Below are 137112 nucleotides of genomic sequence, written 5' to 3'. Positions count from 1 at the left end.
TGAAGAAAATCGAGTAGAAGTGAAGTTTTCCCAACGCGTCATGTTTTAAGAAAGACAGGACGTCCTGCATTTGACTATATTTAGTGCTATTAGTAATGGTAAAACAGTTCTGTAATGTAGTTTGTAAAACTTTGATCAGGACATTGAAATGAACAACAGCAAAGTTAAGGTGCATCATGGTGAGGGCAATTTTGAGCATACCAAATGGAGGGATTTGAAAGTTGGGGATATAGTGAAGGTCGAAAAGGACGGGTTTTTTCCTGCTGATCTTATCTTACTTTCATCAAGCTATGACGAAGCGCTTTGCTATGTTGAGACCACCAATCTTGATGGGGAAACTAATTTGAAACTAAAACAAGCACCGGAAGAGACTTCTAATCTGCACGAAGACTCAAGCTTTAAGAATTTTAAGGCGGTAATCAGATGTGAAGACCCAAATGCAAATTTGTACTCATTTGTTGGCAGTATGGAGATTGAAGATCAACCGTACCCTCTTACACCACAGCAGCTTCTGCTTCGAGACTCAAAGCTGCGAAACACAGATTTTGTATATGGGGTGGTAATCTTCACAGGTCACGATACAAAAGTTATGCAGAATTCAACAGATCCTCCTTCTAAGAGAAGCAAAGTTGAGAAGCGGATGGATAAGATTATCTACTTCTTGTTTTTCCTCTTGGTTGTGATGTCTTTTGTTGGGGCTATTGTCTTCGGGGTTAATACTAGTAAAGACCTGGATGATGGGAAAATGATCAGATGGTACCTCAGACCAGATGATACCACAGTTTACTATGATCCGACGAGGGCACCACTTGCAGCAAGTTTGCAATTTTTAACTGCCATTATGCTGTATAGTTATTTGATCCCCATTTCCTTGTATGTGTCAATAGAAATTGTCAAAGTTCTTCAGTCCACTTTTATAAACCAGGATGTGCACATGTATTATGAGGAAACTGACAAGCCAGCCCGAGCGCGTACTTCAAACTTGAATGAAGAACTTGGCCAAGTTGATACTATTCTTTCAGATAAAACCGGAACATTAACTTGCAACTCGATGGAATTTATCAAGTGTTCTATTGCCTGGCACTACTTTTGGGCGCGGAGTTACAGAAGTTGAGAGAGCCTTAGCCAGGAGAAAAGGTGAGGAATTGACAGAAGAAGAGATCCATGTTGAAGAAGAAGAACTGAATGAAGCCAAGTCAACGATAAAAGGCTTTAATTTTATGGATGAAAGGATTATGAACGGAAAATGGGTTAATGAGCCTCAGCGCAGATGTAATCCACAAGTTTCTACAGTTACTAGCAATCTGCCATACCGCAATACCAGAAGTTGATGAAGAAACTGGAAGAGTATCATATGAAGCTGAATCACCAGATGAGGCAGCTTTCGTGATTGCAGCAAGAGAGTTTGGGTTTGAATTTTATGAAAGGACTCAAGGAAGCATCTCACTGCACGAGTTGGATCCCATTTATGGAAGAAAAATTGAAAGGTATGTTGCATTTCAGTTTAGCGGCTATGATTTATGTTATTCTCAAGCTATTGTCGAATTTTCGTAAATAAATACTTAACTGCATATGTGTTTCTTTTTTTCAGAAATTATAAACTTTTGAACATATTGGAGTTTAGTAGCTCAAGAAAGAGAATGTCCGTGATCATAAGAAACGAAGAGGGAAAGATACTACTCCTATGCAAAGGCGCTGACAGGTTTGTAAACTTACTCCTTGCTAGTATAATTAAGTAGCTTGATAATCGGACGAAATTGTGTATGTTGTATCACGCATTATGTATAATTTGCTTATCCCACAAACAGTGTCATGTTCGAAAGACTTGCAAAGAACGGAAGGGAGTTTGAAGAGAAGACTAGGGAACACATTAACAAGTATGCTGACGCTGGTTTGAGGACTTTGGTACTTGCATATCGCGAACTTGATGAAGAAGAATATGATGAGTTCAATAAAGAATTCACTGAGGCCAAAACCTTGGTGAGTTCAGATCGGGAGGAAATTGTCGAGGCAGTTTCAGAGAAGATTGAGAGGGATTTGATTCTTCTTGGTGCTACTGCAGTTGAAGACAAACTTCAAAATGGGGTGCGTTTTTACTTTTACTGGTACTGCTCTTTGTTGGAGATTTGTATAACATTCAAGACTAAAAACCATTTTTTTTCTTTTCTTCTTTTCTGTACTGAACAGGTTCCCGAATGCATTGACAAGCTTGCTCAGGCTGGAATTAAAATATGGGTTCTGACTGGAGATAAAATGGAGACAGCGATTAATATTGGGTATATGATTAGTGAACAGTTTTGTAGCAGAAGATGGATTTCAGTATAATAACATTTCTCACCGCATACCTTTTCGCTTGTTGTTTCTCTTCCAGATATGCGTGCAGTTTGCTTAGACAAGGAATGAAACAAATAGTAATAAGCTCCGAGACTGCAGAAGCTAAAGCATTAGAGAAGGTGGAGGATAAGACGGCAGTTGCCAAGGTAAACCAAATTTCTTATGCAATATTCTCTTTCTTCCTCTTCAGCTATCTTATGGTGTAATAGGTGATTCAGGCTGTAGTACTGTAAATGGATTATAGACTCTTGTTTTAGTTATTGCATTGGCGCTTAAATCGGACTTTTAACATGCTATGGTTCGAAATTGTTCTCTCTTGGCTGATAAAATGTCATGCTGTGAGAGTTTAACGAAACCTTGCTGATTCTACAGGCATTGAAGGAAAGTGTAGTCCATCAAATAAGTCAGGGAAAGGCGTTGCTTGCTGCACCAGAAGAGAACTCTCAGGCACTGGCTTTGATCATTGATGGGAATTCGCTTGCTTATGCCTTAGAGAACGATGTCAAGGATCTCTTTCTAGAGCTTGCCATTGGCTGCGCATCTGTTATATGCTGTCGTTCGTCTCCCAAACAGAAAGCACTTGTAAGTTGTTTCCCTTCCCCGCCACTAAATAAGTTCCAACAAATTATTTTCATAGATATATGGTTTTGAAAAGATCGAGTCCTAAACAGTTTTGTTTAAAAATAATGCAGGTTGCAAGACTGGTAAAAGATAAAACTGGCAACACAACTCTGGCCGTTGGTGATGGGGCAAATGATGTTGGAATGCTTCAAGAAGCAGATATCGGAGTTGGTATCAGCGGTGTTGAAGGAATGCAGGTAAATTGTTAACAAAAAGCACGCATCATCTGTTACTTCCATTTCAAAATTTCTTCCGCTTGATGAATTCTGACTTATCCTTTCTGCCAACCAAAAATTTCAGGCAGTCATGTCAAGCGACATTGCAATTGCACAGTTCCGATTTTTGGAGCGCCTACTACTTGTACATGGCCATTGGTGTTACAGAAGAATCTCATCAATGGTAAATTCCTTTCTTTGTAGAATTCATATAATTAGCTTGTTTATCTCATTTTCCTTGTATTAATCTGTAATACATTTAGCAGCTATTCTCGATTCCATCTCCCTGTTAGACAACTATTAGACTTCAAAAACTTTGGTTAGTTATATGAAAGCTGACACACTCCTTCACGCGCAGTCCCATCCTGCACATGGAGAGAAAAAGAAATACAGACTTCTATTGAGAATCTATTGATACATTTATACTATATGCTATGGAAAATTTGACATACTCCTTTTCTTGTTTGACAGGTCTGCTATTTCTTCTACAAGAACATTGCTTTTGGCTTCACTATTTTCTTCTATCAGATATATGCTTCATTCTCGGGCCAAACTGCGTACAACGATTGGTATCTGTCACTATACAATGTCTTCTTCACGTCACTTCCGGTGATTGCCTTGGGAGTTTTTGACCAAGATGTCTCGGCCAAGTTCTGTCTCAAGGTAGGCCCTTCTTACCCAAAAAGATAACTGGTGAAAAATGTGAATCTTATTAGACATCAGAAATAGCATATCATCCTATACTGATCTTTTGTCTCTCTCTTTGTCTCAATCTTACAGTTCCCGCTATTGTACCAAGAAGGTGCGCAAAACGTCTTATTTAGCTGGCTCCGGATACTTGGATGGGCAATGAACGGGGCGGTGACTGCTACCCTAGTCTTCTTCTTCTGCGTTGTGGCAATGGGCAGTCAAGCCTTTCGTAAAGGCGGGCAAGTTGTTGGCTTGGAAATCTTTGGTGCCACGATGTACTCATGTGTGGTATGGGTTGTCAACTGTCAAATGGCGCTGTCCATCAACTACTTCACTTATATACAACATCTCTTCATCTGGGGTGGCATCATATTCTGGTATATATTCCAGTTGGCATATGGAGCCATTGACCCTGACATATCAACCACTGCCTATAAGGTGTTCATTGAAGCCTGCGCACCAGCTCCGTTTTATTGGCTTCTCACACTGTTTGTTTTGGTCTCTTCCCTCCTGCCATACTTTGCTTACGCAGCCATCCAAATGCGGTTTTTCCCCATGTATCATCAGATGATACAGTGGATAAGAACAGATGGGCAATCAGATGACCCCGAGTTCTGCCAAATGGTGCGGCAAAGATCCATAAGAAGCACAACAGTAGGTTACACAGCCCGCATCGAAGCAACATCTAAACGCTTTGTAGAGAAGCCCGAAGGTCATTAATTAGCGGACCTGTTTTGACATCCCTATTATAAGAAATGTACATTATTCCTGCAAGAAGTTTCTTCTCTTCCTTCCAATTTTTTCGCTTAGGATGGTTCGGTTTCTAGAAGCTCCAAAGATCTAGCTTCAGTGTTCATGCAGAGAACAGTATAGTCAAAATATTGTATCATGTATGATGTATCAGATGTATCATACCACACAAAATTCAGTTCATTCAATTCAATAAGTTCTTTTTTATTCTCCTTTTGCTTACTACTGATTCAGTATTTCATTCTTCTCGTCGTCCCAAATCCAAGAAGGGGAAACTCACAAGTACTGTGGTTCAACGAAGGTTGAAACGATGCATTTCTGCATAAAACTCGTTCTGTTTCTGTATTTTGTTAATCAAAAGATGATTGCAGTTGGGGGGTTTCTGGAGTTTTCTCCAATTGACACATTCATGCAACCTTCTTCCTATTCCACACGGAGGTTTCAACGAATATATTTTTTATACAAATCCAATGAAGGATTAGCGTACATTTGAGACGCTTCTAGAAGCGCTAAAAGTGTTATTTAACAATAAAAAATGCTTGCAATGAAGCATACGTAAAACTAATAGCAACAAAATACAACAATTAATGAAATGACAGAAATGTATTAAGAAAATAAATAGTACTCTGATTATTTAGTTTTGTGGTTAGAAATTAAACAAAATCATATCAAAATCTACATTGTTTGCTTGGAAAATTCAATTGAGATGAACATGTTACAAGGCCAAAAAAACTTAGCATGTATCATCAGATTTCTATCCAAACCTCAGGTCATGAGGGAGCAAGGCCTAGAAAACTCGATGCTGATTTCGCCATTATTGTAGCAAATTCATTGAAGCTAATGACACCATCTCCATCCGTATCAGCCTCTTTGATCATCTCAGTCAGCTCCTTATACGTCAACGGTTGTCCCATTTTCGCCATGGACCCTGCCAGCTCTGCCGCAGTTATGTACCCATTACCGTCACGATCAAAAGAGCGAAAAACCTCCAAGAGTTGCTCTTGGTTTACCAAAATCTCCTCGTTCATATCGGGCAATATGGCACTGACCAACTCGTCGAACTCCACGGAACCATTGCCGTTTGCGTCCATGTTGGCTAGGAGGACGTGGATTTGGTCCCCTGAGGGCTTAAGGCCGAGCGAGCGGAGGAGCGCAGCAAGCTCCAAGATGGTGAGGCTGCCGTCAGAATCCATGTCGAATCTGGCAAAGATGTCTCTTAGCTGGTTGAGTTGATCAACTCGTAATGCAGGCATTAGGGTTATAAATATTGTAACAACGAAAAATGTGACACAGTGTGCACAACGTTATGAGAATGTAGGTTTTGTAGCAGAATGCGGCAATATTTGGCGTTAGGAGGTGGTTGTGGCGGCGGAGGAGATGAAGGTGGTGGTTTGATTTGGTGCGTTTAGAGAGAGAGAGAGAGAGAGAGAGAGAGAGAGAGAGAGAGAGAGAGAGAGAGAGAGAGGTGGTGTTTTAGGTGGTGAATGGAAATTTGAAGGCTAAATATGGTGTTGGGGGGACAACTAAGGACAGGAAAACGAGTCGGTGGTTTCTTTTTTGCCCTTTTTGTCACACGCATATAGAATCATTGGATTGGAAGGCTTCTAGGAAGGAAGCTAAATTTCGGCATTTTCTTGGGGTTGATTAAATTTTGGCCAATTGACTTGCACATATTCTTGGTAAGAATTGAAGAGTACAATATAATTATTTTATTTTAAAATTTTTGCAAGTCTTGGCGCAACAGAAATTTTTTCTTTTTGTGATCGAAAAGTTACAGATTGAGTAAATAATCTCTTTGTAAAACAAGAGTAAAATTGTGTATGACAGACTTTCTCCCCAACCCTCGCAAAGCAGAGATACTTGTTGGCTCGAGGTCACCCTTTTTTTAGAATATCTGTACTATTTTAAAGTATTATGATAAAAGTGATGACATAGTTCTTATGTTGGTAATTTGCATAATGCCACGTGAGTGTGTTTCACTTAAAAGAAAAACTTCTCATATTGTTAAATCAAAGCAGCTGAATTAAAGGAAAAGATAAGGAGTGAAGCTGATGAGGTAGGTGCAAGGCTGGATCCAAGCATGCAAGTCAAACCCCCAGTTTTGGTCCTTAGTAACACCGTCAACCATGATTTGCATGTACAGCTCAGTTGAGCTGTCTTGGTGGTAACCTTCAATACTGCTTCCAAACCAATAAAACGTACAGAATTAGCACGAGATTTCAGATTTGGTGGAGAATTAGACGAGTAGAATTAAGATTTTGATAGAACGTAACTCCTATTTTTTACTTAAAAAATAGTGGCATTTTATTCTGTAGTTTCTCAAATAGTTTTCTGCAATCGTGTCTATCAAAATTAGAATAAGGTGAATCAACATTTTATGCTAAATATTATACATGATACCTCCTAAGAAAAAGAATATTATACATGATATGAATTAATTTCTCGTTAATTATTATGTAACCAAATTCAAGAACCTTAAGAATGCTATAAATTAATCTCCCAATTAGAACATTACATCGTCAAAATATACAATCAATCCTTTTGGGGAGGAACTTCATGATCACCTTCTTTAACCCTAGCATCACCTTTCTTTTCTCGACCAAGATCGATGACCATCACCTTTGATCCAACTTCGACGTCATGATGAGCAACCATGCACTGCAGCTGCCGGCCCTTGCGCTTCAACCACCCAAAACAGCCGATTCTATCCCTGATGCTCTCCACCGGGGTCCTTACCATTTCATCACGAGTCAGCCTCCGACCCAAAACGCACGAGAGAAATGCGAGGACGGTTAGGACAGAGATCACTGCAAAGAATGGCCCAATGGAACCCGAAGAAGAAGAAGAAACTAATGGTACCGCTTGGGGAATAGTATTACTAATATTACTGCTACTACCAGTACCACCACCCAAGATTTGATCTCCTGCTGGTTCAGGTAGTGTTGGTGATGTTGTTTCCATGGCTGTAGAAATTTTAGAAGCAAATAATTCAAGTTGCATTTAGATGCAAATATATAGCAGCATATATATGTATGTATGTATGTATATAGTACAAATTCAATGTATGATTTTGGTGGCCTTTACTTCACTGCATGCATGTAGTGGAAGGCAACATGGAAAGAGGCAAGAGCAGTTACTTTTCTTTTCATCTCTTTTTTTGGGTTTATCTTCTTTTTACTTCGAGGATGTGGAGTTTTGCTTTACCTTTTAGTATTGAGATTCCTTGAATTTCTTATCCATCAAGTTAACTTAATGATTAATACAAAGGACAAGTCCCTTTCCTTGGTTGGGAAAAATTTATTAAAATTACAGATCTTGTTTCACTTTGTCTTTGGAGCTTTCAATTTGGCTTTAAACTTCCTCTGATCGTTAGTTGGTCAATTATTTCATCAAATTGAGGATTATTTTGGTCCACTTTGTGCAATAGATGTCTCTAAATTTAGTGTAGAAGTATAAATTTTTGTGTCGATTCTTAATATGGAAGGCACTTGTGGAAGTTGGAAAAAATTTTGAGTAAATGAAATTCGTGAAGTGTTGTTCAATTCGTTATTAAGATAACACAATAATGATGAAATAAAAAAAAAGTAACTCCAAATAATATGTAGCTCCAAAGAAAGAGAAAACTTCCTTGTCTATAGTGTCTCGCTAATCATGTAACGAGTAAGAAAACGTGAGACTATATTTCAAATATTAAATATAAGTAAGTTATTTTCGAATGAGTACTTGTTCTTGATAGTTTAAAAATGCTGGAACTTGATATTTTAGATTTTAAGTCCCAACCCAGCCTCGATGAAAACAACTTAAAGCTTGCCATGGCTCAATGTTGGAGAGATTTTTCAGTGTGATCAAAACAAGAAGTGGTACATCACGTGTTATTATATAAATTGTGGGATATATGTGCTAAAAAGTTAATAATTTAAAAAATAAAATTTCTTACAATTTATATAAAAACAAGTAATGTATCACTCATGTTCCAGTAATCATAATAAATTTATAGATCTATTGGATGACTTGGGTAGAACCCATATGCTAATTGGTCTGTACGAGCTTCGGTCCTTGATCCTCATGGACGATCTGAGCTGTGGACTGCATTCTGATGGATTTAACATTAATGGACGGCAAAGATTACACTCGAATGTGGTCCTTCCTTCAATGTTCATTAAAACTCAATTTACAGACAACTACAACACGACTAACACTTATACTAATATTATATCAACAAACGATCAGATTTTCTCATATAAATATGAAATATGAGTTATTGAATTATTATATTTTTCTGTCGCTTTGTGTGTTTTCAAGTTTGGGGATAACATTTTCTCATTTAAATCTTTTGCTCTCATTTTATGTGTAATCTATGTTATTGATTGATTCGTGTTAATAGACATAACTCTTATTAATTGTGTTGTTATAAGCTTAACACGGGTCAATCAATGACAAATATCACAGCATGACCATACACAAAAAAGTACATAAGATAAGATTTGATCTCAACACAAACGCCTTATGATAATTGGATTTAATAACTCAAAAAATAAACCTAAGAGTTGAAAAATAAAAATGAATTAACTTGGCTGCTGAACATTTCAGCAGTCATCCCTACTTACAACCAATTCTGTGTGAATACGTATTCAAATTTAATTAAAAAAATTAAAACTTGAACACGTGTCCACACAGAATTAATTGTAAGAAGGAATGGCTGCTGAAATTTCAGCAGCCAAGTCTTGTTAAAATAAAAATAAAAACGTGCCACTTCATAGCTAATCAGTAAATTCGTTCAAAAGAATCAAAAACCCACACAGCTTTCAATGCCCCTTGAAAAGTGACTGCACAACATCCCGTCCGTGACTTACCAAGTCATTAACAAACTCATGAGAGAGAGAGAGAGAGAGAGAGAGAGAGAGAGAGACTGTGTGTGTGATGCTGATGCGATTCTCCAGATTCCTGGGTTCGATCCGTTTCTCTCTCTCTCTATAAATACATGCACTAGCGTATGTATGTAAGTATATATTATTATTGTATATAATGTTGCTGTGAGATCTCCCGTTTCTGAGATCTACGGGTGGTGGTTGACATGGATTTGTTTTATTATTATTATTTTTTCATAAAAATAATTACTTGGTGGGGTGGGAATGCACTGGAGGCAGCGGTTCATCGATCTGTTTATGAGATTTTGTTGTGAGTAAACACAGTACATGAATCGGTCGATAAACCTCTGCATCCAGCGCTCACTGTCTCATTCTTCTCTTTATTTATTTTTTATTTTTGCTGGTATTTCTGAACTTGCTCTGTTTGGTTGCTGATAAAGTGTGGGAAAATATGGTAAAGATTGAAGTTTTGGTGTTTTTCCGAACTTCTGATCGGAACCCAGAAGGCAAAAAGCTTGTTCATTTTTTTTAGAAGGTAAATAAAACCAGATTTGTGGGTAACTTGCTTTTAGTATTTTGTTTGTATGTGCTTTTGGTGGTTGACTACAGCCTGCAGGCAATTAAATGGCAGATTAATCATTTATCTAGATTATGGTTTTGCTTTCCTGAATTCTGAACTTGAAAATACATGATCTATGACTATGACGAGAGAAAAAAAATTCACTGTACCAAAAACACGGCTCGCTACACTGACAAAATAAAAATGGTTGGAATTTTTTTTTCTAAGTATCCAATCACTTATATTATGACATTTGTGTATCGGCGTTGTTCCCAACCAATTGAACAAACTCTTGATCTATGACATGCTTTTAATTCTAAAGTTTGAAGCTTTATATTTTATTTAATTTCTTAATGACTGGTTGTAAATTTTATATTTACTATGTTGGTTGCCAGAACATTGAGTATTTGGTATTTATGGTGAGAATTGAGATGATTGAATTTTGGACTATAAATCTGCCTTTCGAGATGAGCTTATGTGTTGTTTTGTGTTCCAGTGTTAGTCTTCGGGTGCAGAAAACCGAGTTTATAGTGTTCATCAGTGTGATTATCTATGATGCATGGACACGGTGGTATTCCTTCGTATTCCCATGTCATGTCGTATTTTCTTGTGGTCATACAACAATTCTTCTTGTTAATTGGACGTATCTCTGTGTCGTGTCTTTGTGTCCATGCATCGTAGGTGATTATGATGGCGAAACTGATAGTATTGATTATGGACTTCGAGTTATTAGTTCAATGATACCAAACTGATGTGCTTCTCATACCTGCATAAGATGGTTTGTGGTGAATTAATTGGTTAGAATTCGTTTTTTGGGGGCTGAGTTTTGCATTCAAGCGTCTTTCTGATTGATCTTGTTCTTTTGCTTGAACATGAATTTTAGGTGTCCTGTTCTTGACTTGTTCATTCCCTTTTGCTAGAATTGATGTTCTTGTTTATCGACTTTTATATTGTTCAAAACATTTTGCTTCCATATAAGTTTAATTCTTTTGTATTATGGAATTAATTTTCCCTGTTTCCGCTCGTAATGTATCACACGATGTTCTTAATCGTTGGATTATTTCCTAATCATGTATGCATGGATCATAGTAAAATCTTCTAATACATTAACTTTTACTTTTGCCTTTTTTGTGAAAGAGCTGAAGATTTGGCTGTAATAAAGAAGGGGAGTACGTTCTTTTCTTTCATTATTTTTGGTAAAAAAGGAGTTACAATCCAGAAACTAACTCATTTTCTGTTCCCTCTTTTGTATTTGCTGCCACCATATACGGAGGTTTTGTAATATGCTCGGAATATCTTATACATTGAGTTTTTCGCTGTTAGACTGTTGGTCAGGTGTCCAAAAATCTATATCAACCGGCAAAAAATCTCTATATTTTTGATAGACCGGAAGATAGTAGAATTTCCGTTATAGATGATATTCGTGGTAATTAATTGGCTTCCAAATATTTGTCATTTTATTGAGCAGGTGGTCTAAAAGTTTGAACTTGTTTCTTTCTCTTCTAATGGAAAAAAAAAAAGTGCCTTCTGAAAGAGAGCTTGCAATTGGAAAACACAACGTCGTCGTCGTGACTGCATGTATCTGCATGTAAGTGAGAGGAAACTGCAGTTCTGTGGAAGTACCAAGTTGCCAGAGAATCTTCTATGTTTGATGTTTACCTGTAGAATCTGGTATCAAATTCCTTGTGCCAAAGTTATCGGATTGTGGAAATTTTGGTTGGAGTATAGGGTAGGACAATGTTATTAACCTCTATACATTCTCTTCAGTTCCCTCTTCTCTGAGTTGAGATCCTCTTCGGACCTCACTGTGGAGTCTAAGGACTAGCAAATCCGGAATGTTCAAGAGTGAGATTTGGGCCTTGGTTTGTGAAAGGTGCCCTAGTAGAATAAGTTAATGAGAACTGTCAGATTCAATTTGAGTGGTTCGGATTTCCTGATCATTGGGCTTCGAACAATAAGATCAGGAGAAGATCTCAACCTCTTCTCTAATTCTATTGGAATTCTTATGAAAATTTGTAAGTTTGTCTTCCTTTGCCATTTTTGTATACATTTAGGAAATAATTAATCTGATATGAGCAATTGTTCTTGGTTAATAGCATGTTTCGGGTTTTATCCAATATATTAGTTAATTCTAAATGTAGTTGCCCTTTGCTTTATCTGTCAAATACTGTTTAATTCTTACGTGCAAAGAGTCAATGAAAACGAAGTATATTAACTTTGTGGCCATGGATGGTGGCAACATATGCCTACTGGGGCAATTGCCCCTAATCAACTTCTTTTGCGATGGAAAATTGCTCCAATTAAAAATATAAATTACTATATCATCTTATATACTTTTTCTACTTTCTCACCCTTCTAAACACCAATTACCCAAAATTTTGACGTTTTAAACACCAGTTATCTAAAATCATGTAGTTGGACAATAAATTGACAAAATCCAATGTAAAACAAACACTTGTTTGATTTGTTTCCTTGAATTTTGACGAAATAGTTTTGGGGGGCTGATAATGAAAAGGACATTGACGCTGGCTATGATGTCGATAAGGATTTCCTTTGTCATGTGTATTAAGTAAAGGTAAGACAAGACATCTACTGAACATCACTTCCAAACTTCACATTCGGGAGATAAAGTTGAGTTGTTCAAAGCTCCTGAACCCCAACCGGCCCCCCCACCCCCTCTTTGGGCTGATGCTCCGTGCTTGTGGAGTGACATACCGCACGTCGAAAAAAAAGAGAATGAGGTGACGCCACTAGCTAAATGGTTTGAGAATATAACAGCCAGTTCATATCTTCTGCTCAAATTCATTGTCACTCTTATTTTCTATTCCGATAGGAACAGTTGGTAGAGAGAAAAAAAGGGCGCTTGCATGCGAGGGAGACTCTTTTATTGTATATTGGATGAGTAATTCACTTTTTAAACACATGACAAACTTATATTAAATGAATGACGTCATGAGTATTATATCTTAGTTGCAAGAGAGAATCTCTTGTTGCGTGCACTCAGAGAATCAATTTATCAATTATGTAACTAGTTTTGTATATATTAGGCAATTGCTATAGACATATAATCATGCCTTTCATGCCTTCGGGCATGAAAATTGGAATGAGTGGGACGTCACACCATTACAAATACACACCAATAGCTTTCGCATATGTTTGCTTTTCAATTTCATTTCCTGATGACTCAAATTAAGATGAGAAGGTTCAAACGTTCATCTTATGTTATCCCATGGCTAACCGGGAGCTTCAAACGTTAATTCTTAGGAAAGTTTGCAAGGATTTTGTCTTCCTTTGCCATTTTTGGTATACATTTAGAAAATAACTTATCTTATATGAGCAAATGCTATTGGTTAATTGTTTCTGGTTTTATCCAATTTATTAGTTATTTTTTGTTGTGTTGAAAGGATTCTAGATGTAGTTGCCTTTGGTTTTATCTATCGAATATTGTTTAATTCTCACATGTATAGAGTTGTTGAAAACGAAGTAGATTAACTTTGTGGCCATAGATAGAGGCAACTGCCCTCAGTAAACTTATTTTGCGATGAAAAATTGCTCCAACTAAAAATATAAATTACGCTCTCACGTTTTATTCTTTTCATACTCTCACTCTTCTTAAACACCAGTTACCCAAAATTTTAGCGTTTTAAACACCAATTACCTAAAAATTGGAGGTCACGGGTTCGAAACCCGTTATTGGTGTGGAAGTCAGACTTGTGACTAGAAAGGGGTTGAAATGCTTTTGTAAATCTTCACGACCCTTGAAAGAGTTGTTTATCACTAGTTGTCCCCCTTTTTGGAAAAAAAAAAAAAATTCAATTCAATTTCGTTATTCAAAGTTGCCCTTAATAAAATGTTACTGCCTCCGTTCATATTTGCGCCCGTGTATGCATCGTACTGATATGGTAGTGACAAATATTGACCGAACCAAAATTAAAATTTAAAAAAAAAAGAAAAAAGAAAAAAAAAGACCATGAGAAATTCTTCAAATTTTATTTGGTAATATTATACGATAGTCCAGGTACGAACGAATATTTGACCCAGCTAATGTCATTACTTGGCCGAAAAAAAAAAAATCATATATCATACATAGGAGTCTTTTTCGTCGCACTACATTATTAAAAATTAGATACAACACATTATGCACTGGCGGAGCCAGGTTAAGGGCTGCCATGGGCTATAGCCCAGGTAGCTTCTTAAAAAAAAAAAAAATTTATATGTAATTTTGATTGATTTTCGAATGTAGCCCACCATATATTTAGTCATTAATTCAAATTATTTAGTTTCAACTATATAAAATTATATAATACAGTTTACAAACCATTTTTTTTTTCTTAAATCATTTTTCTCATCGCTTCTTTTACATGTACAAGTTTGAATTTTTTTTAATTTTAACACATATTTGTTTAATTACAAAATTTTTTGACTCATCCTATGAAATTTTTTTAAGCTAGCTGATACTATGAAAAAATACGGTATCAAATTTCTTTATTTATGAAGATTTAAATTTTTAAGCTAGTCCACCTAGTAAAAATTTTCTAACTCCGTCATTGACATTATGAACTCTAATTTGTCATGAGGCCACAACTTTAAAATACTCGAAACTCTAGTTTTCTCTAGTTTATGCTTATCAAGCTACTCCGTATATAAACCGGTTTGTTAGCCATCATTCTCTTCGCGTGACGGTGACATTAATTACACCCGGAGCCAGTAAGTCTTTTCTACAAAGCAAATCACATGTATCATGCAAACCCAATATAAAACAGACACTTGTTTGATTTGTTTCTTGAATTTAGACGAAAAACTTTTGTGGTGATGGTAATGGAAAGGACATTGAAGCTGGCTACGATGACGATAAGGATTGCCACTTTGTCATGTATATTAAGGCAAGGTAAGACAAAGACATCTACTGAACATCACTTCAAATCTTCGCATTGAGGAGATGAAGTGGAGGGAATAAAAGGACTCTTGCATGTGAGAGAGATTCTCTTGTCGTGTATCGAACAAATAATTTACTTCTTGAACACGCAACATTCTATTAAACGAATAATATTACGAGTATAATATTTTAGTTGCAAGAGAGAATCTTTCGTTGCGTGCACTCTGAGAATCAATTTGTCAATTATGCAACTAGTTGGGTAGATATTAGGCTGTTTCTATAGACAGAATAATCGTGCACTTCATGCCTTCGGGCATGAAAATTGAAATCTACACATCAAATGTCGAAGAGAGACGTCACAACATTACAATTACACATCAGTAGCTCTTGCACGTGTTTTCTTTTCAATTTCATTTCATGATGACTTAAATTAAGATGAGAAGCTTCAAACGTTCATTTTGATAAATAAATTTTGATTTCTACGCATCGGAGGGAATCAAATTTTAAATGTATTCAAGGTCAGTCTTGAGGGTAGTCAATAATAAATTAATATAATAAACTTTGTGTCTGTTCAAGTAAGAAGAGTTTGAGTCTTTGCTTATATACTAGTTATAATTTTCTCTACAAAAAGAAATTTTACCAACGGGGACTACATGCTTTGTCCTGACATGTTCGGATGTTCCTATAGTTTAAAATATAATCAAAGCTAGTTAATTATTCAACTTTTCTTCTAATTATTTGAATTATTTTAGACAAATTCTCTTCACGCCTACAACTTCGTTGGGAGGCTCAAAAAACTGACCAAACAGAATAAATTTTTTGTTGTTGTCCTTGTTCTTTCTTTGATGATTCGGACACGTCCTTGTTGCTTAAGATGCTAAAACTAGGCTTAACTACATGTACACGCAATCATCTTCTTTTTGTAAAATGAGAGATTTTTCATTGTGTCAGAAATAAAATCTAGTAAATTAAGTGTATTAATACAATTAATTGGAATCATAAAAAAATATTTCTAACTAATTGTCTTATGACACGTGTTGTACAAGCACCCTCAAAAGTTTCTCTTATAAAATAAACCTATGATTTTTCGCATATATAAATGAATGCAGCAATGTAAATATGATATTCTAAAAATAACATGCATATGTATACACTTTTTACAATCTACCAAATTTTATAACCCTTTTGATCATTTTTGAACGTAGACTGAGAGCATTCCTAAGATGAGTGACCCATCGGGAAGTTCTCGTGTGAGTTCCCAAAAACAAAACTGTTACGGTGTGGTTGGGGCCCAAAGCGGACAATGTCGTGGTACGGTGGTGCAGCGGGCCCAAGAAGTGGTCTCCCCCGGGTTGGGATATGACAATTTGGTATCAGAGCCTAACCCCCAAAGCAGACAATATTGTGCTACGGTGGTGGAGCGGGCCTGAGAAATGATCCGCCCCGGGCCGGGATGTGACAATATGGTATCAGAGCCTAAACTTGGTCGCGTGTGTGCCGACGAGGACGTTAGGCCCCTAAGTGGGGGATGGATTGTGACATCACACATCGCCCATGAGAGTGATCGTTAAGTGTATTTCCATCTCTATCTAGCACGAGGCCTTTTGGGAGCTCACTGGCTTCGGATTTCGTAGGAACTCCGAAGTTAAGCGAGAAGGGGGCTAGAGCAATCCCATGATGGGTGACCCACTGGGAAGTTGCTCGTGAGTTCCCAAAAACAAAACCGTAAGGGAATGGTAAGCCCAAAGCGGACAATATCGTGCTACGGTGGTGGAACGGGCCTGGGAAGTGATCCGCCTCGGGCTGGGATGTGACAATTTGGTATCAAAGCCTAACCCTGGTCGTGGTGTGCCGATGAAGACGTCGGACCCCTAAGGGGGATGGATTATGACATCCCACATCGTCTAGAGGAGTGATCCTTATATATATATTCTCATCCTTACCGAGCAAGAGGCCTTTTGGGAGCTCACTGGCTTCGGGTTCTGTAGGAACTCCGAAGTTAAGCGAGAAGAGGGCTAGAGCAATCCCATGATGGGCGACCCACTGGGAAGTTGCTCGTGAGTTCCCAAAAACAAAACCGTGAGGGAATGGTAAGCCCAAAAAGGACAATATCGTGCTACGGTGGTGCAGCGGGCCCGGGAAGTGATCCGCCCCGGGCCGGGATGTGACAAATGGTATCAGAGCCAATCCCTGGCCGGAAGTGTGCCGACGAGGACGTCGGGCTCCTAAGGAGGGTAGATTGTAACATCCCACATCGCCCAGGGGAGTTTAAATGTATATTCTCGTCCCTACCTTGCACGAGGCCTTTTGGGAGCTTACTGGCTTTGGGTTCCGTAGGAACTCCGAGGTTAAGCGAGAAGGGGGCTAGAGCAATCCCATGATGGGTGATCCACTATGAAGTTGCTCGTGAGTTTCCAAAAACAAAACCGTGAGGGAATGGTAAACCCAAAGCGGACAATATCGTGTTATGGTGGTGGAGCGGGCCCGGAAAGTGATCTACCATGGGCCGGGATGTGACACTAAAATGATGGCTTTTGAAAACGCCCGGTCATTTATGATAATAACTTAACAAAAAAAAAAAAAATTAGAGTCATTTACGAACTACTTCATTTTAGTTTTTTTTTTTTTTTAATTTTTTTTTTGTTCTTAATATATGAAAATAATATGAGAAAATAAAGGATGATGAAGGAAGCTGTAAGGGAGCGGAAGAAATAAAGAACAAGAATGAAAAAAAAAAAAAATTAAAGTGAAGGCAGCTTAAAATAGTTTGGTTTGGTTTTAATCTTCATTTTGTGCAACATCACTTACACTTTCTTCTACATATATCTCTCTCATGCAACATATTTCCTCGACTCATCATCTATATCTCTATTTTCTTCCATGAATTTCCCTTCTATCTTTAATACAATAATTAAAACTAAAAACTAAACTAAAACTAAAAGCAAAATAGTTATCAAACGAATAATTGTATATGTAAGTAACTATCTTACTAAATTACTCCTAAACCTCTACTTACAAAAATATATATTCCAGCCTCCATATTTCAATCTTGATGGTAAAAGCATGGAAGAACACACACAAAACCTAACCATTTTCCAAAGTTGAAAATAAAAAGTCTAATTACAAGGATTACTAGATAATTACCCTTGCTTATCTTCTTGTTTCTCATACTTGTCACAAAAACAACGACCCAAATTTGTATATAACAGATTAAGCGACTATTTAATTAAGCCTCTTGATAATCTTTTTCTTCTTCATTATGCACCTGTTGGCATTGAGAAGAAGAACTGAAGGAAGGAGCTACAACCACAGAAGAATAAACTTTACAACTACCAAATGAAAGTGCACAAAGCTTATTATTCCTATCCTCATCGTGATCACCAGTGATCTTGACCAGAAGTAGCAGCACCACTCGATGAACAGACTATAGTTTCTTCGACAAGCGTATCAAAATCGATCCCTCTCATTTGGCTTCGATCCCATAGATTAGTCCTTTGCGCTCGACACACTATTTAGAGACGATGATCTTGCATGGTTCTTCATGATTGCATGCTGAAGGAGCTGAGAAAGCCTCGGATTCTTTCTCAAGATGCTGCAGTTTTCTTCATGTGTATTCAAGATGTGACATGATGGAAAGTTGGTTTTTGCATTCCTGCCTCTTAGGAGCCTAGCAGCCTTATCGTACGCCAACGCCGCCTCCTCTTCCCGATCGAAAGTCCCTAACCACAGTCTCAGCTTCTGTGAGGAGTCCTTGATCTCGGCTACCCATCTTCCTGATGGTCTTTGTCTCACTCCTAGAAACCTTTTTCCATTTTTGCTACCTTTTCTCGTGTTTTTCTCTTTGTTTTCTTGGAAAGTTTGTGTTTGGATAGGTTGGGACATTGAGGATGAGTCCATTAGATCAGTTGGAGATCACAAGGGTTTGGGGTTATAGCTTTAGGCTGTGGATGAAAGAGAAGGCATTTATGCATTATTATAGTAATATGGTGAGTGCGGTAAGAATGATGACAGGGATCATGGCATGTTGATATTGTCTCATCTAGGGTTTGTTTGTTTACTAAATAAGAGCATATGATAATACTAAATTAATCAGGGAAAGCAGAACTCTCAAGCATAATTGCATATTCTTAATAAGGTTCTTCACAAATAAGCTGCTCAAAACTCTCAGGTCACATTCGAAAACGCTCAAAGTTCAGGAACCTAACTGTTATTACACGATAGTTGAAGGGCTTTTTTCCTATATTTTGATTCTTTCTCACTAACATTAACGGTTGTTAGGGGTTACACTAATTAAGTAATATTAATAATGTTAATCATTTAGAAAACGTCAAGAGAAGTGTTGATAAGCATTTGTGTTTTGTTTTCTTCTAATTACTATTATTTTATTATGCAAGACATGGAGTTTTGTATGGAAAGGCATGCATTCCAAGCTATTACATAATATATATATATATATGGTAATCCGATGTCGTACTTATTTGACCAGAGATTATAAGTTGCATAAATATAGCGACTCTTTTTTTTTTTTTCTCTCTTTTCTAATGAATATAGGTGCAACCAAGCTTAGTTCCGAATAATTAAAGTCGGTTCTTGAGTTTTTGAGCAGGGGAATCAGCATCAGTTGCTATCAAATAATGAATAAATATAAATTTTTGGTGTTATCATCCATGTAATTGTCATGGTTGGAGTGAAAAAGAAATGTAAAATTTTGGTTATAATTAAACATTTAATTTGGGAATTGTTATTGGCACTCCAAAAATCTCATTTTACACTCCAAACTTTCTATAATTAGAAAGAAAAATACACTAGTGAGAAGTGTAAAATGAGATTTGTGGAGTGCTATCTTTTGTATAAATCAATCGACTTCAATGTCATGTTAAGATTTTTTTGTAATGTCACTTTTATATAGGGCTTGCAATTTCTTGCATGATATGTTAATCCGACAAGAAACGGCACATAAATAATTAATAGGTTTCGGGTCAACCCGTTAACGAGTCAGGTCGTTATCGAGTCACCTATTAAGAACCCGTTAGGATTGTTATCTAATCATACGTTAAGAATCCATTAAGATAACATGTATGACACATAAATAACACGAATACGACCTGTTTGTTAGGTCTAGACATTAGACATGACAATTTATTCTATGACCATTATTACAACACAAAACGACACGACTTGTAATAAGTCGGGCTATTATCGGATTACTTATTAAGAATTCGTTAAAATAACATGTTTAACACAACACATACCGAATATAACAAGTATACCACAAACACAACATATACGACTCGTTTACCAAATCTACTTTCGTCCAGAGCAAATTAGTAACAATAAATAACGTGTTAGAGTAAGATCACCATGCAGGTAGCTTAATTCCTAAGGTTTGGTAGAGCAGAAAAGGTTAAAGATGATTTAGATGTCTCCCACATGAATGGGGTTGGTGCACACATTAATTGACACGGATCCAAATTCATACATCACGCAAATCTTAGGGTTAGATTACTATTTCAACATCGCGCCAGGGTGATGATCTGGGATGGAATATTTGGCTCAAGTAGTTGCAGAAGAAACGTACAAACCAATGAGGTATCGACAGAATTATACAAAATCATGATTAGTATATAATTAAGCTCACTGTTAACCTAATTACGGAATACTTCAAGTTAGTATGCCTCCAATTACCAGGAAACAAAAAACGCACCTCAAAAGACCAAAATCCAAACAGAGCCAGCGTTTGATTCTAATCTATATTCACACTGCCAATATACTCGAAATTAAAAAGACTAAAAGTTTGGCACTTGTCACATAAACGATGCACAAGCTCTCTGCTTCTTTTGGTTTTATTTTTATTCAAAATTTGAATATATCCCTGCGAAGAATTGTTGTCTTCTGCAAAATAATCAGAATCTTCAGCTTTATTGTTGGATTCTTAGTGTACTTTGTCACTCTCGGACAGAATTTTTAGGTTTCCCCGGATGTATATAATGTGTTTATTTTTTCTCAAATAAAACTTTAGATGTTACTAATTGTATGTAATTATATGTCTATTTTCGCATCTGTGTGGTATGATTAGTCATGTAATATTTATTTTGTACCTGAGAAAATAGTAGCAATGGTCTCTTAATTTATCAAAACTGTGCAGTTCCCTTCATTAACTTTATCAAAACTTTCGTCAAAATGAGTTATGGTGTAAAGACCATGTGTATGATACGTGACTTATTTTGATGAAAGTTCTAATAGAGTTGACGAAAAACACTATAGTTGCTTGTTTTGATGAGTTAATGGACTAATAGTGACACATTTTACGTTAAAAGGACTATTATTCCAATTAAGTTAAAATTGATGGACTATTGCTACAATTTCCTCTTTGTAATTCCTTACCTAAGATTTAAAAGCTACCAAATCTCCGTCTACACAAACAGATTATTGATAAAATTCCAAAATGACCTTTTCCTTTGACCCAATTTTTTTCTCCATATCAGGAAAGACAAGAACCACTCTCCCTCTATCTCAAGGTTTGCTTCATTTGAAGACGTGGTTTAGGACACATAGATTTTGGTGCTAAATTTACAAGGTTCACCTCAAATTTGAAAATTAGCTAACTTCTGCAACTAAAAGTATTGAAAACTCGATCTTCGGAATTATTATTGTAGATTAGCCTCGTTTTGTATGGTTGGAAGTGTGCAACCATAAAACTGATCCTTTACATACATACATACATACATACATACATACATACATACATACATACATACATACATACATCTGAGTTGATAGTTTACACATGAGTTATAGTTCTTCAACTTCCATTTTGTAGCCCAATATCAGCAAGTATTGGCATAGCTATCTTCCTCCTCTTCTCCAATGTGGATTTGGCAACTTATAAGAATGCACACTGCATATATCTTTAACTTAGCCATTTCTATCCGATCCTAGCGATCAAACAAGGCCTTTGAGTTTGTGGTTTTATTTTCTTTTCATATTTAGTAAAAAAATACACGTAACCTATCCGTATTTTTATGCACAATTGAAAAAAGTCTGCGAAGAAAAAAAATTAATTAATTATATCAAAATATTTTCAACATATTTTTAAGAGATGGCCGAACAATACTCACACACATTTTTACGAGTATTATAATACCGAGTATTTATTAATATTAGCCAAAATTTAACACTTAATTTCATAAGTGTTATATTTTATAAAAACTTTTCAAATATAGCAAAAAATTCATGTGATTTTTTGCTCAATACCGTTGAACAAAGTGTGAGGGGGCAAGGAGAGTTGGTAAATGTCATGGAGCATTTGCGGGTGTTGTGTCAACTAATTGAGTACATACTTGAAAATTTGCCGCTTATGTCTGAAACTCAATCGCTACAATTGATACAATATCGTCCCGTAAGAATATGCCATGTACAATCATCTTAGCATACATGATATTAGTTGAGGTTTCTAACTCATTGAAATCAAATTTCAATCTAATTATGCTTACGAATTTCTCTTAAATCTGTTGGAGAACAGAGATTTAAAACAATAACAGTTTTCACAAGAGGATCGTTCCAATTTAATTCTATCTTCTATTACCCGCAAATCTAATTAATCTGTAATTCCTATTAGCAAGTTCTGAATTATACCCGACCTCACAAACCAATCAAAACTAAACAACAGGGTGAGTGTGTGAAAATGCTGCTCTCAACAATGGGGGTGAGGGTTTTGCCATTTATATTTATTTGGTTTTCATTTTGAGGATATTTACGTCCATTTAAGTGAGTTTTTTTTTTTTTTTTTTATATATTTGAAAGTTTTTATACAAAATGATATTTACAAAATTGAGTGTTGAATTTTGGTTATTATTGATAAATAATCTATTATACCCGTATTTGACAAGCTATACTAGTTAGTTGGGTATAGCCTTAGTAATACTTAGAAAAATAGAAAGTGAGAGAGAAGAAGAGAGGAGAGGATCATATTCCCGGTCTTTTACTTAAATAGTTATTACAATGTATGTCACGTAGGACATCATTAGTTAATTGCAGATAGATTTGAAAGTCACGTCAACATCTTACATTGAGAGAAAGATAGAAAAAAATGAAAGAGTAGGAAAGAAAATGAGAGGGGATTCATAGGGGGATACTCCACTGCGGACAGCCATTGTATCACTGGCCAAAAGTTCCTTATGTTGTCCACTGATTTCTCATCACACAATAAATCTTTCTGATCCATCCAAAAAAAGAAGTGTGGACAAAACTCACTCATCATCTGCCACTCAGACTGAGTGAGAGAGGTGGCAAAGATGGCGGTGGAGATGGCCATCAGAGCTTCCGCCACCCCAAGACCCTCCCTGCCTCCACCTAAACTTCCTCTCAAGCCACCCAAATTTAGACCCACCTCTGTTTCCCTACCAACATCAACCACAATCTTCCTTTTAGGCCTTTTCACCTCCCCCATTGAAGCCAAAGCTTTCAGCCTCTCCAAGGACCAGATTGTCTCGTCACTCACTGAAGTAAGAACTGTATAAAGTTGTTTTCTTTGAATTGGGTTTGCCGCCAATTGTTCAAACTTCAAAGTTCTGATCTTTCTGGTTTTGTTGCATGAATTGGCAGGTGGTGCAGACGATTGATCAGATACAGCAAGTGGGTTCGACAGTTTTCGACCGCACGGCGCATGCTCTGGAATCTGTTCTGAATGCAGTGAAGCCCGGCATTGATGTGGCGTTGCCGATTGCGAAACAGGCCGGAGATGAAGATTGCTTCTCCGGCAAGATTGCCCAAGAAGCATCCATGCAGCCTGTTCTAAGTGCTGCAAAGGTTTTTACTTTAACAATTCAGTTGCTACTTGCAATAATCTACCCGCAATTTAGTAAAAAGCTCAATGAATTGCTTGATTTCAGAGCATAACTACACATGCAATCACAAGGTGGTTCGAACTTCGAACTGAGATTTGATTTCGGGTACCTGACTGTTGGATATCTATAAGCAATGCAATTTTCGTTTCTAAGACCTAGTAATTTTTCAAATGTAGTTGTTTTTTCTTTGTATAAGAGATATTAAGGGAGGGGGGATTCGAACTCGGACCTTGGATGCAAGGGAGAATGCTCTTAACCAACTGAGATACAGACCCCACTAAATATAGTTGCTTTAGGTTCATAATGGCAGTGACTGTTTTGGTGAACTTTCGATTTCACGTACATGATTATTTTTAAAATGCTTACAAGGTGTGTAGTGTTCATCTCCTAAAACTTGAAATTTTTTGGAAATGTAGTTGTTTTAGGTTCACTACGTCAGGATACAGTTTCATAAATATAATTTAGCCGGAAGCCGTCTCATTCATCGCTAGTAGAGCATTGACGCACTTCCATACAAATTTAGGTGAACAAATTGTAAGGTAGACTTGTGTACAAAGCATTCTGTTTACTCAAATTAAATACGCTGACTGAACGATTGATTTGGTCTCAGACGGTAGCTGATGCAGCAGGGCAGACCACCAAAGCAGTTGAAGAGGCCAAGCCCATTGCTTCATCAACTATCCAGACCATCTCATCTGCAGATCCTATCGTCATTGCGGGAACTGCTGGAGCTTTATTCCTCGCATACCTCCTTCTTCCTCCCATTTGGTCTGCCCTCTCTTTTAGCCTCCGTGGTTATCAAGGTATATAAGCTTATTACGAAATGGAATTGCTTCATGTCTGTAAAAGGGTGCACATATTTGAAACAACAATAAACAGTGATATCTCCTGCTTGAAATAGCCTGTAGAACCTGCACTTATGCACCATATCGATCAGTTTCAAATTCGAGTACTTACATTTAGAAGATATAAAGCGGATTGAGATTGCAAGTTTTGGTTCAGATGGACTAAATATGCTATGGTTTTGTGTTGTACTAACTCTAGGGTCGCTTACTCCTGCTTATATCAACAAAGAATTACCTTCTGATTGATATTGGACCAGAGAAGGACAAGGACAAGGCTGGCATTCCCCGCCTACCATCGAGCGCCAAAAGCAAAATGATTGCCATTCCGTGAGTAACTTCTCCCCGGCATCCTCAACCCTCTAATTTGTACCTTTTCTGCATCCCATTTATGAACTCTTCTTCGCCTCTAATAGTTTTTCTATCCAGTTTGGAAGAACTACGGAGCAAATTGAGAGGCCTCGTCAGAAACGCGAAGAAAGTAGAGGCAGAGATAGCAGCTCTCAAGAATTCTTACCTCAAGAGAGTTAACAAAGGCTCCAGCATCATGATGCTGGACTCGTGAGTTCTTTCGTATTAAGCCCCAACTCTTAAAATTTACTACCGGATCATATTAAGTAGCTAAATTACGACATTACTTTTGTTCTTGTTTTTGTTTCGCGTAAATAGGTACTCGGATTAGGAAGAATAGTTGCAAGAGCACTCACTAGTCTATAGGCTTTAAGAACTGTTGGACAGTAGCAGATGGGTTCTCAGGAAGCAAGGGATGGTTACGGAGCCGTTTAGACGCAGATTCGTACAATTTATCTTTCGCCGAGGTCCTTTCGCCATCAAGAGTCGTCCCAGCAGCGGCTAGACGTTTTGGCACAACCAGCACATCCGCAGAGTCTGGTCGACTTCTTCCTGGATCCGACTGAGTAGCTTCTAAATCATTTCTTGTGTTTTTCTTTGATCGATGTTAGTTGGTCTATTTTGTAATTCAATTCTGACCTCTATATATTCTAGTTTCTTTTTTACAAACGATATTGATGAAGATGAATTAAACTCAGAACTTTGGGCGCAAGAAAAATACTTTTAATCATATGAGATATAAATCAATCCGAGCGTGTAATAATTTTAATACAGACGATGATATTTAATAATTCTTTGAATACTATTTTGAAGTGCGTAACGAAAATAATTTGATGATGTGATAAGTAATGCATTTTGAAGTGCCTTTCTGGATCTAGCGTGTTTGGATCATTCTTGAAATTGAAGCGCCTCAAAGTTTTATTGCCATCGAAATCAAGATTCATAGTGGACGTCAACGCATTGAAATCAAGATTTATAAGGTAAAGTGAGACGCAAGCTGATTTTTAGGTATTAAGTGACACATATATATATTTTTTTAACAATCGATATTAGGGTTCAAATTCGTCTCTAACTATAATCGAACTTAAAATCTCTCACTTACAAGTGAAGAGGAATACCACTAGACCGTGGTACTAAGTGATTAAGTGACACATTTTTAATTACAAGAGTATCGTGAGACTAAAATTGAGATTCGAGGGCGTTGATGTAATAAGCCAAACAAGGGGTGCGCACTGCGCTTAGTAATACAAGGTAGTAGGGGTCGGCTTTCCCTGTTGAAATACACAAGGCAGCGGATATCGTTATTCCTCTTCCATCCCCAGCCACCACCAAAAGCCCGTTTCAGTTGCAGCTTCGGAGGCTGTTTCCATGACGTCAAACCACCATTCGGATTAGGGTTTTCTCCGTTCGCAGACTTCCCCGAGAAACAAAAATCATGGCCTCCCTCTCCGTCTCCTCCCCCAATTTCACCACCACTTTCCTCGGCCCCAAACTGTACTCTCTCTCTTCTCTCTCTCTCTCTCTCTCTCTCTCTCTCTCTCTCTCTTTCCTCTCTGTTGATATGTGTATATATGTTATTATATCTATTGATTTGTCTATTTTCTTGCAGTAAATTTCTCGAAAATTCGAAGAAGCTGCGAACTTGTTGTTCCGCTGTACGAGCTCCTAGATGTGCTGCTGCTGCTGATACGTCTTATGGAGGTAAAGTTCATTTCAATCTTTCTCCAAGTGAAAGTTTTTAGCTCTTTTTATTGTAATTTGGGGAATTTTTGTTATTCATTTGTTGCCTAAGACTTAGAATTTAGATTGTAGGTTGGGGCAGATTCGTGGCACCAATTTTTTTTACACAACTTGGACACATTTTTGTGGTGCCAACTTTGTAATGTATTTTAACGATCTAAACCGTCTTTTGTAGTAAGGATAAAAGACACAAACTTTTGCTTCTGCTAGTTCAAATTTAGTTGATGGCAATTGGCAAGCAAAGTTTTTGTGAGCATCGAAATTCAAGTAGTTGTGTGTGTCACTTTGCTCTTTGTCGTCCATCGGATGAATTGGCAGCTATCCATTGTGCTATGTGGTGAATGATTAAAACGCGAGCTTCAAGTAGTTGTGTGTCCATCGAAAGCCACAAACTTACGTTGGATATGTAGTACCAGTGCTTAGTGGTTTAATATATCTGCCTTGAGAGTTCCTCCTGGATAAGTAGACGGCTCCCCTTTGCTCATTTCCCATTTTTGTTGCCTCTGTAGGTAATGCTCCAAAATTCCCTAGAATCAGTGTTTGGGATCCGTATAAACGTCTTGGTGTGACCTATGATGCGTCTGAGGAAGAAATTTGGGGATCGCGCAATTTTCTCTTACAACAGTATGCTGGACATGAAAGAAGCGAAGAATCAATTGAAGCTGCTTTTGAGAAAATCCTGATGACCAGCTTCCGGCAGAGGAAGAAAACAAAAATTAATTTGAAGAGCAAGTTAAAAAAGAAAGTTGAAGAGTCTCCGCCATGGGTTAAGAACTTGCTCAATTTTGTGGAAGTTCCACCTGTTGAAGTTATCTTTAGAAGATTGTTCCTCTTTGCGTTCATGGGTGGCTGGAGTATCATGAACTCAGCTGAAGGTGGACCTGCATTTCAGGTTTGTTCCAAATTTTCTGTAGTGATTGACAATGCTCGAATGGCCTTTTATCTTTTAATCACACCTGATGCCATTTTTATCATTTTCTGTTATCCAAGTGAAACCTTCGGTCATAATAATTGAATGTGTAGGCTAATATTGGCTTGTCCTTAGTGCATTCCTTATTGGAAGCGTCGATTTAAAACTTGTTTTTTTGTGACTGATTTGTGCAAGTTTGGGGCAGAACTTTACTCTCTAGTTAGACATTGTTTATTTTTTTGCTTTGCTATTCTTAGATCCTTTAAGCCTTTCATGAAACATCTTCGTTTGTTCACAATGTGGATGATATCTTTGATTGAGTTGCATTCATCATATGATGAGCGCCAACGGTTTGGAATAGAATATGGTAGTGGCATTGTGGCAGTCTCTTTGTGAAGCATGCCTTGCTGACACAATTAGACTTTAGATAGACCTTTCTCGACGTACACAGCAAATGCCTACCTTCTTTTGCTGAATCCAACATTGGTATCTTTATGTCGTTTTTCTCCCGTATCTCCATCTTTCCATGCTTTTCTATCATAGATTCATACTATTAAATGCACCCTTCCTCGTTGTTGATATTTGATTAAAACACTATTATTTGCATATAAGTACTCAGAAAATAGATTACGCTGTTGGTGCCCCTTTTTTGGGAACTTGCAATCAATCGAAATATTTGTTACTGCAGGTGGCGGTATCCTTGGCAGCTTGCATCTATTTCCTCAACGAGAAGACAAAGAGCTTGGCCAGAGCTTCCATTTTTGGGTAAGTTTGGACAGTAGCCATAGTTATCTTGCCTTCTTCCCCCACTCTTCTCGTTACTTACACCTTTCCCCTATTGCAGACTTGGAGCTCTCGTCACTGGTTGGGTATGCGGTTCGGTTTTGGTCCCAAATATTCCATCAATGCTGTTACACCCGACTTGGACCCTCGAACTTGCAACCTCACTCGTGGTATATCTGTTCTTGTTTCTTGCTTGTACCTTCCTCAAGTAGTAGAACTCAAATTATTTTGTCAGGTTTCCTTCGTTTAGAATTCACATTTTTCTGATAGTTGTGAACTGAGCCAAAGCTTGTATGTTTCGTTTTAATGAATTACAAGTCTGCCACTTCAATTTACTCCCTAACGCTATATTTGACCCAATTTTTCGTCAATTGGCATCGTGTGTGAGAGATGCGGTTCACTTTTGAGGATAAACCCGTTTATCCAGTATCCAACTTCCATCTCTATTTCATCCGAGAAAGGGAAAGCCGCGATTCAAGACGTAAATAGCCTACTGGGCCGGGTCTTGTTATATTGGGCTCCAATATGGGCAGATTTGGTTTAATTTGGAGAGAGAAACCCATTATCATCAGCCATAAAGAAAATAGACGGTGTGGATAGCGTCAAAATGGTTGCCACATAAAAACGGACGGTGTCGATAACATCAATAACATGAGTTCTCATGCCAATATAAGGGACTCTCTCACCCTTGAACTATAGGGATAAAGATTGCACGTCCCCAACAACCAAGGAATGTGTGTTGTTCGTTTAACTGCATATTGGTATGCAAATTTATAGAAATATCAATAGATATATCGATATCGATTGCATTCAACGAAAATTTATTTTTTATTTATTTTTCTATATTTCACCGATAAAAGGGTGAAGTTTGCATTTTACCCCTTACCCATATCCATCATTGATTTCTCTTTTTGGCGTATGCATCAAATTAAAAGACTCTTTCACGTGAACAAACCAAGCATGTACTAATTAAGTAATTAACTAATCAAATAAGTACTTAAAACCAATGTAAACAACAGCACTACACGCACCTAGATAGCTAGGATCAATCCTACACGATGATAAACAACATCTTAGTATGAACTAATACTACAGCTGGATGGATTATCTATCATAATTAGGCTAATCAAATCAAGCGCCGCCTCTAAATTTGTTGTAAGTACTGAAGCGATTGTTCTTGGTAGCACAGCAGCCGACGCAGTAGATGAGAATCACCAATACAATAACACACCCGTTAAATATGGCCAAGTTCCTCCACTGCTTCCTGATGTTTGCCAGCACCCCTCCCTTGCACGACTCGCACTCGTAGCACAGCTTCTTCTGCTCGTTGCTCCACGTTTTGCAGTCGCTGTCTCCGACTGCCGGCCTTTTTTAGGAACTTCCCAGAACGTCGCGTTCTTGTACTCGAATCCGCAGTAGGACGGCGGCTTGCAGCAACCAGACTGATCATCGTATAAACATTTGATTAGTTAGTCCAAATTTTATGAGCAAAAATCATTGATTAATAACACATCAGTACGTAACGCAACGTAGACGCTCAAACCCTAACAGTGCATGCAGTCCAAAATGTAAACCAAAATCCAAATTAATTTTTTCATTCAACAAACGACGTACGCTATTGTCGTTGTGTTACTAAAATAAATGCAAATCACGACTTTTAAATTGATAATATATGTGAAGCAAAAACATTAAAAAAATAAAAAAAATTAGTCACTCATTTATTTGATTATATGGTCGGACTCGAACTCTATAATAATTTATTGAGTTAATTTTGGAGTAATCAACCAAAATAAATAAACAAATCCAAAAACAAAATGGTGATTAATTAATAAACATTTTGTAACAATTTTGTACTCTAATTATTTTTTGACAAATGATAGGCAACTTTACTCTAAATTCTATATAATTACAGAGCGTATTCACCAAAACAATCACTAATCTAATTAACTTCAATAGTGACCCAGTGACACTACTGATATATTTTTTTTTGGTCGAGAATATACAAGTGTATATATACGTATTGAATCAGACCCAAAATTATATAATTAAATAATTAAGTTAATTAATAAATTAAAATTAAAAATCGAGAAAAATAACTAACCTGTATAGGAGACAAGTTTTTCTTGTAGAAGTCGGCCTGGGATTCATGAACGTCGCCGCCAAGACTCTTGCAAATCTGCGCATCGATCAAGCAACTCTTGATGGGACCCCAGTTCTTATCATTCACCACGTAATGCTGCATCCAGTGCGAGAAGTCTCCGCTCTTGTACTCCTTGTACCCTCTCCCGGAAACCACCTGCCCTATCCCCTTGTTCGTCACGAGAATGGCGAACACGGTGAACACGATGAGCCCGATGATGACCACGAAGACAACGATTAAGTAGATGTAGAGGAGAGAGTTGAGTCGGCAGCAGGAGCCGATGAGCCCTAGAAGGGACACCACGCAGAAGAAGATGCCGCCGATGATGAGCGGAGTTTGGAGAACTTTTTGGCAGTGGGTGCCGCCGTGGATTTGGAAGTAGATCCCGGCCCCGATGGAGGCGAGGCCGAGGAGAAGGAAGAGGAAGTTCAAGATCCCCACCACCGCGTTGCTTACGCGAAACATTGTTGGTAATGGTATTCTGAAAACTAAAAACGAAATGATAGAAAACAAGAAACCCTAATTCTCGATTCGACGGTGCTTGTTTCTTTTGAAAACTGAAAACAAACAATGAGAAACGAAGAGAGGCAGAGGCAAGGGAAAGGAGGACTCGTTTTTTGTGTGCATGCTTATCTGTTTAAGTAACTGTTTTATAGGAGTTTAATACGACGTAAACGGTTGCAATTTTTGGTTTTTTAATTTTGAATGGGTGTCTCCCAATGGGACTCGGTTTTCGAATTATTTACGGATTTGGGATTCTCACGTTGCATCGAGTCCGTTTGCGCGTTTTCGAAAGTGGAGGCAACACGTGTCGAGACGAAAAATAGGACACGTCGTGTTTACCGTTGCGGTTAACCCTGGGAGTCCAAATTTTGAAAAGGATGTGTAAAACTGAGTCAGGCACGTAGTGAAACGCCTGCAGTTTAGAGGGAGACGGTTTGATAGTGCGACGTGAACCAACGTGGAGATTTCAAATATTTTTTACATAATTATTTTCTATGCATAAATGAAAGTAAATTTTTGTTTGCAATAGAAATTTTTGTACATTAGGTGGCGTTGTCAGGATTCGACTATTGGGAGCCTCAGTATTAGAGGTTCAAGTTTTTAATAGAAATAGAGCACGAAGCAACAACAACAAAAGTGACATGTACCAAACATTCAAAAGGTCATCGGAAGACCTTTACATATATATCTCTCGTACTCCGGATGATCTTGGAAATCTGGGATTACCTTGATCCCAATGTACATCCGCCACTGGTTGTTAGAGTTTCCTCTATTGCATTTGGAACTTGGGTTATCGGGGGTGAAAAGAGAGCAAGGGTTAGTAAAAAATCTAGAGTACACAACTCATTTTATGTAAGTTTCTCTCGAGGCAGCAGATAAAGTATTTTTCTATTTGAGAAATTTTGTTTATTTTATCCTTAGTTTCAAAGATAGATAATTACAACTTTACCCTCATTATATTGGGTTGTGGCCCATAAGCTGATCAATGCCTTACCAACTTCTTTTTCGGCTTGGGCTCAAAAGTCCAAATTTAAGTTGAGCGGGACCCAAAATATTTAAAGTAGTTAAACGGGCCCCGCATGCCACCTCAGATCAGAACCCACGCAGCACGCACGTGACGCACAGCCCTCTACCTTCCCCTCCTCCAAGCTGGCTGCTTCCGTCTCAACGTCCAAACGACACCACCAACCAACCAACCAACCCACATACATTATATTCATCGCCTCCTCGACGGATTTTCCCACACTTTCTCACCACTTTAAATCTCTCCCACCAAAACTTTCTCACCCTCCAAACACTTTTCTCTCTCTAAAAGTCTCTCTCTCTCTCTCTCCAATTTAAACATGGCTCTAGCTACCCAGCCCACCACCAACCTCCCCCAAAACCCCTTCCTCTCCTCCAAACACCAACCCAGACCCCAGCAGCTCCCCACCGCGGTCCCCTGCCCGGCCCGGCGTCGTTCAGGCTCCGTCCAATGCTCAGTCGCCGTCGCCCCCACCGCGGCCTCCAAGGTCGCCAAGGAGTACAAGGTCAAGTCGGTGAAGGCGAGGCAGATCATTGATAGCAGGGGCAATCCGACCGTCGAGGTTGATCTGGTCACTGACGATCTGTATCGATCGGCCGTGCCCAGTGGCGCTTCTACCGGAATCTACGAGGCGTTGGAGCTCAGGGACGGTGACAAGGCGGTCTACGGCGGGAAAGGTGTGCTCACTGCTGTGAAGAATATCAATGAGATTTTGGGACCCAAGCTCATTGGCGTCGATGTCAGGTTAATTAAGCTTAATCATTTTTGTTTAATCACTCTTATAGTTAATCCATTTCTTAATTCTAGTTAGTAATAGTTCAGCAATGGATGTTAGAAAAAGTTCACTAATTTTGGTAAAGTTAAAGAAAAGTTTACTAAGGGACCGTTAGGAAGCCCATCGGGGACGGATTTGGATCCTCTCCTCTCGCTAATAGAGAGGATCCTCCTGACCAATCAAATTCAATGTCCACAGATAGAAGGTTCGTTTAAAATTATAATGATTGTAACCGTTGGATAAAAATCTAATGGCCCACGATGATTGGTCAGGAGGATCTCTCCATTAGCTCAGGAGAGGATCCAAATCCATCGGGGACTTCTATCGTAAGCACTTATACTCGTAAGTGCTCTTGCTCGAAGTGATTTTGTTAGAAGCATGTCGGAATCTTCACTAAAAATTCAAGTGCTTTTCAAGAAAGCACAAGGATTTGTCCTTTCAAATGGTGTCTGAAGCATTTTTGGCTGCCTGAAAGCAGTTTTAGCCATTCCAGAAGCTGTTTGATTATGTTTATATGAATTGTTGAGGCGTATTTGTTGTGTGAAGTTCTGAAATTTTTGCTCTTTGTTTCATTTTTCCAAGAAATCAAAATGAGGTCGATGCACTTATGCTGGAAATCGATGGAACCCCAAACAAGTCGAAACTGGGGGCCAATGCCATTTTGGGAGTATCTCTGAGCGTGTGTAGAGCGGGAGCAGGAGCAAAGGGAGTGCCATTGTACAGGCACATCCAGGAAGTGTCGGGAATAAAGGAGCTCGTTATGCCAGTCCCTGCTTTCAATGTGATCAATGGAGGCAGCCATGCTGGAAATAATCTGGCAATGCAGGAGTTTATGATCTTGCCCGTGGGTGCATCCTCGTTCGCTGAGGCACTCCGCATGGGTAGTGAAGGTTAGTCAGATTTGTTATTCATTTCCGGCCTATGAACGCTTGACTTGTTATCGATTAGTGAGTTTTCAGCGTTTTTTGTATTTGCACGGAACAGTTTACCATACACTGAAGGGAATTATCAAGGCGAAATATGGACAGGATGCTTGCAATGTTGGAGATGAAGGAGGGTTTGCTCCCAATGTGCAGGATAACAGGGAGGGACTGGTTTTGCTCATTGATGCTATCGAAAAGGCTGGTTACACCGGAAAGGTAGGACCATAGTAGGCGTTGGCATCCTTTTTCTCTTGCAAATGAACTTATAGTAATGTGTTATGTGGACTCACAGCAATGTCAATGATGCAGATCAAAATCGGAATGGATGTTGCAGCCTCAGAATTTCTCACTAAAGAAGGGAAATACGATCTCAACTTTAAGAAACAACCAAATGACGGAGCCCATGTGCTCTCTCCTCCGAACCTTGGCGAGCTGTACAAGGAGTTCATTAAGGAATTCCCGATTGTGTCTATTGAAGATCCATTCGACCAAGACGATTGGAGCTCGTGGTCTTCACTTCAGTCCTCTGTTGATATCCAACTCGTCGGAGATGACTTGTTGGTCACAAATCCAACAAAAATTGCTGAAGCCATTCAGAAGAAGGCATGCAATGGTTTACTTCTAAAGGCAAGCATTTTTAATCGCAATTGTTTTCTGTTAAATGGTGACAACCTTGTGATTTGAGTATCTTGATCGAGCTCATCTTCTTCCTCTGAATTGCAGGTCAACCAGATTGGCACAATAACTGAATCTATTCAGGCAGCACTCGACGCGAAGGCTGCAGGTTGGGGTGTCATGGTTAGCCACCGGAGTGGAGAAACTGAAGATAACTTTATCGCTGATCTTTCCGTTGGTTTGGCCAGTGGACAGGTTTGTTGGCTAATCCCTAAGTTATAACTATGCTCTCGATTATTCGACTTCATTTGTACACGAAGTTGACGGATTTCATTTTGTTCCGTATAGATCAAGACCGGAGCTCCCTGCCGGAGTGAGCGGTTGGCCAAGTACAATCAGGTAAAAACTGGAACGATTCCATTCCCCCAAAACCATCAACTTATGACTTGTTTTCCTTAATGTGTACAAAGCATTAGAATTGAAGAGTGACTGAAATTTTCTCTTTATCTGTGTTTTGATTTGGATGCAGCTTCTGCGTATTGAAGAGGAACTCGGCAATGTGCGTTATGCTGGCGAAGCTTTCAGATCTCCGTAAGCTTCGAAATTTTTATCAGATCATTCATCCAAGTCATCTAAGCATCCATCCAATTCAGATTTCCTGGAAAATCTACACAAACTTTATAGAGGTTATCAAGTTAGTTGTCATTAGGGTAGTTCCATGTGCCGAATTCTGGGCATAAGACATCGGGCTTCTTCGTCTTCAATCCAAACATCTCGGTCAATAAAGAAGTTGCTGATCTCGATCAATCATCTTCATGAGTTTATATGGAACCGGTCAAACGACAGGCATCCAGTTCAACTTGGTAGTTCTTGTGTGGCTTTGTAATGTAATGTACTGTATTATATTTCAACTTGTCGACTAAATCTTGCAATGTTTTTTAGAGGCATAATAACATCATTTACCTTTGAAAGTGTTTTGAGTTCCCAAATCGCTTTGTCATTGTAACGACAGCATTAACCATCGGAGGAGTGTCCTGTGATGTGTTTTCGAGTGTGGACGTGACCATGTTTGAATGGCACAACATAGCATCACGAACATAAACTCAAAGAGAGAGCTTCACTAATCGCTAATATTAATCAAGATCCTTTGATGCATTCAAAATAACTTCTGTAGCAAATTAATCATCACAATCACAACTTCGCTGAGTTAGTTATGAAGGCTAACACAGGCAAGCAAGGAGGGGGACTGCGGGATGACTTGACTCAATAAACTTGACATCATCGTCTAACAACATGCTCTTTTATCAATTCGCTTCTTGGTGCCTTGGGTACCTCGTTGTTAGCCTTCTGTGGCCAACCGCAATGGAATGCCTAAGCCAAACCAAACACAACAAGAAGCATGAGCTCGTTTAGTGATCATCACTAATGATACGGGTAAGAGTTAAACCTGAATAGACGGCCCTGTGTAATTTCCCAAGCGCATATAAAGATTATCTGGTTCTGTCTCAGCAAACCATGCATAGTCCTCTTCTCTACCATCCTTTATTTTAATTCCGTTTTCTGTAGCTGCAGTTTTCAGCAGACCGCTAAACTCATCAGTTTTTCTATTCATGCGGATTAAGTTCACGAAGGAAAGAAAACCCTAAGTAGAAATCAAAGTTACTTACCAAAGGTAGTATACGGGTAGTCACGGTAGTAGGTACATTTTCTGCCTGCATCTTCTCTGTAAGGAGGAGTGAGAATGTCAAGAACAGCACAAGGAGTGACCGCCGTGAAATTATGCAGATTGCCCCCACTCCTTGGATACAAAACTGATGTCCCACATGGTGCTGTTAAAACCTTGTCAACTGCCAGCTTCGCCAATCTTACTACATTGGAGAGCAATTTCATAATCTCATTAGTTCTCCCGTATTTAAGCCCTTGAAGTATGAAAATCATGAGCATCGCATACAGTTGTATATCTCGCATGAAACCTAGCTTCTTGAAATCACTACAACCGCCATTTGTAACCCTAGAAACTCAGATCATTCGCCATGCTCACTGTCTACTATATTTTCTTAACAAATAAAGGACAATCAGAAACGACAGTAGAAACTCTCATCATTCGACATGCTCAATGTATATTGATAATCATCATTGTAAGTACGTACTGAATATTACATGAAAAAGCAGACCTGGAAAGTAATTTGGTCCCTTGATCTCCTGGGCAGGCTCAACCCAATCATAAGATCTCACATGCAAAGAGCCATAAAGAACTTTGCTAAAAACAGTCATTCCAGGATGGTCATGAAGCGGAATAACTGAGGAAGTAGGAAAACAGAATATACACATCTGCATAAAATCATTTGCTCAAAGTGAGAGTATAAACTTCAGAGAGCTTTGAATATAACGAAGAACCAAAATTCCTTATCGAATGGTAACTTAATATGCTTACCGTAAAACTGTCACCTTCATACATATCCAAGTACGTTATTGGTTGAGCCCACCGAAAAACTCTTTTTAGTTGGTCAAGTCCAACAAAACCAAGCCCTCGATCATCATCCTGATTTTCCTCTTTAAGCCCAACATCAGTAGGAGACATCGCATCTGTGAATTCAAAAGAATATCAGAAAATTAAGACAAATACTATCATATGGTGTATCCATAACGTATAGGAACGGTGAATTATATTGGAGACATTGAGTATCCTGATCTTCTATTTGTTATGAAGGAACTGAAACTGTCATCACCTAAGAGTTAGGCCTCAAGATCTTTCGGCTTCATGCGTGTTTTAAGCAGGAATCCGACTAATGTGCATAAAAGACACGTATTTATCAACATAACGTATGCAACAACAAAAGACAAAAGCAAAGACATTATTGTCAATTAATTAACCAATGAGACATTCCACATTCCTTATGTAAACTAAACGGAGCTGCTTCCTGTTCCACATACACCGGTCCTTGCAAATCTATATCAGTGGTAGCGTCGGTCTCAAGTATCAATAAGCAACAAAGCCCTATCAACCAAGTCTATATCATCAAAAAAAGGAAGAACAATTGCATCTTCGCTGCAAATGGCGAGAAGACGAAAGAAATGCGATTCTTGATCCAACCGGATTTCACCCCGATAAGCAATCCAGCAACAAAGTTAGCACTTTGGATTTAAAATCTTTCTTTTAGAGCTGAAATCGCACTTCCAAGACCAACAATGCACGCATTATATCACACAAACATGCTTTGCAGGCAAATTCTCACTGCTAAATTATATATCAGATTCAATGCAGGGCATTCCTCCATCATGAGGTAAACTCGGTTAATTCTGAAAAAAGGTTACTTTGGACTGTAATTAGTGAAAAATTCTATATATTCTTACAATTCACCAAAACCCCACAAAATATATTACTCAATTCTTCAATTACACCACCAAAACAAGCAAACCCAATTTCAAAGTTCCAAACTTTTAATAAATTACGTATCAGATGAACAATTTAATTAAAATTTGAAAAAGAAGAACTTATGAGAAGGTACCGAGGACAGAACGGAGCTTATTGATAGCCGGAGAAGAAGGGGGAGGACACCCTGACGGCGTGAATACCGTTTGGCAGAGCTCGTAGAGAGCCTGAACTTTCGAGCTCTTCCTCGTCATGCTTGTGTGGCTTCGAAACGCAGTAAATTGGGTCCGTTTCTGTAAAAACGTCCGGATCTAACATGTAGCTTTCTGAAATTTTGGAAACATTCTGTGGCAACTCACGAATTACAGAAAAATTTGGGAGCGAGAAAAGTTTGTGTTGCGGAATGTACAAATTGTAGGGGTCTTTTGCGGAAAGAATCATCTCCGGATCATTTCCACTTAATCCTTCTCATCAAACAATTCGGACTTTTAAAATTTGTTCAAACGGTTAAAAACATGAGCCCATTTTAAAAGTTATAATAACTTTAGTCGTTGGATCAAATTTCAAAAGTCTGGATTGTTTGATGAGAAAGATTAGGTGAAAGAGATTCGGAGAGAATCTATCTCCGTCTTTTTGTTCCAGTGAGTCGAGTTGCTCTCAAGTTAAATTTGGTATTCCGTTGTTGGTGAACTAAACTGTATTTCCGGCACACTAAAAAAAAATTTCTCATAAAAAGCAAGATAGTAACACATTGCCAGTGTGTGTAATATAATAAATAAATTAGCCAGCTCTCAGGTGCCTATTTGTGAAGAACACTAGCTTTCTTGTGTACCCGAGGATAGAGATCCACTCCAAATTTTATGTCTGTAATTCAAAAATCGAGACATCCAAACCATTTAAGAGAAACAAAGAGATCTAAACCGTTCAAGATTTTAAATTTTTGTACAATAAACTAATTGGAGGCTGTTTAATTAAAATTAAACAGTCTTAATCTCTCTATTCGCGGATCCCCACACATAGAGATTAGGAAAAAATTTATCCAAAGAGACCCAGTGTATTTTAGAATTACTGACGTGGCAAGACGAGTACACGTGTGTATAATACGGCTCGCTGTATCGAATTCTGCTATTATTTTTCATATTTCGAAATCAAGCCCTTCCCTTCCCGCTCTCCTCCGCCATTTCAGACATTTTGCGCGGGAAAATCCCTAGTGCGAATCAGGAAATCGAGCTGTTCTGTGTAGTGATTGCAAGTATTTCTGTGCATAGAGCTTGCGTGTGTCGAGAATGGAAGGCAGTAAAAGCGAGGCAGCTTTCAATTCGCTGAATCCGAATCCGCAGCTGTTCATCAACGACGTCTTAAACGTCGCTGATGACTTGGTCGACGACGCTTTCGATCATTTCCACAAGTAAATCTCTTTCCAATGATCATAATTATTATTTGTTGTGATTAATTTTCTTATTAGATTTGAATTTCTGTAATTTATTAAAAATTTTCTGGGTTTTTTTTTCAGACAAGCATCAACCTTTCTGAAAACTGAGGGCTCTGAGAAAGCCCAAGATATATCCAGGGTATAATTCTAATTTCTACTCTTCATTCCAAGGTTTCTCCTTTCACAAATTCTATGAACTTCTTTGCTTTGTTTTGTTTGAGTGAGAGTATTTGTCAACACATTTGATTATTTTAGAACAAAAGAAAATTGATTGAGGATCACAAAAGAAACTTGAACCCGTGACCTTTGAGTGACAAAGTAGCAATTTTTCCATTGCGCCAAGGCTTGCCCTCCAAAAGGAAATTGATTGAGGATTATAATCTTTGTATTCGAACTTAGTAAGAAGATGCAATCTTTTTCGATAATCCCCTGTGGGGTTTACTTGTTTGTTTATTTGTTCGTTTATTCCTCTGTAGGGTGTTGATATCATCCGCAAAAAGGTTCAATCAGATCTTGATAAGAAGCTGGCCGTCTGGGAGCAGTGCTGCCTTGACTACGTTTTTCAAGTTCCAGAGGGGTTCGACCCGGCCAAGGATGTACGTTCTTTTCAGTTTATTGATGCTTTCAGTTATGTTTTTATCCACACTCCGATTGTTCCGTTCTGTAAAGTTGTACAATTTGTTGTCTAAAGAAAGTTATTTTCTAGGATGAACCACCTGTCGACGCTTCTTTATGTCAAAATGCAATCGTTGACGCAGACCTGGATGCCGAGCTGGATTTGTTGAGGAATGAACTTACTGAGGTAAATACGATAATAAAGTTGCAAGAATATATCTTGTCGGCATGAAATTGTGAACTCCTTGACGTCCTGATTGACATATCTTTGATGGAATACGTGCGCAGGTTGGTAAGGAGAATGCTGCGCTGAATCGAGAGATCCAATCGTTAGAGGACAGTCTGCTTCCAGAGATCGTTGTTCTGCGCTTGTCAATGCGACCTTGCAACAATATGACCTAAACTCTTACCATGAGATGTTCCAGGGTAAGTAACTAAATACTTCCTCCAAATATGCAAAAATTTACTTTTCTTTAGCACCCATTTTTAACTCATGATATTAGGAAACATGGATTTACATATTTCCCTATGTTTTTCTCCCCGTCCTGTGTCTGAAACCTTCAACGAAGTTACTATGTTTACATGTTTGTACAATATAATGGAAGACTTGGCACAAAACTGAGCGCGATGGTTTTCTAAGATTTATACAGCCGACCCCACTTAACGCCAACATTAGTACTCTGTCCTGGAAATTTGAACTTCTAGTTGCTAGGTCGCCGATAGTGCCCGCATTACAACTTATTCCTTTCTTTCGTCGCTCCACATTTATATATGTTTTGCAGACAAATCTGCATTTAGTAATGTGCTAGGAAAATACATGCATTTAGTCATTCAAAGTTTGTATCTCGAGCTACGGTTTGAAGCATTGTAAAGATGAAAGGTTTAGTAGATTACGGGTTGATGCAGAGATGGTGAAAACAGCATCAGAACTTCGGATGAAAGTGGGCAAGCTGCAGACCGAAAAGACGGAAGAATCCGAAGGCCTTAAGATCGGTTGGATTAACAACGAGCACAGAGACCCGTCTGTGATGGAAATTCGCAGAGGTAATAGCTACGGAGTATCTTCGTCTTTAACTAGTGACCTTGCAAGTCGAACTTCGTTTTAGGGCGTTGGAGTTCCATATTTTGTAACGTTATACTCTGTTTTGCAGGCTTCTGCAATGCTAAGTTGGAAGATCTTGAAGCGTTTATAGCTCATATGAAAAACATGTGAGCTTCATGCCTATTTTTGTAGGTTTCTCGACGGATTTGAAATTTACACAAACTGTGAGCTATAACCCACGATTTGTCAATTGATTTTGCGTGAATTTACAAAACCACCACAAAGCCATTTTAGAAGGTACTTTTGACCCATTGTAAGCTTTTTAATAAGGAAAACTAATGACAAGAACTTGAAAACTTCGAATTTTAACAATAAATATAAAATAAAAGGTAAAATGAATAGTATTATAATTGACATTTTAGTATAAAAATATAATTTTTCATTAAAGCGAACAGTATCAAAAGCTTTTCGTTAAAGTATTCTTCTTAATATTCTCGACGAGACACCGTTCTGATTAAATGAAAAACTCGGTAAAAAAACATCGATGGAAAGAAAAGGCTGCAGCAATGTAGTAGGCTCTCCACCATTTTATGAAACTCAATATTTGTCCGACCAGATAAAACTCTAGCAATTCTTATCGGATGCATCCCCAAACTTCCTTATTCCCGTTGATTTCTGCAGCCATCCGATCCGGTTTGATAAACAAAAATCCGGAATCGGCGAACTACAAATAAATAGTATCGAGAGCTTTTCGTTAAAGTTACCGTAAATAAAAGAGGATGAAAAATACGTGTAAAATAATTTAAATAAATGATAAGCTTCAAACTCTCTTTAACATTCAGTACACAACTGCACTCGGCAGAGTCACCCGAAAAATTTGATGGTAAACCGAAATAAAAACACGATGATGCAAAACCAGTAGCCATCCGTACCCAAAAGTTAAAGGGAGAATAAGAGACTTCTACTCGACGTTACGGTTTGGCAACAAATAGTAGCTTGTATGAAACTATGAATGCATCTTTGTTTTTAGATAAATGTACCTGCATTTGTATTAAATCCTTCGTGCAGAAGAATGACCACCTCTTTTACAGTAGTCAGCTGCAACTAGGTGCCAGACAAATGTACCTGCAATTTTACCAAAAACAAGAGTTACGAAAATGAGCTCGGCAAAGCAGATGTGCATGCAATGCAAGAGAAGAAGAGAGGAAGATCTTAATTTAAAAAAGTACAAACCTATGCGAAGAATGAAAGACGAATCTTACATTTGTTGTTATAGAGAACTACAACAAGCTCTCAACGTTAAGTTCTACATAGGAGCACGGATCAGGAATGTCAAAGTTGTTTAACACCTGAAAAGACACAAAAATACACAATTAAGGTAGTAGAAATCGACTATCAATCGCGATTAACTCAAGCAGGAATGGGGAAAGTTTATACATATAGTACAGAATCTAATCCCGTAGCTATAGCCTTGTCAACAAATTAAGTTCCGATATGTACCTCAGGATGTAAAATGCCAAAAACTCCAATGCGCTTTCCTTTATAGATGATGCTCGCTTGTCTCCCCAGAAGAAACTCGGGATCCTTCAGGACATGTCAAAATTACATGTAACTCATCCATACCAACCCAAAAGAGCTAGCAAAAGACAAAAGTAAAAGATATACTCACATCTGAAGTCTCAATGAAGTATCCTGTATTGTCACCAAGAGGAACAAAAGAAGCCCCAACCGCTTCCATAATTCTGTCCACCAGGCCATGTATCAACTGCAGATCAGAAAGCAAAGGTAAGCAATATGTAATTATTACTCGTAAAGTAGGACAAACCAACAGTATGCGCCAGGATGTTCAGTATTGTACCTCTAACCCAGACGTAGCACCGCAGTACAGAGCTGCTAGTTGGCAACGATTTCTTGCACCAACATCTGTCTTCTCATCCAATAGTACTATATCACCCACTTCGAAAATCTATAACAAAATAAATAAATAAATGAAAAGTTACAATGTAATGTGAGTTATATCCATCCTTGCTATAATTCCTTCAATAACTTATCAGAAAAGGGAAAAAAAGTGCAACCCCAGAAGAGAAAATATATTGTAGAAGATAACTTTGTAACACATATACCTTTATGGGCTTCGGATGATCTTTGTTGTTATTAACAGTTTTCAAAATGCCAGGCATCAGACTCGTTCTGACAAGCTCACAATCAGATGAGCGGGGATTACCAATGACCACAGCCTTCGATTTGTCATCTTTACATCTTAACATTGGGAAGTTTTCTTTCCACGAGCCCAATATGAATGTCAAGACCTCTGTAAACCCATTCATTGCAATCTAACACAAGTTTGAAGCAACACAAAAGAAATTAGAATAAGCCACACTTCAATTAAGTATAAGGTACAACTTAAAACTGTTATGTATCAACTGACAAATCTTTATTACAAACCTCCGATCTGATGAGTTCAGTGAACTCATTCAAGGCTAGTGGCTTCAAAGAAACAGGCTCGCTCGTTGGAATATGCTTTCTCATTGGAATATTATTGAATCCATATGCAATTGCAACATCCTAAACACAAAAGAGTACTTTGTCAAGAAAAAAGGGGAAAAGAGTTTGGTTTATTAAGCCAGTGAGATCGCCATGACTAATTATACCTCCACAACATCACAAGGGTGAAGAATGTCACTTCTGGTTGGAGGTACAGATACAGTAATATTGTCAGATTTAGATTGCTCAGCATGCAATTGCATCCTCTTCAACAGACCAGTAACCTACACAATAATAAAGAATGATGAGAAAAGCAAAAGGATGCAGTATATCAACTAAATCTGCTATACTTCTGAAAACAGCATTATTCCTGCAACATATGATTACGCAAATAAAAACATTATTGGATGCAGTAAGCAATATTAAAGAATGAAAATGGAAAAAGTAACATGCGGTTATTGATATACCTCTTTTGCTTCCAAAGATACTCCAGCATAACTATTGACATAAGATAGAGAAACATCCATGTTGTAGATGGATAAATCAGGATAAACATGTGAGCTTCCATCAGAATATAACACTTCAACTGGTTCAATCTCAAATTTCCTTTCGCAATATGCTGAAAATGCCGTTACCTAAAGGAAAAAGGTTATGCCATCGTCCACTGACACGTGAACCAAAAACTAGGAAACAAATGCGTTATAATTTCAGGTTCTTACTATTGTGTTCAGAACAATCTTGGCCTTTGTCAAATCAGTGGCTGTACATTCTACGAAAACATTCTTTGTCTTTAATGTGATTGCTGAATGTGCACCATTAATAATGGGTGGTAAAGACAAAACAGTTCTGCCAAAATAAACGGAATATCACTTATCAAGATTTAAAGAAATACAAAGCCATATATATAGTTACCAACACTATGTTACACAAGCAGTCATTGAAAAAATCCCAACAAAGTTAAGCTCTTTACAATACTAGGAAAAGGGGAGGAGGTAGTTAAAAGATGATGAGAAATGTCAAAATAATCGATGTATGAGAAAGAAATTATCATACCTTTTGTGATCATATAAAACAGGAAACACAGGCGAGTTCTCTATTATGTGCAAGAACTTTTTCAGCTTCAAATCCGACTGCGAGAATACAATGGTAAAAACATGGATCACGATATTACTAGGTCATAGTAAAAAGGAAGTTATGGAAAAGATTTGTGCAAATTAGCTACTATGGAAATGGTTTCTAAAATTCTATTTGTTGTTTGGTTTGGACAAACTATAACCCATCCCCAAAAAGGGGAAAAAGAAGATAAAATTAAGAACCACCCAGTGAGGAACTCACTTTATAAAATTCCATGAGCTCATCTGCTCTGAAGTTCTTCACCTAATGTACAAATCAAAACAACATGATATTAGTGCTAACAAACTATTTAAAGAATCAGATTTATTACTAAATTTACAACTAATTGACAATAGCATAAAATTTAAAGAATTACCTGTTTCAAAGGCACAAAATTTATGCTTGAAGGTCGCAAAGCCTGAACATGGAAAGAGAATTGTAAGCCACAAGTAGTATTGGATTGTGTACGTGAAAAAGTACAATTAACAATCAAAGAAGAACATGAAAATACTTTCATTGAAATGCATGCTTGTACCAAGAAATCTTTGCTTAAGACAGAAATTTCTACTTTTCATTCCAAGAACCATAAGTTTCAATAAAGAATCTAAACCATTACCATAATTTTACAATAAAATCCAAAACCAAATGAACCTTCATAAAAGAAATCCAGAATATAATAATGTAGCAAAGTGAACAAGTTTCAAAAGCTCACTTCATATGTGAAAGGGGCTTGTAATGTGTCCAAGTCATGAGTCCCAATGGCAACTAGGGTTCTTCGCCTGTAAAATAGACAACAGGTGTAAACACTAGAGCTGAAAAACCACGGACGATCTTTGGACAAATGACCAGCATTAGCTCTTATCGTAAGTTGATGCATTCAGTCTGATTTGTCTTGCTATTCCTACCCTTCAAGCATTTAAATTAATTAATGAAATACTCTGATGTTTTATACTCTTATCTTAATCTAGTTTAAACTGAGTCATCCGTTTCTATGATAAACTTGAAGTGATTTATATCCTAAGCCGCTCCAATACAGCATAGCAAGACGAGAAAAGAAACAAGGATTCATCAAAGGGTCCTTAAGATCAGATGGATTGGCCTAGTCCAAGAGATAGGCGTGGAACATAATACAAATGAGATTGGCGCAAATGAGAACATGCCAAACTAAATCAAAAATCAAATCTATGAGTCAGAATAGATTACCGGCAGAATCAAATCTATAAGTCAGAAAAGATTACCGGCAGATATTTTGATGGAGCTTGTCTTGGAGATCAATGAAGCTGTTATAACTCGCTTCATCAAATGTTACACCTCTTAAAACAGCACAGACAACAAAGGGGCGAATGGAAGAAGTCTGCAAGCAGATAGACGCCTTTGTAAGCTCACCAATATCACCATCAACTAAAACCACCTACAATATGCCTTTCGCGTAATATAGTTACCTCTGATTTCACATGCATTTTAATCATCGACTCCTTACTAATGTTCGCCAACTTATACGTTGGAATGTCCTCTTGCCCATTGAAAACACGCAGCGATTGAGCAATCCCTTCGAGGCAAAGCAAATCGTATCTACATACAAATCAAACAACAACATTGTACTAAAACCCATGGAGTATGATAAGACATCAATTCACAAAACCAATCCGATTAAGTAAATTCTAGTTTCAAATCAAACAAACATTAGTAAACTCGTAATTCAACACAGAAAAAGAAATCGAAAAATAACAACGTACCTATTCGCCGGAACTTCGATTTTGTAGATAACTTCTTCGTCTTCGTCGCCTTTGCCGCCTTCATCATCCAAATGTTTCTCTTTCCGAATAATTGCTTTCTCAGTTGTCTACAAACACACAATAATCACGATAAATCAGATAAATTAAGCAAAAATTAAATTAAATTAAACAAAGATTAGAGGACTGTAAAAACTGCTTACAACGTCATCGAGCTCGATGCCGAAGTCGAAGCATAACTCCTCGAACTCCTCCTGAGCTGTCAGATTCAAATTCAACACCGCAGAGAGAAAGTGTGAATTTCGGAATTCACAGGTAAATGCATCGATTAAATGGAGAGAGAGAGAGAGAGAGCTCACTGTATGTTTTTCCTAGAGCTGCATACAGACGATCGCGGCCAACGCCGACGGTAGGCATGGCGGACGTTTGAGGACTCTGAGTCTCTCTCCGATGATGGCTCTTACGCAGAGACTGCCAGCACAAGAGAGATACGCAAAACCCTAAGCTACGGACTTTTCCGATGATATGCCTGTTTTTCTTTTTCTTTGGGCCTACTGGATTATTTATATTGGGCCAAAATTTGGGCCTTCTAGGTGCCTCTATTGGGTTACGGCCCAAATATGTCCATTGTTCAAGGCCACGCCGAGGCCCATAATTCCTTAAACCCTTGCAATAAAATGAATAAAACCCTAATCTCCATTGGCGTTTCTGCGAGACTCGGAAGAGAGTGAAAAATCCCAGTCTCCAGAAATCTTCAGAGAAAAAAAGAGAGGAGGAGAGAGAGATGGGAAGCGATAGCGAAGTAGAGAAGTCAGCGCAGAAGGAGAGGGAGAAGAAGAAGCTGCAGGCTCTCGCTCCGGTAGCCAAACCGCTCGCCGGAAAGAAGCTCTGCAAACGAACACTCAAGCTCGTCCGTAAAGGTATACACGCATACATACATACGGATATACGTATAATAATGCCTGTATAAATGTGTATGAATATATGCATGTATATAATGTGTATATAGATATTTTGCATATGGTTGAAAGTTTGATGATATTGTTGTTTTTCCTGTAGCTGCTGAGCACAAATGCTTGAAGAGGGGAGTGAAGGAAGTGGTGAAAAGCATAAGGCGTGGCCAAAAGGGGTCAGTTTTTTTTTTTTTTTATATCGATTTTATCTTTTTACTTTGCTAATTTGTATTGGGAAATCGATTTTATTGTTGAAAAACTGTATTGAATTGGAAAGGACGCACCTTTGTTAGGAGATTGAATTGGAAAGGACGCAACTTTGTTAGTAGATTTGAGGTTTTCGTTTGCATTTCTTCACTTAAAATGGAGTGCAGAAATATGGTTTAGTAAGGCATTGCGGTCGACTTATCCAATTTTAATGTGATTTAGAAGGCTACATTATGAGTATTGAGGGAAGTGTTTTGGAGTAGACTTATTGGGAGAGTAGGAACTTAATTGGAAATCTTTGTACTGTAGATATCGCGCAATCAATGTATTTATCTGTTGCAGAAATTCGGCTTCATCTGCTAGCTCTAGTTTTCTATGCATTTGTTGGATCATAGATGGTTGCTCAAATGCGGTCATTAGTTTATTAGTTCCTAGAGGTATAAGCGGCTTAGCATATCGACTGCGCTCAAGTTACTCTTATGAATGTTTTAATGATGTTTTGTATACCGTGTGCTGGAGTGCAGGTTTTGTGTTATAGCTGGGAACATTTCGCCTATTGATGTGATCACTCATGTTCCAATCTTATGTGAAGAGGCTGAAATTCCATATGTTTACGTGCCTTCAAAAGAAGTAAGTTTACGCAACACTATCTTTCTTCACCATATCATTCAACATGTCCTTTCTGTTCCTTATAGTTTTGGAAATTTACCTTATCAATTCATTGCACATTGTACATTATATTATGCAATATCTGAGCATTCATTAACGTTATCACCTATCGGGTTCATTGATAAAAAACGCTCTAATGCTAGTATTGTGAATCTCGTCTTCAGGATCTTGCAAATGCCGGTGCCACCAAGAGGCCAACTTGCTGTGTCCTGGTGACAACCAAGCCTAACAAGGGGGCACTCTCCCAAGAGGATGAAGATAAAATAAAGGAAAATTACGACGAAGGTTGTAGGAGAGGTCAAAGAACTTCACGCCAACCTTTTTTGAAGGCTGGGAAAAAACTTGCTCTTGTACCATCTTATTTGAGGTTTTTTCTTTTTGTGGCCTCTGAATGCCTGCCGTTGTACTTCGTTTTAGAAAATTTTAGAATGTGCTTGTTTTGTGTAACTACTGAAGTTGAACGTTAAGCGGAGTTGGATTAGATATGAGATCATAATTTAGCCGGCGATACAGGTTCTGAGTTATTCTGTTCTTATATATTCTGCATTTGTTATATACATTTGACCTGCCCCTGATAAATTAAACTCCTTTTGGAGCTAACACTTGGATGAATTAACTTAACTTCGACCGTGTGCGTCCAAATGCTTGGATTAAAAGTCGAAATCTAAGAACCAAATGAAATTATGAATTGCCAGATCTTCCATTTCTATGCAGAATACAAGATATCAAGCAAAACAGAAAGGGATATAAACGGCTGGAACACTTTTACTTGTATTTGTAAACCCATCAAAAGTTATTGTACAACTATGGTATGCAATCGTTGGCCAGACCGTTGTCCCCCGCCCGTTGCAATCAAGTTTGAATCCCTCTTCCTGTATACAGTATACCAACTATTTTCAACATTGGCCGACCACGCCACGCCAGCATAAACCTAGAAACTATATTTGCCTCCTTCCATCACACAGGCAAGCTACCCTTATTTGGAATACAGCATGGGTTTATACAAACATGTTTATAGCAGATTCTACGCCGAAAGTTAGCTGCTTGACATAATTATTTTGGGGAAGTCAGACTCCTGAAGAAGAAGACACCTAAACCGCCAATTGCCAAAGCAAGAACAAGTGGGACAACTGATTCGATATCAGGCATTCTTCCAGTAGTATCTGTTCTTCCTTGGCGAAACCTCTCTGCCGTATACTCCCGCAGAAGATTGTTCAAATTGTCTATTTGGTGCATGATCTGCCGTTGACCTCGTGTTATGGCTAGTATCTGTTGAGTGTGCACCAAGTAACCAAATATGCAAACAGAAGGAAAGAGAACAGAGGATAGATCAATATGTCACCACAAGTGTATTTTAAATACCTCTTCCATCAGTGGTGAATCCTTGACCAACTGTGAGGACGACGAAGAATTGGGCAGTAGCGCTCCTCCCAACGAGCCATTACTCAAGCTAGTAACAAAAAGAGAAGTTGGTCCGGATCCATTGCAGGCTTCGGCCGGTAGAGCCAAATTTTGCTGGCTTGCTGAAACTCTTCTGAGTGGTATCTTGGAGTTCACCTCTTCAACGCGGGATGTAAACTCATCCATCCTCTCATTCAGCGTAGAAATTTGTTCTGAAAGTTGAGTAATAACTCCCTGAAATAATCCAACGCATAATTGTTGGTGAAACAATTACTTAGTTATGTGCCATCAACAGGAATATTCGAAAAATGGGTACCTCACCTGGTTCGAAATTGCTGCAGGTGATTCCGGGTTTCTTCCATCAAACCTTCTACTGTTAACAGCAAGTTTTGTTAGCTTGGACAAAGTCTTGTCCCTTTGATTTGAGTAAGACTGTGATATACCGCTGCCCAGTGAAATATGATGTTAAAGAAACCAATCAGTACATACAAGCATGATTGGATGGATGATAGTTCATTATCCTTTCAATTCCGGAAAGAACCGTGGAGAATGAAAATTACCGGTTGAGATACTTGTTTCTCCTATCTGCAGAAGCTCGGGAAAGTGCTTCCTTAGGGCTCGAAACAAAATCATCATCTATGCTGAGCTTTGACTTCAAATCATCTGGCAAGGCCTGTAGATTGATCACATCAGGACAACACACAAACATGACAATGCATGATCAATTGAGAGCGAGTCATACCATAACATCATTTACAAGTTTCTCCAGCTGAATTTGTTCGATGTAAGTACGAGGAACATATGAACCATCCAGGCCGAGCTTTTGTGCAATATCTTTAACATATGACCGATCCTTTCCTTGCACCTTCAAGCAAGTTCAGTAAGTTAGTGCTAAGCTTTGCAAAATTCACCTAAAAGCAAACAAGTCTTGTTTTCGTTTCCAGAAATGAACATCTGACATGAAGAACAGCACAGGCCGATTCTTTAGGTATTTTAAAAATTATCAATTTATAGTTTGAAAAACAAATAGGAATCACCAATTTCAATATAATCTGAAAAAAGTATGTGTGGCATGATACCTGAACATATTGACGATTAAGTTGCTCCAACCAATCAGTTTTCACGCAAACCTTGTCGTCACAGAAGATATGGCTGCTTCGTTTCAAGATGGATGCAATTGTATACCCCAAGGCCATGAGACCTCCAAGCAGGCGTACGCTAACTTCAAAAGTTATTCTGGGCGATATTATGAAGGGACTATCTGTAACCCACTCCTGAGAGAGAGGAGATAAAGCTAGTCAGAGATCCTACTCCGGAAGAACAAACTATGATATTTGGACGCAACAATCCACCACCAAGCACTTATCAGCAGAATCCTATACACAAAATAATACGAATTTTCACCTGCAACACCATGTAATTAAAATACAACCATGTAAGAATGTGCTCCCATCAAAATCCCCATGTCACAATCTTCAAAACTTTTTCTTAATCCGTAATCCAGATGAAATCATGCTTATTTATATATAGAATCAGAATTTCATTTCACTAAGAAAAACAGCAAGGGTCCTGACTGAAATGGAAAGACACATTTAAATTGTTATTGCAATGGACAAAGGAATAACGGGTGCACCTCATGACCCAAACTTTTCAACTCCACAAGTAGGTAAAATCTTAGGGAAAGAAATAAATGAAAAGGGTAGCTTTGGGTGAAGAAATATCAAATGCTTCCAAGAAGAGGGTTAGTATGCGTTGTAGCTCACACATTCGTGAAAAGAAAACAAGTGGGAAACAGGATCACATTAATGAAGATTTTGAGGTCTGAGATGTCTTCTCATATCTAAGCAATCCTGAAGATAAACCTTTGTAGATTCATTTCTTTGCCATTGATCAATGATGAAAACAACTCCGATAAATATGTAGGCAATAACACCGGAAGGATAAAATCAAATTGTATATATCATTTAAGAACTTCAGTTTACAGATGTCAAACCTCAAACATGAGATTGTATTTGCCATCTCTGTTCCTCATCCTTAGATACGACTGACACGCTTCAGGATCTTCACCTGGTGGTAAAAGATATATGTCATAAGTTTCTTCTGTTCTTTCTTTGTGATCTTCCGATATAACGGCCTTGATTTGATCCACTGTCACTTCCTTTGTTGACTGCGATAAGTAAAAAAAAAAAAAAAAAAAAATCTCAGTGAAGCAGTCAAAAAAGTACGCAATTACACATTGTTTGAAACAAGCAAACTGGAGAAAATGTTTTGCTAAAACAAGAAAATTTAGTAGTCAACCTTTAAAATATAACTAGGGTTCTGAAAACCAGCGAAGGGATTAAACTTGTTGGTGATTTTTATATGTGCTGTCTGAAGATCTGGCTCAATAAAGGCCTTGTACATAGGATACACCTGTGCCAAAAATTCTGGATGAGAACCACCATAAATCTTTTGTACTCATAACGAAAATTTTCTAACACAGGATAAAGGGGCAACCGTTTCAGAAATTTGATGGATAATTTCTTCAGGCTGTTGGCCAGCACGTTGAATGTCCCTTAAAACCCGCTTTACAAGGTCAAAGTGAACTCCACCAGTAATAGATACACGAAGATCTAGCAAAGGTCGCAATTTCTCACTTAAAGCATATATGCCCTCAATGATCACAATACGGGAGCTAGGGGCCTCTACTGTTCTGTTAGAAGCACCAGAATGATCATCAATATACAACAGAATCAGAAGAAAATGAAAGCTATCATGTTATGTATGTGGCAAAGCATTTTCACATCATGCAGAGATGCACTACCTGTACCCTATGCAGGAGCTCGTCTTGAAATCATATATTGGAACCTGAACAGGATTGCCTGCCTTTAAGTCATGTATGTTTTCAAGCAATGTATCGTAATCTGTCAGGCGTGGATCTGTTCCAAAACATTACAACAACAAGAGTTCAACCATGACTCTCAGATGTGAAATCACTTATTCAATGATCAATAATCGAACAAAAGGATTCAGAGATGACAACCAAGGAAGACAGCAGAAGTACTAACCTTTCAGGAAAACTATAAACAAGGAAGTGAGCAATCTTGGAAACAAAGTAAAGAACACAATGACCAACAAAGAATAATCATTGAAAATATGTGAAATTTTGATACAAAATGGAGTTGTTAGTTTATAAGGATCAAATCAAACAGATGTCTGATGGACTCAAAAATGAGATTCTTACCATCATAGTTTCCATCGATGATTCGACTAGCGTCATTGTAGTTGTCCATTGTAATAACAGCAATGCTGGGCATGAAGTTGAGCACTTTCTCAGTGAAAACAGTTTTACCAGCTCCAGAAGGGCCTGCCACTCCAACTAGTATTATCCCCTCATTCTTTTGAGCCAACTGCTGACACGCCCGAATTACTATAAAGAAACCTTTCTCAAATGACAGGACATCTGGAATTTGGACAATCTCGTATCGATCACAGTCCTTTCTTTTCACAAGCTGAACCTGATCCCGCAACAGACCAGAACGTGGCCGCGGCGATTCAGCGCCAGAACTTGTATCTGGAGCCATTTAGAGCTCCAAATCTCTGTTATTTCCTACACACTGCACGATTCAACAAATAGCAAAAGCAACATTTAATTCTGAAATTGCAGAATTTTGAACACGGAAATTCATAAATGTACATAGTTGAACATTATGTTAATAATTAACAATCCATTGATAAATTAGCATTCAAGAAATCCTTCCCAGCAGCCAAAATTACAGAAACGCAAAAACGAAATCAAAATCAAGATAAAAAATGCAGATTTCCCCCGTGAATAAATTGTCAAAAAATTAAAATAGCATAAATTTGGAAACTTCGAAATTTTGATCGAGTCAGGGTGATCAACATTCTTCAAGAGAGAAATAGAACAGAATCAAACAAGTAATAAAATTGCAAAACTGTAAACCTGGAAATTCTTAAATGTCCATGCTTAAGCATCAAGTTAATAACTAACAATATACTAACATTGATTAATTAGCATTCAGAACTCCTCCCAGATGAAAATACAAACGAAAATTGGAGATTGCCCAGATGAGGAAATTATCAAAGAACAGTAACCCAGAAATTAAAATCGCAAAAAGCTGAAAACTATGTAAGATTTGATCGAGACAGAGTGATCAGAGTTCATACCTTTTTCAAGAGAGAAAAATAGAAGCCCTGCTGCAACTATTTTTCTCTGAGTTCTGGTAGTTTCCGAAATTTATACCTTGCTGCTATAATTCTTGTCGGATAGCGCCGATGGATATTTATGTAAAAATTTGACGCCACATGGCGACGATTGGCTGAGTCTGATGCAAAAATTCCTCAGAAAAAAAATGGATAAACTCGGGTGTAACTTTGTAATTACAAAGACAGCCGTTGGATTAGGTACTGACCTGAAACGACCACTGTTGATTTGGACTGTACAAGTTTGGAATTAGATTCTTGTTTCTTTTTTACCTTTATTTTTGGGCCACTGATTTTCAGTGAAAAATAAATGAGTGATTTTCTGTCTTGGCCAAAAAGTAGAAACCGACTTATCTATTTATATTTTATAGTGGAAGTATTCTAAATTGATAATATATTAAAAAAATAATAAAAATGAATTTAAATTTTGAATTTTATTCAAAAGTCATATTAAATTTTTATTTAATAATAAGAACGATAAAATGAAAAAAATAGTTAACTAAAATGGTTTTTGCAAAATAAAAAGCTACCTTGTTTTTTATAGCCGACTTCGAGTTGGGATTGAAATGGACCAATGACTTTGAGTTTCATATTTGAAACCCCGGGTGACGAAAAATATTCCGATCAAGAGTAAGGTGTTGGCAATGGCAATTTTGAATCCTCATGGTCATGGGACTCGGCATCTTACTCTGGCATAGTCTCCCAAGAACATGAACGTGCCCATAGAAGACATAACTAGTTACCATCTTCAAATTTCAAAAGTCGTCTATGATTTATTCTAAAACTTTCTAATAAATAAAAAAGAACATATGGAATTGAAACCATCCGTGTTTAGTTTGATGGATATTTTGTATTTGACTTTATTGATTTAATTTGTGTTAGTTTTCGATTTTGCAGATACTATTTATGAAACTGAACCAATAAGTAGATACTATTTATGAAACGAAATCAAGAATTAGGCACCATTTCCAAAACTAAATCAATGAGTGGAAACTCTTTTTGAAATTGGACCAAGAACTAGATATTATTTATGAAACATGACCAAGAATTAGGCACTATATATGAAAGTGGATCAATAACTAGACACTATTTATGAAATTGAACTAAGAAATATACAATATTTATGAAACTGTACGAATTACTATACAGTATTTATGAAAACTAGTCACTATTTATGAAACATGATCATGAACTAGGCATTATTTATGAAAATGAACCAAGAACTAGACTCTATTATGAAACTAGATCAATAAATAGTACTGTAATATTGTTCAGTTTTATAAATAGTGTTTAGTTTCATAAATAGTGTTTTGTTTCATAAATACGGTTCAGTTTCATAAACAAGGTCTGTGATGGACGTGCGGGTCCAACTCGTCAGTTTTTTTTTTTTTTTAATATTACAATTGTGTCATTTTCATTAAAATTTAAGTTCTTTTGTCATTTTTATTAAAATTTAAGAGTTTTTCATTAATATTTAATTCTTTTCATTAAATAAAGTTATAACATGATTTTTGTGTTAAAATAAATTTAGCCCAATCCTTTTCATGAAAGCTCTCGTATATTAATGTGTCTTGCAAAAGTTTTCTGCAGGCTAAAGAGAGCTTGATTGCAAGACCCACTCGTGAGCATGAACGAAATTCAACCTTAGTGATCAAATAGCAAAGCAAAATGCCAACGAGGGTTGGCCCAGTTGGCATGCACTCTAAAACATAAACTCGTCGATAAAATAAGATAAAGTTAGAATATTGTCTATAAATTTGTTCATGGTACCAAATTTGACACATGCACCCATTGAGATGGCAAATCAATTCATTGTGTTGTTAATGGTACCTAATAAAACAGGCCCTTTGAATGTGCTTGTTTTGTGTAACTACTGAAGTTGAACGTTAAGCGGAGTTGGTTTAGATATGAGATCACAAGTTAGCCAGCGATATGGGGTTCTGAAATTATGAAATACAAGATATCAAGTAAAACAGATAGGGATATAACTGGCTGATCTGGAACACTTTTACTTGTATCTGTAGACCCATGAGGAATTATTGTACAACTATGGTATGCAAGCGTTGGCCAGACTCCGTCCTTTGCACTTAAGTTTGAATTCCTCTTCCCGTATACAGTACATCAACTATTTACAACACTGGCCGACCACACCAGCATAAACCTAGAAATCTATATTTGCCTCCTTCCATCACACAGGCAAGCTGCCCTTATTCGGAATACAAACATGTTTATAGCAGACTCCTGAAGAAGAAGACGCCTAAACCGCCAATTGCCAAAGCAAGAACAAGTGCAACTGATTCGATATCAGGCATTCTTCCAATAGCATCTGTTCTTCCTTTGCGAAACCTCTCTGCCGTATACTCCCGCAGAAGATTGCTCAAATTGTCTATTTGGTGCATGATCTTGGAGTTCACCTCTTCAACACGGGATGTAAACTCGTCCATCCTCTCATTCAGCGTAGAAACTTGTTCTGAAAGTTGAGTAATAACTCCCTGAAATAATATAAGTTAAAATTATTGGTGAAAAACAATTTCAAAGTTATGTGCCATTAACAGGAATATTCAAAAAATGGGTAACTCACCTGGTTCGAAATTGCTGCAGGTGATTCCGGGGTTCTTCCATCAAACCTCTACTGTTAACAGCAAGTTTTGTTAGATTGGACATAGTCTTGTCCCTTTGAATAGTTCATTATCCTTTCAATTCCGGAAAGAACAGCTGAGGATGAAAATTACCGGTTGAGATACTTGTTTCTCCTATCCGCTGAAGCTCGGGAAAGTGCTTCCTTAGGGCTCGAAACGAAATCATCATCTATGCTGAGCTTTGACTTCAAATCATCTGGCCAGGCCTGTAGATTGATCACATCAGGACAACACACAAACATGACCATGCATGATCAGTTGAGAGGGAGTCATACCATAACATCATTTACAAGTTTCTCCAGCTGAATTTGTTCGATGTAAGTACGAGGAACATATGAACCATCCAGGCCGAGCTTCTGTGCAATATCCTTAACATACAACCGCTCCTTTCCTTGCACCTTCAAGCAAGTTCAGTAAGTTAGTGCTAAGCTTTGCAAAATTCACTTAAAGCAAACAACAAGTCTTGTTTTCGTTTCCAGAAATAAACATCTGACGTGAAGAACAACACAGGCCGATTCTTTAGGTATTATAAAAATTATCAATTTATAGGTATCACCACTTTCAATATAATCTGAAAAAAGTATGTGTGGCATGATACCTGAACATATTGACGATTAAGTTGCTCCAACCAATCAACTTTCACGCAAACCCTGTCGTCACAGAAGATATGGCTGCTTCGTTTCAAGATGGATGCAATTGTATACCCCAAGGCCATGAGACCTCCAAGCAGGCGTACGCTAACTTCAAAAGTTATTCTGGGCGATATTATGAAGGGACTATCTGTCACCCACTCCTGAGAGTGAGGATATAAAACTAGTCAGAGATCCTACTCTGGAAGAACAAACTATGATATTTGGACGCAACAATCCACCACCAAGCACATATCAGCAGAAATCCTACACACAAATTAATACGAATTTTCACCTGCGACACCATGTAATTAAAATACAACCATGTAAGAATGTGCTCCTGTCAAAATCCCCACATCACAATCTTCAAATCTTTTCCTTAATCCGTAATCCAGATGATATCAAGCTTATTTATATATAGAATCGGAAATTCATTTCACTAAGAAAAACAGCAAGGTCCCTGACTGAAATCGAAAGACACATTTAAATTGTTATTTCAATGGACACAGGAATAACGGGTGCACCTCATGACCCAAAATTTTCAACTCCACAAGTAGGTAAAATCTTAGGCAAAGATATAAATGAAAAGAGTAGCTTTAGTTGAAGAAATATCAAATGCTTCCAAGAAGAGGGTTAGTATCCATCGTAGCTCACACATACGTGAAAAAAAAAAACGAGCGGGAAATAAGACACTGATGATTTTGAGGTCTGAGATGTCTTCTCCTATCTTAGCAATCCTGAAAATAAACCTTTTGTAGATTCATTTTTTTACTGTTGATCAATGATGAAAACAACTCCAAAATACATGTAGGTAATGACATTGATAGGATAAAGTCAAATGCATATAATATCTTTTAGGAACTTCAGTTTACAGATGTCGAACCTCAAACATGAGATTGTATTTGCCATCTCTGTTCCTCATCCTTAGATACGACTGACACGCTTCAGGATCTTCACCTGGTGGTAAAAGATATATGTCATAAGTTTCTTCTGTTCTTTCTTTGTGATCTTCCGATATAACAGCCTTGATTTGATCCACTGTCACTTCCTTTGTTGACTGCAATAAGTAAAAAAAAAATCTTAGTGAAGCAGTCAAAAAAGTAAGCAATTACATATTGTTTGAAACAAGCAAACTGGAGAAAATGTTTTACCAAAACAAGAAAATTTAGTAGTCAACCTTTAAAATATAAGTAGGGTTCTGAAAACCAGTGAAGGGATTAAACTTGTTGGTGATTTTTATATGTGCTGTCTGAAGGTCTGGCTCGATAAAGGCCTTGTACATAGGATACACCTGTACCAAAATTCTGGATGAGAACCACCATAAATCTTTTGTACTCATAACGAAAATTTTCTAACATGGGATAAGGGCGTAACTGTTTCACAAATTTGATGGATAATTTCTTCAGGCTCTTGGCCAGCACGATGAATGTCCCTTAAAACCCGCTTTACAAGGTCAAAGTGAACTCCACCAGTTATAGATACACGAAGATCTAGCAAAGGTCGCAATTTCTCACTTAAAGCATATATGCCCTCAATGATCACAATACGGGAGCTAGGGGCCTCTACTGTTCTGTTAGAAGCACATGATCATCAATATACAACAGAATCAGAAGAAAATGAAAGCTATCATGTTATTTATGTGGCAAAGCATTACCACATCATGCAGAGATGCACTACCTGTACCCTATGCGGGAGCTCGTCTTGAAATCATATATTGGAACCTGAACAGGATTGCCTGCCTTTAAGTCGTGTATGTTTTCAAGCAATGTATCATAATCTGTCAGGCGTGGATCTGTTCCAAAACATTATGACAATAAGAGTTTAACCATGACTCAGATGTGAAATCACCTATTCAATGATCAATATCGAACAAAAGGATTCAGATATGACAACGGAGGAAGACAGCAGAAGTACAAACCTTACAGGAAAACTGTAAACAAGGAAGTGAGCAATCTTGGAAACAAAGTAAAGAACACAATGACCAAGAAAGAATAATCATTGAAAATATGTGAAATTTTGATAACAGGAAAAATTAAACAGATCCTTACTGTACAAAATGGAGTTGAAAGTTTATAACGATCAAATCAAACAGATGTTTGATGGACTCAAAAATGAGATTCTTACCATCAAAGTTTCCATCGATGATTCGACTAGCGTCATTGTAGTTGTCCATTGTAATAACAGCAATGCTGGGCATGAAGTTGAGCACTTTATCAGTGAAAACAGTTTTACCAGCTCCAGAGGGGCCTGCCACTCCAACTAGTATTATCCCCTCATTCTTTTGAGCCAACAGCTGACACGCCCGAATTACTATGAAGAAACCTTTCTCAAATGACAGGACATCTGGAATTTGGACAATCTCGTATCGATCACAGTCCTTTCTTTTCACAAGCTGAACCTGATCCCGCAACAGACCAGAACGTGGCCGCCGTGATTCAGCGCCAGAACTTGTATCTTGGGCCATTTAGAGCTCAAAATCTCTGTTATTTCCTACAAGTTGAACATTAAGTTAATAGTTAACAATCCATTGATAAATTAGCATCCAAGAAATCCTTCCCAGCAGCCAAATTACAGAAATGCAAAAACGAAATTAAAAAAAAAATGCAGATTTCCCACGTGAATAAATCATCAAGAAATTAAAATCGCATAAATTTGGAAACTTCGAAATTTTGATTGAGTCAGAGTGATCAACATTTTTCAAGAGAAAAAATAGAACAAGAATCAAACAAGTAATAAAATTGCAAAACTGTAAACCTGGAAATTCACAAATGTCCATGCTTAAACATCAAGTTAATAACTAACAGTATACTAACATTGATTAATTAGCATTCAAGAACTCCTCCCAGATGAAAATACAAACGAAAATTGGAGATTGCCCAGATGAGGACATTATCAAAGAACAGTAACCCAGAAATTAAAATCGAAAAAAGCTGAAAACTTTGTAAGATTTGATCGAGACAGAGTGATCAGAGTTCATACCTTTTTCAAGAGAGAAAAAAATAGAAGTCACAGCTGCTGCAACTGCTTTCTCTGAGTTCTTGGAGTTTCTGGGAAATTTATACCTGTTGCTATAATTCTTGTCATATTGCGCCGATGGATAGTTATGTAAAAATATGACGCTACATGGCGACGATTGCTTGAGCCTGAGAGGTACGCGCGAGAAGAAATCGGATGCAAAAATTCCTCAGAAAAGAATGGATAAATTCGTTGATGTGTACAAGTTTGGAATTAGATTCTTCTTTCTTTTCAACTTAGTTTTGTGCCACTCCATCAAAAGGCCTCAGACAAGGTGATTCTTTATCTTCGTATTTGTTCTTATTAGTTAGTGATGTTCTCTCTCGGATGATACAAATGGCGGTGCATCAGAAGTTTTTGGCGGGGGTGAGGATGAACTCGTTTGGTCCGGTAATATTTCATATTTTCTTTGCTGATTACACACTTATTTTTCTGAAGGTAAATTGCTCAAATTGTTGCCATCTGGTTAAAATAATTAATGACTACTGTACAGCTTCGGGCCAAGCAGTTAATCTTCAAAAATCATGTGTTTTCTTTGGTGCCAATACTCCGGTGGACGTGTCAGAGGAGTTGGGAGGCGTTCTTAATATGCCAGTGGTTTCTGATCCGGGGACTTATGGTGTTCCCGCAATGTGGGGTCGTTCAAAGCAAAAGGGTTTAGCGTATGTTAAGGGTAGGATTATGAGGAAAATACAAAGGTGGAAGCAAATCACTCTTTCTCAAGTGGGCAAAGAGGTGTTAATAAAAGCGGTTACCGATGCAATTCCAGCATATCCAATGAGTTTATTTAAGTTTCCTGCGGTGCTGTGTAATGAACTGGACTCTTTATTATTAGGGTTTTGGTGGGGACAAGTGGGTGGAGAGCGGAAAATTCATTGGTTGTCCAAAGATATTTTGGGTCTACCGAAGCAAGATAGAGGTATGGGCTTCAAGAATTTTAGTGATTTTAATGATGCTTTACTTGCCAAACAGTGTTGGCGGCTGATTCATAACCCAAATTCCTTGTGGGCTTTGGTCTTAAAAGCCAGATACTTTCCGCACTGCTCTTTCTTTGATGCTAAACGAGGCAGCAGGGCTTCTTGGGCTTGGACCAGTCTTTTGGTGGGTAGAGATTTGTTATTGCAGGGATCTTATTGGCAAATTATGGATGGGTGTACTATGCGATTGTGGGTGGATAGGTGGTTTCCTTCCTTGCCTTTGGGTCATCTCTCGCCAGGTGGAATGGAGTCGGTTACTAAGGACACTCGAGTGGCCTCTTTCATTAACCCTTATTCACGAGGATGGGACATTAATTCTCTTCAACCATTCTTATCAATGGTTTAGCAGGAAGCTATTTTGGAGACGCATTTTGGGGATCTTTGGCGGAATGATAGACTTCTCTGGCCATCCACAAAGAATGGTTTGTATTCGGTTAAATCTAGGTACCATTGGGCTAGGTCACGACATTGCTTCTTGAGGGGTAGGTGTCCCTCATCTTCCACTTCTTCCTCGAGCCAAATTTGGAAGTTTGTTTGGAACTTAAACACCCCACCAAAGCTTCGTAATTTTATGTGGAGAACATTGCATGGAGCTCTGGCCACAGTGGAGAATTTATTTAAAAGGAAATATGCTCCCTCACCGATGTGTCCCATTTGCAATTGTCATGCTGAGTATGTTGAACACCTCTTGTTCTTATGCCCATGGGTGGAAACTATATGGTTTGGTGGGGTGCTTAATTATAAAGTGGATAGCAATGAGGTTACTTCATGGGTGGATTGGCTTCATTCCATTGCATTGCGGCAGTTTGGGTCTAAGGCGGATCAAAGGTTTTTGCTTTCTCATGTAGCTTTTACTTCTTAGCACATATGGAAAGCTAGATGCAATTTTTTGTTCAATAAAAAAACTATCCATCCTACCCAGGTTCTCCTTGCTATATCAAAGTATGTAGCTGTTTTCTTTGAAGCCAATAGGGCTCCTCCACCATTGGTGATTGCTTCATGTACAGCTGCTTCAATGAAGCATTGGTCCTGCTCGTCTTATCCTTATCTGAAGGTCAACATTGATGAGAGTTGGAAGTTGTCGGCAAGGGTTGGCTTTGTGGGGATCGTGATGCATGATGCGAAAGGCTGGTTTGTAGCTGCGACTCGGTATGCAATACAGGCTCCTAATATGGCAACTGCAGAGGCTATTGCTATTTTGAGGGTTTTGAATTGGCTCCTGCTTTGGGCCATCAGTGGGTGATCGTTGAATCTGATTCTAAGGACTCGATTTCTTCATTATCAACTTCGTTGGAATCTGGTAGATGGAAAGCATTTCCTACCTTGGCAAAAGTTTTGAGGTTAGGGAATTCTTTCCAAGGCTGTCACTGGTCTTGGGTCCCAAGATCGGCCAATTTGGCGGTGGACAGGTTAGCGTCGCGTAGTAATACGAAGATGTGTAATGTAACTTGCGTCAATCGACCTCCATCTTCGTTGGTTTTTGTTTTAAATAAGGATGGATTGCCTTGTCCCCCTTAATCTTTTATGGCAGAGGAGGGGGCGATGCTCGAACTTGGTTCTAACATCTTCATTCTTTAACCCCCTTTGCTACTTGTTTTTTTTTTGTTGGTCTGCTGTTGCTTGCCTTGGTGTAGGCTTATTTGTACTGTTGTACCATATCTGCCTTGGAAATGTTATTCCAGTTTCCAAAAAAAAAAAAAAACTTAGTTTTGTGCCACTGATATTTTACAATATAAGCATTCCAAATTGATAATATATTAACGTGTCTTGCAAAGGTTTTATGTGGTTAAACAGAGATTGACCCTCGAGGGCAAAGGCTAAAGAGAGCTTGATTGCAAGACCCACTTGTGAGCATGAACAAAATTGAACCTTAGCAATCAAATGGCATAGCAAAACGCCAACGAGGGTTGGCTAAATTGGTAAGGTCCTTGCCTTGTGTATCGCCTGAACAAGATTATAGTCTAGTTGTCAGCCGTCCTTCTTGGTGTTTGATCTATAAATTCTTACATAAATACATACTAACGGCAGTTAACAGTTAGGTATCACGCGTAAGTCATTCATGTTCAAGGTTATGATTATGGCCTGGCGCTATTGGTGAAAGTAATCAATCTCCCCCTAAACTTTATGTTAATTAACAAAAAAAGCAAAATTACCACATCGATGGAGAGTGTGGGTAAGCAAGTTCTTACTGGGAAGAAATGCAAGAACTTGGATTTTTCATAGGAATAAAAATGGGAAATCCTGAAAATATTACAACTTGTGAAACACAAACAAGTTTTCTTATTTTCATGCACACGTCGTTTACCTTGTTGATTTTTTGTTGTAATCGCATTCCTTAGAGTTGAGTGCACGTTACACTCTAAAACATAAACCTGTCGTTAAATTAAGATAAAGTTAGTATATTGTTTATAAATTTGTTCATGGTACCAAATTTGACACATCCACTCGTTGAGATGACAAATTAATTCATTGGGTTGTTAATGGATACCTATTAAGACTCATTTAGTTTGATTTAACCTTGCACTATCATCACCACTACCAATCTCACTTCTATATTATGGGGATATCAAATTAAATGAGTCTTTAGCGGGTACCCGTTAACAACCCAATGGGTTGATTTGCCACCTCTACGCGCCAATGTACAAGTTGCCTAGAGAAGCCGTATTTGGTCATGCCAGCATTTGGTACCTCAGCCGTATTTGGTCATGCCAGCATTTGGTACCTCAACTCTCATTTCTGTTGTTGTTTTCTACTTCTTAACATTTCCTTGGGAAATAACAGCTTAATCGGATAAATTCTTGAGTCTAGCAAGTGAATCACATAATGCAATACAGAGTGTTCACGCAAGCTCATATTGGTCCTTTCCCATATAATGGGATTTTTACCGTACAAAAGTGTTTTTTTATTTTTTTTAACCAATGATAGAATAATCTACATTAAACTTATTTAACGAAAGTAATTGAAATAATTCTTAAAACGGTATTAATATTTATTTTTTAAGGTAGTAGAGAATAAGAAAGATGTTACTTTAGTCCAACTCTCATATATTACAATTTAAGCGGCTCAGATTCATTTGTTTTAAATTCCGTGAATTTCTTCTGCTAATATCTAGCCGTAAGGCGCTAATTTTTGTTTATATTTTCATATAATATATACACACAAATATTATATATGTATACATTTGTTTGTTTGTGTATAATATTTGTTAAATGATGTTGTTGGTTTCCATAAAGTTGGAACCCGTGACTGACAAACCCAGTCGTTGTGCTTTATATAAGTCAAGACAGAAGACCTCACTTCAGAGAGAGTAACAAGAGAGAGAAAGGGAGATGAAGATGGAAGGCACGCCGGCTGTCCATGGATACTACATGCCTGCAGAGTGGGAACCCCATTCCCAGTGCTGGATTGGATGGCCTGTAAGTATTAACCCTTCTGTTTCCATTTAATTACCATCTAAATAACCGCACGTGCCTTAATTGGGTTTCTTCAATTTTGCATCTTTATGTAGTAGAATTATTCTCTATGTTGTTCTGCGCCTTGTGGCTGATGGGGTCTTCAGAATCTGTGTTTTCTGTACTTTGTTTGTACTTCATGTTTTTGAAAAATATAAAATTTCATAGACGTTTCCTCTGACCCTCGCAAAGCAGGAGCCTTGTTGGCTTGGGATTGCCCTTTTTGTCGTGCTACAGTGTATGTGAAGTCCTGCCAATTCCATCGATATGTCCTCTTGTTGTTGCTCATTTGATGCAGTTGTGATGTCGTAGGCTGCAAGTTCTTAGGACGGAGTCGATTTTCGAGTACAGATTTTTGCTTGCTCTATGTTAGTTATAAGAATGCAGTATAATTCAGCGCTATCCCGAAAATGCTGAGAGGTGTTTTCTTAGCGTTTTATATGAAATTCTAAGTGTTTCCCTCGCGGTAACAGGCCTAGTATCTCTATTTACTTGGGATTTGGGGCTTGTGCTGCTCAGTATTCATATTAGGAACACAGAATTTCCTGTTTCTGCCAATGAAGGCTCGATATACTGCTCTGCTATCATTGATTATAGGTGCCTCTAGTGATCTTTGTTGTATATTTCCATTCCGTTTGGGCTTGGTTCTCTTATTTAGGTACCACAGTCGCTCATTGTCCTCGGTCTTCACATCTTTCATTTCATGGATGTGTTGATCTTACTTCTGTTTTCATCTCAGCATTCTGTCTCATAAAAAGCTTCATCTACTTGTGATAATTAAGCTTCGTTGTGAATTATAGGAACGCCCGGATAACTGGAGAGACAATGCAGTGCCTGCTCAACAGGTGTTTAAGAAGGTGGCATCTGCAATCTCAAAGTTTGAGCCTGTGACTGTCTGCGCGAGTGCCAATCAGGTTGGTATAATTTGGAAAGTCTTTGGTATCTCTACTAGTCACTTATATTATTCTCATGTAAGATTTAATTGAATTTATTACTCTCAGTGGGCAAATGCACGAAGTCAGCTACCAGAAAATGTCAGGGTTATCGAGATGAGTTTGAATGATTCTTGGTTTCGTGATACAGGACCGACCGTGAGCTTCTTCTTTTGACTCATTTTTAAGTTGTGATGAGATCTTCCTTAGCAGGATACTATGATCTTATATTTTACCTTTAAAACATTATTTTTCTTACAGTCCTAATCTTTTTCTATTTTCGTTAGTTTGTCGTAGGAAAAAGTGCATCTTGTTCTGTTACGCAAGAGGCAAAGGTTGCTGGTATTGATTGGAATTTCAACAGTTGGGGAGGTAGGGTTTATAATTTCATCAATTTTCAAGCAACGGAACACTATAATGTTTTCTTGAACAATACAAAAATATTGTTAGAAACTTCGATGTTTTCAGGGTATAATGTCATTGTTTTAATGTTTACTCATCGCTGCACTTTACGTGGACTTATCCTTGTTTATAGGCATTGATGATGGTTGTTATCGAGATTGGAGTCATGATCTTCTTGTGGCACAAAAGGTTAGAGTAACTAAATAGATCATCGTTTGATTGAACATGACGTGTAACTTTGTTCTTTGTGACACTGCTTAATGGTTTTCTGAACACTCATACTCTGCAGATCCTGGAAATTGAGAAGCTTCCAAGGTTTCAACACTCCATGATTCTTGAAGGTGGAAGCATCCATGTCGATGGAGAAGGTAACAAAATTTTAAGCTTATCTTAGCATTTGGAAAGTTCTTGACTCTTTATGAATTGGCTTTCACCGGCAGCAGAGTTACTTCCGGATCCTTCCATGCCTTGAAACTGTTTGAATCATAAATGATGGGAGACTCTGGTCGTTGTTGTAATCTGTTCTTTCTTGTTTCTGTATCAAAAACCCTTGCTTTTGATTGATTGGCATTTGCACCCACTTTAGACCGCACCTTGTATCTCTGCCTTTTTCGTTATTCTTTATTCTTATACGACAAAATTTGGCGATGGCTGCTTATGATTTGTACTACCATGTGCCTCATCTCGTAAAAGTTCAGAACCCTGTATACTTTTCTTTTCGGCACAAAAAATTGCCATTTACGAAAACTCATTCTTTCTGCCTGTATGTAGTTGTAATCTTTATGATCTAATCAGCACCTGCTTTCTTCCTTCAGGGACTTGCCTCACCACCGAGGAGTGCCTGTTAAATAAAAACAGAAACCCACATTTGACCAAGGAGCAAATAGAGGATCAACTTAAGGCATATCTCGGAGTGACGAAAATCATTTGGTTGCCTCGTGGATTATACGGTAAGAATTCTACTTGGTTTCTAACTTACTATCTTACGTGAAATGCTCGTTGTTCTTGATGCTCATTTTTCCTTCCCCTTGCAATGATTTACGTTACATGATAAGTCTGCATATGCATATGGTAGATATAATTTAGGCCGCCTACTTTTATTGAAACCTAAACTACCTACAAAAATCCTTGACAGGAGACGATGATACTAATGGTCACATCGACAGTCTGTGCTGTTTTGCAAAGCCTGGTGTGGTTTTGTTGTCGTGGACTGATGATGAAACGGATCCTCAGTATGAAAGAGCTGTAGAAGCCGTTTCTGTTCTCTCCAATACTACTGATGCCAAGGGTAGGAAATTAGAAATAATAAAACTTCACATACCAGGGCCGCTGTATATGACAGAGAGAGAGGCTGCCGGACTTTTTCAGGTAAACATTGTACAAACTGCAGACACGGTTCACCCTTCATGTTGCTTTAACCAAGTCTGGATACATTCAGCTAAAGGCTAATTTACGTCTGAAAATGTTGATTTAGTCTCGATTGTTACGTTGTGGATGACTTTTTAAAAAATGCCTTGGTGCATCTTTTTATTTCCGGTGTTTAATGTCCCTACAGGAGGACTGCGAAGCTAAACCGAGACTTGCAGGCACGAGACTTGCTGCTTCATATGTAAATTTCTACATTGCAAATGGAGCAATCATTGCACCCCAATTCGGGGACCAGAAATGGGATGATGAGGCTGTTCGCGTCCTATCCAAAGCCTTCCCAAACCATGAAGTAAGCTGAATTTATTTTTGATTTTCTCCAGCATCTTCATATACACGTTAGATATAGTCGTATACCTAGTTCAATCGTTCAAAAGTTTGAACTTCTTGGACCTGCAGATCATAAAGCCTAACTCACCCTGTGATTTTTACTAGCTGCAATCGCGAGACTGTAAAACGTATCATTAGCGTATGCTGTGCTAGGCTTAGTATCGTTGTGAAAGTGAACATAATATGATAGGAAGCGGTCTCTTTTCAACGCTATGGGAAACAACGACGGGTTTTACACAGTTTGTAGATGAAAATGGATTCATCTTCTTTTATATTTACCGGTGTTTGTTTCTGCCGCTTTTTTCTGTCGCTGAACAAGCATTTCAATGTCCGGTGGGTCAGGTGGTAAGAATTGAAGGCGCAAGGGAGATTGTTCTGGCGGGCGGAAATATACATTGCATTACTCAGCAACAACCACGCATTCCGCTCAGTATCGTCAACCATGATTCCTTTCATACATAGAATGGTGCAGATAGCTTGATCCATCAGTTCTATGTGTTTCGGGTCCAGGGGACTCATCAAGCAGAGACCGCTAGTCTCCACTTCGTTCTAATGTTACAGCGTTTGGCTTACAAGCCTTCGAAGTACAAGGTAATAAAGTGCCTAGACCCAAAGACAAAGAAGTTATCATAACTCTCGTTGATTGAGTTTTGGTGTGTACTAATACTGCCACGAAGAAGATTTGTTTAATCGAGTTGCATAACATTTATACATTGCATCTTCGGAAACAGCCTTCAAGCACTAGGAAACATCTAAGACCTCTCACTTCCAAGTGAAGAAGAATATCACCGGACCGTAGTACTGAGTGACATCAAATATGTTCTAAATGCTGCATGTAACACCAACATTCGACATGCATAAAACTCTCTTAACCATTGTGACGAGTTCACTTATTATCTTTATGACATAGGTGATGGAATGATAATGTTGTTTTTGTCATACATTGTTTTATGACTATAAAAAACTCGAATGGTTAATGATTTAAAATCTTTATATCGAGAAGAAAGACACTAACAACTTTCAGCAAAAACCAAAAATGTGAATTATGGACATGGTTTCTCTTTACTCAAATTGTTTTTTGAAGGAACCTCGATGATGCGAGAACATACTTTACTAATCAATTTAAAAAAAAAAAAACACTATGAGGATGTAATTCTCAACTATCTTACACTATGAGGATGTAATTCTCAACTATCTTTAAAAAATAAAAATAAAAAAAAATAAAAAAAAAGCATGTTGGACAAAAGTTGGCTAAAAAATTAAATATTAATGACATATGGTTAAAATTTTGGCGAGATAAAAAACCAAATGTCAATCACATGCAATGTTCTAAAAAACCCTATTTAGGGCTGGCTAGGCCTAATCTAGACGGTTGATTACCTCTCCGATTAATACTTAGATGTTTAAAAAATAAGAAATGACGGCTAAACTTGCCTAGGCGGACGCCTACCCGCCTAGACTGACTAGGTTGCGATTCTCACATAGTTCATTTTGTATTTTATTTTTACTATAAACTGTAAGAAACTTTTTAGATACTTTGATGAACACTCATTATATGATTGTTCTTAATATTTTTAATATGCTCTAGTACTTTACGTCTAGGCGTTAAGCCCCTGACCACTGCTCAACTAGCGGCCAACGCCTTTTATAACCTTAATCACATGCGGAAAAAAATGATCATTTAAGTGATTGAGATTTGACAAAAAGAAAATCAAATTAATCAATTTCTTAAAAAAAAATTAAAATTTATTTATATTGAAGGGTGGCTTTTGGTACGACATAACAGAAAGAAATGGAGGGGAAGTGAGAGTGACTCAAGAACCATAAAAATGCATCCATGTGTCATGTGTCATGTGTGGGTCAGATTTGTAATTTGAGAGATCCATCGCCAAATTAAAACCTTCAACAGATAGAAAACACGAATCCCAAATGACACTCAAGCTCCTTCTCATTACCATCTTCCTCCTCCATTGACTGATTGACATGAACGCCCCAGCTCTTCCGAATCCGTTTTCGAAAACACGATTCCGTTTTTGAAAGCTTCCCTTTTTTGGTTTCTGGATTTATTTGTTTATTTATTCGAGAGAGAGAGAGAGGGAGAGAGAGGATCAACAGCTGAATAACGAGTATACCAGATGGGGTGCACATTCTCTGGTTTAGGAGCTCTGTACGACGCCGTGAATGGCGGAGGCGACGTGTGGATCAACGAGAATCGGTTCAAGATCGTGAGGCAGCTCGGGGAAGGTGGGTTCGCCTATGTGTTTTTGGTCAAGGAGGTGGTCGCCGATTCCTCCTCCTCCGGCGGTGGCGGCCTCGCCAAGAAATTCAAGGATTCCTCTCACGTCTCAGGTGATTCAATTTATGGGGTTTGTTGATTTTTTTGATGTGTTTGTGAGAATTTGGGATCTGGGTAGTGAGCTGTTTTGGATTTTGTGATCTGGGTTGCACTGATTTGAATTGAAAATGGTTGAAGTCTGTATCTTTGAGGAATTAGTGATCTGGGTCATATGGATATATGAATCTGAAATTATTGGTTTTGATTCTCTGAGCGGGGAAGCAATGGTGATTTGGCCATTGAATTTGCTGAATTGAGTTTAAAGTGTGACTCTTTTGTTCTTCGAATGTGTTGAGTGGTAGCATGCATCGATTCTTTGGTAATATTAATGTTTGATCTGAGCCTATGGCATTGTTTCGACCTTCCAGTGATGAATGCATTTGTGATTTGGCCTTCATGTTCTTACTGTTTATGCTTGACTGATGCTCCGGCGATTGATCGGTTTGCAATTCAATTTCGGAAATTATTACAGCTTGGTTGTACTCTATTCTTTCGCAGATGATGGAACTTATGCTATGAAAAAAGTTCTCATTCAGAATAGTGAGCAGTTGGAGTTGGTGAAGGAGGAGATCCGTGTTTCATCGCTGTTCAGTCATCCCAATCTGCTTCCACTTCTTGATCATGCCATTATTGCCGTTAAGGTTAAATCTGAAATACTAAGTTTCATATGGCGTATACAATACTTTTAGGTTTTTTCTTCCCGGAATGGGAGCCTTCCGTCAATTTTATCATTGTTTTCGGTTTTGCAATTGATTCATCTATAATACTCTCTTTGGCTGATAGACTGCACAAGAACAATCTTGGAACCATGAAGCATACTTGTTATTTCCCGTTCATCTGGATGGAACATTACTGGACAATGCCAAGACTATGAAAGCTAAAAAGGAGTTCTTTTCCACCTCAGATGTTCTTCAAATATTCCGGCAGGTGAATGAATATTTCATCTCGCATTTTTCCCCTTTTAACTTGAAACTATTACACTTCCGAAAGAAGGGAATGTCAATCTGAACTAATGATGGGATGATACCGCTCAACATCGAAATGTTAGTGATTAACTGTACATTGTGCAACAGTTTAGCTCTCAATGTGACTTTCTTTATTACTGAGGTGCAGTGTTTGATATCAAATTAAAAGTCTTTGCTGTTTTCTGCTCAAGAAACTGTAGATTGTGTGATGCATTTAAAACTTTTTAAAGAAGCCTTCAGGAACGCCATAAACAACGTTACAGCATGTTAACTTTTTATTAAGCAATCTATATATAATATAACTGGTCTAAAAGCCTTCAGCAATGCTACCAAGTTCCGGGGCAATTGATGTGTCATATTCCAATTGCTTTTTTATGTCCCACAGTGGTATATTTTGTTGGTAAAACATATTTAGAAGCATCAAAAGCATTCTAACCTAGAAAAAACAATGTTACAGCTTTGTGCAGGACTCAAGCATATGCACACTTTTGATCCACCATATGCACATAATGATATCAAACCTGGTAACGTTCTGATAACCCATAGAAAAGGACAATCACCTCTTGCAATATTGATGGATTTTGGCAGTGCTCGACCTGCGAGGAGGCAAATTCGCTCTCGTACAGAGGCACTACAGTTGCAGGTATATATTTTGAAATCATTTTGGATTTTTCTAAAAGTATTTTTAAATTTTATTTTTTGAAATAGTAACTAATATTTTTTTGTTCAGTATGCTTAATGCAATCCGATGTTGCGTATTTGTATCTCTTCGATTTCAATTGGTTTAATGTCTTCAAAGAAAGACACCTCTTTAATGTTTAGTTTTCTCATCTGGTAACTTTTAGATGAAAAAAAATTGAAGTGATTTAACTCGCTTGTTATGTAGGAATGGGCGTCTGAGCATTGCTCGGCACCATTTCGAGCTCCAGAGTTGTGGGATTGCCCAAGCCAAGCCGATATTGACGAAAGAACTGATGTATGGTCATTAGGATGCACTTTGTATGCAATACTGTGAGTACTGAACCTTCTTCTTGAACTTACTATTATAGCTCTGAAGTTTGAAAATCGTATTGATCGTCTACCTTCTGCCGCAGTAGTGAACGTTTTATGCTGCGTTGTTTAAGGAACTGTTTTAATGTGTATATATACGTATACATAACAGTATCTGGCATGGATGTGACACCTTTGTTGCTTGCTTGTGAAGGCTATTAAGATATTGAATATACATAATATCATTCTGTTATTTCGCATAGTAATGGCTTACTGCCAAATACTCATTCAGTACCATGATCAGCATCATTCTCGTCTGCCATAGAAGCAAAAGTGTGCCTCTAGTTAGCTGCTGTCACTATTTTTTTTCTAAGTTCTGATGCCCGATTTTTATTTAACAGGTACGGAATGTCTCCTTTTGAATATGCACTCGGCGAATCTGGAGGAAGCCTACAACTGGCCATAGTCAATGTGCAGATAAAGTGGCCAGCCGGACCTAATCCTCCATATCCAGATGCTCTTCACCAGTTTATCACATGGATGCTTCAGCCGCAGGCTGCAGTCCGTCCTCGCATTGACGATATCCTAATTCACGTGGACAAGTTGATCGCCAAGTTCTCCAAGTGAGATAATATAGAAGGAAAGAAAGTATGAAAACAAACTTCCTCCGCACATGTCGACATTGCACATTTCGGCAGAGGTCCTTGAAGTCGGATGGACGTCGTGCGTTTTCTTTTGTACTCAAAGGGTTAATAGGGCAACTGAGTTTATAGCAGCTCCTCCAGTATTACATACTTCTTACTTTTTTGCCGTAGGATTTGCAGTTTGTGCATTCGTTTATTGTTATCGTGCTCCTGTCTCAACTGTTTGATTTTGCACTTGTAAGTTATCAAACTGCTTGTCTCCCTTGACTCGAATTCTTTCAATTAGTTACAATACAATAATTTCGATTCATTAAGCGAGCAGCAAGTTTAATTACTTATTCGAACTTGGAACTTCTTCAATTATTGGGAAGATAAATACGACTAAACCAAGAACTCGTTCATAGTACAACTACAACTCGAACGAAACTAATTTTATCATAATCGATCTTTCATGACCTACGGAGGTAGAACGCTACGGTGGTTTTTCATCCTATATCATCGATTCACGCAACTGTGTTCAGATATCAACAATACATACACATTCTCAATTTTCCACAGGCTCAATGCCTTTCTATAAGCACATTTCTTTAAGAATCACAACAAGGTTGCTCGTGTGAATACGAAACCTGCCTGTTTGAAGGACATGATATGGATCTCATAAAAATTGTTTGACAATCTTTTCAGTGTAGTCTAAAGAATACATAGGCACCTCACTTGAGTTTGAACTGTCTTTTTACTGTCAGTCCTCGTGTTCATCATCCTCGCCTTCAGAATCTGCGGTAAACAGGAAAGGTAGAGTGAGCGGGTTAAAACATTTGACATTAGTTTGAAAATGGACAAATCCCTAAAACCCTTGAATCATTTTTTTTCCGGCCAGTTGCTGTCATGGTTTCGTGCAGGTAATCCAATTTTCAATTACCGTTTTCCCCTATGCAAGTAAGGTATATGTCCGACTTATAAAACTGTCAATAGAAGAACTTGTTACCAGATCGAACATCGTCATCAACTTTCCCTCTAGCCTGAATTTGCTTCACGAGCATCCGAACCATCAACTTCCACCAATAAATATGACAAAAGAGCAAGCCAATTAGAAGAGTATTAAACAAGTAATAGTATATAGATCCATCCACTATGTGCTTCTCCTTGTCCAAGGTCAGAAGAGCTTCATAGCTGCCAGAAACAAATGGAACCAAAAATTAATCTCTGTATATATCATGAGAAAAAAGCATCATTTAACAAGGAAATTCAATAAGTATATGATATATTCTCTATGCCAATGTTAACGCCGCAAGGAAAACAGAAAAATTCTCTCTGCACGTTTAACTAACCTGGTACTCCATATTATCCAGAATGGAAAGTAAATAAGACGTAGTACTGTCCAAGAGAGAACAAAACTAACAAAAGCAATGCCGGCAAGCATTTCAAAGCCACAATATTTTGACAACTTTGCAATTTCTAAAAACACATCAGATCCTTCATGGAGAGCTAAAATGACCGAGCCTACTCGAGAAAACCTGCAGAGGGACAAAACAGATAATTAGGACACACGAAAAGATAGAGGCTAGCCTGCATAAGAAAAAAGCGAAGAAGCAAGTTGACATGCTTTAAAACTTACTTGAATATGTAAGACGCCACAATTAAAATCGTAGTTGCTAAATGATGAGACATTGAAACTACAAAGTCAGAACGCCGTGTTTCCCAAAACACCAAAGCAAAGGTGGAGTAGATGTAGAATCCAGCGGAATACATGTAAAGCCCCTTCAATTTTAATCTGCCAAAAGGAAATATGTCAGGCCAGATGAGATGCAAAAGGCAATTGATTGTAGAGCAAAATTACACATATCATCAGACATCAAAGTAAACAAAACCTGATGTCTATAGTGAGTTAAGAGACGAACTTGGTTTTCTGGTCAGGCCAAATCTGATTGCCAGGCCCTACCCAGAAATATCTGGTTTTAGAGAACCAAGGCTCATCGTACGTAACATATAGAGCCAAAAGCTCCGCAGTGAAAAAATAAACACATTTGAATGCCGACTCTTTGAATTTATTAACTTTCTTCCGATTATCACGTGTCTCAACATTCAGCGATGCATACTTCTTTCCAAACAAAAGGCGCTTTGCTAATCTCTGCCATAAAAAATAACAACAAAAAGTACAACTCAAACTGATAAGGACCATAATTTTCAAGTCTACCAAAGTATATAAACCCTCACAAGCAATGAAACACGTAATGTGGATCAACATTATATCGACGAAAAGCTTCAGATGGTGAGATTTGCATTCTTCATAGTTTGATACGAAAAGAGATTTTCCAAGCTCAACATTTCCCTATGACTAATAATTTCGACATGATATTTGTCTTTACACAACAAATTGGAATGTGGGATTGCAAGCAACCGCGAAAGATCACAGCTTTCATGAATGACAATACAAGAATAAAAACTCAACCAAATCAAAGTGAAAAGATCACAACTTTAAACTGCAAATGTTACCAACGCAGCCTGAGATCCAATTTTGTTACCATTTTCTACAATTTGATAGTACTAAAATAACATCAAGGTAATGCACGTGATCATCTGGTCTAGTGGCACTCAGTCTCCGCTTTATTGAAGCATGTCACGAGTTCAAATCTCACGAACGACATTTATTGATAAAAAGGAAAGCAGCATCAAGTGAATGAAATTGAAATTTAATCATATATAAACTTCCCACAAATAATCACAAAGTGCAAAACTAGTTCCATTCCATAGTACCCTGAAATTAAATCGTCCGATAAACTCGAGAGCTGCAAAGAGTTGTACCTCAAAGACGAAAATGTCCAGGAAGAGCCTGAGTGACGGGAAGAGAAGAACGAACAAGGGGAGGACAAAGAAGTCATTGGGCACTGGGTACGACTCCTCCTCCCAGTTGAGTTTGACCAAATCACTGATTCCAGACAGACCCATTATTTCCTCCATCAAATCCAAGAGTTTGAAGAGGCGGAGGCAGAGGAGGAGGCGGCGGCGGCGGAGGAGGATCGGTAGTGTCGCCGGAAGGCGTCGTATTGGTGGAAGTGGAATATAGATTCAAGGTAATTGACTTTTGAAACCGTACGCAAAAAACTTCAACGGTTTTTAACGGTACATATTTAATCGGGTCATGCAGTCTTAGATAACCCGGTTTGGATTATCCATGGGCGGTCCACTGCAAAGTCCGGACCTCGTTTTGTGAAATTTGGAAACGTGGGCCCATTTAAGTAAACAATCCAATTGGCCCAAATGAATTATATATTATTTTTTCCAATGCACACTCAGTGTCACAACAAGCAGTGATACTCTCTTATTACCAATTCATCATGTGGCTAGCGTATATTAGATAGATGGACATTGAAAATGTGGCAAACATATAATGGATAGTTAACGCGATTGAAACTATTTCTTAATTGAAAGAAAGATCTTTCTTTATCAGAAGGCTAATAGCTTACGTCATCACAATAAACCAGGTTGTAGCCAAGTTAGTGACGGTGCATAGTGACTACCTCTAATACATATTTGAATATTGAATTTTTTTTTTTAACAAACAATATTATCTACACTAAATAGGAGGGGTGGGCTTAACCTCACAATGGGCTAGCAATAATATGATTCAAATTCACCTTTGACGAGAATCGAATCTAAGAACTCTTACTTACAAGTGAAGAGGAAAACTACTAGACCATAGTACTAAATGACATTTGACTACTGAATTTGATTAAGTGGTTTAAACTGAGTAATCAAGGACTGTTAGATTTTCAAAGATAAAATTTATGTTGGCACAAAGTGCGTACATGCACTCGTCAAATTAACCTTGAGAAACCCCTAGCGTTTATTAAAAAAAAAAATTTCTGGTAACTGAAATAAATTTGTATAACACAAACGTATTATCAGAATATTCTGTGCTAATAATACAAGAACACACACACACAAACCAGCTTTAGACAACATTGTCCCCATTGCAAAAACACAATGAAGACAAGGCAGAAGCAAATCGTGAGGTGATCACCTCTATAGGACAAGCAGCTAGAATACTACCATTATACATGGGCCGATGGGCCTCACCCATGTCTCCTCCTCATATCATATATGTGTATACATACATACATATAGATGAACACATATATATATGGGGTATGATAATAGTGCAAACTTGACAATCTCTTACACAATATGTTAACCTGATACAGAATGATACAAAAAAAACATGTTTCGGGTTAATCCGTTAACGAGTCGGATCGTTTATTGGAGTCAATCGTTAAAAATTCATTAACGAGTCAAGTCATTATCGGATCACCATTAAGAACCCGATAAGATATCGTTTGCTAAATCTAAACATTAGGCATGAAATTTCTTGCATATCCAGTTAACTCCACACAAAACGACATGATTTATTAACAAATTAGTTTGTTATCGGGTCACCTAATCAAAATCCGTTTAGATAATAATTTTGACACAACACAACTCGTTAAGTTAACAGATCTGAAACGAAAATGACACAAACGGAACAATCATTATCCGTTTGCGAGTCTAAATAGTGGACGTTCCATTCCAGCCACTGCAGAGATATTGGAAGTGGGAAACAGCCAAAAATCTTGGTCAACAGTGTAGGGGTCATGGTGTGGCCCAAACCAACCTGTATTTAAACTCTTTTAACTTCGTTTTGTTCTTGCCCTTTCCTCATCAAAGAGGGCCCACCGTCACACGAATTGTCAATTATATGTCCAAGTGGTATGTATTTCACGAGAAGGAGTACTTATCAACAACCAGATGATGTCATTCAATTACGCACAAGAGATGTTCAGAAACGCGTCTTATATTACAATGCATGATTAATTTGAGATATCGTTTTAAAGTCATTATGAGTTTTGGTCTTAGAGTCATTATGTTGGAGTCAGGATTCTCTTTGAATTTATTTGGAGTTTAAGAATTAGGAGATTCGGGCTATTGAAGAGAGAGATTTAGATTCTTAATTTATAACGTGGTCCAGTGGGAGGACTAATGCAAGCCGCATTACAAAATCAACAATCCGAATCTCCTAATCTTTGGCTTCCGAACATAGATATCTGAAACGGGTCTCAAATCCTTCAGTTGTAAGGAAAATCATTTTCCTGAGGATCCTGTGATCATGACTATTCATAATACATCGTGCGATCAGAAATCATTTCAAAATTTAAAATTTAAAATTAAATATAAATAATACCTAATGAAAACTAACCGTACGATGTACGATGAATGGTTATGATCACAGAATATCTAGGATCCCCTAGAAAAGAATCTGACGAGGATACTTTTTCTGGTTGTAAGGAAGTTCTTCTAGCACTTGCCTTTGTACCATTGGCTTCTAGGGTTTGCACATTCAAAATGTCACCAGCTCATCTCATCTGAGACTGTAACAATGTCTATCATTTCAAGAAGTTAATACAGAAGTAAATATTACTTTTTACCTGTGGAAGATATCTGTCCGATCGATCACTATAAATTGACCCATCCAAACTTACCTCCTTGCATTGTCCCAAAAAAAAAAATTTAAAATACTTACCTCCTTGCAAAAGCAGTACAGCAAACACAGAAGCAGAGCAATAAATAGCAAGACAAGCACACGGTTTCTTCACTACTTTTGTTTAAGTTGAATTGAAATTTCAATATTTACGGCAGCATGCATGATTATACAACATAAGTGTTACAATATTAGGGTGCTAGGGTTGACGGAATTTGGATTCTCTTCGGATTTTGGTGTTTGGAGTTTATGAATCTAAGGATTAGAAAATTCGAGTTTTTAGTTTGTGTGAAAGAGAGATGGAAGCTTTTGTTTTGTATAAGATTGGTCGGTGAAATGAGTCAATAAAGACCGTTTGATTTAAAAATATTATTATTATATATTGAATTAACATAAACTAATTAGCAAGCTGGATTGCACATTGGGATTATTGAGTTGTTAGATTAGGATTCTGTTTTCTTCTCTTCCCCCAATACCAATACAAAAAGGACAAGGATTGTTTGTCCTTCCACTTCCGGTGCCCTCTGTTTGTGTGGTCATGGTTATGTTACGTCAACATTTTATATTACTATTTATTTTTGTCTTATTATCTCTATAAAAAAACTACATAAAATGTTGACGTGGCTTAACCTTGACCACACAAAACAGGAGGACACTGAAGTGGGAGGACAGACAATCCTTATCTATACAAAAAAAAAAGGAAAATTTTGAAATAGGTCCAATTTTTAGTTACTTTAGACCCATTTCAAAAAACCCTTAAAAAAAAGCATAATCTTTGCTTTAAGGAGACACACATCGTCAAACACAATCAATTTTGGTGGAGAGCATCGCAGCCCCTAGCAGAAACAGAATTTTGACTAGTTCCTATCTCTTTATCCAATAAAACCCTACAACTCCAAGATAGAACTCGCACGAAACGGAGATGCTAATGTGATGTTCTTCCAAACTTAGCAAACGATGGAAAGTTAAAACACGTTTAAGATAAAGACACCTTAGCTTTTGCAAATTCTTGTCTTTTCAAAGAGAGAAGGATTTACAAGGGACTTATTCGTTATCACGTGAAACACAATCCTAAACTTATTCTTCAACCATAAGAAAGCTAAAACACGTAAAGATGCGTGATCCATTTATGACACAACCACTTTAACTTCGCATATTCTTGTCATTATAGAGTGGGAGAATGACTTAAATAACACTAGTGCACTGTCACGTGATATCTGATCTTTTAATACATTATCATTTGTAAATTTTTCTTTCACGTGATAACGTATTATTAGACCAGAACGCTATGACGGTGAACATATTTCATATACTCAAAAATTGATGTACCTTTTTGAAAGACAAGTAGGGATTTTAATTCAAGTTGTGAAAGCTAAATGAGGTAGTGAATAGGTCCTATTGTATCCCTATTAAAAACACCATGTATGGAACTCATATAATATTATTCTCTTACTCTGTTTTCTTTGTTCCGTATCTGCATTTATGCCCCTCCTCTTTCCCTTGATAATAGTAAGGACACGTGGAGAGAGAAACCCAATGAGCCCTAGTGAGTGAGCAACCACCAATGTCCTTTCAAATTCAAGGGAGAAGGCAAAAGCTTTAAGCTTTGGTGTGCAGGGTGGAGTATTTCACTTTCACTGGCAGCAGCTTCTAGCTTGCTAGCTGTCTTTCTGCTCGGTAAAAAAGTAGAATTTATTGGTATTTAGATTTCCAGGCAGTGTGGTAGTAGCACTCACAGTTATTGCAGCCAGATTATTGGCTTTTTGTATAAGTAGAGGGAGAGAAGTGCTTCTGGCTTTTGGGGTGTTGCTCTCAAATGTGAGATCGGTAAGCTTTGCTTTCCCTCTCTTTTCTCTTTAAAAAATACTCTGAGCTAAACTAACGGGAGAGGGGAGGGTTTGAGTCCTAGACACAGTTGGTTGAAGAGAAAGATCCTATCCACGAGTTACAATAAAAACTCTTAGTTCTGTTTTCACTGTGCTTTCCTCTGTATTCCTCTGTTTTACTCTGTTTTTACTCTGTTTTCCCCTGTTTTGGTTTCTGTTGATTCAGTTATGGAGTCTGGAAAAGTGTTTGGAGGTGTGGAGGAATGCCACAGCAGTGAGTCCGGGTGGACGATGTACATTGGCTCCCACTTCGAAGGCGAAAACGACGGTGGCATGCATCAAGAAGAAGATGATGATGGTGGAAAAAATTATGGTGGTCATCATAAGGATGAAGAGAGCGATGATTCAATGGTCTCTGATGCATCCTCCGGTCCGAGTCATCATCACGGCCGTCCATGTGGAAAAGAGAGGGTGGCAGCTGAGAAAAAGGGCAAGAAGAAACCAGAGAAGGAGAAGCAAACCAGAGGTGGAAGGAGAAAGAAGGAGGAGAAGAAAGAGAAGGCACTGTTGATTCATAGCAAGAAACGATGAGAGGTCAACCGGAAAGGGGTATTTTGGGGAAGGAAAAATTAAAACTAGAGGTTTTTTGTTGTTCTTAATCATCAGCTAATTATTATTATTTTGTAGCTGATTAATTGTACCTCAGTTAAGAAAAATTGGGGTGCAATTTACTTTTATGACTATGGTTTCAATATCAAATTAACTTTTTGGTGTAAGCATATATTCAATAAATTAATCAAGTATTATTGTTTATTTTATTAGATAACTAGGATTAATATGCTTGTATTAATCCATAAGTTGTGAGAAATTAGATGCGCGGATTGGCTTTCAGAACTATTGTTTGAGAATTCGCTTGATGGGACGGAACAAGATAAGTTTATTGAAACACTTGGGCCTTAATATCCGACCCAAATCAAGCGAATATTCAAGAATGACGTCCTGTAAATAGTAGAACATGGTGAATTTAGTAGAATTATAACCAAACTAACGACATTCTCCATACAAAACTGGTTGAAATTTTTTACACAGCCTAATACAAAAATGTAAATTTATTTGTAAGTATTCAACCACTTATATTATACTACTTGATATACCGAATCACGTTTTCTACTTGATATACCGAATCACGTTATCGGCACTGGAAAAAATTTATTATACAAAAGCAAAAGGAGTTAAAAAGTGTGGTTGGCGGAATTACAAAAGGATAGTAAGTTGGTGAGTAGTTAATTTATAGCCGTATCATCTGACCAAAGAACAGAATATGGTAAGTTGACACTTCCAAATATAAACCAGCATGTTTCATGGGGTTTCTGTTAACGCCAAATGCATAGGATTATATTTTCTGGTTGCTGTTAAGGTACTGTATGTGGGAATTTTTAATACCGTCACGGGATTTTTAGCCGTTAGATCCTTGATACGTTGAAAGAGCAGCAGAAAACAGCAACACAGTTCTGCATTTAAGCCATTTCCTCGGAAATTCCAAACGTTTTCCTTGTTTTTTTCCTGCTTAAGTTTTAAAAGTTTTCTGCGGGCACTTGAAAAGTTAATTTAGAAAGGCATTTCTTTCATAATTAAACCTTTTTTTTTTCCTCCCATATTTTTATTTAATTTGTAGTCATCAGTTTATATAAATAAAACGAAAGTAGAAGACAAGGTTAAAGACGATTACATTAGTGCATGGAAAGAGAAAAAAAAATGTGTTTATTATTTTTCTTAAGTAATGATCACGGTGTGTCGGCTTTAACAGTCACGAGGATTGCATGTATCGAATATCATAATAAATAAGGTGTTTCGTTTTGCATTTACAATTTTACCTGTCTATAATTGAAAGGTGATAGTATTTACCATGTTTCTTTCTCGAAGTAAAATTCTCCCCCCTTTTTTTACTTCATCAGTTTCTCTCTCTTTCCTCCATCCCTTTCTCGCTATCCTACTTCCTACCTTGGTCTCTCTCTCTCTCTTACTTCTCTCTCCCTCATCCTCATCCAACTATTTACTCATCGGGCCGAAAACGGACTACGAAAACTCAAAAATAAAAATATTGTTCACAAAACAATATTCATGCAGAAGAACAGAAAAAATTAGAGAGTTTTAACGAAAAATTTGCAGTACGATTCACTTTAACGAAAAACCATATTTTTACATTAAAAAGGCAATCCTAATACTATTCACTTTACCCTTTATTTTGTACTTATCGTTAAAACTCAAAGTTTTCAAGCCCTTTTCATTAGTTTTTCTAAAAAATTAAGATAAGGATAACCAATATTGAACAAAAATTAAAATTAAAAAAATATTAAAAACTCTTCAAAATTTGTATAGCTTGAACCTGTGCTAGATCGATGTACAATTTGCTAACAAATATATATATATATATATATATATATATGTATGTATAATTTTTTTAACAAGATGAAGATATAAGATCACTTTACAGCAAAATGCAATTTGAACCCTCCCAGAAGATTAAAAAAAAAGGAGGGGAAGCTAATCATACGGTTTAGAGAGAGCCAAAGTAATCTTTGAACAAAGAGAAGATGGGGTTGGCCTGAGAAGCTCCCTCCAGTCTCTGAAACATGATTCCCTCCATCCGGGCTTGGACTCCGTCGGAAAACGTCAACTCCTGCAGCACTTCCTTCATTGTTCTATCCACTCCAACCAAACTAGCTCCTATGCCACTTAAAATTTCTGGCAGTGTCGGCGAGGGTCTTGCAAGCTCCACGAGTGCAACCTGACCACACATGCACAGCTGTTCATGAACATCTCAAAGAAAGGATCACACAATCGAAGTTAATAACCAGCATGTTTTTTTGATTTCCACACCTGTTTGTCTTGGGGTATATTTGCCTTGAGCTTTGCTATTGCGACAGCGCAAGAAAGTCCGCCAATAGCATCAACTAAACCCCGTGAAGCTGCATCGTTACCAGTCCAAACTCTCCCTTGTGCAACCTCCTCCATTTTATCTACCTGCCAAGACAACAACATAGGGACACTTTTAGATTTCAAGTTACCAGAAGGAAATGCTAGTCCATGAAGCTGAAACAAAGAATGAATTGACCAGCATACAGTCATCGATCTGGAAAGAGCTGCCTTGTCTCGAAATTGCTTATATGCATTCTGTGCAGACTTAGCAAAGATTTCTGCTTCTTCTGGTCTGTATTGGAAACGAAAAGTTGGGTTTCAAAATTTTGCCATTTGTAGAAATACAGGACAGAACAGATACTCTAGGCAACAAATCTGTTTACCTGAAGGATCGTTGTTCAGCTGCAAGAACTTCAGCATATTTTCCCCTTGATATAATTTCTTTGTTGAAGCCAATCTTCTCATACAGTTTTCCCAGGTTAAACTTCCCTGCAAAGAAAGTTAATATCCAAATTCATAAAAAGATATCACGCAAATATGAAGTAATTTTTATGCATTTAGATTCGTGTCAGTTTACATGTTTTTTACCAGAGTGGTTATATGATATAGGTCAAAATGGGGCCGCAGTGTAGGAACCTGTATAAATTCAAACTCACCCGTCACAACTCCAATGGAACCCGTTAAGGTTAGATTTTCTGCAACAATGGCGTCTGCTGCCATTGCCATATAGTATCCTCCACTTGCTGCCACATCAGACATTGATGCAATGACAGGTTTTGATGCAGCCAAAAGTCTGATTTCCCTCCACATCCTGCCCATCATAAAAACATCAGCCTAACTAGTTAATTGTGTGCACGCAGACACACAAATGCACACTTCCTTTTGTACAGAAGCAATTTATAATCAACAATAATGGCCGTTTACAAATGAAATTAAGCGAAAATATACTAGCACTTACAAATCAGAAGCAAGGGCATCACCTCCAGGGCTGTCAATTCGAATAATAGCGGCCTTATATCTTTTCGATTCTGGAATGGGAAGAACATCAACAAGACGGGTAAAATAATTATAACAGAAATGATACCAATAACCAGTGCTGAAAGGTTTCATATTCAGCAACCACAAAGTACACAACTGCCCCTTATTGGTCTTGTAATGCTTTTTCTTTCTGTACACATGCCACTGCTTTCTATAAATTATATGATATTGCAAGTAAAATGAACAATTTTATCTCTGTTCATTGAGTTACTTCATATAAGTAGTTTTAGAGACGCATGTAAGTACTAAATAAGCAAACAACCATCCACTATCTTAAATAGCAAAGAGCCAAGTCTTGATGTTCCATAATTCTTTTCCTTTCGTAATTCATTTATTGATTGGGCCCCTATATGTTCATCACGTTATCAATCTCCCTTTCTTCCCATTTCATTTAGGCAACGCATTGTTGAGTTCATATATTCACCTAAGAAGATTTCTCAACACAATCACTTAATCAGATCTTAACTTACATGTAAATATCTAGAACCCAAATATTCACTCCCATCTTGAAAACTTCCACATAGGTGAACAACACAACACATGATAAACCATAATGTATGACTGAAACTAGTAAATATAAATTCAAAACACACAATTATCTTGTAGATAATAGTACATCCACATCCTGTATCTTTTATAAAGCCTCTGAAAATATACCAAAATAAAGGACAACACGTTAAGAAAATAAACTTCTATACGATAGACCATAGTCACCATACCTCTCACAGTGCGTATCTTCTCAATGAACTGTTCCCCTATAATACTAGAACCAGGAAGACTTAAACCGCCTCGTACACGACTAATGCTACCTGATGCTCTAATTATGGCTATCTTGTCTTTACCGCCTGATAATCCAACAGTCCATTGCTGAACCTTTGAGTATTTCCTGTTTTAATAACAAAAAAGAAGGAATGGGAAAGGAGGGTCAGGGAGGGTCAGGGAGGATGGTTATACACACGCATACGGAGCATCTGGTGGACAACAAAATACAAGCAATTGAAGGCCACCAATATGAAAGTTGACTACCTGTAATCGACCATAGGAAGAGTTTTTTCTTTTTGCACTCCAAGTCTTTCCTTCAGCATTGAAATAACCTGCAAGGGATGACTATTATTGATACGATGAATGCTGTTTTGCAGGCAAAATATGGGACTTCCATATCAAAATACGGACAACATAATACTTATAAGTAACATATCATAAGATAGAATATAACACTGGAAGAACAATTGAATGTATGTTTGAATGTCATAAATAAACTAAGGTAATTACCAGGCCATAGGACTTCAATATACCCTGACAAACTCGAAGGGCTAAACTGATCTTTAAAAAACTCTCAAATTTCTCGAAATATGTTACATTTTAAAATGTCTGGATCCGAAACACACTGAAACAACCTTCTAAGCCTTCCAAGTATCTAAGATTCCCAACATATGGTATTAATTTTGATTATTTCTTAACATACATCAAACGTCAAACCCAAATCAAAGGGAACCAGAACTCCGTACCTCGTCATCATATTGTATGTTTGTGATCCAGCCTTCTTCTTTCAATTTTTCTACTTGGTAGACTCCTTCATTAATGAAATTCTCGATATCTTCTCTTTTCTTTCCTGTAGAAAATTTTCAGAAGTCCATCGGTTACTTAAACTTAAAGACTTGAAAGTTTGTCAAACATCAAATTACAAAGCACCTCTTGTGGAAGAAATCACATCCAGCCAATTCCCATATATATTATCAAGCAATGCTGTCAGCATCTCACAATTCTCTTCGGACATGGTTGTGCGCGCAAGTTGATCACCGGCACTTTTGTATTTACCAATCCTTTCCACTTGTGGCTCGATTCCAACTTTCTCAAGAACACCTGAAAGAGAGTATGAGAATTCCCTGCAACATGAGCTAATGAATAAGCAATTTCCCACAACAGAAACAACGGATTTCGGGGAAACTGACCTCTTACGAACGAGGACTGAACGGTGAGCCCAAACAAAGAAAAGTAAGCACTTGGAGGTGCATATATCTCTTGGCACGCACTAGCAAGGTAATACTCTTTCTCTCCGCAAGCCGGTACATAGGCCACAACAAATTTACCTGCAACAGTGAAATGTCCATATGATCAAGTTTTTTCTCTTCGACAGAGCGATATTCTAAACTACTCTAATAGCTCGGGCGCAAGGAGGCAGGCACACTTACAAAAACATAACCAAAATTAACAATAATTCACCAAAAAAAAAAAAAAAAAACCTGATTTCTTGAAATCCAAGATATGTCTTCGGATTTCTTCGACTTTGCCCCAGCCACAATTCAAACTTTCAATTTGGAGATAGACACCGGAAATTCGAGGATCGTACGCTGCTTTCATCAAATTCTCACAAATTTGAGGCAGCGAAAGTCCACTCGAAAATCGACTCTTCAGCTGATCAGACACCTGAAAAACGCCAATGAAAATAATTAATTTAGAAAAAAAGCCACAAAGAAAAATGCTTTTTTCGAATGCAATCCCAAAAACGCAGCACAAATAATGTAAAATTCGAAAAAAGGAAAAACCTGGCCGCGCAATTTGATGGTCAAGACGCTGCCTTTCTTGACGCGCTGCCAAGGGAAGGCAATGAGCATGCGGAGCTTGACGACGAAGCTCTTCCACGCGCTCGCCTTCTCGAACTGAAACTCGCCGCTCGGATATTCCTTGGTGTCTGCTGTTGTGATTTTATTTACAATCTCGCCATCGCTCTCCTTCAATTCTTCTTCCTTGGTCTCCGGCGACGACGACTCGATGGCGCGAGCTGAAATGCTCCGCAGAGAAAGAGGGGGAGAGGGAGAGATGGATTGGGGGCGGAGGCATTGGGAGCGGAGGGAGGAGGGAGTGAAGAGAGAGGGCGAAACGACGGAGTTGCAGGCGCGGCGGTGGATTGGGGTGAGGTGGTAGGAAGTGTGGAGGAGGATGACCTTCGACATTCCTCTCAGCTCACCGCAACTGTGAGGACTGAGAAGAAATGAAGAAGAATGGAAGGAACGAAATTTGAAGAGGATGGCAAGGGTTAAATTTTGTCCACGTCACCACTTGTGGCTTTTCACGACGTGTCGTATCCTGGCTCTTCCATCTTAAGGAAAAATCACATTTTTATAATAAAAAATCAATTATGGTATTATTCATTATACCCTTTATTTTATCATTATCATTAAAACTCAAAATTCTCAAATCTTCTTCAATAGTTTTCCTTTTTTATTGTTATTTTGATTTAGTTAGATAAATTATTATCGTAGCGGAGGAGTATTCAAAAGATAGTTCGTGTGGTAATAAAATTTGAATTCAAACTACTGTAGTATATTTCGTTAAGAATTAAACTTAAAATTAAAATTTCCATTAATTTCTGCGTTATTTGGATAACAAACCTCTCCAACATCTTTCTCATCAATGTTGTTCGAAAAAACTTACTAGATTACTAGCTCAATAAGTAAGAACAATATTTTTTTTCCGGCATGAATAGTGATTTTCCACGTGAATATTGTTTTCTAAGGAAGTAATGCTAGGAAAACTAAATTTACAAACTAATCATCAACTTTCGTGTTCTTTAATTTTCAAAACTGTATGTTTAAATTTAATTTCCTTAGCATAACCTCATAAACAATATTTTTATTTTTGGAGTTTTATTGGTCCGTTATCGGCCCAATGAGTAAATAGTTCGACGGTGACACTAAAATGGCCAATTTCTTATCCTCTCCGAACGAACAAGCATCTCAACCATGGCTTCTGTGGCAGTGGCACCACCACCACTCTCATGCCATTCTCGGCCCACACCTAAAGTCAAACACTTCCTCCGCCCAATCTTCCCTCCAAAACCAAAACCACTTTCTTCTCTCTCCGCCGCGCAGACAACCGCCCACCACCAAACAGACTCTCTCACTTTCCTCCAAGACGTCAACAATCTCTGTGACGCCGGAAACCTCTCGGAGGCTCTGACCCTTCTTCAAGCACACTCTCACGATGCAATTTCCAGTTCACAGCAAGGGAAAGACGCCATGGGAGCCTTGTTACAGGCCTGCGGGCGCCGCAAGGACGTTGAAACCGGACGCAAAGTCCACAACTTGGTCTCCGCGTCGACCCTTTTCAGCAATGACTTTGTTCTCAACACACGCATCATTACCATGTATGCAATGTGCGGTTCTCCTTTGGATTCCCGCTCAGTTTTCGACGGGCTGAAGAGGAAGAACTTGTTCCAGTGGAATGCGCTTGTTAGTGGGTATGCAAGAAACGAGCTTTTTGTTGATGCCATTGATGTGTTTGTTGAGTTGATCAGCGTTACGGAGTTTAAACCCGATAATTTTACTTTTCCCTGTGTTTTTAAGGCCTGTGGGGGGATTTCAGACATGGGTTTGGGACAGGTTGTTCATGGGATGGCTGAGAAGATGGGATTGATTTCGGATGTGTTTGTGGGCAATGCGTTGATTGCAATGTATGGGAAATGCGGGTCGGTTGAGGATGCAGCTAAAGTGTTCGAGATAATGCCTGAGAAGAATTTGGTTTCTTGGAATTCGATGATATGCGGGTTCTCGGAGAATGGATTGGATCATGAGAGTTATAGTTTGTTGGGGAAGATTTTAGAGGGTGATGAAGCTCTAGTACCGGATGTTGCTACGTTGGTGACTGTATTGCCTTTGTGTGCTGGGAACGGAGAAGTAAATATGGGGATGATGATTCATAGTTTGGCAGTGAAATTGGGGCTGAACCAGGAATTAATGGTGAATAATGCGTTGGCGGACATGTACTCAAAATGTGGGTACTCAGTTGAAGCTCAAGTCTTGTTTGACAAGAATGACACGAAAAATGTGGTTTCTTGGAATTCCGTCATAGGAGGTTTTTCTAGAGAAGGGGATGTATGTGGCACGTTTGGTCTTTTGCGAAAAATGCAGATGGAAGGGGAGAAAGTGAAGGTGAATGAGGTCACCATACTGAATGTGTTACCGGCTTGTTTGGAGGAGTCGGAACTTTTGAGCTTGAAAGAACTTCATGCTTATTCATTCAGACATGGGTTTATATATGATGAACTGGTAGCCAATGCTTTTGTTGCAGCGTACACGAAATGTGGGTCACTAAATTCCGCTGAGCTGGTTTTTCATGGTATTGAGACGAAGACAGTGGGCTCCTGGAACGCAGTTATTGGTGGCTGTGCCCAAAATGGAGATCCATACAAAGCTTTAGATTTGTACCTTCAAATGAAATATTCAGGCTTGGATCCTGACGAGTTTAGCATCGGTAGCCTCCTTTTAGCTTGTGCCCACCTGAAACATCTTCAACATGGGAGAGAGATTCATGGATTTGTGCTACGTAATGGGTTAGAAGTGGATTCATTCATTGGTATTTCATTACAGTCCCTTTACATCCATTGTGGTAAATTATCATCTGCAAGAGTATTATTTGATAGGACAGAATCGAAAATTAGAGTGTCTTGGAATGCAATGATCGCCGGTTACACTCAGGTTGGACTTCCTGACAAAGCCCTTGATCTCTTTCGCCAAATGCTGTCTGATGAAATCCTACCTTGTGCAATTGCAACAATGAGCATGTTTGGGGCTTGTTCACAACTGTCAGCTTTGCGTTCAGGAAAAGAGCTGCATTGTTTCGCTTTGAAAGCTCGCCTCACAGAAGACCTTTTTGTTGGTTGCTCTCTCATAGATATGTATGCAAAAAGTGGCTGCATCGAACAATCTCATAGAGTTTTTGACCGGTTAACCAAGAAGGATGTGCCTTCATGGAACGTTATAATTGCAGGATACGGAATTCATGGACATGGAAACAAGGCTTTAGAGCTCTTCAGAGAAATGCTAAGTTTTGGCCAGAAGCCTGATGGCTTTACGTTTATCGGAATTTTAACTGCATGTAGCCATGCTGGGTTGGTTAAGGAGGGGGTAGAATATTTCAACCAGATGCAAAGCTTGTACAAAATAGAGCCGAAACTAGAGCATTATGCATGTGTGGTGGACATGCTTGGCCGGGCTGGCCGGTTGGAGGAAGCTTTAAACCTCATACATGAGATGCCGGAGGAGCCAGATACTAGAATGTGGAGCTCATTGCTTAGTTCCTGTAGGAGTCATAATAATTTGGACATGGGGCAGAAAATCGCTGAAAAATTGTTAGACGTAGAGCCTGAAAAGGCGGAAAATTACGTGCTGCTGTCTAACTTGTATGCCGCAGCAGGTAAATGGGATAGTGTGAGACACGTGCGGCGAAAGATGAAGGAGACTGGCCTTCAGAAAGATGCCGGACGCAGCTGGATTGAAGTCGGAGGGCAAGTTTACAGCTTTGTTGTTGGCGACACATCTCTGCCAGAGTCCGGAGAGATCAAGAAATGTGGACAAGGTTAGAGGAAAAGATAAGTGAATTCGGATACAAACCCGACACAGGCTGTGTGCTTCATGAACTAGGAGAAGACGAGAAGGTTGAAATACTACGGGGACATAGCGAGAAGCTTGCGATTTCATTCGGTTTGTTGAAGACGAGTAGAAGTAGAACAACATTGAGAGTCTGCAAAAATCTGCGGATTTGTGTGGATTGCCATAATGCAGCTAAGCTGATATCGAAAGTTGTTGAAAGGGAGATTATTATGAGAGATAATAAGCGCTTCCATCATTTCAAACATGGCCTTTGTTCTTGTGGAGATTATTGGTAAATCAGGAGTGAAACTGATTTCCGAATGCATGAGAAAAAAAGAAGTCGGTGTAGCAGAGATGGGAATGTTTAGTTGAATGTTTGGGGACACAAGAAATGACAGGATTAAGAGCGAGGGTATCCGAGGTAAAGTGGGAGTCGTCAGAATTGAATATAAGATGAAAGAAAATGGGTTAAGGTGGTTTGGATATGTGAACCAAAGGCCTATAAATGCTCAGGGCAAAAGGGATAGAAGAAGACTTAGGAAGACTTGGAAAGAGGCTTTACGAAAAGACATAAAGTACTTGGAGGACTCTGCGCAAAACTGATGCGACTAGAATGACTCAAATTTTGGGTTATATTGATTCTTGTGAAAATCCTCAAAATTCATTGGAAAACGTGGGTTATAACTCACAGTTGTAAAAAAATGAAATTTTTAGTTTTAGGAAACATTTTGTGTATGAGTTTACGAAAATGTTGCAAGACCTTTGGACATGATCCTACTGTTGATTAGGTCTCAGAACTATTTTTATTGATTTTTAAAGTTGAAAAAATAGAAAAATAATATAAACTAATAGCAAGGCTCCCAAAGAGATTTGTAGGTTTCGAAAATATTTGGAATATTTTGGTTTATAATGAATCTTGTAGAAGTTCTCAAAATCGATTGGAAAACATGGATTATAACTCATAGTTTTTGTGAAAAAATTGAAATTTTTAGTTTTAGGAAATATTTTGTGTGGAAATTAACGAAAATGTTGCAAGACAATTAGATGTAATTTTATCCCTTATTAGGGCTCGAAACTATTTTTCATTGATTTTTAAAGTTGAAAAATAGAAAAAATAAACTCATAGCGGCCCCAAAAGAGATTTGTAGGTATCCAAAATCTTGGAAATGTCCTAAATTAATTTTAGGAAACATATGGTGCGAATAGAATGACTCTAAATTTGACTTATAATAAATGTTGTAAAAGTTCTCAAAATCGATTGGAATATTATGGTTATAACTCACAGTTTTTGTGAAATAATTAAATTTTTAGCTTTAGAAAATATTTTGCGTCCCAGTTAAGGAAAATGTTTTGCGTCCCGCCCCATTTTTTGTGCACACTATGCCTCATTTTGCGTGCCAAATTTCTTTGTGCGCTGAGCTCGCCTCATTTTGCATGGCAGAAGCCTGTCTTGCTTTTTGTGCCTCATTTTTCGTGCTTCGAGCCTTTGTGGGCTGAATTTTTCGTCCATGAGCTCGCCTCGTTTCGCATGCGCAAAAGGCTATCTCGTTTTATGTGAGTAGAGCCCGCCTCGATTTGCTTGCGCGGAGTGCGCCTCATTTTGCAAGCTTTTTTTTCGTGTGCCGAGACCGCCTCATTTAACATGACAGAAGCCCATCTAGTTTTCTATGAGCGAAGCCTGCCTTATTCACCCGCCGAGTAGAACTTTAAGAAAATATTTTACATAAGAGTTAAGGAAAATGTTGCAAGACTCAGCTTTTATAAAAAATTTGAAATTCTCTTTGTTGTTGTTATATTGCTGCAAAAATGTTATCATAGCAAATTGAATCTGAAGTTGAAGGTCAATATTTATAGACCTTGTTACATATGGAATAATTTTTCCATTCAATTGTCACGTTGTGTTATCAATTTATTTAAATTATAACATATGCATTAGTACTGTATTTTAGATTAATAACTTATACACGATGAAGGGCTTTCGAATTCAAATAAAAGGCGACAAACACATTGTTCTAACTAATTGCCTAATCCACACAAGCTTACAAAGATTAAAACTTCCGATAATTTATAGTTAAGGTTCCGCACCATCAATTTGACTTTTGTTTCAAAGTACATATTCAAGAGGACAAAACCTAATAACCTATCTCTTTTTTGGTTTTTTATGTTAAAATAAAACATACCAAAAAACCTCTTAAATTTGAACAACTAAGAAAAAAGAATATCTATATAAAGCAAAAAGTTATATTTTTAATAGTTTAAAGTGTTAAATGAGCATACAAGACGGTTTCAGAGAAAACAAATGCTATTACCATTTACGTCTCATTCGATTTAAAAAGTGTGGATCTTCATGATTATTCATTCATAAGGATTCTCGTTAGATTCTCTTTTTAAGGATCATAAAGATTTTTTAATCACATTCGTTCATCGTATATCATGCGGTCATAAATTATTGTAAAATTTTTTATTTGAAATTGAACATAAACAATACTTAATAAAAATTGACCAAACAATCTACAATAAATAAATATGATTAGAAGATTTCCGAAATCTTATTTGCGAGCATCCTCTCTTGTTATCCATATCCAAACGAGATTTTGACAACCTTGGCTTTCGGGTCCGCAATGCGGATCCCTCGCTGAAATAAAACTAAAATAATAAAATAATAAATAAATAGTAAATAAAAGTAAAGAAAATGACTGCAGAGATTGAGAAGCAGAAAAACTTTGAAAGCCTCGATTTTTTTCGCTTGTTATAGTTTGTCAGCTGTTAGCTGTTAGCAGTAGCAGCAAAATAATTGTGGAAATGGCGAGCTTGCCGTCTCCGTCGTCTCCGGCGTCGCCATCCCCCTCTGCTTCCAGCTCTGATAACTCCGCCACTCAACCCATCTCTCACTCTCCTCCAAATCCACAGGTTTTTTTTTCTCTCTTTCCTCATCTCTCTCTTTATATACATATATCTGTATATATACACACACACATACAGATATATATATATATATACATATGTATGTATACAAATGGTTTGTGTAATGATTTCTTATGGGTTTTTTTCCATTTCGTATTTTAAATACGTTGAAGGTTGAAGCTGGAGTCAACAATGGAGTTCTAGATGCCGAGGAGAAGAAGCCTGGTATTATTTCTGGATATTTTGAGTGAGTATCTCTTTCCTTTCTTGTCCGATTTTTCGCTTCTTTTTTTGTTTGAATATTTCAAATTTTCAACTTTACATGTTCAGGAATGTATTTTGCAATTACCATGCCATTATTCTCTCTTTTTAGTAATTATTTTTCAATTTTTTTGGTATTTATTTTGCCCTGTAGATTCAATTCTAGTGAAAAGGATGAAATCTTGCTTGTCGGTGTGCGTAATTTGCTCTACTGGTTATCTGTTTTAACTTGTAAGTTTGGTTTTTGGTAACATCTCTTCACAAACGTCACTTGTGTTTGTTTATGTGTTTGTCATTTATATTTTGCTAGGTGTGTGTGTGTGAATTTGTTTCCAGGTAAAAGCAAATAAAGAGCGAATTACTTAAACCGGTTGGGTTTAAGTAGTCTTGAGTTTCGAAATTTTAATAGATTGTTTAGGGACAGCTCAAATCTCTGCAGAGAGCATATAAACCATGTTTTAGTTGCAAATAATTGTGGCCTAAAGATTGATCGATGAATGGATCTTGTGTGGATCATTTTGACATGATATTCTGTAATGCAATTGATCGATTTTAGTTATTTGTACAGTATACTGGGTCGTTAGAGTGGTTTCTATTACTTTGAAAATTATGTTGTGAAACTCGTCTCAGACTCTCTCATCTTCTGCCCTTTAGTATGCTCGCGTGTTTTAATGGTTTCCTGATTGAAACAAAGTAGTGCTACGTTCTATTTGTTTGATTTTCATGAGTTAATTCTTCCCATTTTCTGAATTTAAATTTCCCGGCCTTACACTAGCTTACACTTCTAAGCTCTAAGCCTTGCTCTCTGCTTTGCATCTGCACGCAAACAAAGGGAAACGGTGGTCTTTATCAACCACAAGTCTCCGTAATTACAACTGTAGTAATGTAGCAGTCCATAGTGGTCGAAATTTAGCCATCTGAAGTCTCTATCGACGTTATTAACCACTTCATTGTAAGAAGCTACTACGATACATATCTTAAATTAGACTGAGGAGGTTCCTTTGTTTGCAAAATGATACCCGAACATCCTCTGACCTCCGAAGCAGCACATGTAGATGGCATCATTTACCTGTCTTCCCTTTTGTTAAAAATGTAGACTATATGTGAATTCCATCTAGAAGCTCACATGCCCATTACATGGTGCTTTTTCTTTATTTCTTCTCCCTGTAATCGTAATTTCTTGGAATTGATAATGGTTGGTGACAGGTTTTCATAAGCGGAAGGTCTTTGTGTGATGCAGGAGCATCCGAAGGGCTTATGATGCCTGGTTGATCTACCATTTATGAGCTCCGTTTTTTCAAAATGCATGTCACATATGAGTTTTTAAGTATTTTAAGGGCTAGGACTATCACGTATCAGGTTATTTTTATAACCAGTGGTTGGGATGCTAGGGCTGTTGTAACATGTTATTGTGAGTCTTTGTAATTAGTTTTTAACATAACACCCCGTTGTTTTTGGATCGCTCTTTCCCTGCCCTAGATTTATAATTGTCATTGTTATAGTTTGCTCCTACCGATGCCTTCTTCATATTCGGCTCTCCTCTTGCTGCAAGCTTAGCGGAAAGTTTTCCGCTGCTGCCGGCTATTACTTACTCTTAGCTACTCAGTTATATTTCATGCTTAAAATGAACCTTAACTTCTCTTGCATGTTATATCATGAATTTGAACCAGTGCCTAGCACCTGGATGTTAAACTATGACCTTTGTTTGTGTTAGCGACCTCCATAGCGCGAGCCACAGAGAGAAGTTCAAGAAATATGAAGCTGACTATAGCCGTTGGTTGACTGCAAAATACTTCTCAAAAACAAACCTATATGGAGGTGTGCAACGTTTTCTTAATTTATGATGCAGAATACATTTTAAGTATCATTCAGAATTTATTTTGCTTCGTTCTTGCAGGCGACATCTTTGATGAGAGTGTGACAATACATGATCAGGTTATAAAGTCAAGCAGGTACAGTATACTGAACCTTGTTGTTCTAACTGAATTTCCTATGCTATTTCCGAAGCTAATCATGTTTCGTTCCTCTATGTCTAGATGGCCTCGCACCCTCTCATATGCAGACCCGGTCCAGTTTCTTGAAGAACAGAACAGCTTTTCAACTTTTACCACTACAGCAGAAACCTCGCCTACCATCTCAAACGGGAAGCACCTGGTAAAGAAGAGCGGTTGATGATAGTTTTCTTTGTTTTGTTTTTTTTTTTTCGATTTTCAGGGTCTATTTGTATCATATTGTATCATAAACAAATGTTCTGATGCACGCTAACAAATGACTCGAGTACATGGACCCAAAAATTTTGAAAATCTCCAATCAAGTTGTTAGAAGTTTCTTGTATCTATTGTCAATTTATGCCTTTTGCACCGAAAATGGTCAGATACCTGCCATCTTATTGAGAAGATCGTATGGATGCAGATCATATCGATGACATTTACAGAATGATAACATCGTATGTATGCAGATCGCTGACAAATTACATCAGACCTCTTAAACTCGTGTGTCTTTGACCGTGTTTACTTGTAGAATGATAACATTGCGTGCATCAGTACTGCTGAACCGCTGTACTGGATGGAACAAAGCTGAATTCTCCATGGTAGGGATGCAATCATGGTGTGCTTGAATCTTCGGCTGTAAGTTGATTGCCATTTGTGTTAACGGTGACATCTCCCTCAATCCTCAGAGGTGTAATGAGATCAGCATGGATGATTCGAAGGGAAGAGACTCTCTCTTTCAGCTGAGCATTCTCCTGGAGGATCTGTTGGTTGCCTTCTAACAGTTGGATGAGCTTCTCCGAGAGTTGGCGATTGGTAGAATGGAGCTGATCCACCTGATACTGCGGCTCTTCAATCTGCTTCTTCTTACGCATTCGCGACCTCCTTGCAGACTCCTGTTGGATATCATTCTCTTGAGCTTTCTTTCGTAGTTCATGTCCTGCTGCCCTGCTTCATCGAAGGCGGCTTCGTTGCCAAGAGATGAGGTGTTTGCTGAGAAATCAGGGTTTGGAACATGGATATGAGAGATGGGGAAGAATCGGGTCGGGTAGATCGGCATGGATTCATTTAGCTCCATGATGAAGAAGAATCTTTGGGTGACTAGGAGGTGACAAGGAGGTGCAGAGAGTAAAATTCAAAAGGGTTAGAGCAATTTTTTAGTGAGCTTCTAGCATCTATATATACACAACATTTCTTGACCTTCACGTAATCAGAAATCAATTGAGATTAAGCTTCTCCTTGTCATATATTTTAAGAAGTTCACATTTTTTTTGTCTTTACACATTCATATCAACATCTGAAGGCAAGACCTGGACCTGGAGATTATGCCGATTTTCGGGAAGGCAGGTGAGATTATGGAAAGATTTAGAGTAGATGATCACCTCAATTTGTTCATGTGGATGTCTTAATCTTACGTTACTTGCTTCCGACGTCTCACCGGGAATGTGATTAACAGAGAAATTAGGATTTGCTAAAAATGTAAGGGGAAGGGTGAGTTCATGAAGACAAGTGAACTCATGAAATGGAAAGGTTTATCTTGCAGACCGAAAGGTTTTCAAGGTTAGTTCTTAAGATCTTTTGGTTGCTTCTAGGTTTGATAGTATATTTATAAAGATATATTACATAATAATAAAAGTTAAGGTCACAATTTGGTATCGAACTTATGACAAATATAATTAGGCGTGGTCTATACTATAGACCTTGTACACAAACCTTGAGTCTCGAACCTCAAAACCTTGTGAACCGACGTGTTTTCCTTATTATAGGTGGGTTAACCTAGTTTGGGGCGACATATATATGCTAAAATAGATCCAAACTTGGTATCAAGCTCATATATTTCACCCTTGCATTCTTGTGAGCCGCACTTTTGACTTTTTCTAATCAAGTAAAAACTGAGTGTCGCTAGACCAACTGATCATGTGTAGGTTGTTTATAAGATTTATTTGTGTCGTATATACCAATAATTTTGATTGAGAAAGCTCACACATAAAGTTTGACTTAATGAATTTCAATTGATTAAATAGTCTTTTCCATGGTATTTAAGGATGCAAAGCTATGCCACTACAAGGCATCATCTACGAAAATAACCCTAATTTGGAAACAAAGGGAATTTTGTGAAAAAACAGTTCTTTCACGAGTTTTTTTCTTTCTTTTTTAAGGAACCAGTTAGTGACTTCGTCACAGCAGTTCATAGTTCATTTTTTTGTAGGTTGGGAACACTCACAAGGCAGTTTAATCTTCTTATGGCCACCATCGTATAATTCACCAGCGTCAAGAATCAAATTCAAAATGTACCATGTAAACTACAGGCCTGGAATTCCTCCCCAACTATTAAGCGTGGTTTCTTTCATGAGTTTAATTATGCACAAATGCGTGAAGTTATTAATAGGAAACAAACAAACGTTTCCGACAGAAACAGAAACAAAACAATGTGCAAATCATGGGCATCACCATCCTCCTTTTGCCAAAATTGTTAGATTTACAAACAATTTTCATAAGATTTGTAGTTGAACACTTCATATAAATTTCAAACTTAATCCAATGTATTGACTATCATTAACATCTGCTTAATCTACATAATCACCAACTCGCGTGCTTAAACGCTTTTACTAAAATTGGCAAGCGAGAAGATATGGAAGGGATGTAGTGAGATAAGATTCCGGAAGATAATTGACTTCTTCCTTTGAAAGTGTCCATTCTTACTTACTGCAAATTACAATTTGACACGTATGCACAAGTTTTTCGTTTTGTGTTTATAATGAGCTATTTTTTCATGAGAGAGGGAAAACCAAAAGATTTTTTAGCCAAAATGGTTTATGAGGTTAGCATAACTCCTCACTTTGGTCCCTGATATTGAAAATCGATATAAGTGATCCATGAGTTTGTCTACTATAAATTATTTTGGTCATTACATTAAAAGTCTGGATCCTCATTAAGTGAAGGGGTTGGTTTGACAAAAATACATTTTAAAGGGTGATCACATGATCTTTCACGTAACAATTTAATGAGGATATTGAGAGATTTTTCAGGAATGACTAAAATGATATACGGTGGACAAACTCATAGACCACTTTTATCGATTTCGTTGTAAAGGATCAAAGTGAAGAGTTATACTAATATCATGAACCATTTTAACTAAAAAGTCAAAATAAAATAAATAGATAAAATTGGTTTATCCAATAATCTGATTTCTACACCTGCAATGAAATATTGGATACGTGTCTTCACCACCAACTTTGCTTGGACATTCCTAAAATTGTCTTCCTCTTCTTTTATACTTAATTTTTTTTGTTGATTAATTAATTTTGTTTTATTGTTTGTCTTAATTTATTTCTTGATTAATTAATTAATTTTGTTTGATTGTTTGTTTTGCATTTGGTGAACTGCTTGTTCACTTTTACCCTAAATATGCTTAACTTTCTATTAATAAAATATACTTTTCTTTTTCCAATCAAAGAAAAGTTAATAAATAAAAAAAAGAACAAGAGGTATCTACCACCCTAAACCATGAACATTCTCCAAGTGTGTTGATTTATGCCTTCAAATCTAAAGGGGTTAAAAGAAAACAACACACAACACATCCGAAGTTGGCTAGAGAAGTGTGCTTACCCCTCTGCACTTAAATTTAAATCTTCACTTTCATATTTAAATGAATTTAACATAAAGAAGTTGACTAGAGAAGTGTGCTTACCCCTCTACACTTAAATTTAAATCTTCACTTGCATATTTAAATGAATTTAGCGTAAATTATCACTTGTAACGTAAAAGAAAAAGAGCACACAACAAGAAAGAATACAAGACAAAAAATAAGTACCCACCATAATATTATTACATATTTGCTTGACAATCATCCTCCAACAGGAACAAGCATAACAAAAAATGTATAAGCTGGTAGAAAAAATTAACAAGACAGCCATGAAAAGTAATCTAACCATAAATACTCCCATCAAAACATAACAAAGCATCATGTACCACAGCAGTATCTACATTTTCGAAAACCTAATGCCGAAGAAAGATCTCAAAAGAGTGCCTGACCATTGTTCGACCCACGAGCAAGTCTTTGGTTCCTTCTACGCTCGTAGGTTGCCGAAGAAAGATTTCAAAAGAGTGCCTGACCATTGTTCGACCCACGAGCAAGCCTTTGGTTCCTTCTACGCTCGTAGGTAGCATCATCGGTGGGCAATTCATGTCGACAAACAGGACAGGTGTTCCTTATGCGTAGCCACGGCACAATGCAGTCACCATGGTACCGATGTGTGCAAGGTAGCTGCTTTGCTTGTTCCCCCGATTTCATCTCATCCTTGCAAACAGCACAGAGTGCATTTCCCTTTTCCACATCCTCCTGAGTTAAAACTACGGATGGGAGACTTTCAACCACAGCGTTGGCAGCCGGAGGCCTGCCTGTTGTCACATTCTCGTTCTCAGAGAATTGACCAAACAACAAATCATATTCTGCAGTGTGAATATAGTCATCGTCTGGATAAGGTGCAACATCTGGATTTATGTCCCAGGTATTGGAATTCAACAAAACTTCCCATTCCAAACTTTCCGAATGCTCATATCTCTCCACACTCACTTCCTCTTCTTGTGCCATCATTGCCGAAACTGAAATTGCCACCGGTCCTGATTCCTCATTGTCAGGAGCAATAAACATAGTGAAGACCTCTCTCTCATCAACCCCTCCGTCAACTTCCTCCCACTCGAAATCTTCATTACTTTCCCTATGGTCCTCCAAAATAAGCGAATCCCAACGTAGCGGGATGCTCATACCACCATCATTCTCTCCATGGACATGATCCTCCGCGCCATACTCATCCCCGGAATTCAAATCAATCCCGATAACCCCGTTCTCATCGTCCTCCGAATCAGTCCCAACCTCAACCAGCCTCACGCAATTCTCGTAAGTATCATCATCAGCCCTACTTAAATTGGAAGTTTCCTCACCAAATTCAGACCCACAAACCCTCCTCCCCACAAAGAAATCCTCCTCCCCGGGATCATCAATCCCATCCCCATCCAAACAATGCCCAAAATCCAATCCCGACCCTAACCCTAAGCTCAAATCGAGGTCCAAACCCTCCATACCCACATCGCAATTCGACTCAATAACCCCAAAACTACGATCCTCCTCGTCAATATCTTCATAAACCAAAAGAGGACTGCGAGCGGTTACCTGAGACGACTGCTCGACCCGCTGCTGGAACAGATCCATGACGAAATTGACCTGGTTCTCGCGCCGGTCCAGCAAACCGGATGTGTCGATCCGGTTGGATGCGGAATTGGGCTCCCCCGAGACGGTGTCGTTGCGGATGACGTGGACGGTGGATTGGTACTGGGAGAAGATGTCGCCGTCGGGGTCGTCGGATTCATCTTCGCGGACAGTGACGATGCGGGGAGCGCGGAGGGAGCGATCGGAGGACGGGAAATCGGGATCGGAGAAGTAGAGGTCGAGGTCGAGGTCGAAGTCGCGGTGGGCGCGGTAGGTGAGGTGGGGAGGCTCGTCGTCTGGGTCGTGGAGGTGGCAGAAGGTGACCTCCGCCATCGACATGTCGTTTTGGTTTTCTCAAGGGTTTCGGTTTCGTCGTTTCTCTCTGGTGTTTGCGCTTCGATTTTCTGTGGGTGGAAATTTGGGGTTTTAAAAGTTTGTGATGTGCCGACGGTGAAATGACGAGATCACCCCTCATTTTTTTCACCTTTTTTGTTTTCCGGAACGTGAGGGGGAGATGTGTTTGGCTGTTTGTCACTCTCTGATTCCGCACATTCAATATTTGGAATTGAAAATTTCCAACTTGACCAGTGACTATAAATTAATCTTTTTATTTTATGATCGATAACATTAGTGGATTTAAATATTTTCTTTTGTTTTATAAATGATAACGTTAGTTTATAACTTTACAATAATATGTTAATTCAGCTAATTTCGAAGAAAAAAATAAAGGTTAATCGAACAATAAGAAGTGGGATTGAATTCGAAACTCTCTCTCGATGTAGATTACAATAATCTAGAATATCATGTAAAAAAGAAAATTTGATAAGAAGTGAGCTCAAAGTTCTTTAAATTGAGTAGCATATAACAAGAGTAATTGACAATTTTTTACACGATCCGTTAACCTAACACGAAAATAACATCTTTCAGTTCAACCTGTTAACGAGTTAGGTCGAGTCATCATTAAGAACCCCTTAACGAGTTGGGTTTATAAGTTCACCCATTAATAACCCAATAAGATATTGTTTGTCATATTTAAACATTAGACATGATAATTTCTTGCATTAGCAGTTAACCTGGCATGAAACGTCACGACCCATTAACAAATTGAGTCGACACCTATTAAGAACCCGTTACGATAGCAGGGTTACACAAAATAACTTGTTAAGATAACAAGTATGATACAAAAACAATACGAAACACCATCTGTTTGACATGCCCACACGAGAGATTGTTAACTGTGAAGCTCATCATTTCAATTTTTTGTGAAATATTTGGTGCAATGCATTTAATTAACAATTTGAATCATGTGGTAAACAAGCAATTTTCTTTGGGCATGGACCGGATACTTTAATTTGCTTCTTAGGCCCATAACAAGGTTTAGGCCCAATAGCTAAAGTTAGTTTATGGTTTATTATTCAAAATGAAATAATAAATTAAAAGCAAATTTGTCGATTTGTCACCTAAACTTGTATGGAGAGGTCAATTTCATTATGAATTTTACTTGTAGCCGATTACCCCTTAAACTTTTATAATTAGTTGATTTCCCCCTTGAACTTTAGTTTTAACCGATTACCTCCTTGAACTTTTATAAATAGCCAAATTCTCCCCATGGTAGATTTTAAAAAATTTCATCCAATTTTCCTCCATCTTGATCACAGAAACAACAAATTACACCTGTATGAAGGCAAAAATGATAAAAAATTAGATGGACGGAAATTTGAATGAAAGTTTTTAAAATCTAACGCCAAGGAGGAAATTGACCATTTATAAAAGTTGAGTGGAATAATCAACTAAAATTATAGTTCAAGAGAGAAATTGGCTAATTATAAAAGTTTAAGGGGGTAATCGGCTAAAATTAAAGTTCAGAGAGAAAATTGGCAACTCCATACAAGTTTAGGAGGCAAATCAACAAATACTTCTAAATTAAAAACTAAAAGCTTTGATTGGTTAACATAATTACATAGCACACTAGGCAGATAGAAAAAGCCAGGGTAAGGGAAAAATAACACTTTGAAACAAGTTTTCTGGGTCGGATTACTTTACTACTAATGCTAATCAAACTCTAAGCTCCTTGTAATTAGGGAACTAAGAGGAACTTAATCTACTTAATTAATTTCTTCATGAATGGATTAGATGCTCGTCGTGGTGCTTCTGCCTTCTTCACTTTTTCTTGATCATTTGATACCTCAGACACTTCCCCTACCTTCTTCATCTCTCCTGCATTGTTGTTCACCTCTGTGGCGTTTTTCACCTCTGTCGTTTTTACCTTCCCAACATCATCATCCGCCGTTGCAGTTTGCTTTTCGTCTGTTTTCTCTGTTCCAGCTTTAGGTTCTTGCGTTTTCGCTTTCTTGGCAAACAAGGGAGCAGACAGTTTTGGTGTTGATAATGGAATGCCGTTTCCTGACAACTTACTTTGCTCGGTAGAGATCACTTTCTTTCCGGCTGCAATGTCATCCGTGATGAAAGATGCGTTGCAGTTTGACGTAGGGAAAGTGGTTTCCGCGGTTCTTTTACTCTCGTTGAGCAACCTTTCCTGTTAGAAGACATGAAAGATCATAAGGAACCGCGTGGAAGTGGAAACCGGATTGGTTTGCAATATGCAGACTCATAGTTTGGAATTTGAAACCTTACCTCCAGTATGCTGTTGAACCCTTCAGCCAAGTTAGGGAGCTTCAGAACGGTGACAAGCTTAATTGCACCCCTTACTGATTTTTCAAGGGACAGAAGCTTCACAAGTTCAGTCGCTCTCACAAGCTTATCTCCTGAAATTGCCCCACAAGGAAGCATTTTAGCACTTAATAATTTTAATCAAGAACCAAGATTATCCGATTCGGAGGCCAGATGTTGCAATAAAATGTAAAAGACCCACCGTTGCAGCAGGACGCAATAAGCTTTAAGATGCATCTGTCTTGAGCTGCTTCTGTATTGAAAGCCTCATCGTCAAGTGAAGTGGTGTCCAAACCAGCAGCGCCCACTTCTTCTATTTGCTTTTGAATCTGTAAACATACATATAAGCGTCCAAGGCATTCACCAGCAGCAGGTAGAACAGGCAGAAAGCAGACATAAACATTATGAGGTGAGCAGAGTGAAAGGACAAACCTGTACAAGGTGCATGTTGTTTAGTATAAACTCATTTTCAAGGGCTTCTGCACCTAGATCAGAGGAAGCTAGAGGGAACGAAAAATTTAGCGGAGTGAGGACTGGCTTCGGCATCACCTGAAAAAAGTAGGATGGTCAAGATAATATTAACACAGGAAACATCTGAGAGGAAGGAGGTGGTGAGCAGTCCTTACTTGCGGGTATAAGTCAGGACTTTTGCAAACTATACAAAACAATTTGCTTGCATTCAACCCAACCACCCAATAGTTTTCATTTGACTTCTTCTCTTTGCTAGCACTGCATAATAGATTATTTGTTATAGATTCCTGTTTAGAGAAGCATTCCATATATATTCTTTAACAGAAGAATCTTGAACCTGAAGAGTGGGAGCCAACTGCCGCCATATTGGCTTGTAAAAACTCTCATCGCTCCCTATGGAAAGAATAAAGAAAACGACTCATATCCAATCTCAAAAGTGGTTTCTTAGTGATAGTAATCGAATAACTTGAAAATAGAGTGAACATACCATGGAATCATAGGAGCTTAATTGCCCTTCTTCACTAAATCCAAACCATGTTAAATGTGAACCAGGAGTCAGTGGCAGCCGTCCTCTGAGAGGCTCGCTCCCCTTAGTTATGTTGAATACTCTAAATTCAAGCATCTGCATGTTTCACAAGAAAAAAAAAACAATTTTATATCAGCAAAGTAAAATAGTTTCAGATAACGAGTGCAAACCATCAGCCAGAAGGAGTGGAGGATAATTGATCAAATTTATTTAAAACTTATGCACTTCTGGACTTATAAATCTACATATCTCAAATCGAAATGGTGAATTCTGTAAGAAAAGCCCTAACATATCAGTGTACAAACATAATATTGATAATAACTTGAAAATCAGACCTGCTCATTTGAGGGGAGACAATCAGAAGCATGAGTGACAATCGCAAGCTCATCCTTGAAGCCTGATGCGGTCACGACAGGTCCATCAAGGGAGAGAACATGTTTCTGAAATGAAATGAATTCAGAAAAACAGAAATCTCCGGAAACTAAGCTCACTACCGTCAACAATTTAGAGTAACTTCAAATCAAAAGTGCGATGCATCAACTAATTTACATAGTTAACCTCAATCACTCCAACAAGTTCCTGGCCGTTTTACGCTAAATATATGAAGGGTCATTGCTAAAGCAGTTCCTAGTGTACAATGTATTAAATTTGTAGAGAGATCACTGCTAAAGAGACAGCTATAAATAACTTAACAATCCCACTCCTCAAGAATAACTTAATTAACCTACAAGAGAAATAAGATTTGAAGTATATCAGCATACCTGCAAACCACTGTCAGTGAAAATGCGAAGGAAGTTAAGACTCGTAATTGCTGCCACCCAAGCTGTACCAAGTGCCACAACCTTCACTTCTTCCCCTTCCAATCGCATAGACCACTGGATTTGCATCACACATCAGCATATACAAAAGTTCTCGTATTCACCATGTGTAGGCAGTTAAATAATTCAAAGTGTGCGTGTATAACTTACCACACCAGAATACAGCATGAATACATAATTTTAAAGGGGAATAATCTAACCTCACTATTATTCGCCCAGCTACTGAATGGGCGATACATGAGAGTACTCATGTGCTTTTCGCCCTTGCATGGATTTGCAAAAACGCTTCATTCTCATTAAGTGAAGCCATTGTAAAACCAAAATGATCATTCATTGATGGAACTCTTGGGCCTCGACTTGTATCATGAAAATCTATCTGCATCGCACACACTTAAATGTAAGTACAATATAAAGGCACTCCTGGCTAACAAAAGCAACACTTACGAGTGAGAGTTTGATGACTTATGCCATAGGTTACCTCAATATGGGAGAACCCATCATGTTCAATTGTAGTTATGGAGCCAAGCATGTTATAGCACAGAAAGCGCCTTTTTCCGGGCTGCAAAGGAGTAGCACCAGGCTGGAATGCCACCTGCATTTTCGATCTAATTGATGTCATTTTGTTGCTTACTCCCTCATTCTCATTATCAGCATTGTCACTGTGTTTACGCCAGTGCTTTTTTACGGGACTCCAACTTAACATTTGGTATCAACCTAAAGCCATCAAAATCATCCTCTTCCAAATCATCCTCATATGCAGTGTGCTTGTGCGGCCTCTTCCTGCTAGGTGGCTTGGATTCCCCAATACTATCTTCACCAACATCACTTAAACTGCCAGAAGTGCTAAGCTCCTGACCCTCCTCTTCGTCAAACAAAAGTAGCCCATTGCTGTTCTTAGACTGTAGATTGGGAACATCTTCAGTGGGAGACTTCATTGATGAAGGAATCACCGAATCCCACACACCATACTTGCCCATACAATCAATAACAGCCAGTGCATTGCCAATTGGCTTCCACGCCAAGCAACATATTCTCTCATCAAAGTTCTGCCTGTCAATGTCCTGCTTCCGATCAACATCCCAGATGAGAACCTGCTTATCCAAACCAGAAGTAGCCATGTATTTTCCGTTAGGCGACCAAGCCAAGGAACAAATAGGCTGCGTGTGATCACCTCTCAACGAAAACAGCTTTTCAGCTGTGTCTCTATCATAAACCACCACATCATTTCTCAACCCCGGCACAGCTAACTTGTCACCATCAGGACTCCAGCTAAGTGCATTCATGATGGAGTGATCGAAACCCGAGTTAGGAGCTACCCCTTTAAGGGTATGCAATGTGGTCCCAGATGAAAGTTCCCAATATATAACAGTCCCAGTGGAATCAATAGAGGCCAAGTATTCGCTGAGGGGATCGAAACCCAAGCCGGTCACAGGTCCTTTGTGTCCTTTGAGAACTCTTGAAATTGAACCATCAACTGTGTTAATAAGCTTAACGCCTTCATCATCACCAGCAGCTGCCAATAGGGTGCCGGATTTGTTAAACGCCAGGGCGCGTATTGGCAGGGTGAATCGGGTTATATTAGTCTGAAATTCTCCACCTAACAAAGTTTAATTATAAAATTAATCACAAATTAACATCTGAGAGCAATAACACAGAGAAATTAACAATAACCCCTTTTAATTCCAGCAATTTCACATATCAAATTGAAACTATCAAAGTTAATTTTGCTAATTGATCAAATTCAAACAAAAATCGAACAAATTGAAAAACCCACTTTTTGCAAAACCCCCAAAATCCAAATATCAAGAGAAATGGAAGGGAGAAAATGACCTGGAAACTTGTAGAGCTTGACGGAGTGGTCGACGGAGCCGGAGGCGAGGCAGGTGGAGTTGGGGCTGAGAGCGAGAGCGGTGACACCGTCGCGGTGGTGGCGGAGGAGCTTCGGAGGGCTGGACAGCAGAAGAGAGTCGTGGATAGCGATTGTGGGGTCGGAGGAGGAGGCCGTCACCACGTGGTAGGCTTTCTGGTCCCACAACACCGAGCAGTACGACGGCCCGCGGCCGCTGCTCGTGGGCATGTGGGCCTCTCGGAGCTTCAACGTTCGGATCTTCATGGCTCTGCGTGCGGACCGACGGAAACTCCGATTCGGATTTCGATGGATTTTCCGGATTTGTTTAATTTTGCGTGAGAAACTAATTGAGAGGAAAAGGCAGTGTGGGTTTTGGCGGGAAATGGCGGTTTAGGTTTGGCGGGTAAGATTCAAGATTTTGCTGCTTTTGGGCTTTGATTATGGGCTTTAGAAAATATCCCAGTTCGATCTTACCCAGTGAAAAGCCCACCAGCCCACCCAAATGCGGACGTTTTTTCTTCAACTTTTTCTTCTCCCGAATATATTTGACTTATTAAAAGTAAGTAAATGTTAGTATATTTTCGGATTACAGTTCGATATATGTGCATAAGTATTTTTGTGTTTTTTGTTGACTAATTTTGCGTATGTATCAAACTGATTTGCATAAATGAAAAAAGAAAAGAAGCTTTTTTTCTTTACGCAATTTCAAACACTTCTTTATGGGGATTCGAATGATCAATTAATTGTGTCCGTTCATCGTACATCGTGAGACCATTTTTCATTAGGTACTATTTATATTAAATTTAAAATTTTAAATTTAAACTTATTTCTAATCGACGATGTATAATAAACGGACACAAATGATTGATCCGTGTATCCCCACAAGAGGATCCAGAGAGAGGATCCTTGTCCCATCACTACCTCATCTTTTGACTCTACCCGACCCCTCTCTCTTTGGTCTTAGCTCTCTCTGTCGGTAGGAACATAATCTGCATAAAATGATTTGGTTATTGGGGCATTTCCTACGAGTTACTGAGATACATTAGAGTCTAATTAAATAATGATGCATAATATGTATAATTGTGTTCGTTGAAAGATGATACATATGTAGGCCAAGGTTGTTAACACGTGACCATGATTATAAAGTTTAGCAAGTAACACATACTGCTTGAATGTGAAAAAATAAGCTATATATTAAAGATAAGAGTGACATGATTTTCTTAGCCAAAGAACTCTTGCATCATAGAGTTTGTATTTCGTCGATCCTTTTTGTTATTATTTTTTTTTTTTTAAGGAAACTAGTTAGTGGCTTCGTTACGTCATTCTAACTTTTCAAGGGCTAAGAAGACTTATTTAGGCATTTTAGCCTTCTTCTAGTCACCATTGTGTGATTCAACAGCGTCAGAAATCGAATACAGGACAAACCATGTAGAATATTGGTCTGGAATTCCGTCCCCAACCACTAAACCACCCCATAATGTTAACGTTTCTCTATGTTCACGTAGCCGTTTAAGAAAACAGATAATATAAATACATTCCGTAATAAGTAAGTTTGATGAATGAATTGTTGCATTAACTGATTCACCGACTGTTACCTATCTCAAATTCCTAAATCCACGGGAATGTAAACGTTTTCACGCCCATGCATACCATGGTGTTTGAAGTTTGAACCCATTTCTATACCGTTGATGGCTCTACTTTTGGGGTGGGGAACCTTATAAAATCAGTCAAATCTCACATGCGGACTTGCTCAAGCAGCCTTTGGAATTCATCCGAATTCAAATTGTGGGATTTTAGAGATCCTCATATCCTAGTCGTTAATTGTATATCGTACAGTCAGAAATCATTTTAAATTTTTTATTTAAAATAAACACAAATAATATCTAATAAAAACTGGCTATACGATGTACGATAAACGACTAAGATGTGAGGATCTGGAGATAATGCTCATCCCTCTCTTCACACTTCAAAATGTACCAAACCAACAAGTCTGCAACTTGGTCAAACGAGAAGCATGTGCTTCCATCTCAAACTCCACGTCAATTTTCACCATGCATGTTAATTTAATTTACCCCAGGACAGAATGACATATGGGGAGGAGGGTCTAGAGCTAATTAAAATTACTATAAAGTTGGAAACCCTAGGTTTAATTTGTATGCGGCCAACGTTGGCCAGGAAAAGAAACCTCCTCGTTGCATGCATGGCGGCAGACAGATCGATCCTTTTTCCAGGTAACTCTACCTCTGTCAAAAACTCCGTAATCATATTTTATCATGGAGAAAAGAAAGGCAAAGTGTTGACTGGTACTAGCCGTAGGCCCGTAGCTTTGCTACTTTGACGGTTTGACCTTGGTTTGGTGATCTTTATATATCGACCTTCTTCCCTTTCATCACTGGGGTTCTTCTAGCTGTTCAAGTTTGATAGGAACTAAAAAATGGCGTCTTCAAAGCTAATTACCTTTGTACCTGTATTTTGTTTTATACATCTAATACAATATATAGCTATGAGCAAAGTAGTGCTGGCTGCTGATGAAACTGGTCCTTTAGTGGTGCTGAGAAGCAGCCTCGTCGATGTTGAAAAGGTACGCTAGCTTCTTGTTTATTTTCTGTCATTTGATTATCCTTTGATTATCAATTCAAAAGCCAAAAATAACCATTAATATGCACAGGGAGAAGAGGAAGTGAAATGCATCTATAAGCATAGTGTGTGTCCTACAAATTCAGCATCTTTACAGTTCTAAGAAAAACTACTACGTTTTCAGGAAATTTACGACGGCGTTCCTGCTGCTGTGGAAGAAGTTGAAGATACAAGAATTCTGGCGAGGAAAATAGTGACAGAAAGGAATCTGGGAATGGTAAGAGAGGAACTGTTGAAAATTAATGGAGAACGTAGATTGATAAGTACAAGTAGTCGTGGTCATGTGAAGGTTCAAATAGCTGGTTTTATACCTTTCAATGCTGACTACCATGTCCCAAAACTTCATCCGCCTAAGAATAACTAAGTAAGGATCGAAGAGCTAGAGAGCACTGGCCGGTGGAGACGCCGGCGGCGGCTTGAATTTAGTTTTAGGGCACAAAGTTTGTTATACTCTTCATTGTTTCGTGTTTTAGCTAGGTTTTCCACAGAGCTACTATTTTGTATGTGATTTTTTTTTTTTTTTTTCTTTTTCAAGGCTACAATTTCCGGTTATGTAAGCATTTTTGATGGAGAGACAAGTTTGGAATATATCATACTTGTATGTATGGATCTTCGCAATAGGTTTATATCAATGTTCGAGTTTCACAAGCCATCCAAAATCAAGTTCGTTAATTTGTCTCAGTTAGTGAAGAACGTAATTGTACTTGAGGTCTCATATTCGAATGCCTTTATCCTTCAGTATCGATTCGCATATAAAATAAAAACAAATATAAAGAATTCTTTCTTCTCATTTGTTATTGAGTTTTTATCACAAATGATTCCTGAGATTGATCAAACTCATCATTTCAATCCCTCACTTTCAAAATCAAACAATGTCGTCCTTGACATTCACTACCCCACATCAATGTGGTCATTCCGTTAAGATTTCGTCAACTATTCAGTTAGTTTGTATGTGGGACCCATATATCCAATGAAATTATGACATGTGGATATACACAAAATAAGGGTTCTTATCACAAATGGTCCCTGACATTGATCCAACTCCTCATTTTGGTTCCTGAATTTCAAAAATTGATAAATTTGGTCCCCTGATGTGGTCCATATTTTTCGTTAGAATTTAGTCATTCCGTTAGAATTTCATCCATATTTTTCGTTTGCATGCTGATGTGGTCCCATTAATCCAACATATGGCTCCATGTGGATTAAGTACAAGAAACTAATTTTTTAAGAGTGAACCAATGAACAAGTATTCCGTTATGGCATTTTTCTCGCACCTCACAACCCCAAATTGAAAAAAAAAAAAAAAATTGACCTGAATTCGATAAAATCGAATCCAAATTCAATTCAAATTTGATAGGAGTATAACCGACTAGAGAGAATGAGGAATGAGTTCAGCAGGCTAAGTACTTTAGTGGTGTCATAGTGCCTTCCTTTTCTTTAGCATACCCTAATGAAAACGACAATGACTACTTTTTCTTTTAGTTTTGATTTTTAGTTTTAAATTTAAAAAAAAAAGTTTCTTGTAGTTAATCCACATGACACTATATGCTTGGATTAGTGGGACAAAAATATTGACGAAACTTTAATAGAAGGATTAAATTGGCGTACGGTATTGAAAGTCAGGCACCAAATTTATCGATTTTTTAAACTCAGGGACCAAAATGAGAAGTCAGATCAATGTCAAGGATCATTTGCGATAAAAACCCTTATTTTGTGTAAATCCACGTGTCACCATTTCATTGGATTTGTGGGTCCAACATACAAACTTACATAATAGTTGACAGAATCTTAACGGAATGACCAAATTGATGTGCAGGTAGTGAATGTCAAGGACAATATTGATTGATTTTGGAAGTGAGGGACCAAAATAATGAGTTTGATCAATTTCATGGACCATTTGTAATAAAAAAAAAAATAAAAAAAAAATCCTTTGTTATTTTATCACATAGTTAACTATTATTTACTACATTTGGCTGGCTGATATATGAATGAATCGAGTAATATAAATAGGAGGCAGATCGTCTGCCCTCTTGTTTGGGTGCTATTCTCATCCCCTCATATTTATGCGGTCACAGTTAAGTCATGTTAATATTGCAAAGGTTTTTTCGATTGACTTAACTTTATAAATGTAATCAAAATAATCTCCACTCACCATAAGTACTATCTAACTAAAAAAATTGCAAAGGTTTTTTCGATTGACTTAACTTTTGACTCTGGTTCTTGACAAGAAGAAGTTTGTTCATAGTAAATTATTTTGGTCATTTCGTAAAAATTTTGTTAATATCCTCGTTAAGTCATCCATATGACCACATTTGTAAAGATATTTTTATTAAACAAACCCCTCCAATTAACAACAATATTGACAGATTTTTTATGGAAGAACCAACATTACGATGGACAAACTCAAAGATAAATTTTATTGATTTTCATTATTAGAAAACAAAGTAAAATGTAAATTACTAATTTCAAAATCAACTTGCGACTAATCAAAAATATTTTAATGTCATGGTTATATATGTCTTTCGCATGTGGCAGATAGATATAAGAATGTGTGACATCAAGCGTTTTCTTTGTTTGAAATTATTATGAATTTTTTGAGAAGTTTGTCTTTTAATAAGTTTGATTATGTGGGATATGGGTAAAATTCAATATTTTTTTTTTTTTTTTTGAAAAATCGATATTATCTACAGTAAGGGAGAAGATATGATTAGTCTCACAATAGGCTAGTAATAATGTAATTCAAATTCGCCTTTGTAACAATCAAACCTAAGACTTCTCACATACAAGTGAAAAATAATATCAATAGACCGTAGTACTAAATAACAATCAAACTTCAAAATTAAAAGACAAACTTATTAAGCTTTTTGAGAAGTTTGTCTTTCAATAAGTATTTTAATGTCCCATTAAAAAACGTAATAAGAGATGTTCCTTTACGTAAACGTGATAATTCTTTGAGAAGTTTGTCTTTTAACAAGTTTGATTATCTCTTGCCCTCTACTCAATTGTGGGCATAAAAAACCTTGCATGCATTTTTCGGAATGTTAACGTCGAAATTAATAACGCAATATCATGCAGATACGTTGAAACATATAACATTACGTTAATGTTCAAAACGTTCCAAGCTATTATGACTGGAGGCTAGCTAGCTAGGAATTGTCCAAATCACCATATAAATAGATGTACAATTTTGGACCCTACATTCCATACAGAATAAAGAATCAAATGACTAATACCAGAATTAACTTTTTAGTATAAAAATATGATTTTTTTTTAAAGTGAACATTACCGAAAACTTTTCGCTAAAATTCTCTTATATTTTTTGCCATAATTTGCAATAATTTCAAAATCACCAATTAACAAGGAAACCCACAAGCAAAATTTGTAATAATTTCTTTTTATTATTATCATAAATAATACTCGTTCAATTTCCATTTCGCATGGATTGCAAATTACTACTCGCCGGAATTTCCAACGCACAAAGTTGGCATACCAAACGATCCAACTCGTTCACCGAACTCCCACCTTCTTTTATAGCCTGACGCGCCGCCTCCCGCAACCCCGCGGCTCGAGCCCTCTCAGCCCAGTCCCCACTCACCGATTCCGCCAGCACTCGTGCCAACTCGTCCGAGTCAGGGACTGTACTCGAGCCCTCGCACACCCTGATCCCAACCTTCAGCTGGTCCACGAGCAACGTAGCGTTGCAAAATTGGTCAGCCCCCCTTGGCCACGCCAGCATCGGCACGCCTGCCACCACCGATTCCAGAACCGAGTTCCACCCGCAGTGAGTCAGGAACGCACCCACGGCTCGGTGACTCAATATAAAAACCTGCGGGGCCCACCCTCTAATCACCAGCCCTCTCCCTGCCGTCCGATTCTCAAACCCTGCCGGCACTACGCCATAATCTCCCTCCACGTGTCCCTTTGTGGGTCCCTTGACGGACCAAACAAACCGGACTCCGCTTTTCTCCAATCCCGACGCGACGGCTTCCATCTGATGGTTGGTCAACACCGCTTGACTCCCGAAGCACACGTACACCACCTGGTGGTCCTCTGCGCACGCGTCCAGCCACAACTTGATGTGGTCCAGAGAAACTGCGCTGGATCCGCCCCTTATTTCCGTGGGCCTGGACTCGTCATCCTTGTCAACGTGATCTGTAACCCTGTCGGGAGGGAGGAGCGGTCCGACTGCCCACACACGATCGTAACCCAGCTCTTTTTTGAGATGCTCGAGATAAACCCGTTCCAACTCGGTGAACGAGTTGACGACGAGTCCCCAACTTGCCCTGTTACTTTTGTATCCGTCTCGGATGAACTCCGAGTCGGGGTTGCCCTCCACGTAAGAGCGGTACACGGTGGAGAGCTGCCACCAGGGGTATTTCGGGGAATTAGGAACTTGGGGAAATGCAAAAACTTGGTCTTGGTCCTCTGGGTCGTCTCGCTTTGGCATGCGTTCCCAGAGCGCGTCGACGATGGAAAGCGCAAAGGCGCCGGAGGCGGAGAATATGAGCCGCTGAATACCCAGCTGCGTTGCGAGGCGGTGGGTCCAGCCGAGGAACATATCGGAGATGATGGCGACGGGTGGGTTGGGGTGGGAGTTGAACCAGCGGAGGAGGGGGTCGTGTAGTTGGCCTAAGGCACACATCATGGCGGAGAAGTAGGGGATGGGGAGATCCTTGACGTTTTCGATGCCGGCAGGGATGGAGGGGTGTGGAGGGAAAGGGAGGACCAAGGTTTCGATGGGATTAGGGTTAGGGTTTTGGGAGGAGGAGGAGGAGAGGAGGGGGTCGAGGAGAGGGAGGTTTTTAGGGGTGACGAGGACGGTGACGGTGAGTCCACGACTGACGAGTTGGTGAGTGAGGTCGATGAGAGGGATCATGTGACCCTGTGCTGGGTATGGAAACACCAAGACGTGGGGTTTGGTTGAAGAGGCAGAACTCATGGTGGACGTGATGAATCTGTAGCTGGGTTTTCCAAAAATATTATTTGAATTAGGGTTAAACCCAGGTAGGTTTTCTTTATAAAAAGCAACGAAGGGAAGACCGGAAGAGAGATCTGGACCCATATATCGATGCATAGATACTCCTTAAGACGTAGAAATATAGTAAGTTTTCTTATTTTTTGTTTTTTATTCAATTTGATACAGAGAAGAAAATGTTAATGCTTTGTTTAAGTTGTAGAGAGGAGGTGAGGAGGTAGGTTTGGTTTCTAGTAATTTTTTGGCAAATTCTGGTTGGCATGGGATGGAAAAGGCCAAAAAGGTAGGAGTAATTTTTCAATGTGATCGGTATATGGAGTGGTACATTATATGTTACTATACAAATAGTTAAATGTGTATGTTAAAATGTTAATAACTTAAAAAATAAAAATTTCCCTACTTATATTAAAATACGTAATATACCATTCGTGTTCCAGTCACAATAAAAAAATTTCTCAAAAGGTAGAGGGGGTGATTGGTGATGGATTGGTAGGAAGGAAAGCAGTACGGTATAACTTAAAAAATAAAATTTTTCCCACTTATATAAAAATACATAGTGTACCATTCGTGTTCCGATTACAATAAAAAATTTCTCAAAAGGCAGAGGGGATGAGGGTCATTGCCAATTTTTTTTAACAAACGATATTATCTTCATTAGATGTAGAGGGCTTAATTTCACAATGAGATAACATTAATGTGGTTCAAATTCGTCTTTGGCGACAATCAAACCTAAGACCTCTCATTTACAAGTAAAGAAAAATACTAATAAGTGCTAAGGGGCTTTTCAATTAGTTCATCATCATTTCTTGTTATGGATTTTCATTAATTTTGTTAATTACGTATTTTTTTTGTATGATTTCTTTTACTCTTGCAATTTTTTTTTATGGATGCATTTTTCTCACCATGCTCAAATGATAATAATGCCCATCATCTTATGTATGTTAGATAAGTTTAAATTTTGTGATTTGTGTATATTCACTACACATATCTTAAAATGTAAACTTATCTAATCGTAATAAATAGAGTGTTGAGTATCACTGTCAATTTTTTTTAGAGTGTTGAGCAAATATATTCTTCCAAATTTCTTGAATGTCTCAAAATACCTGCTCACAGGCAGAGGAGTGGGAATTAATCAGCTTTTTCCTCTTACATGTCCAATGGGGTATGGGTCTCCTATCCTTTTACACTGGTAGTCACATAATTCACGTTCGTAAGCATCTGCAAAACTACCAGATAAAAGGGGAAAAGAAGCAATTATTGGGCCTCCTCCACCACTTCCATCCTAGCTCACTGAGGGACTTGGGAAGTTTTTCTTTCTTCATTTATATGATTCTTCCTCTGAACGGAGAAGATGAAGAACAGAAGGAATCGAGAAGAGGAACATTGGCGAGGTGCCGAGGTGCCGAGGTGAGTAGAATCCGTCTTCCACCGTTTCCTCTTACGGGCCTGCTGCGCTCCGAGGTCGGTATCATGGTTAGCCCCACAATCCCCTCTTATAAAGTTGAACGTTGACGGAGCTTGGAACCATCACTCTACTTCTAGACTCACGTTCATGGGGTTGTTGCCCGTGAATGTAGCGGGACTGTTTTATGTGGAGCCTCCTTCTTCTCCCACATTGCTTATTCTGATGGTTTCTCTCATCCGTGACGGTCTCCCATGTCCTACGCAAGATCACCATTGAGGCCTCATAGTTTCAGCCGATCTATCTTTTGGACACCGTATGACTAGTCAGTTTCGGCGGCGGAGTCAGTTTCATGATGTGTAGGAAGACCTTTCACAAACCTAGGTAATTTGAAGCTCAGAACATTAGAGATTGGCGTAATTTGCATAAAAATAGAAAGACTCTAAATTCAATAAAGATAACTAAAAACATTGCACAAATCCAAAAACCCAAATACGAGGTAAAGAGTAAGCAGAAAATCTTTAAGATATAGGTAAAAACCAAAGAAAATTAATAGAATAAGTAGAAGTGAAGACTGCAACGCAATAAGAGGAATAAAGAGAATATGAGGTATTAGAGTCATATGCATCAGCATCATTTGTTATAGTAGCAAGAAAAACAAAATGCGAGATCGGCTAGGGACCATTCTAGTCCCTCAATGGCTCCGTCACTGGTTAGTTTTTCTTAGTTTGCAACGACTCCACCGTCACTTGTTTTTTCAACGGGGCCTTTCGGCTCCTCCTTTGTTCTTGTTTTGCCTGATTTGAAAATCAAACAAAATTGCATATAAAGTTGAATTAGAGTGCAATTAATCACGTAATTGATTGAATTTTTGGCCCACCAAAGAGAAACTTGACCTGCCTCTACCCTCATGCGCCGTTGATTATTGTTCACCAAACCAGGAAAGCTCGATGTATTGGTGTCTAGGAAACCAACTACTCCGCAACAAAATTTTGACAACATGCAAGATTCATGACAGAAATTAAGGACAAGTAAGTGTTCCTTGACTACAGTGGTGGAAAGGAGTTAAGTCCTTGCATGACGGTGTGATTTCAAACGGACAAAGTATATTGGGGAAAAGGAAAACACATTAATAAAACGACAAAAATGTGTAGACCAAAGTCAATTTGGGTTTAGGAGGCAAAGTGATATATACTAATCGAGCTCGAATTTCTTCCTACAAATTACGTTATGTTTGAATAAGGAATTTGCAATGAGTAGATACAATGCATTAATACATATGATTTTATAAAATTCTTGTTTATTTCTTTTGTGATAATGATGAAGGGCTTATTTGGAAATGTATTTAAAATGATTGAAACTTTTTTTGTTGAAAATGTTTTTGAAATTAATCTTTAGTAAAAACCCAAGTGCTTCTTGTAAGAAGCATATATTTGGTTTTTTTTTTTTTTTTAACCAAAAAAATATTTAAAGTGCTTTTGGAACCTAATATAAATTTCACTAACAGCGTTTTCAATCATTTTAAATACACTTCAAAAAAAATGTTCTTCTATTGTTGTGTGATTATGGTATAATTCTAGGGTGTTTTGTTTTTTTTGGGGGCCCGGGGGCGGGGGGGGGGGGGGGTGTGGTGGTTGTGTTGAGAAACTCCAACTAGTTTTGTGAAGAATAAGGACTCGGTTGGAAAAAAATTTATCCAAAAACGCTTTCAGTAATTTTTAAAACATTTTCAAATAAGCTATAAGATTGAAGTGTTTTTCTACTAATGTGTGATTATGGTCCTCACAAGATCACTCCCCAACAAGCCCTATAGCACACATGAAATCAAAAAAGTATGAGTTTCTCCTACCACTATTCAAATAATTGAAAATCGAGAATCAAATTAATTAAGGAGGGTAATCAATTATTAATTGATTTCGTTTCCTTACTTTCCCTATTCCTAACTCCACAGATCTCCTATTCATTTTGGGTAGTGTATCCACACCCTTTCACAATTCTTTGCCAACGGGTCGAGTGAATTGAAGAAAATCAATGACAAAAATTAACAAAAATTTGTCGGACATAGATATGAATATGTGAATAGCACTATCCTTCGTTTTATGTTCTTAAGTAAACATGTGCTTATGTGGAAAGAAACAAGAAAGAAAACAAATCAATAGACCAAGAATTTTCAAGTGGATTGGGTAAAACTTAGATTAAAGCCCGGCCCATTTACTTTCCAACCCCGTTTAGGAATTTCCGCCACCAAAATAAAGAATGTCCCCAACAAACATAACTCCGTTTAGATTTGGCGCAGAGAGAGCTCCAATGGCGGGTGACACAGACAGCCCGTCTTCTCCCCCAAACAAACGGCGGAAAACCCTAAAATCAAAAATCGAAGAGGACCCAATTCCCCACGAACCCCAAGAACCCGAAAATTCATCTTCTCAGCGATGCCCAATTTGCTTCCTGGAAGGTGGCAAAGTGATCAGAGGCGAAATCGATTGCTGCGACCACTACTTCTGCTTTCTCTGCATTATGGAGTGGTCGAAGAAGGAGTCGCGCTGCCCACTCTGCCGCCGCAGGTTCACCACCATTCGCCGGCCGCCGAAAGACGGCGTCTTTGCCCGCGAGCGAGTCGTCAAGATTCCTGCTTGTGATCATGTATTCATGCTTTTTCAATTTAATTGTATTTCTAATCTGGGTTTCGTATTTTTCGAATTGGGCTTTTCTGGAACGGTTAGATTTTCAAAAAATTATGCTTAAAGTTTGCAGCTTGCTAACGTTCGATTAGTGTTTCTGTCACATTGTTGGTGTTGTAAATTTACAGTTTGCAGCTTCCTATCAGTCTGTGTTCTTTCAAATTTATGTTTCTGTCACATTGTTTGTGTTTTCAAATTTAAGTTTATGTCGCATTGGTTGTGCTGTAGTTTATGTTTCTCTGACATTGGTTGTGTTCTAGACTTCTAGTTTATGTTAAAGTTTGCAGCTGCTAACGTTTGACGTTTTTCGAATTCATGTTTCCCTCACATTGGTTCTTGTGTTGTAATGTGCAGGCTCACCATCCATCTAGTAACATGGCTGGGCAAGTTCTTCGTTACGAAGAAGTTACGTGTCAAGTGTGCCACGGCATGGCAGATGAATATCTTCTGTTGCTCTGCGATATTTGCGATTCAGCTGCTCATACGTACTGTGTTGGACTGGGTAATACCGTGCCCGAAGGTGATTGGTTCTGCCTTGACTGCACTACTATTAGGGGAGAACACGATGACAATGTTGATTCTAGTTCTGATTCTGACGATGAATATCTTTTAGGACCATCCGACCCAAATATATCGGCCTTTGACATTGTACAAGAATCATGTAGTTATAGCTCAGTGGCGAATAGATATCTCCCAAGAATCCCTAGAATTCCAAACCACTTTGCACTTCCAGTTGTCCGTGACAGGTCTACCAGTATCGCAGATGAAGTAATTACCACGCCAGCAGAAACACTACCAAGTGTTGCAGCATCAGGTGCAAGAACATTGGTTCACCGTCGCTATGTGTACACTCGAGTGCAAGAACTCCGTGAAAATTGGAATGCCATCCAAAGTGGTTCATTGAGCTTCTCTTCGAGTTCAATTAAATCTGGCCTGCATTAGTAGTCAAAAGCCTGAAAATGGTGTGGTAATCCATGAAAGATCAGGCCAGACACAGTCCTCAGCTTCCACAAGTGGTCAACAACCGAGAAATCGAGACAGTTGTGGCTTAAATGATATCGACAAAGCATGGAAAATGATGGAAATTGCAAAGTCAAGAATGGACGCTGGTAAAAAGTGCAGCGGCAGTTCCGTCAACACAACAAGTGATTCAAGAAAACGAACTAATGTAAATCCTTGTTTTGGTACATCAAGTCAAGCACAATCCTCATCTTCCGCAGGGTATTATCGACCAATAAATCAAGTTGGTTGTGGAACACGTGACATTAAATCGAAACAGCACGTTCATACAAACACTGGCAGCAGCAGTGGCGTTCAGCACCCAAAACTTCTTTCTAGGATGTCAAGTGCTTCAAAAGAAGCAACAAATGTAACATCGAGTTTTGATATTTTGAGAAGCCAACAACTTGGAGCCTGCGATCGGAGAAAAACCGGAAAGGAGTCCTACAAATGCAGTCCTCGTGAAAAAGAAACAATAAGACATCAACCTGTAAAGTTGGAAAAGGATACGCAGTTTAGGGTTACGCCTCAGGATGCAGTCGCACCTAGCGAAGGCCCTTCAGCTAGACATATAAAGCAGGCTGCAGCAAACATCATTCATGAGCAAAATAGGTCTGCTTGTTCAGTAAATGAAGGAGCACTTTCTTCTTTTTATGCCAAACCACAGATCAGTACTTCTTCCAGTAAATTAGACGCGCAGAAGAGAAATATTGGACGGGGAGAGAGCTGTTTGGAAGGCCAATCAAGAAAAGATGCCAAAAGTGAAATCGCGTCTGTTGTGAAGGTGAACTTGAAGATGTTAACCAAAGACAAACCATTAGGTATGATTTTTACTTCTTAGTTTAATATTTGATCCATATACATATACGTATCATGGTTAATGCTATAGTTTGCAAGTAACTAGGGCAGGTAGTACAAACTTAAGCACACTATCGCTATTTTAGGACATCCGCTTTTATATTTACTCCCGGAGCATCCAAGAATTACTTTGACGACAAGTATTCCTTCAACTTCCTGGCTCTTATAGTAGACAGATATTAGCCTGGCTCTCGTCTCTGATTGACTCTAGTGCTGGCATGATGGAATGTTGAGTACGATAAGGGAAAAGCGATGTTGTGTTACTTGAGTACGATGAGGAAAGGCATTTTACAATTCAATGCATTGTTAATTGAACAGAAATAGTTGGGCGCGTTTTCACTGTTTGATTGCCTTTTGATGAAACAAACGTGTTACTTGAAATAGGAGTTAACTAATTTACTCGAAATCTTTTTGTTTTTTCAGGAGTTGATGCATTCAAGGAAATCGCAAGGCTTTCCACGCATACCATTTATGGCGCTTGTGGTTTAAAGCATTCAAAGTCTGGTATGTACTCCTTCCCTAGCTTAGAATGCCCCCACACTGAGCAGTTTCAGCCACCGCACAAACCCAGTCCGATGCCAAACTCTTGTCGAGCTTGCTTTGATGGTTTTGTGAAGGGCGTAGTCAGTTCTATTCTGTGTGGTTCAGCTGGTTCCGCAAAATTAAGCCAAGCTCCATCTTAACCGGTTCCAACTGCCACTGTTCAGCCACAAATAAAGTAATTTCTAAATTTTATTGATGAATCTTATTCCATAGGAGAGCAGGAATGTGGAGTAATTTTGCAGTAGTATCTTAACTCAGGTGCAAGGAGTCGGGGAGCCCTGCTCTGACCAACTTAAAAGAAACTACTTTCAGAATATATATAACCATATTGTATTTGCCTTTCCTCATTTCTGTCTATACTTTCTCTGGTTTTCTACTACTGTTTTCTTGCCATACTCAGATGGAAGCTACAAGCATAAAACAGAAAACGAAGAACACGATTTCATCTTTATTCCTGCACTTCAGCTGATCCCGGATCTTCTTGATTCGGAAACTATCTACATTTCTACATCGTAGGCTGCTTCTACTGCTGATGACGACGTTCTTCGATGCTGCAGAAATTAGAGAATCCCAAATTCCCTAACGAAAACTGATAGCAGCTTGTCCTCTGTGGTTCCGTTCTTCTATGTCAGACTAGAAGTTGAATTAGGTTAAAATCTGCAAGATGTTCCAAGCCTCTGTCTCTGCCCGATTGTTGCAGACCTTCGGTTGCCAAGGGTGGGTAAAGAAGCTCCCTGAACTTTTCAAGAAACAGAATCCATTCATCCTCGCGCATATCAGCAACCTTCACGAAGCTTGCTGAGGCTGGTAACTGATCATTTCCATTCTTCAGATTCCTGGGATAGTACCTGCTCGCTGTAGCCGGCTTCTCCCATCCACATCAGTTCTTTTCGGGGGCATGGACAATTTTGAAGCAGTTGGATGCCAATTTGGCTGGGAAGTGATTCCCTCAGACCTATCTTCATCCTCTTCCAAAGTCTCATCTTGCTTTGAGAGCAAGTTTCGACGGTTAGACCCAAAAGGATACGAAACCTGATCAAAGAAGCGACTCGACGTAACATGTGAAGGATCAAGAATCCCAGCATTCTCACAATCCATATCAAACAGAAACTCTTCGTTTCCTTGTTCGGCCTCAAAGTTTGTCAAGTTCGAATATGCTATGTTCTTCCTGGCGTCGAGGCATACAGCTTCCAGTTCGCTTGGTTTCTCCTCTAGTCCACTCTCTGACGTACACAAGAATTTCTCAAATACAACGTAGTTAGATGGAAGCAAATACGAAGATTAGGTGTGTGTTGACAAGTCACGCGGTCTGGATGCTCGTACTGAAGTTTTCAAGTTTCTCTCCTACAAGTCGAGAATACTAGCTTAGTCAGTATCGACACGTAGTGTGCCCATATCACGAGTGTGTAGCAACACCATCCAAATTTCCAACCTCATAACTAGGCAATCAAGGTTCGCATTGCACCATGTGACATCCAAACACAAAACAACCCGCAATGTGCTCAAAACACTGGCAAGTGCTGCCCAACACCGAAACCCTCGGAACCCTAATCATCCGATCTTCCATGCCAATCCCAAGCTTATTTATTTCCCTCAGTTGTTGGGGACGGAATCGGATCCCTTCGAATCCAAATAAACTGACCCTCCTGAGCAAAGAATCTGAACCATTGAAATTTGATTCAAAGACTACAAACAGAAAACCTTTTAAAAATTATGATAATTGTAGTTATTGGATCAAATTTTAACCATCTGAATTCTTTAATTCGTAGGCTCAGTTTGTTTAGCTCTGAAAAAAATCTGGCTCTGTCGGGGGAAACCCCCCACCTCTCCAGGGGCCACGTCGCACTCGCAAGGACCAGGCAAAGCCACACGCGAAATCACCACGTGACCACGCCACGTCACCCACCACATCCCTTTCGTAACCCATTAACGACAGGTCACTCGGGAAAGGCAGGCACATGCCCCCACTCCCTATTTGTCGCCTTTTCCTCTTTTGTTTTTTCCGGGATGGGTAATTCGCGGGCCCCACCTTCCATCCCCACGTGACACCGTCACGAGAAAGAGAGTGACCCCGCCACCGGCTACCACGTGCTCTCACGTACCCAACAGTGTTACAGAGAGAGAGAGAGAGCCGGAGATATGTAGGCCTATGCCCCAAGATAGGGTAGCCCTCCCAAACGTATGAAATCCCAAGCCACTGCGTGATGCCGCCATGCTCCTTCCTCGTATGACGTCACGCAAAACTCCAAGGGGTTGATTAGGTATTTCGCCAGCATAACGACGTTAGCAGACAGTAGCGGCGGCGTATGACGGCGTTAGAAAAGGGCCGGGTGAAGTAGGGGATAGGCGTGGGGAGAGATTGGGGTCCCCACCGCACGAGCCTGCAGGGATTGATGAACCATGAACGGCAGGGGATGGGCTCACGTGAGGGGTGGCCTGCTCACGTGCGTGGTGCTTAGCCGTTCGTTTCGTTCTCGTGCTGTCTTTGGCTGAGTGGGAGTAGGGGTCCCGTCACGTCATTGCGAAAACATACGTATGCGTATCACATGGGCAAGCGTAGTACAAAGGATTCCCCACCACCAACCGAAAACTGCCTTTCCCAGTTTTCTCGTGCCCAAAAATATCCCCAAGGGAAAAAATGACTTCTTTACATTCTTGATACGTCATCGTGATATTTCATATCAATAAAATAAATTGTACATGTTTCATATTTTTACATTTGCGTGACTTTATTGGTCTTGAATGTTATAGTGACGTTGCAAAGTGTAGAAAATTTGTTCTCTTAATAGCTTTTCCCTACAACGAGATCACTACAGTGCCAAGTTTAATCCACGTTATAATGAAAATTTGAAGTGCGTCATAATGTACAATTTGTTAAATATACCACATCGGCCAAAGAAAGAAAGAAAGAAAAGTTTAAATATCTTAACCTCACTCTAACTAATACTGAAGTTTTTTGTGATAAACCCTCACATCTACAGGATTGTGCACGTGGTAATTAACAAGTCATTAACAATATTAGTGTTGTTGGAGGTAGACTTTTAGCTCGTGTCTCTAATAATTAACAAGTTAAAGACAATGTCGATGTTGTTGAAAGTAGAACCTTGGCTTGTTTCTCTGAATACTTCATAAGTAATAACAGTAAATCTGAGTCACTTGTATTGAACAATAAATTTATGTACAGTATAGACTCCCCAAACCCTACTAGATGAGAAATTTTTCAATGTGATGGAAACACGACTTGATACATCAAGTGTCATATTTCAAATGTTTGGAAATTGAAAGAAAAAAAAAATCTAATCACTTGTACTATAACACTTTATATACCAGCCTATGTTTTTAGCACATTGAAAAATCTCCCTACCAAATCTTGTTGTGCATGGCTTTTTAAAATAACATGTTTTGGGAGAAGTGCACTAACGCCGTCAACTAACAGGAGAATGCCGAAACCGCTTTTAGACGATCCCAAAACCGTCTTCTCAATATTTTTTTTTTCTTTCAAACAGAAGAAACGGGATCGCGTAATAGTGGCGTGGGGGGCCCACCCACAACGCAAGGGTGAGTTGGCCACGTGATTTGGGAGGCTGACGATGTGGTAGGCAGACATTTTCAATCACGTGATGGAGCGCGTATTCCGCGGGAATACCGACACGCGTCCACGCCCGTAAAAGTCGTGGAGAAAACTAATTAGTTGCTTCCTAATACTATGATTTAATTAAGCAGAAATATTAATTAATTTAATCAAATATGTCAGTGAGAAAGGCTGTGAGGGAATAGGGAATGGAAAATCCAATTATCCTAAAACGCCAGAGGCAAAGCACAAATGATTTGTTAACTAATCCCCAAACGGATTCCTTCAGAAGGGAATGTCCATGTTTCGCCGAAACACTCTGTTACCATAAACAAAAGGCCCCCCAATTTTCCCATGATTTTTTAAACTCCCCCTTCTAGTTTAATGAATTTGACTTTAATATTAATGAGAGGGCAAAAGATAATGAGTTTGTCTGTAACTACTTTCAAAATGACTTAAAGGGTTTTTGTGAATGTTTTTAAACTAATCCTTAATAAAAACGTAAATGAATTCTGAAAAGCACTTCAAGTGATTTTAGAATCCAATTTTTTTTTAAAGCGCTTTCAGTCAGTTTAAAAGCACTTCCAAACAAGTTCAGAGTTAATATGATGTACTTATATGATATATTAATTAAATCAAAACTTTGCATATCTTTTTTCAAATTGAATAAGAACGTCATGAGGTCGAAGTTGAAGTACATCGACAACTTGTTCATAATCACGGATTCTTCTTTTATTTTCTTTTAAAGTTAGCTTATTTGTATATTAGCATACCAATTATTGGTAAAGCTTTCGATTTAATATATAGGAAAATGAGATTTCAATCTTGATTTCTATTCTTTTGGATTTGGCTAATATTTTTTCTTTGTTCTTGCTATAAAATTTATATTAAAAAACTAATTTATAAATAAAATATTGGTGGTATAATTGGTACATGAACCAAGTGTACTGTCATCATGTATTGGAATCTTTAACCACTTTTTCTATAAGTTGTTTCTAATCACTGTTTTTTTTTAAAGTTATTTAGTGGAGGTAGGGTTAGCATAAGGACGTGGTCACAAATAAGTAATCATATATTGTTTAGGGTAATAGGTCCTCTAATTTTATATGATTACTACAATTAATTTCACTATCTGGACATGTATTATAATTGTTTAACGGAAGGATCAATGGTAGGTTAAAGGTCTTCATGGGATAACATAACCAACATTATTATTTGTGTCACAGCAATTTAATATTCGTTGCTTACGTCCGAGATTACTCGTATTTAGGTTGGATTTATTATAACACTTGAATTAGTAATAGATAATTGTTAATTTATAAAGAAATCTCAAAATAAATGAACTAGTATTGCACCCTAAGAATTTAGCATATATAACAACCCCGCCATATCATATAGAACTTACTAAGGGGTCGTTTGAAAATAAAACTCATTTGGTAATTACTTTCAGTTTTGAAAAAAAAAAAACTGAAAGCCAAACTTTAAAAACTCAAGAAAGTAGTTTTCGCCTTTTGATTTTTAGTTTTCATTTTTTTGAACACTAAAAGTAGTTATCCAACAGTCGGGTTTCAGTTTTCAAAAAAAGTAAAACCTGAAAACAAAATGGTTATCAAAGGGTCCCTCAAACTTTTTCTCATTGAGAGCTGTTAATCGTATTTTCTTGTCAAATCATGTAGATATATGACTCCTAGTATTGATGTGTAAATAATAAAAAAATATATGTATGTTTATACCGATCCCTATTATATAGAAATCCGACACTAATTAATTACAAATATAATCCATAATAATTTGAAAAAATTATACTTTTGATACATAAATAGTTTTAACTATTTAATGCCGTATAACCCTAAGTGTAAAGATATTTCATGAAGAACTTTAGGGATTTGTTCAAGACTAATGGGGGATTATGGGACCCAAATTAAAGCCGATGGAGGGTGACAGATTTAGTTCGGTTGGCCCATCTCCCATCTCTCATCTTCCATCTCCAAATTCCAAAAGGTGAAGGGGGCCAAAGCAATTAAGAAAAGCAAGTGTACAAAGGCAGTGGCGCTACTGTTTGTGTTGGTGGTGTTCTTTCTTTCGAGGGTATTCTGATGCACGTGAGGTGGGGGGTCAACTCAGGTGGCCCCAAGCCACTGGTTTTGCCTCTGTGACGACAAGTGAAAACGACCTGCACATCACTTTTCCGGTCACATCTTCCTTGCAGCGGTTGAGCCACTCAGGAGTCATTACCCCCTCTCATCTGCCCATCATCGTCCCAAACCCTAATCGTGTTAATTACCCTTATCTACCTATCTGTATTTTTATTTACAACTTGGTTTCTTGTATGCATGGTGGTGCTATCCGCACACAGTTTTATCTCTATTACATCATTTTCAGTTTCTAATCGTGTGATCGAATGATTTGAAGAAAATTAATGAACAAAAATTAACAATGATGTGTGAGAGATAAAAATGGGTGTGTGAATACACTGTATACCCTTCTTTTATTAGTTGTTGCTTTCTCCCGTGGTTCTCGAATCATTTCATTCAAGGATTCAACAGTAAATCATCGAATAGTGGCAAATGTCGGGGTATAGTATACACTAGTACATACTAGAAAACCCCTTAATCTAAAATTTTCAATTAATATGTTTAATTATATGATGAATAGTATAGTACTTATCAACAAGAGAAATTTTGCTAAATTTTTTTACTACAACACCCCACGCACGAGCGAAACTAGCATAGGATTGAAGGAAATGGACTCTCATACCTATGATAGAGATGTCATACATATAACATGATTAACGACTCATACCTATGTTTTCTCTTCTATTGTCGTGGTACAACAACATAAGTCGCATATGATATAACATATACGATCCATACGTATCTTGCAAAATTATCGTGTGAAACTGAAATCTCAATCATCATGTAAACTTCAACCCAAGTATGATTTATATTATAAATAACTATCACACCCTACCTAATTCATGTGCTAACTAATTGGGTTGCTTAATATAAAAACAATTATCAACTAAACATTGGACCGCAGGTGATGTAAGATAAGATAGCAGCATTAGATGCATTTGCAACTCTTTGGGCAGGTGATGCAACATGTGGGGTTCAATTTTTGTCCATACAAAATTTTATCCTATATTCATGGGATGGTCACGTGTGGAACTTCCTTTGGAGTCTAGTTCTTGTTGATATATGTAAACAAAGTACAAGTTTCAAGTTTCCTGCAAAAAATTTAAACAAAAAATAGGAATTTCTAAAACTTCTAGTGGTCTTAGAAATACAACACATCTACTATTTTCACTTCATTAATCATCAATAACTTTAATGAAAGTGAACAAAAAAAGTGATTTCACTAGTTTGGAGCATAAATGTGAATTGGGCATTGAACACTAATTTTAAACTCCAACACTGCTATATATTAATCAAATTTTGCTTGTGTAAGTTTATCTTGCGTTGTAGGTCTGAAGCCCTAACAAAGGAGGGAGAGTGCGTCAGGTAGTTGACAAACGACACTCAATTATGTTGAAATCTCACATCAGTCGTTTCTCTGAGAAAATAAGAGTTTAAATATCCTCCCCCACTCCAACCAATACCAAAGTCTTTTGTGATAATATCTTACACCTCTCGAACTGTGCAGGTGGTAATTAATAAGTTGAAGACAATACCTCTGATTTGTCTCTCTGTTAATTAACAAAATGAAGACAAACTTTCAGTCGTGTTACATTTTAAGTCTATATTTGCGTCCAGGTTTCTCTCCTAATTCATCACCATGCCTCTTGATATAGTTAATAAAAGATGAAAAGTATATTTGACTAATTAGGACATGATGGCATGGTGTTAGGAAACATGAGTGGTAGTAATACTAACTAATAATTAGTTATAATGAAGGAATTAACTTGAAGAGAACAAGTGTTTGCAAGCATCTTATAATTATTGGGTCCTCTTTCGGGTGGGCGTCACATGACAATTCATAATCATATAATTAATAAATAACTTAACATATCTAATTCTTGCTTGACACGGCATTTGGCTTATTACTGAACAACATGTTCCCAAAAAATGTATCAAATCCAATATATTTGGCAAATCACAAGTTAAAAGAAATATTAAATTAATTAAGACAGGTTCGAGGTATATATCCAGAAAATGTTTTTTTGTAAATAATTTAGAGGAATAGAAGCATCGGTGCCATATGTTGAGAGTAGGGTGGCTATATATGACAATAAGGAATATTGAAATGTGGATTTTTTCAGTGTATCAGAACCACGATTATGTATATTATTATATTAGTTAAATTGTTTTCTGTTAATATGTTCTAAAGATGAGACATTCTAACTTATAATCGACTTATTACAACACTTAAATTGATACATCACGTGACTTGTGTTTTGGTTAGACCCTGCAAATGAATCATGTTTGTCGTGTTGGTGTTGTTTTCATGCTATACTCGTTGTTTTAACGGGTTTTAAATCATGTCAAACCCGTTATCTTAAGTTCTTAACAGGTGGTGCAAAAAATTTCTTAAGCCTAGTTTTAGGACTTACAAAAGTTTCGCGACTTGAAACATGCATGGTACGACCTATTAATTTTTATTTTTGTTTTTGTAAGACTTGTGAATTCAGAGCCATGTTCTCCAAATTTTAATATATGCCAACTTGTTGAATCGTTGATTAATTAACATCAAGATTCTCCATGAACAGGTGACGAGTAAGAATCCACGACAACATATTACACATTTTATTTGATTTTTAAAGAACACAATCTTTAATTATTTGTGATTACTGTGAAATGAAACATTTACAGATGGATGATTCCAGATGAAATCCCATCCATTGCACAATTGTAGTGATTATAAACGTAGAGTAATAATTTTCTGAAAATATATAGAAAGTATAAGCAGAAAACTTTGGAAAATTAGTGTGTAAGATGAAGAAGAGAGAGGACTTATCTACATAGAACGCTATCATGGTTTACAAAAACAATAAAGTTTTATTTCACTAAGTGGTCAGCTGTATGAATCCTATAACGTTATCACAATTTACAAAAATAATAATACACTAATAATAGATTTGTGAAAGTAAAACACATTGTTCAATATTTTTTTTTTTGAACAAACGATATTATCTGCACTAAGCGTGTGGAGTGGGCTAAACCTCACAATGTGCTATCAATATTGTGGTTCAAATTTGTATTTGGTGAGAATCGAACCTTAAACCTCTCATTTACCAATAAAAAAGAATATCACTAGATCGTGGTACAAAGTGACACCTTGTTCAATATTTTTAGCGCTGAGCTTTATGACGGTGTCATGAAAAATGTATGTAACCCATATCTCGACATATGTTGAGGAGCAGGCCCTTTAAAGAAAATGATTCTCATATTGTTTTTTTTTTTTTGAAAATCTGAATTAGTTGTGGGACGCATTCTACGTTGAACTTTAACAATCCGAACTGTTTATTTTGTAAGTCTCAATTCATAGATCACCATTGGAAAAATTTAATTCAATTCGAAACCATTTGCCTTTTTAATTATTACAATGTAATTTCATTGTTTCATATAAAACAAAATGTTCGTCAGTTTTTTACAACTCAATTAAATGTCTCAAATATTTATGATTTGACTAATATTTTGCAATAATGATTTAAAAGGTGCAACTTGAAAAATAGACGGTTTGGATCATTAGAGTTTGATGTAGTGTGGGCTCACAACTAATCCTCATTTAAGAAAAATGAAGATCCCTTCTATTAAAAGCTTTGACATATATGATAAGTATAAACAACTATCGTGGCGTTACGTTCATAACGTAAGCATTTTGTTTGGCAAAATATTGTATAATTGACATCAAATGTTATATTAATGGTATACTCATATATAATGTAAATCATGTAAGTTACTCCGAAAACAAAAAAAACATGGATGGGGTACATCGGCAAGTGGCATGCGACGGCCCACAGATAGAAGTCCCGCGTTTCCCGGCACAGGAAAGCCAAATCAATGACTGAAACTCACGAGGACGGAGTGGACCGGCACGTGACATTTCCTCCGTTACCATCAACATCCTCTCTCCGTCTCTCTCAAAAACTCGTGAGCTCTGACTGAGTAGCAGTAATAACAATATCATTAGATAAATAATCGGGATTTGTGCCACTAATCATCACTCAAGTGTGCATTAAATCTCGGGATAACGGAGGTCAACATTCTACTGTTCCCTCGTCGACGCTCGGCTTACCCCCTATCACGTGACTCTGCTTTTTCTGATTCGGCCATTTTTTGCTTCTGTTCTGTCCTGCATAACTTGCATGCCTTCCGTTCAAAAGAAATTTTTCATTATAATCAGAACACAAGTGGTATATCATTTATTTTTATATAAATTGTAGAAAATTTTAATATTTAAGTTATTAATTTTTTAACACAGATATTCTATCATTTATATAGTAACATATAACGTACTATTCTATTTTCCGATCATATTAAAAAATCTCTCTCTGATAAGCGTGTGCTGCCACAAGTTATGGTTGCTGAAGAGCTCCAAACTCCCAAAAAACGCAGGGAGAGAGAGTGTCCTGTCCTTTCTCTCTGGTCTTTGCCCCCCCCCCCCCCCACCCCACCCCCACCCACCCCTGGTGCACGTGCGATTTATTAAACCCTAACCCTATCTCCACAGTCACCCACTGTTTCATACTGTGAAAATATTATTTCAGAATAATTAAGAACATTTGACGATGTACGGTGTACTTATCTAATGAATTGTGATGTATATTTGAGTATATATAATTATGTTTTCTGAAAAATGTAAGATATTTTTTATCGATTAAGAATAAATTTGCGGTACAATGTTGCATGACTACAAGTATAAGAGGAGAATTATATTTCCATCAATGCCAATTACGGTTCTTAACCTATTTGAACCGCCATTCTTGCATCGACACCTTGAATGCAGGCGCAATATAACTCAAGCTTGTTTGTTAGAAAATGCAACAGTAAACTCCCTTAATGTTATTCTTCACAACCACCTCTCAATAGTTTCACGCCCGTTCGCTTTTTTAGGCAAGCGGAAACATGCATGTTAGTAAAAGGTGTTGAATTCACAACATTTGTTGTTTGTACAATACTAGGATTAGTATACTTCTGAAACTAGTCACTCAATTATCCTTTGTTAAAATAGATTATGAATTTGAATCCAGACAATTATTCTCAGATACGTACAACAACCAGCTACCTAAATCCAAAAAATTATATTTCATGAAGAAAATTTCAAGAAATAATTTGAGCTTACTTTATTTTTACTGTCATGAACAACTTGCCAAACTATCGGTCTTAGGCATTCTCCAACCCTAGGCTAAAACTCAAATTTCCACTTCTATTCCCCTCTAAAACTCAACCCAACCCAAGGCTAAAATGTGGACTAAAACCTAAAACTCAAATGGAAGCCAAAATTAGGCCAGGATTAGTGGGGTTGGCCCACCTTATATGTATATTTTATTTAGTTTTATATTTATAAATTCATTGAATCCAACGGTTAAGATATAATTTGATGAAATTCAACGGTAAAAAAAAAAAAAAAATTAACGGTCCAATTTAAATCTAACGGTTAAAATAATTAAAAAAAATGTTTCATTTGTTTCATATTTGTTCATAGTGTTTAACGAGCTTCATAATGTCGGTTAGTGCTTTTTCAGTATTTATCAAAATCTAAATATTTTAAGGTTAAAATGTTCATAAAATTAAATTAGGATAGTCTACATAATTTTTTATTTTTAAAAAGTTACTTTAAGAAAAAAAATTAGTCTAAATTCATTCTTTAATAATTTGGGGTTAAAATTTTAGGCCAGAATAGTTGAAGCAGAAAAGTTGTTTTTGTGTTAAAACCTAAATTTTCTGGACTAAAAATTTTATATTTTAGGTCAAGGGTTGGAGATGGTTAAAGGAATATAAAGTGATTCGTAAATTTCTTTTCTATTTAGAACAAAAATACCCTTTATTTTCATAACTAAAAAAGAAAAATGCTCTTTTCTGAAAAGAAAATTAAAGTTATGATTATTTTCGTATGTGGACAAACGGACAGAACACTACTCGGGATTGCCAAATCATAAAAAGATTAAATAAAAGTCGGGATTGCCGAAAATATAAAAAACTCCAACCCAAAAAGTAAATAATCCAAGTTCAATGAACCCATAAATTAAAAATTAAAAATTAAAAAACAACGCTTACCCCGTTAGACTAAACGGCGACAAGTGGCCATCAAACAATACCCCTATCAACCTCCGTTTCAACCACTTAACGACGTCAACCCCGCCGTAACGTCGTTATTCCAGCGGCGGGTTTCACCTAACGGAAAACAACAAAAACAAATATTAAAAATACAGTAAGCAATGAATGGCAGACTGTATAAAAGATCTCCAGCCAAAGAGGTCACAAGCTCACCGAGAGAGAGAAGTGGAGTTTTAGAGAGAGAAAGAGAGGAGAGAGAGAGAGAGAGAGTACCGACTATCGGCGCACTGTTCGTCATCTGAAATTTGAAGAAGGAGAAGGAGCTGATAAGAATTTCCGAAAAGGTGAGATTTTCATGCTCGAAATTTCGGAGCCGATTTTTCTCGGTTCATGCATTTCTGTTCGATCTTTTTCAAGCTCTGAATTCAAAGCACTTTTCGTCAGTGAGATTCGACTCTGGAGCTGAATCGTTACGTAAGCTGCTGTAACAATTCGAAATTTTCAAATCGCAGAGACTGAAGGTTCGAATTTTTTCTTCCCTTGGTTGATTTGAATTTTTCGTAATTTTATTCGGATCGTTATCGGTTTGTAATTCTCAAGCTCCTGATTTTTTAATAAAATTATTTTTCGTCAGTGAAAGATGATATTCCAAACTACTCTGATGAAAGCGAACACGATTCGAACGATTTCTTCTATAAATTGTTGAAAGCTTCAAATCGTCTTGATATGTATGGGGAATTTTCATTTTATGGTTTTTTTTTGCTTTCCGATTATAAATCAAGAAAGAACTGACGATTTCGTGCCGAAAATTGAAACTTTGCAGGCGAAGCAAAGCAATTGATATCGAAAAGCATTCGGAGAATTCGAATCAAAGCTTGGATTTTTCTTTCCTTCTCCTCTTCTGAAAGCGAAAGCGAATGTGGCCTTCGAACTTCGAAGGTGTTCGAAGGCTCCCCGCGAATCTGTGAAGCTGAAGCAGCTGAGAGAATTTTTTAAAAAAGAACAGAACTTTCAACCTCTCCGTGTCATTAATCCGGGAATTCACTGAACTCCGGTGAATTTGGAGTGTTTGGATACTGAATTTTCCGTTAAAATTACAAATTTTCCTGGAAAATAATATCTCAGCCCGGCGGCCTGTACAGATATGGAGCTTCCGCAGTCTCGGCCGTTCGGTACCGAAGGTATTTCATTTTTCGAAAACAAATATTTGTTTTCGTTTTTAATTTTTTGTTTTTTGGAAAGAAATTTTAGGAAATGGGAAGGGAATTAAAAGTGTTTTAATTCTTAACCTTGAATTCAAAGTTTTTGTACAGGAAGAAAACCGACGCATGACTTTCTGTCACTCCACGCTCATTCAGTTGCCCAGCAAGATCCAAGACCACCTGCTCAAGGTACCCTTCCTTTTTCTTCATATTAATATTAATTTTTTAAATATTTAAACAACTATAATTCTTTGTATACACCGCGAGATTTAGGTACAACAAGATGCCATCGTAGCGTATCTTAAGCTAGTTATTATTGCATATTTGAGCTCTTTTACTTGACAAGTTGTGATAAGATTCGAAATACCATCACATTAGCAGGGTTGTAACATAAAATTCTTTAATTCTCTTCAAGATGGTTTTTCTATTTTGCTTCGATGCGGCGAATTAAGAAGCGCGTAGCTAATTATTTATTGTCTCGTAGCTTTAACCTTCTCACATAACTATTAACAATTGATTTTTTTTTTTTTTAACTATTAGATGCTTTATTAAATATACTATAAGATAGTATAACAGATAACCAAATACAAACAATTTAACACCCAACGTGAATATTGAGAACAAAAATTGCATCTTACAGAACTTTTGGAAAAAAAAAAGAGTTCAGGCATGACACAAACTAAAGACTAGAAGAAACACTTAACCTTTCATAACACAAATTTCTTTCTCCTCTTCAATAGATAGTACAATTCATTAAAAACTTAAAAAGATATTTTTAACTAATTATATAATGACACATAGTGTAGCGCAACGTATTCCTGACCTATTGAAATATTTATTTATCCCTACACAAGATCATTTTTCTATTTTTTTTTTCGATTATTTGCATGTGTAAATTAATACACGAGAGAAAATACGTATTTTGTTTGTTTAATTAGACAAATATAAAAGGGTCACGATTATGCATGCACGTGACCGCAACTGAACTGTGGATCTGGTTGTTAACAATCTGGGCCATGCATGTGGTGGGCCAGCCTTGAAACAGTTAAAATTGGCTGCGAATGCGAAAAAGGCAAGGGCTACCCTTTACCAATCGGCACCTTTAGATTGGCGCGAGATGGAGATGTTGTCGGGTCCTTGATGGGACCCACCCATGGAAGTTAGCAATGATTTGACATTTGACATGTCGCATACCACGCCTGATGCAGGTGCATGGTATGAAACGTGGGCTGTGAAGTTGACGACTCATTATTTTTTGTTTAATTTTTATATTAAAACTTTTGTGCGTAAAGTTTTTAAACATGTTTTCTTCAAATCTTGGATCTGAGAAATGAATCTGAAAAACTGGATCATGAGAACTGAATCCAGAATGTTTCAGTTTTGATATTTTGAGTTATATTCTATTATAATATAAACTAATACGGGAATGAAGATTCGAATTTGAATGTAGATGGAGTGTGTAAGCTAATCTAGGCAATATGGCTGTGTTGAAGTCTGACAATATATATCTTCACCATCGGGTGGTCCGGTGGTTAATTGAGACGAATTTCAGGATCATATTTCACATTGTTCATCATGGTTTGATTAGTGGTGTTGGTGAATCACACAAAGATGGTTATGAGAGGCTGAAATATCTTTTTGAGTCTTTCCAGCTCTCGAAAGAGTAGACTGTCATGACAAAACAACCAACTACCTATGTCCAAATATGATATATAATCATTCAATGACGAAGTTTCCAAAGTCAAATAATTTCCTATTAGGAGAAAATTTGAGAAAAATATATGGTAGTAGAGCAAGATTTGCAAATGCTTATCTGGATTAGGGCTACACTATTTTCAACACCTTACCTTTGGTTTTATGTAATTTCAGGACGGTACCTTGAAACACATGATTTCTTACGACCACTTGAACGAATGGGAAAGCCATGCATTGCTAAGGAAGAAACCTCAGTTGAGATATCAACCGCTGAAAAACAACCGTCTCATGCGGCCGCGCAGCCGACTACTTCTGTGGAGCATATTCTCCCCGGTGGGATTGGGACTTACAGTATAAGTCACATTTCGTATATTAATCAAAGGGTTCCGAAACCAGAGGGATCGCCGGTGTTTACAGTCGCTCAAACAAGTAGTAACGAGAGAAACGTTGACGAAAACTCAAACTGTAGTTCTCACACCGGAAGTGGATTCACTTTGTGGGAAGAATCTGCAAAGAATAAGGGAAAGAGAGGGAAGGAGAATGTTGTGGGAGAAAGACCCCTGGGTACCGTGAGAGGTAATTAAACTTGATCTGTATTTTTTGCTTGTGGTGCATAATTTGTGTTCCTTAAATTCCAATGTATGAGAAGAAACGAAAAATGGAAATGAAACTCATGGCATCTACTGGGGTTTTGACAGGGCAATGGACCTCTTCGGAGCGGCCTGCGCAGTCATCTTCCAACAATCATCGCAGCTGCTTCACTTCTCAGTCAGTCCCTGGCCATCTCGAACTCTAATATTATTTTTCTTTCGTCTCTCCGTGTGATTGATTTCGATATATATATGCAGTTTTTGACATATATAATTGGAATGCCAACAGGTCATCTGGGCAGAAGAACATGAGCTTCATGGAGATGATGAAGTATGCCGCCAAGGGTAGTACCCAGGAAGCCGAACTTGACGATGAAGAAGAGTTTGTTCTAAAAAAAGAGACCTCTACTACTACCACCAATGCCACCACCACATATAAGAGTACGTCTCCTCGTTAGATAAAATTTCACTTGAAATTCTTTACCCTATTCTTATCCTTTATTTATTTTTTTTCATCTTCACTGAAGAGTTTGTGTGTTTCTGAAGGTGATTTGAGGGTAAACGTTGATATTAAGAGCTCTGATCAGAAGGCTAACACGCCGCGATCCAAACATTCTGCCACCGAGCAGCGAAGAAGAAGCAAAATAAATGACAGGCAAGTTTCTCTTCAATATAATACAAAATTCATGTTTTGGAAATAAGAAATGCTACAAGAACCAGGATGAATCCCAAAATTTAGCCAGTTTCGTATGTATCCGAAGCAATAGCTTTTTACATGATAAAAATCATACGATCAGCTCCTTGGCGGGTTTTCTAACATTATTGTAGATTGACCCTTGAAAGTTATTTGCAGATTCCAAATGTTGAGAGAGCTCATTCCTCACAGTGATCAAAAGAGAGATAAGGCATCGTTTTTATTAGAGGTACGCCGCACGTAAATTATTAATTGTCGTAATTTATCTCCTCCTTTACCTTTCACTTCAGATTTTTGAATGACCGGGTTTTTATGTTTTCGCTTCCCAGGTTATCGAATACATTCAGTTTTTACAGGAACG

The 137112-nt window shown here is 38.0% G+C and overlaps 22 protein-coding genes, 1 long non-coding RNA gene and 3 pseudogenes across 32 annotated transcripts in view; 15 read left to right on the top strand and 11 right to left on the bottom strand.

The window, feature by feature from the left end:
* Nucleotides 1–4820, top strand: part of LOC103938323 (putative phospholipid-transporting ATPase 9) — a 5875-nt gene extending 1055 nt beyond the window's left edge. The window contains 12 exon segments of the mRNA XM_048589598.1: nt 140–1078; nt 1080–1265; nt 1267–1487; nt 1592–1702; nt 1809–2085; nt 2188–2276; nt 2372–2480; nt 2707–2916; nt 3027–3152; nt 3256–3354; nt 3642–3833; nt 3951–4820. Of these exon segments, the coding sequence (XP_048445555.1) occupies nt 140–1078; nt 1080–1265; nt 1267–1487; nt 1592–1702; nt 1809–2085; nt 2188–2276; nt 2372–2480; nt 2707–2916; nt 3027–3152; nt 3256–3354; nt 3642–3833; nt 3951–4580 (3189 nt within the window). The 3' untranslated portion in view covers nt 4581–4820.
* Nucleotides 4821–5208: 388 nt separating this feature from the next.
* On the bottom strand, nt 5209–6049 carry LOC103938314 (probable calcium-binding protein CML15). Its single transcript, XM_009348320.3, has one exon. It carries the CDS (start codon nt 5861–5863, stop codon nt 5381–5383), a length of 483 nt encoding a protein of 160 aa, XP_009346595.1. The 5' UTR covers nt 5864–6049; the 3' UTR covers nt 5209–5380.
* A 3307-nt stretch (nt 6050–9356) lies between these two features.
* Nucleotides 9357–12135, top strand: LOC103938306. Of its 2 annotated transcripts, none has more exons than XR_001952360.2 (2): nt 9357–9558; nt 11506–12135. It is a non-coding gene; the product is annotated as an uncharacterized LOC103938306 (long non-coding RNA). The 2 variants fall into 2 exon arrangements; XR_001952359.2 differs by having other exon boundaries at nt 9357–10013.
* Nucleotides 12136–17849: 5714 nt separating this feature from the next.
* LOC103939663 lies at nt 17850–19185 on the bottom strand (annotated as a pseudogene).
* A 3918-nt stretch (nt 19186–23103) lies between these two features.
* LOC103938296 lies at nt 23104–25461 on the top strand (annotated as a pseudogene).
* A 764-nt stretch (nt 25462–26225) lies between these two features.
* On the top strand, nt 26226–28720 carry LOC103938286 (protein CHAPERONE-LIKE PROTEIN OF POR1, chloroplastic). Its single transcript, XM_009348295.3, has 5 exons — nt 26226–26446; nt 26562–26653; nt 27202–27584; nt 28291–28367; nt 28447–28720. The coding sequence occupies exons 1-5, from the start codon at nt 26388–26390 to the stop codon at nt 28595–28597; spliced, it is 762 nt and encodes a 253-aa protein (XP_009346570.2). The 5' UTR covers nt 26226–26387; the 3' UTR covers nt 28598–28720.
* A 756-nt stretch (nt 28721–29476) lies between these two features.
* LOC103938280 (tetraspanin-11-like) lies at nt 29477–31137 on the bottom strand. The gene is given in 3 exon segments (XM_009348284.3): nt 29477–29740; nt 29743–29827; nt 30487–31137. Coding segments are annotated over 3 exon segments (813 nt in total). The 5' UTR covers nt 30991–31137; the 3' UTR covers nt 29477–29516.
* Nucleotides 31138–32210: 1073 nt separating this feature from the next.
* LOC103938270 (enolase 1, chloroplastic) lies at nt 32211–35355 on the top strand. The gene is made up of 7 exons (XM_009348276.3): nt 32211–32797; nt 33411–33718; nt 33813–33967; nt 34061–34378; nt 34475–34621; nt 34715–34765; nt 34896–35355. Exons 1-7 carry the CDS (start codon nt 32373–32375, stop codon nt 34959–34961), a joined length of 1470 nt encoding a protein of 489 aa, XP_009346551.2. The 5' UTR covers nt 32211–32372; the 3' UTR covers nt 34962–35355.
* Nucleotides 35356–35494: 139 nt separating this feature from the next.
* Nucleotides 35495–38040, bottom strand: LOC103938260 (plant cysteine oxidase 3). 2 transcript variants are annotated; one of them, XM_048589702.1, is made up of 6 exons: nt 37876–38040; nt 36801–36952; nt 36541–36697; nt 36034–36234; nt 35814–35932; nt 35495–35737 (listed from the first exon to the last, which is right to left on the bottom strand). In XM_048589702.1, exons 1-6 carry the CDS (start codon nt 37991–37993, stop codon nt 35645–35647), a joined length of 840 nt encoding a protein of 279 aa, XP_048445659.1. In that variant the 5' UTR covers nt 37994–38040; the 3' UTR covers nt 35495–35644. The 2 variants fall into 2 exon arrangements, with proteins under 2 accessions (XP_048445659.1, XP_009346544.2); XM_009348269.3 differs by having other exon boundaries at nt 35495–35932; nt 37876–38038.
* Nucleotides 38041–38894: 854 nt separating this feature from the next.
* LOC103938252 lies at nt 38895–41028 on the top strand (annotated as a pseudogene).
* A 587-nt stretch (nt 41029–41615) lies between these two features.
* On the bottom strand, nt 41616–46678 carry LOC103938223 (phenylalanine--tRNA ligase beta subunit, cytoplasmic). 2 transcript variants are annotated; one of them, XM_018645180.2, is made up of 19 exons: nt 46518–46678; nt 46362–46417; nt 46162–46268; nt 45868–45997; nt 45664–45779; nt 45138–45204; nt 44802–44843; nt 44648–44689; nt 44366–44442; nt 44032–44158; nt 43780–43947; nt 43480–43596; nt 43274–43393; nt 42952–43161; nt 42687–42794; nt 42498–42593; nt 42329–42412; nt 42062–42177; nt 41616–41953 (listed from the first exon to the last, which is right to left on the bottom strand). In XM_018645180.2, the coding sequence occupies exons 1-18, from the start codon at nt 46573–46575 to the stop codon at nt 42109–42111; spliced, it is 1794 nt and encodes a 597-aa protein (XP_018500696.2). In that variant the 5' UTR covers nt 46576–46678; the 3' UTR covers nt 41616–41953; nt 42062–42108. The 2 variants fall into 2 exon arrangements, with proteins under 2 accessions (XP_018500696.2, XP_009346499.2); XM_009348224.3 differs by having other exon boundaries at nt 42091–42177.
* A 172-nt stretch (nt 46679–46850) lies between these two features.
* On the top strand, nt 46851–48511 carry LOC103938233 (H/ACA ribonucleoprotein complex subunit 2-like protein). Its single transcript, XM_009348250.3, is given in 5 exon segments — nt 46851–47078; nt 47218–47287; nt 47843–47948; nt 48152–48271; nt 48273–48511. Coding segments are annotated over 5 exon segments (474 nt in total). The 5' UTR covers nt 46851–46942; the 3' UTR covers nt 48315–48511.
* Nucleotides 48512–48732: 221 nt separating this feature from the next.
* LOC103938215 (inorganic pyrophosphatase TTM1-like) lies at nt 48733–59987 on the bottom strand. Of its 6 annotated transcripts, none has more exons than XM_048589478.1 (12): nt 59839–59987; nt 58984–59339; nt 58537–58651; nt 58234–58429; nt 58037–58150; nt 57743–57916; nt 56829–57023; nt 56506–56628; nt 56324–56436; nt 49710–49761; nt 49350–49622; nt 48733–49256 (listed from the first exon to the last, which is right to left on the bottom strand). In XM_048589478.1, exons 2-12 carry the CDS (start codon nt 59321–59323, stop codon nt 49041–49043), a joined length of 1911 nt encoding a protein of 636 aa, XP_048445435.1. In that variant the 5' UTR covers nt 59324–59339; nt 59839–59987; the 3' UTR covers nt 48733–49040. The 6 variants fall into 6 exon arrangements, with proteins under 6 accessions (XP_048445435.1, XP_048445434.1, XP_009346468.2 ...); XM_048589477.1 differs by having other exon boundaries at nt 58984–59349; nt 59839–59973; XM_009348193.3 differs by lacking the exons at nt 56324–56436; nt 56506–56628; nt 56829–57023; ... (4 more) ...; nt 58984–59339; nt 59839–59987 and adding exons at nt 49949–50061; nt 50131–50253; nt 50468–50662; ... (4 more) ...; nt 52612–52984; nt 53556–53691 and having other exon boundaries at nt 49710–49833.
* Nucleotides 59988–64100: 4113 nt separating this feature from the next.
* LOC103938185 (agmatine deiminase) lies at nt 64101–68103 on the top strand. 2 transcript variants are annotated; one of them, XM_048589330.1, is made up of 10 exons: nt 64101–64267; nt 65104–65217; nt 65305–65394; nt 65523–65607; nt 65771–65826; nt 65927–66005; nt 66453–66587; nt 66773–67005; nt 67193–67354; nt 67462–67777. In XM_048589330.1, exons 1-10 carry the CDS (start codon nt 64181–64183, stop codon nt 67495–67497), a joined length of 1077 nt encoding a protein of 358 aa, XP_048445287.1. In that variant the 5' UTR covers nt 64101–64180; the 3' UTR covers nt 67498–67777. The 2 variants fall into 2 exon arrangements, with proteins under 2 accessions (XP_048445287.1, XP_009346458.2); XM_009348183.3 differs by having other exon boundaries at nt 64103–64267; nt 67735–68103.
* A 1159-nt stretch (nt 68104–69262) lies between these two features.
* On the top strand, nt 69263–72636 carry LOC103938178 (serine/threonine-protein kinase 16-like). Its single transcript, XM_009348173.3, has 6 exons — nt 69263–69741; nt 70226–70368; nt 70511–70654; nt 71150–71335; nt 71579–71703; nt 72084–72636. The coding sequence occupies exons 1-6, from the start codon at nt 69528–69530 to the stop codon at nt 72307–72309; spliced, it is 1038 nt and encodes a 345-aa protein (XP_009346448.2). The 5' UTR covers nt 69263–69527; the 3' UTR covers nt 72310–72636.
* Nucleotides 72637–72828: 192 nt separating this feature from the next.
* On the bottom strand, nt 72829–75402 carry LOC103938168 (ceramide synthase 1 LOH3). The gene is made up of 6 exons (XM_009348164.2): nt 75129–75402; nt 74225–74454; nt 73942–74097; nt 73655–73840; nt 73312–73496; nt 72829–73100 (listed from the first exon to the last, which is right to left on the bottom strand). The coding sequence occupies exons 1-6, from the start codon at nt 75282–75284 to the stop codon at nt 73066–73068; spliced, it is 948 nt and encodes a 315-aa protein (XP_009346439.2). The 5' UTR covers nt 75285–75402; the 3' UTR covers nt 72829–73065.
* Nucleotides 75403–79325: 3923 nt separating this feature from the next.
* On the top strand, nt 79326–80477 carry LOC103938159 (protein SOB FIVE-LIKE 2). Its single transcript, XM_048589457.1, has 2 exons — nt 79326–79665; nt 79891–80477. The coding sequence occupies exon 2, from the start codon at nt 79893–79895 to the stop codon at nt 80253–80255; it is 363 nt and encodes a 120-aa protein (XP_048445414.1). The 5' UTR covers nt 79326–79665; nt 79891–79892; the 3' UTR covers nt 80256–80477.
* Nucleotides 80478–82066: 1589 nt separating this feature from the next.
* LOC103938148 (serine protease SPPA, chloroplastic) lies at nt 82067–86618 on the bottom strand. The gene is made up of 13 exons (XM_009348148.3): nt 86168–86618; nt 85865–86048; nt 85574–85711; nt 85314–85484; nt 85130–85233; nt 84648–84715; nt 84341–84507; nt 83542–83611; nt 83240–83394; nt 82967–83072; nt 82788–82875; nt 82545–82688; nt 82067–82452 (listed from the first exon to the last, which is right to left on the bottom strand). Exons 1-13 carry the CDS (start codon nt 86573–86575, stop codon nt 82222–82224), a joined length of 2034 nt encoding a protein of 677 aa, XP_009346423.1. The 5' UTR covers nt 86576–86618; the 3' UTR covers nt 82067–82221.
* A 664-nt stretch (nt 86619–87282) lies between these two features.
* LOC103938126 (pentatricopeptide repeat-containing protein At1g18485) lies at nt 87283–90761 on the top strand. Its single transcript, XM_009348129.3, is given in 2 exon segments — nt 87283–89963; nt 89966–90761. Coding segments are annotated over 2 exon segments (2922 nt in total). The 5' UTR covers nt 87283–87364; the 3' UTR covers nt 90289–90761.
* A 1869-nt stretch (nt 90762–92630) lies between these two features.
* LOC103938117 lies at nt 92631–95491 on the top strand. Its single transcript, XM_048589275.1, has 5 exons — nt 92631–92902; nt 93070–93143; nt 94872–94975; nt 95055–95109; nt 95194–95491. Exons 1-5 carry the CDS (start codon nt 92795–92797, stop codon nt 95327–95329), a joined length of 477 nt encoding a protein of 158 aa, XP_048445232.1. The 5' UTR covers nt 92631–92794; the 3' UTR covers nt 95330–95491.
* Nucleotides 95492–98938: 3447 nt separating this feature from the next.
* Nucleotides 98939–100731, bottom strand: LOC103938109. Its single transcript, XM_009348114.3, has one exon. The coding sequence runs from the start codon at nt 100691–100693 to the stop codon at nt 99245–99247; it is 1449 nt and encodes a 482-aa protein (XP_009346389.2). The 5' UTR covers nt 100694–100731; the 3' UTR covers nt 98939–99244.
* Nucleotides 100732–102248: 1517 nt separating this feature from the next.
* Nucleotides 102249–107049, bottom strand: LOC103938101 (protein ENHANCER OF LHP1 1-like). The gene is given in 14 exon segments (XM_009348105.3): nt 102249–102890; nt 102989–103119; nt 103227–103353; nt 103457–103573; nt 103651–103753; nt 103833–103888; nt 103983–104117; nt 104357–104461; nt 104783–104896; nt 105040–105128; nt 105131–105215; nt 105318–105512; nt 105514–106436; nt 106670–107049. Coding segments are annotated over 14 exon segments (2898 nt in total). The 5' UTR covers nt 106953–107049; the 3' UTR covers nt 102249–102455.
* A 5654-nt stretch (nt 107050–112703) lies between these two features.
* On the bottom strand, nt 112704–114277 carry LOC103938094 (UDP-glycosyltransferase 89B2). The gene has a single exon (XM_009348093.3). It carries the CDS (start codon nt 114262–114264, stop codon nt 112747–112749), a length of 1518 nt encoding a protein of 505 aa, XP_009346368.2. The 5' UTR covers nt 114265–114277; the 3' UTR covers nt 112704–112746.
* Nucleotides 114278–117958: 3681 nt separating this feature from the next.
* LOC103938085 (PHD and RING finger domain-containing protein 1) lies at nt 117959–121159 on the top strand. The gene is made up of 3 exons (XM_009348086.3): nt 117959–118345; nt 118738–120203; nt 120664–121159. Exons 1-2 carry the CDS (start codon nt 117959–117961, stop codon nt 119323–119325), a joined length of 975 nt encoding a protein of 324 aa, XP_009346361.2. The 3' UTR covers nt 119326–120203; nt 120664–121159.
* Nucleotides 119459–121028, top strand: LOC125479723. The gene is made up of 3 exons (XM_048589446.1): nt 119459–120203; nt 120664–120744; nt 120997–121028. The coding sequence occupies exons 1-3, from the start codon at nt 119459–119461 to the stop codon at nt 121026–121028; spliced, it is 858 nt and encodes a 285-aa protein (XP_048445403.1).
* Nucleotides 121160–132755: 11596 nt separating the features above from the next.
* The window catches only part of LOC103938063 (transcription factor BIM1-like), a 5788-nt gene continuing 1431 nt past the window's right edge, over nt 132756–137112 (top strand). Inside the window, 10 exon segments of the mRNA XM_048589710.1 lie at nt 132756–132914; nt 133015–133091; nt 133394–133751; nt 133884–133961; nt 135642–136043; nt 136166–136235; nt 136347–136498; nt 136604–136712; nt 136911–136980; nt 137081–137112. The exon segment at nt 137081–137112 is cut by the window's right edge and continues 64 nt beyond it. Of these exon segments, the coding sequence (XP_048445667.1) occupies nt 133715–133751; nt 133884–133961; nt 135642–136043; nt 136166–136235; nt 136347–136498; nt 136604–136712; nt 136911–136980; nt 137081–137112 (950 nt within the window). The 5' untranslated portion in view covers nt 132756–132914; nt 133015–133091; nt 133394–133714.

The sequence above is a fragment of a genome, unplaced genomic scaffold (assembly GCF_019419815.1).
Source record: "Pyrus x bretschneideri cultivar Hongxiangsu unplaced genomic scaffold, Pyrus_bretschneideri_v1 Contig3, whole genome shotgun sequence".
Lineage (NCBI taxonomy): Eukaryota > Viridiplantae > Streptophyta > Magnoliopsida > Rosales > Rosaceae > Pyrus > Pyrus x bretschneideri.
The sequence above is the reverse complement of the archived record's forward strand: the minus strand, read 5'-3'. Positions and strand labels throughout refer to the sequence as shown.

Bases quoted from the DNA above. Each gene is read 5' to 3' on its own strand.
- LOC103938314 (XM_009348320.3), bottom strand. From the start codon at position 5,863: ATGCCTGCATTACGAGTTGATCAACTCAACCAGCTAAGAGACATCTTT.
- LOC103938286 (XM_009348295.3), top strand. From the start codon at position 26,388: ATGGCCTCCCTCTCCGTCTCCTCCCCCAATTTCACCACCACTTTCCTC. The intron at 26,447-26,561 runs GTACTCTCTCTC...ATTTTCTTGCAG, and splicing joins ACTTTCCTCGGCCCCAAACT to TAAATTTCTCGAAAATTCGA. The intron at 26,654-27,201 runs GTAAAGTTCATT...TTGCCTCTGTAG, and splicing joins TGCTGATACGTCTTATGGAG to GTAATGCTCCAAAATTCCCT.
- LOC103938270 (XM_009348276.3), top strand. From the start codon at position 32,373: ATGGCTCTAGCTACCCAGCCCACCACCAACCTCCCCCAAAACCCCTTC. The intron at 34,379-34,474 runs GCAAGCATTTTT...TCTGAATTGCAG, and splicing joins GCAATGGTTTACTTCTAAAG to GTCAACCAGATTGGCACAAT. The intron at 34,766-34,895 runs GTAAAAACTGGA...ATTTGGATGCAG, and splicing joins GGTTGGCCAAGTACAATCAG to CTTCTGCGTATTGAAGAGGA.
- LOC103938260 (XM_048589702.1), bottom strand. From the start codon at position 37,993: ATGACGAGGAAGAGCTCGAAAGTTCAGGCTCTCTACGAGCTCTGCCAA. The intron at 36,953-37,875 runs GTACCTTCTCAT...TTGAATTCACAG, and splicing joins TAAGCTCCGTTCTGTCCTCG to ATGCGATGTCTCCTACTGAT. The intron at 36,235-36,540 runs GTCTGCTTTTTC...TCTCCAATGTAG, and splicing joins GGGACCAAATTACTTTCCAG to TAAGATTGGCGAAGCTGGCA.
- LOC103938223 (XM_018645180.2), bottom strand. From the start codon at position 46,575: ATGCCTACCGTCGGCGTTGGCCGCGATCGTCTGTATGCAGCTCTAGGA. The intron at 45,998-46,161 runs GTACGTTGTTAT...ATTTGTATGTAG, and splicing joins ATCGAAGTTCCGGCGAATAG to ATACGATTTGCTTTGCCTCG. The intron at 42,795-42,951 runs GTATATGTGTTA...ATTTTGTTATAG, and splicing joins ATCATCCGAAGCCCATAAAG to ATTTTCGAAGTGGGTGATAT.
- LOC103938215 (XM_009348193.3), bottom strand. From the start codon at position 52,951: ATGGCTCCAGATACAAGTTCTGGCGCTGAATCGCCGCGGCCACGTTCT. The intron at 52,081-52,191 runs GTAGTGCATCTC...TGCTTCTAACAG, and splicing joins AGCTCCTGCATAGGGTACAG to AACAGTAGAGGCCCCTAGCT. The intron at 50,254-50,467 runs GTATCATGCCAC...ACTTGCTTGAAG, and splicing joins TTAATCGTCAATATGTTCAG to GTGCAAGGAAAGGATCGGTC.
- LOC103938185 (XM_009348183.3), top strand. From the start codon at position 64,181: ATGAAGATGGAAGGCACGCCGGCTGTCCATGGATACTACATGCCTGCA. The intron at 65,827-65,926 runs GTTAGAGTAACT...CATACTCTGCAG, and splicing joins ATCTTCTTGTGGCACAAAAG to ATCCTGGAAATTGAGAAGCT. The intron at 66,588-66,772 runs GTAAGAATTCTA...AATCCTTGACAG, and splicing joins GTTGCCTCGTGGATTATACG to GAGACGATGATACTAATGGT.
- LOC103938178 (XM_009348173.3), top strand. From the start codon at position 69,528: ATGGGGTGCACATTCTCTGGTTTAGGAGCTCTGTACGACGCCGTGAAT. The intron at 71,336-71,578 runs GTATATATTTTG...CTTGTTATGTAG, and splicing joins CAGAGGCACTACAGTTGCAG to GAATGGGCGTCTGAGCATTG. The intron at 71,704-72,083 runs GTGAGTACTGAA...TTTATTTAACAG, and splicing joins TGCACTTTGTATGCAATACT to GTACGGAATGTCTCCTTTTG.
- LOC103938168 (XM_009348164.2), bottom strand. From the start codon at position 75,284: ATGGAGGAAATAATGGGTCTGTCTGGAATCAGTGATTTGGTCAAACTC. The intron at 74,098-74,224 runs GTTCGTCTCTTA...TCCTTTTGGCAG, and splicing joins TGGCCTGACCAGAAAACCAA to ATTAAAATTGAAGGGGCTTT. The intron at 73,101-73,311 runs GTAACAAGTTCT...TGTTTACCGCAG, and splicing joins TGATGACGATGTTCGATCTG to ATTCTGAAGGCGAGGATGAT.
- LOC103938159 (XM_048589457.1), top strand. From the start codon at position 79,893: ATGGAGTCTGGAAAAGTGTTTGGAGGTGTGGAGGAATGCCACAGCAGT.
- LOC103938148 (XM_009348148.3), bottom strand. From the start codon at position 86,575: ATGTCGAAGGTCATCCTCCTCCACACTTCCTACCACCTCACCCCAATC. The intron at 86,049-86,167 runs GTTTTTCCTTTT...GGCGTTTTTCAG, and splicing joins CCATCAAATTGCGCGGCCAG to GTGTCTGATCAGCTGAAGAG. The intron at 82,453-82,544 runs GTGTGGAAATCA...ATGTGTGGTCAG, and splicing joins ATATACCCCAAGACAAACAG to GTTGCACTCGTGGAGCTTGC.
- LOC103938117 (XM_048589275.1), top strand. From the start codon at position 92,795: ATGGCGAGCTTGCCGTCTCCGTCGTCTCCGGCGTCGCCATCCCCCTCT. The intron at 92,903-93,069 runs GTTTTTTTTTCT...AATACGTTGAAG, and splicing joins ACTCTCCTCCAAATCCACAG to GTTGAAGCTGGAGTCAACAA. The intron at 95,110-95,193 runs GTACAGTATACT...CTCTATGTCTAG, and splicing joins CAGGTTATAAAGTCAAGCAG to ATGGCCTCGCACCCTCTCAT.
- LOC103938109 (XM_009348114.3), bottom strand. From the start codon at position 100,693: ATGTCGATGGCGGAGGTCACCTTCTGCCACCTCCACGACCCAGACGAC.
- LOC103938094 (XM_009348093.3), bottom strand. From the start codon at position 114,264: ATGAGTTCTGCCTCTTCAACCAAACCCCACGTCTTGGTGTTTCCATAC.
- LOC103938085 (XM_009348086.3), top strand. From the start codon at position 117,959: ATGTCCCCAACAAACATAACTCCGTTTAGATTTGGCGCAGAGAGAGCT. The intron at 118,346-118,737 runs GTATTCATGCTT...TGTAATGTGCAG, and splicing joins AGATTCCTGCTTGTGATCAT to GCTCACCATCCATCTAGTAA.
- LOC125479723 (XM_048589446.1), top strand. From the start codon at position 119,459: ATGATGGAAATTGCAAAGTCAAGAATGGACGCTGGTAAAAAGTGCAGC. The intron at 120,204-120,663 runs GTATGATTTTTA...TTGTTTTTTCAG, and splicing joins AACCAAAGACAAACCATTAG to GAGTTGATGCATTCAAGGAA. The intron at 120,745-120,996 runs GTATGTACTCCT...CTTATTCCATAG, and splicing joins TTTAAAGCATTCAAAGTCTG to GAGAGCAGGAATGTGGAGTA.